Below are 144,179 nucleotides of genomic sequence, written 5' to 3' on the forward strand. Positions count from 1 at the left end.
ACTAGAGTCTGAGGCTGAATTTGAACTCGGGTCGTCTTGCCTCCAGCACTCTATCCATGTGTCATCTAGCTGCCTCTTACAACTCAGCTCTAGCACTAGCTCCTCCTTTTAAGCCTTTCCTGATGTTTGTTTAAATCTGGACTAAGCTGTTAGTGCCCTTCTTCTCACAATGATTCCATTTTGTGTCTATGTTGTACATGCTTATAATTCTAGGGCTTTTCCTCCGTTGATCATCTCCACTTGTTCCTATGTCTTGTTTTTAGTAGTTTCTATGTTGCCTCCTCCAACAAACTCTCAGTCCATTGAGAGCAGGGACAGTCTTCTGCCTTTCAGCGCAGTACCTGGCACACAGTTGTTGCTCAATAAATGCTTGCGGACTGACCGAATGCATGAATGAATGAATGATAGTGTAAGGTGCTTGGAGACAGAAATTACTTCGCTCTGGTCTATTGAAATAAAGAGCCCAACAGTAGCCTAAGACGTAGACCTCCACGCCGGAAAGGAAATAGCAGAGTGCCTCGGCGCTAGAAGACGATTTGACGCATGCGCATCTAAATGCACACCCGGTCCATCAGAGAGCCCTTCCCCCTGCGCAGTCGCACTTCCGCCCTCCAAAAAAATGGCTACACTCAAGCATCCTCCTGAGACGAAGTCACGGCGTCGGTAGAAAGGAAAGAAACAGGCTACTGGCATTTTCCAATTCTGCCCTTTACCAAAATGGCGTCGCCCATTGGGCTCCATCAACTTCTGCCCTTCACTACTGAGCGCCGTTGACTCGCAGGGAACCGAGACGAAAGAGGCCGGCCAGACTGGTTTCCGCCCTTCATCAAGGTGGCGGCCCCCAGGAGTTAGTTACACGCCGAGTTTCGCCCCCCTCTCCGGCGCAGTTGCGGCCATGGTGGCCGCGGCTGAAGCTGCGGGTTTGGCGTGAACGAATCGCCGTGGGCTCCGTGCCTACCTGGCGGAGGTTAGGCAGCCACGTGGTTCTAGGCTTCGGGCATTTTCAGGATGTCTGAAGGCAGCTCGACCGGGGAAGCGGGCCCCGCCGGGGCGGGCCGTCCTTCGCTGCCCGGGGCCCGGGGTCTGATCGGCCGACGGCCCGCGGCCCCCCTTACCCCAGGACGCCTCCCTTCTATACGTTCCAGGGACCTCACCCTCGGGGGGGTCAAGAAGGTAAGAAGGATAGTGACAGAAGGCTGCCTGCCCAGGCTCTCTCCAGCCTTCCTGTACTGACTTATTGTACACTTTGCAACCCCCCTCGCCCTGTAGTCCGTTCTCACTGCCCACATCATGGTTTTTGGTGCCCTAGACTTCATCTCCCGCCTCCGCGCCTTTGTATTGTCGACTTCTCCTCCGTACTCTTCCTGTCTGTGTCGCTTTGGTGATTTAGTTTGGCTGAACCCCGAGGCTTCGTGCTGTGGGAAGCCTCTGATCCTCCCAGAATTAGTGTTCTTGGCCGGCTCACATCACATTTGTCTTTTTATATTTTACGTCTCAGGATTATATCCTCAATCTCCTGTACTGAAATTATAAGAGTTTGGAATTGTTTGGCTTTTCCCCACATAGCTTTACTCTGCCCTGCACGTAGGAAGTGCTTATTATATGAGGTGAATTCTCTGCTCCAGGAACCTCTGATATCTCCAGTGTCTCCCATCGAAAACTGAGCCCTGCTCCTAAATCACATTACACTTTGGTTAAAAAAAAAAAAGACAAACACATATAGCACCTACTATGTGCCAGGCACTGTGCTAACTAAACACTTTACAAATATCTCATTTGATCCTCAACAATACTGGGAGATAAATGTTATGATCCCCCTTTGTTTTTAAAAAATCCATTTATCAGTACTTGTGTATTGGTTTCAAAACTGAAGTGTCCAGGGATGGGCAGTGGGGGTTGGGTTTTAGTGACTTGCCCAGGGTCACACAGCTAAGAAGTGTCTGAAATCACATTTGAACCCAGGACCTCCCATCTACAGGCCTGGTGCTCCAGCCAGGTAGTTGCCCCACCAGCTAATTTTTGAGTGGGAGAAATAACATAGTCAGACCTCAGCTTTAGGAATAATGATTTGGTAGCTGTGTGTTTGTTAGCTGTGTGTTTGTTAGCTTGGAGAGAGGAGAAACTCATTAAAAGGCAATTGCTGCAGTCCAGGTAAGAACTAGGATAGTAGTTCTCTGAGTGGAGAGAAGGGGATGGATGAAAGTGATGTAGTGATTAAACTGTAAAGATTTGGCAACTGCTTGGCTGTGAAGGAAAGGGAAAAGACCAGGACACATAATAAGCAGTAATAATAACAGCAATACTTTAATACTTAAAGGACCTGAGATTTCACTGATTCAGATCAAAGCTCTTTCTCTACCTAGTTGGGCCATCTTCATGTGTTGCTTAGGCTTTTAAAAAATTCATCTGGTTGCCAACCTTTTGGTGATGAGAATAATGTCCATGGTCTACTAGTATGCCCTGAGTGACTTACAAAAATGCTGTCATCAGCATCATTTTTTAGGTTAGTAATGCAGGTATTATGCTCTCTTTTTTTGAAGGGACTTGGCCTAAGTCACCAGACAAGATGGTCCAAATTGGTCTTTTTTTTTAAAACTCTTATCTTCCATTAATATGGTGTATTGATTCCAAGGCAGAAGAGCAGTAAGGGCTAGGCAATGGGGGTTAGGTGACTTGCTCGGGATCACACAGGTAGGAAGTGTCAGACCAGATTTAAACCCAGGAGCTCCCATCTCAAAGCCTGGCTGTCTACTACTGAGTACCTAGCTGCCCCCTAGAAAGTGAGGTAAATGAGATCAAGTGACTTGCCCAGCATCCCACAACTTATATATGTCTGAGGCCAGATTTGAACTTAGGAAAATGAGTCTTGCTGACTTAGGCCCAGCACTCCACCACCTAGCTGTCCTGCTCCAAGGTTTTGTTTTTTTTCCCCCTCCCACAGCTTCTCTGCTTTAGAAACTCTGACCCAAGTTTCTTGGGTTGTTTTCCATAGCCACCAAAGGTTATACCAGGAGAAAACAAGCCCTTGCAGGCCCTTTGGGACTAGAAGAACTTCCAGTACAGACTTGTGCAAAATAGTCCCTTTTGCCCATGGACCCATGATAGGGTCATGGGGAAGAAGTCAGTGAGTCTAAAAAGAGTGCAGCCAGGTGGGAAATGGGGTGTCAATGTTTTGTAAACCTTAAAAGGGCTATATTACTATGTAAATGCTGTTATTAAACTAAGACACAGATTCAGTCCTGAAGAATAAGACATACATAAATAGGATAGAATGGTATAATATGATAAAGGCAAAGGAAAGGACTAGACAGACTTATGAGGAATTTGAGAGTTCATATTGGGGATTAAGAAGGACTTCATGAAGGAAAGAACATCTAAATTAGAACTTAAAGGAAAGGAAGGGATTTAAACACATGAAGATAGTGGAGGGAAGAGGTAAGAAAGGAGAAGGTAGGGCAGTAAATAATGATTGCATTTATTTAAAGCTTTAAGATTGGTAAGCTTAAATCATTTTATATGCATTGTCTCATTAAATCTTCATAACCATTTGCAAATATAATTGTTCTCATTGCTCCTTGTAGCTGCCTTATAACTGAGGCTAGAGAAGGATGACTTCCTCTTCCCTCAGTAACACTGTATTGGAGTGTTAGATTTCAACCCCAGCTCTCTCCAAACTTCAGGTCTAGTGTACTTCTTCCCACTACACTGTGCTGTCAGAAGTATTATTGTTTGTCTGGAGAGTAGAATAAATGTAGGCAATATTTCAAGGGAAGATAGGCTAGAACCAGATTATGGAGGGCTACTAATAGATGTTTAGACTTTATTTGGGAGGCAAAGGTTTTTAAGTGGAAGAGCAATGAGATCAGAACAGTTTATTAGGAAGGTGACAGGCAGAATATGAATGATGGGTTGGAGATGGGATTGGAGTGAAAATATCTTAATTAGGCTTCAGCTTATTTTTAACACCAGAGCTAAAAAGGAGCCACCTCTGCCAACCATTTTCCTCAAGTCACTCTACCAGACCACTGTAGAAGCACCTGGCTTGGGAGAGAACCATGTGGGTTGTTGTATCTGTGCCACTTTAAAAGATGTTGCTTTTCTGAGAGCTGATTGGAGAAAACCTCCTGACATTGATATTCCCCTATTGTACTCTTTTGCTTGTGAAGGGTAAGCCCACTGGTAACCCATAAAGAACAAAGCTGACCTGATTAGGTTGGCAGATTCCACACTTCAGAGGGTGTAATGCTGTAACTTTTATAAAAGATATAACTTGCTTCAGTAGCCCTAAAGCAGAGAAGTAGTTTTCCTTCATCAGGAGACTAGAGAGGCTTAGAGAAAAGCAGGTAATGTATAATATAGACTCCTACTTAAAAGAGATCATTAATATTCAAGTTTGCAGTCCAGAATCTTGAGTTGCTCTGTGCATGAGTTTCCTTGCTCATTTGCTTCATTGCTAGGTTTATCTAAGTGTGCCTATTCTTCCCTCCAGGCCCCCTCCCCCCCCAACAATATATGAATGGAAGAATAGGTCTCGAGTTTAATAGTGGATTCTTATATTTTTCTATTCCTTCTTTTGACTTCTATGGAGTAAATGTTATTATTATTATTATTATTATTATTATTATTATTATTATTATTATTATTATTATTGCATTGCCTCCTATTAGTAAATGTTTCAAGATTAAGAACTGACGGTATCATTAGTGACTGACTTATTTAAATGGAAAGTACATCATTGGGGGCTCAGCAGCTAACCTGGTGAACAAGAGTGAATACCTCCCATAATCCAGGTTATAATTAGTAGAAAATGAATAGAGTAGCAGTATGGTCACATCCTTGGCCAGCCCCGACTCTGGGAAAACACACACCTGCCCCCAAACCTGTTAATGTGTGTGTAAACTGTGGTAAGTAATCTAGTCCAGAGAGAGGGATGCAGGTGCCTTGCTGGACCCCACACCAGTGGGGAACACTGTCAGGATGAATCTGTCAGTGTCACATTTGTGCTGTATCAAAAATAAATTTTTTTTTCTAAAGATATAAAGTTGCAGATTTGGAGGGAAAAGGAAAACTGCGGGTAAAACTACAAATACAGGCAAAATGAGACTGAGCTGGAAACCTCATTCATATTGGGGTTCAACCTTACTACATGAGTAGGGGCAAGACACTTGTTCTTCCTAGGCCTATTACCATCTCTATAAAATTTGAATCTCTCTTTAGTTCATAATATTGCATAGGTGAAAAAAAAGTTAATAAATGGTTGGTATGATGTTCTATACTTTATGACTTGTATTATTTTACTTCCAGAAAACCTTCACTCCTAACATCATTAGCCGGAAGATCAAGGAAGAGTAAGTGGTTAGGCCTCTTGTGAGGCTTTCCCTCATTTAACTATTCTAAGATCTTGGGACTCAAAGAAGCTATTTAGGTGATCTGAAGCTCAAACTCTGGTCTGTTTAGGCAAAGAAAAACCAAAGACTTTCCTTTGAAATCCTTTTCATTTTGTCATCCCTGTAGTTACAAAAGTACATTTCTGAAAAATCTTGTGCTAGGTAACCATCTTAAATTCTGTATTTTAATGGTTACTAGTTAATAAGTTGAAAGTGATGGGAATCATCTGTGTGGGTCTGTATGTAAAAAAGAACAGAAGGAGATGTACTCCACTTTTGGGTTCTGACTCACTTTACCCTTAGAATTGAAATACAAGGCTCCACACATAACTACTGAACCAAAAACCTAAGGAGATGGGCCCCAGATTAGAAAAGGGCTATTTATTTGAGCTGAGCTTTGGAGGTGGGAAAATAAGGTAGAGCTGCTCTTGGGCAAAGTGAAACTTTCTTTTTTACAGGCCAAAGGAAGAAATATTGGTCAAGAAAGAGAAACGAGAGAGGGATCGAGATCGACAACGAGATGGGCATGGTCGGGGAAGGGGTCGGCCAGAAGTGATCCAGTCTCACTCCATCTTTGAGCAAGGACCAGCTGAAATGATGAAGAAAAAAGGTATACGGACATCAAAGGATTGAAGTGTAAGAAATAGCTAGTGGATTTGAATTAAATCTTTGAGTGGAGATCTAGGGATGCTGGAATTGGCACACCTGTCAAAGAAAAATAAGGGGTTGATATTAATGTTCCCTAATTGTGTTCTCATCATGGACTCTTCCATATCTCAAATGAGCTGAATGATTTCCTGCAGGCAACTGGGATAAGACAGTGGACGTGTCAGACTTTGGCCCATCTCATATTATCAACATCAAAAAGGAGAAAAGGGAAACAGATGAGGAAACCAAACAAATTCTTCGCATGCTGGAGAAGGATGATGTAGGTATCAGGGATCCCAGGGAGAAGAGGACATCTTTGTAGTACTTGGGGAGGACCTCTGGGCAAGCATGATTGAGGTAGAATTCTTGTGTCTTCAACAGGCTAGACAGCCAGTTTTGGGAATTTTTGTCCTCTGCCCCTTTGGTTGTAAAAAAAACAAGGTTGGGTACCACTGAATGTCACACGTCTCATTCTTGACAAGTTACAAGAGCCTTCTGATTCTTCCTTCTGTCAGTTCATAGATGATCCAGGGCTCAAGAATGATACTCGAAACAAGCCTGTGCAGCTTCCTCTGGCGCACTCGGGGTGGCTTTTTAAAGAAGAGAGTGAAGAACCTGATGTCAAGCCCTGGATAGGAAGAACCAAAGAAGAAAGCATGGAGGTGGATATACCAGCCCTGAAAGGTATCCTCGTTCCCTTCTTTCTCGTCTCACCTCTGCCTCTATGGGGAATCTCTCCAAATAATCCCTTCAAAGGATATTAGCAGAGAAGTAGGACTTTGCCATTACAGGAGGTGACTTGGCTGCTGCCCTACACTGGACCATATTCAGCACAGCAGCTCAGCTTTCTATAGCCATCTGGTTCCTGACCCACTCACATGCCTACCTGCAGAATGGGAGGATGCTCAGGAACAAAATGCATACTCTGAATGCTGCCCTCAATTCAAGGGGCACCTTGCTTTAAAAGCCCACAAAGAACTAATGTATGCATACTCCCCATGTCTCTAGGCTGGCGCATTGTATAATACATGTTGTGATACATTCATTTCATAACCTTACCTTGGAATTAGGGAATGTTTCCTAACTTTAAAAATTATGTCAGAGGGGGCAGCTGGGTGGCTCAGTGGATTGAGAGCCAGGCCTAGAGATGGGAAGTCCTAGGTTCAAATCTGGCCTCAGACACGTCCCAGCTGTGTGACCCTGGGCAAGTCACTTGACCCCCATTGCCTATCCCTTACCACTCTTCTGCCTTGGAGCCAATACAGAGTATTGACTCTAAGATGGAAGGTAAGGGTTTTAAAAAAATAAAAATTTATGTCAGAGAGGCCTCTTGAGACTGTCTGCAATGTCTTTTCTAAATGTTCTTTTGGTCAGATCCCTTTATGGATCTCCCATTTTCCATGTTTACAAGACTTTATTGCTGTAAGAAATTTTTCATAAATGAATAAGTGCTAAGTGAGTTTTGACTTTTTTTGATAAGTGCATATTTCCAAACTTCTACACACATGTACCCTCACACTCTCTTTACACAAAAACACAGCCCTCTAGAAAAGCTTCCCAATGGAGATCCATTCCTTTTTTTTCTCTACAACAGTGAAAGAAGAACCACAAGATGAGGATGAGACCAGGGCAGCTGCTCCCCCCAAGCCTGGCCGAGTGGCGCCTGGACTTCCTCAAGATGTGTCTGTGGCAGACTTACTCAGGGAACTAAGCTTTGCCAAGGAAGAAGAGCTGTTGTTTTTACAGTTGCCTGACACACTCCCTGGTCAGCCTCCCACCCAGGACATCAAACCCATCAAGACAGAGGTTCAAGGAGAGGATGGGCAGATGGTGCTTGTGAAGCCAGAGAAAGACCGGGTATGATCATGGAGAGTGTAAGTGGGGAATAGAAAGAACAATGATCTGGGGACCTGCTCAGGGAAGAGGGGTCTGAGGGTCACAGGTCAAGGAAGCCTGAGTGTATAGCATTTTTGTTATCAGCTTGACTTGCCAGGAATGCTCACTTTCTACTCCTTATTCATTTGGGAGATTTTACCACAGGTGATCCTACAAGAGGGCTTTTTGAAAAGCCAAGAGGCCAGTCCCTTTGATTCTTTGCCTAATGCTACTGTTTTTGGGGGGTAGTTCATATGGAAGAGGGTTGCTCATTTCTGTGGCACAATTAAGAATGATTTCTTTTCCATCTAATCTATAGGAAGCTAAACTGGCAGAGAACCTATGTACCTTGAGTGACCTGACAGAGGGTCAGGTGGGAAAACTGCTTATCCGAAAATCAGGAAAGGTGCAACTACTTCTGGGCAAAGTGACGCTTGATGTAACAGTGGGTACTTCCTGCTCCTTTTTGCAGGTAATATTTGAAGTCCCTAAGGGTCTATGGGGTGACATTTTTTGGGAGGATCTTAGAGCCAGGTGCTGAGGAAGAGAACTAGAGGTCACTGGGGTTCAGGAAAAGTTGACTGAGTGGCAATGGGATTATTCTTCCTTCACTTCTAGGAGCTGGTGTCTGTGAGTATTGGAGACAGCAGAACAGGCGATTTGACAGTTTTGGGCCATGTAAAACACAAGCTCGTGTGTTCCCCTGATTTTGAATCCCTATTGGATCACAAACAGCGGTAGAGTCAGCCAACTAAGGGTGAACAGGGCACCATTTGCTCTTTGCCCTAGGATTTTCATTCCTGAACTCCTTTGAGACCCAGAAGACCACCCAGGCCTGCAATTCCTGCCTCCAATAAACATCATGGCTGGCTGTTCCAGAGATCATAAAGGCTCAAAGGCTTCTTCTTCCCAAGTGGTGATGAATGGCTTGATAGCCTTTGGAGAGAATGGAAATATGCACATGCCTGCTGCTGTATTTAAGGGCTTGTGCCCACCCTATTTATACTGTATATTTATGTCGCATCCTTTTTTGTATTGACTGTACCCATATGTGCTAAAAGGCAGTGAAGACCTAAACGGAGCCATGGAAAATAAGACTTTTTTTTTTCCTCTTTCTTGAATATCCTGGTGGGAGGTACAGTTGTTTTTTGTGCCTCAACTTCCAACTCCTTCCTCTTAGTCCTTTGTCAGCTGAGTCTCAAAGGAAAGGACTCCAGCTTTACTCCACTCAAGCAGAAAGCACAGGAAAATCTACCATTTTTAAAGATCCTGAAACACAAATTGCAGGATACCCTGAGCCCTCTTATTCTTTTCTCCACAGACTCTTTAAGCCAGCATTTTGCTAGAGCATAGGCTCTGTTAGAAGGCATGAATGGAGAAGCTTCTGTCAACACACTATTGGTTCATCTCCATGTACCTTTAAGTGATTGGGGGATCCATTCCAAGCCTAACTACTGTAGTACTTTTCCTCTGCAAGAGTAGCCAGGTTCCCTTCAGAGAGGGATAATAGTAGTGGCTGTGGGGTGGTGTTACCACCCTCAGTCAAAGGCTGAGCTATATGGTGGGCTTTATGGATGGAGACACTACATGATGTAATATGCTATCTCAAAAGCTTTGAGATGAAGAGGTCCTCCTATGTTCCTCTCTCCCACCACCATAAAACATGCCTACTTTGCTTGGATTGCAGTCACAGCCTGGCTTTCCTTGTCTGGCCCTTATGTTCAGAGACCCCTGTCTATTATTGCCTTCAGAGTACAAGCTGTCCTAAATCACTAGGCATCTGGTCCCTTCAAGGGTAACCCCTTGAGGAAAAGCTCAACTCTTCCTTCTTAGTAGAATCCATATTCCTTTTTCAGCTGTACTGAGTTTCCTCCAACATTAGCTACAAGCAGTGATGGCAGGCAGCAATGTTATCACATGCCTCAATGTGTAGGACGTAGAAGATACAAGATTCTAGAATAGTCTTCTTGAGTTTCTTCCCAACCCTCTACCTACTTCAAGAAGGGTGCTGTGTTACAGTCTGAATTGATAGAGAGAAAAATGTAGTCTAAAAATCTATTCTCTAGTCATAAGGTGTCCAGAGGCATGCGTAATATTATATCCAAGATGCAAAGCAGGGTCTGGCATTGTACCTGTAGGTTGTTACTAATGATCCTCTCCCCAGAAGTAGTGATGTTAGAGCTTAGTGAATAACTTCTTGAGAGAAGACAGTTTTATTGGTCCTGAGAAACTTAAGCCCCCAGAAGCTCTTTCTGTATTAAATGGGAATGAGATCCCAGTAGGCTGTGATTTCATAAAGATCACTCTACCTGCTTCTAAGCAACCCTAGTAAGGAAACTGATTTCAGCTCCCTTTCCTTCATTCTGTTTCACTACTATATCAATCATGGATGAGTTTTTCCTGGACCTGTCATCTACAAATCTAATCACTGAGTAGCTACAAAGGTTAAAGAGTCCATTTGGCTACTGCTCTGTCCATCTGCCCACATCACCAGTAAATTCATGAAGCTCAGCTTTGTTTTGGAAAAGCTGTTCTGTCGCTTCCTTTATCTTAGGAAAGACAGTTTGGGATAGTGGCTAGAGAGTTGGCCTTTGGAAGCAGGAGGTCCTGGGATTAGGTCCTGCTTCTGATACTTTTGGCTTTATGACCTTAGGTAAATCACAACCTCTCAGGGCCTGAGGCAACTCTCAGGCTTAAATTGTAGAACAGTTACTTACCTAATATCGGTAGAGGAAATTTCATCCCTGGATATTCCCTATGCAATGAAGTAAAAAAGATCTGGAATAATTGAATAACTAGAGAGAAAAGGCTTCCCTGGAAGTTCATTGTCAGAATAGGCAGGATTTCCACAAGTTCCACAGATTCTAAGTAGACAAGAATTGCTGATGAGCCAGGCTTTCCTGGGTCACAATTATTGCTCCTACTTTTTTGAAGCAACTGGCAGTATAGTGGCTGAAGTACTGGATCTGGAGTCACAAAGACCTGAGTTTAAATCCAGCTTCAGAGGCTTATTGTTCAGGCAATATTAATATTGGGCAAGTCACTAGACCTCTTTCAAATGCCAGTTTCCTCCATAAAATAGGGAAAATAATAGCACCTACCTCTTAGAGTTGTTACAAGGACAAAACGGGATCATATTCATTAAGTGCTATCTCCATAAATTATTAGCTACACTGAGAATTGCTAATAACTTTTGTGCCAGCAGATTCCTATTATAAGCCTGTTGGTTTCTTTTTGATAAAAAATAAGGACATTCTTGGCCTGTGGGCTAATTTCAAATCCTTACGCACCCTCCAGGACTTGCCATCTTTGGCCTGACCTTTTGAAACTCCTGAGTGGAAAGATGGGGTACCCTGTGTCAAATGGCTTAGCATATCTCCCCTCAGTGTGTCTTAGGGTTTGAGCCACCATCAATCAGTCTTGCTGTATCCGTGCCCTTTTCACTTCTCCCCTTCTTTTTGATCCACAAATTAGATGTCATCAAGGCATGTACAAAGAGCATGGAAAACATTGTCTTCCAGTCCGAGTATATGGAACAAATTTTCTACTCCCTGGTTTCTTTGCAATGAATGGAACAAAAGTCTGTATAAACTTACCTGCAGCTGTGTGTATATACATAGTTTGTGAAAACATAACTCGAATACAAAGGGAAGGACATTTGTGAAATGAATGGACACTATCAAGATTTTTATTTGAAAACTAAAAAGATTGCTACATGCTTTCTACAATCTTGCCTTTGAAACTATGAGGAGCCACCATCATACCAGATGAATGATATGAGAGGATTGTTATTTAATTTAATTAAGCAAATACAGATTAAAAAGAAACATAGACTCTAAGGAAAGGAGTTACTTGGCTCTTTTGTGAGGAGCATCACCAGGAAAAGAGCTCTTTGGGGCAAGAATGAATGGGGCTATAAATGAATTGTTTCACTCATTCCCTATCATGTTGAATTGAAAAGAAAAGAAATGAAGTACATAAAGCAAATGGGGAAAGGTACTAAAAGGGAGGGCTGGGTCCCAGACTGTAGGCCAGAAGTGCACTAGAACCATAATAAAATTGAGAGGTCCTGGGTTCAAATGTTGCCTCAGACCCTTCCATTGCCTAACCCTTACAGCTCTTCTGCCTTAGAACCTCTATACAGTGTTGATTCCAAGAGAGAAGGTAGGAAATTTATTTTTTAAGGGTTTCATTTTTTTAAATTCTTATCTAAAAAGTAATTGAGAAATAAGCAAAATGAAACTACAATGAAACAATATCTTTTAAAACTAAGTTAATGTGTCCCACAGAGATCCTTATATGGATTAGAGGTCCCCTTTGTAATTAAATTTGACACCACTGCTGTAGGAAATGGCATAATGTAATGGAAAAAAAAAAAGCAACATTCTTTCATTCTTGACTTCCAGAGGGCCAAATTTGAGCCCTAGTTCTGCCACTTTAGTATGAGCAAGTCAGAACTTGAGTCTTGTTTTTCTCATCCATAAAATAGAAATCACTGATCATGACCCATTTGCAAATTGAAAGGATCCTCAGAGGCTATCTAGTCCAGACCATTTATGAACTATAATCTTTCAACTGAATATCCAGCCTCCTATTGACCAGTGAGAAGGCATCTACCATATCCTCAGACAACCCACTGGATTGCACTAATTTTTCCTAATTTCAAGCCTATTAATTTCCACCAGTTGACCCTACTTGCTTCATTTCTTGGGGCCAACTGAACAAATCAAATCTTTGTAAGGTTCTGGTTCTGTCTCCTCTAAGGATGGTGAGGGCTGCAGTTTCGTGTGATTTGAAATTTAAATTTAGTAAAGCATGTGCTAGGCACTGGATATACCAAGAAAATATCTCTCCTTGAGGAGAGCCTATTCTAATGGCAGGGATGTGAATAACTAGGAACACACAAAATGTATAAAAGTAAATGGAAGGTAATTGCAGAGGGGAAGACATTTAGCAGCTAAGAGAACCAGGGAAGGCTGCTTGTGGAAAATGGACTTTTTCCAGAGTCTTGAAGGAAGCCAGGAAACCCAAAAGGCACCGGACAGGGGCTAGAGTGTTCTAAGTACTAAGCAGTGCCAGGCAAAGACCAAAATGGGAGGTGAGGAACTGCAAAGGGGTCTCTGTAGAAGGGTCACAAAATGCCTGGAGGCAAGTAAAGTATACTAAGGCTGAAAATAGAAGTCATTATATAAGGAGCTTTAAATGCCAAACAAGTTGACTTTTTTGTTTAGTCCTGGAAGTAATTAGGTATCCATTAGAGTTAATTGAGCAGAGAAAGGGCTATTATAGTGGAGACTAGATTGGAGTGAGAAGAATGGAGGCAGGAGATCAGATAGGTGTTTTTTTGAAAAAGGCTATTGCAAATCCAGATTGAGGTGATTAGGGCCTGTCCTGGTGGAAATGACAGGGTTTGGCAACAGATTGGATCTTTGGGGCTAGGGAGAGTGAGGATTCAAGAATGATACCAAAACTGTGATCCTGGGTGACCTGGAGGAGGGTAGTACTCTCAACAGTAATTCAGAAGTTCTGAAAGGAGGAGGCCTTCCCCTGCCCGTTTTTTTGGACTGGGGAGTTGATAAAGTTTTGTCTTAGATATTTTCAGTTTTGAGGTGCTTATAGGACAATTTCATTTCAAAGCATCAGCCGACTAGCTCAGCAAAGACAAGGACTGAAGATATATAGTTTTTTCTGTGTAATCTGGGAATCATCTACATAGATGATCATTGAACCCACTGGAATCTGATGAGATCAAGTGAAATAGGATAGCCTTCAGACGTTCTTTATTAGGTATCTGTGAACTTGAATGAGGAGAAAAAAATTACATCTTTAGTTTCAATAATTTCTAACTGAAAGTTGGCATTTCTTTCAGTTATTTAAAACCATACTTTGAAGGAGTCATTAGCTTCACCAGATGCATAAAGTAAAAGAGAAGAGAACTTATGACAGACCCATGATGGATGAAGAGTCATTAGTTTTAAACTTTCTCTTCCTTGTTACTTGAGAGTTCCTAGCTTTTCTTGCTTCAAAGCAAGAGCAATGATGTTGACTTAAAGTGTGCACCAGATCTATAATGTGCCAACAACTTTTGATGCCACTCCCCAATGCCTAAAGATACTTTAAAATTTTATTTATTTTTTGATATATTTCACTTTTAAAATTTCCAGTTCCAAATTCTCTCCCTCTCATGCCTTCCTGCACCCACTGAGAAGGCAAACAATATTATATCAGTTATACATATGAAATCCTACAAACATTTTCATATTAGCCATGTTACAAATATAAAAGAATTATACTTCAATTTGCACTGAGTTTAATCAGTTCTCTTTCTAGAGATTTTTTTTATCATGAGTCTGATTTGATTCTTGCTTCATTCACATTAGTTCATAGAGATCAAGATCTGTTTTTCTGAAACCACCCCCTTCATTATTTCTTTTTAATTTTTTAGTCCCTTACCTTCTGTCTTAGAATGGATGCTTAGTATTGGATCCAAGGCATAAGAGTAGTAAGAGCTGAACAATTGGGGTTAGTGACTTGCCCAGGGTCATATAGCTTAGTAGTTTCTGAGGTCACATTTGAAACCAGAACCTTCCATTTCTAGTCCTGGCACTCTATCCATTGAGCCACCTAGCTTCTTACAGCACAATACTAATCCATTACAGTCTTGTGTCACAATTTCTTTAGCCATTTCCCAGTTGATGATTGTCCCCCCAATTTCCAATTCTTTACCACTGCCAAAAGAACTGATATAAATATTTTTGTATATATATATATGTCCTTTTCCTTTTTCTTTGATTTTTTTGGAATATAGAGCTAGTAGTGGTATTACTGGGTCAAAGAGTATATAGTTTTATAATCTTTTTGACATAGTTCCAAATTGGTCTCCAGAATGGTTGAATCAGTTCACTGTTCCACTAACAGTTCATTAATGTATCTATTTTCCCTCATCTGCTTCAGCATTTGTCATTTCTGATAGGTATGAGGTGGTACCTTAGTTGTTTTAATTTGTATTCTCTAATCAATAGTGATTTAGAGCATTTTTTTTCATATAATTATAGATGGCTTTGATTTCTTCTGAACACTGCTGATTCATATCTTTTGGACATTTATCAATTAGAGAATGGCTTTTGTTTTTAAAATTTTGACACAATTCTGTATATAGTTGAGAAATGAGGTCTTTGTCAGAGAAAATTATTGTAAAAGTTTTTGATATTCATTGTCCAAGGTACATTTTTGGCAAAATGTAGTTTCCCTGATTATCCTTTTAATTTTAGATCTGTTTTTGTTTTAGCTTGGTCTGAGATCATGATTACTACTCCTGCCATTTTTAGTTCAGTTGAAGTATATTTTATTCTACTCTAACCTTTTATTTTATCTCTGTATGTTTCATGTGTATCTCTTGTAAATAGCATATTTTTAGATTCTTGTGTCTAATACATTTTTATATCCTCGTTGGTACTGTGGGTGAGCTCATCCAATCACATCTACATTTGTGACTACTGTATATTTCCCTTCTTCCCATTTCCTTCTGTTTATTCTTCTTTCTCTTTCTCTATCCTCTCCTTACTCAAAAACCTATTTTGCTTCTAACTACTGCCTCCCTTAACTAACCCTCCCTTTTTATCATTTCCCAACCCATTCTCTTATCCTCTTCCCTTCCATTACCCTATTGGGTAAGATAGATTTCTATACACAGCTCTGTGTGTGTGTGTGTCTAAGATGAAAATGGAGAGTCTGGCTGTAGATTTTAATCGTTTATTATGGTTTATTGATGGAAAAGAGAGGGGAGAAAGATGAAACAGAGAAATAGAGGTAGATTTCTCTTAAAGTAAGATCACCCTGATCTCAGTGTCTCTATTTAGCTTGCTGTTCCGCAGCAGCAATTTGGAACCTCCAACTGGTAGGTACCAAGATGGAAGTTGAGAGCCCCAAATCCGGTTGGGCCTCAGGTTATCTAACTTTCTCTCTGCCCACTGACTCACACATCATGCTTTGTGAGCCAACTGTCGCCCTTCCTCCTTTGATCTGCCCAGGAGATATTCAGCCTGCCTTCTGTCTTGTTGTCCCTCTACCTTAATTGCTGACTTTCCTGCTGACCCTAGGGGGCACCAAAGTTTAGATTCTATCCTCATCAAAGTCCCCTTAATAAGTTCCTTTACACAATCTCTATCTATCTATCTATCTATCTATCTGGCTGTCTGGCTGTCTGTCTATCTATCTAGTATTCCCTCTTTGAGCTCATTCCAATGAGAGTAAGGTTCAAGCATTATTTGCCATGACTGCCTTCCATTTTTCCCTCACTCTAAAAGCTCTTTCTTGTATGCCTTTTTTATATGAGAAAAATTTCCCCATCTACCTCTCCCTTTCCACTTCTTCCACTGTATCCCTCTTTTTCACCCCTTAAGTGTTTTGGAGATCATTCTAACATAATCAGTTTGCACCTATGTGTAAACTTCTTTTAATTGGAAATTCTTGAGTGATCCTGATTTTGGTTCCATAATATTTCAATTGTTTTTTTGTTGGTTGAAATATTTTCTCAACTTGGGAGCTCTGGAATTTGGCTATAATGTTTCTGGGAATTTTCATTTCCATATCTTTCAGGAAATGATCAGTGGATTCTTTTAGTTTCTATTTTGCACTCTGGTTCTGGGATATCATGTTTTCCTTGATAATTTCTTGAATTATGATGTCTCAGCTCTGTGATTGAGGCTTTCAGTAATTCTTGAATTATCTCTCTTTGATATATTTTCTAGGTCAATTGTTTTTCCAATGAAATATATCAAATTTTTGTCTTATCTTTTATTCATTTGACTTTGCTTTATTGTTCCTTGGTGCCTTATGGAGTCATAGCTTCCATTTGCCCAATTCTAATTTTTTAAGGAATTATTTTCTTCAGTGACATTTTGTATTTCTTCTCATTTGGCCAATTCTACTTGTAAGGAGTTCTCTTCTTCAGTGGATTTCTATACTTCCTTTCTATTTGGCCTATGTTTTTTAAGGTGTCTTTTTTTGTGCCTCCACCAAGCTATTGACTTTTCTGTATCTCTTTCTTCAACTCTTTTAAGAATTCTCCTTGAGTGTGGGTATAATGAACAGTTTTCTTTGAGGTTTTAGTTGTAGCAGTTTTCATGTTGTCTAGCTTTTTTTCATGGTAAAGTTGTTTGTTTGTTTTTTCTCATTTTTTTCCAGCCTATTTCTTAACTTTGAACTTTATGTTAAAGATGGGCTATAGAGGGCATGTAGGTGCCTCATGGCACCTGTGGATAGAGAGTCAGGCCTGGAGATAGAGAGGTCCTGGGTTCATGTATGGCCTCAGACACTTTCTAGTTATATGAGCTTGGGTAAATCACTTAATCCTAATTGCCTAGCCCTTATTTGTCTTCTGCCTTGAAACCAATATGTAGTATTGATTCTAAGATGGAAGATAAGGATTTTTTTCAAAAAATAAAAATAAAATAGAGCTATATTCATTTGAGGATGAGGGAACACTGTTTTCACTATTTTCATTTCATATTTTTATATCTATAGACTGAAGTAAAATGAAGCAATATATGTTTATTTCATATGTATATATTTTATTTCATTATTTTTATTTAGCTAACATTTTGTGGTACTTATTATGTGCCAAGCCTTGTACTAAGTGTTTGTAATTATTATCTCATTTGATTCTCAAAACAACCCTGGGAAGTAAATGCTGTTAAATTGTCCTCATTTTAACTGATAAGCAACTTGAGGCAAACAGAGGTTAAAACACTTGTTCAGGGTCATCCAGCAATATCTGAGTTCAAATTTGAACTCTGTTCTTCCTGACTCTAGGCCTGGCAATCTATCTACTGTGCCACTTAGCCTCCCCCATGAAATGTGAGGGATGAAAATAATTAGCAGATTTTTGCTAAGCTTCTATTATTTGAAAACTTTACTACAAAAGTTCTTTTCTTTTAAAATCCTTATCTTCTGTCTTACAATCAATACCAGCTATTTATTTTAAGGCAGAATAATATTCAATATTTTCATTATTTCATGTTTGTTATTTCCTTTCTGGCTTTTTCTGCACTGCTATTTTCAGAGCTAGTTCTTGGGGCTGCAGTTTTCAGTGCTTCCAAGGTGGTGTGATCCAGAAAGAGGTGTGGTCACTACTGTCCTGGTCTGCTCTCTGGTCTACCCAAAGGGCCGCTGGTCCCCTATAGCCACAGCTACTATTCTTTTAGAACCCTGACCAGGACTCCTGCTTTTCTGCATCTACAGACACAAGGCTCCTTTCTTGCTTGGAACTGAAACCAGTTCCAAGTGCTCTTTTGTGACTGACCACAAGTGTTCTTTTCTACCTTGAAACTTCAACCCAGAAGTGGTGTGGGCAATAGGGTTTCTAATCAGCATCAGCTGCACCCAGTGATGGCAAAGATTCACCTGTGATCTTCATGACCAGTGCTCTGACCCCCTTACAGTTTCTTGGCTGAGAGTTCCTGAAGCTGCTGCTGCTGCTGCCATGCTCCGCTCTGGGCTGGCATCCACCCCAATAACACACATTTCCCCTTTGGACCACCTAAGTTGTCTTAGGCCAGAAAAATGTCTCCTCCTCACCTTCTGTGGGCTCTACTGCTCCATAATTTGATTGGAAGAAGTTTCAAGGGGAATGTTGAGAGGCTTCAAGTGAGTTGCTGCTTCTAATCTGTCATCTTGATAGTTAAATTCTGCTAAGCACTATATGATTATTATTTCATTTCCCTCACAATAGCCTGGGAGATGGGTGCTATTATGATCCCTATTTTATAGTTGAAGAAACAGAGCCAGGCAGACAATAAGTGACTCGTCCAGGGTCATGGAGCAAATAAGTGACAGATTTTGACTCAGGTCTTCTTGTCTCAGGATTATTGCTTTAGCCTCTGCACCACCTAATTGCTCCCTCTAACACAGTGGAATTGGATTAGATAGCATCTGAGGTCCCCAGAGATACTTCTTATTAATGGTTTGCCTAAGAAATAGTAGGACCTTTGGACAGAAACACTCAACTTGGGTTTAGTAGTTTGGGGATTTGTTTATTCGCCCTAATTTGTGCTATGATTTGGAGTAGTCACTTCTTATCTACCTTCAATTTTCCCATTTTATCAATGAGGGAAATAAATCTGTTCTATGGCCAACTATGATGATCATAATAATAGTTTTTATAGCATTTGCTATATCTATATCTATATATCCCTGTGCTATTTGATCCTCACAACAATGCTAGAAATTAGGTGCTATTAATTATCCACTTAATTTCCCCTATGAAATGTCCTTAAAGGGACAAAAATAATCAGATATTTACTGAATTATTATTTGCAAACTTTGCCAACTAGGTTCCTTTATTTTTTTTAAACCCTCGCCTACTCATACCCAGTGCCCTTTTAAGCATTTTCTCTTTCAATTTTCATTTCCTCCCCTGACCATTCACTTTTCCCCTGCAACTTTCATTTTTTACCCCTTTTGCCCTGTATCCTACCTCCCTACTCTACTCTTCTGATTGCTTATTTTCCATCTTTTCAAAGCAGCAGTCAGCCAGTTCAAAATCGTCATTCTTGACTGTCCATTCTTTGCTGCAGTGGAGATTCAAAGGTGTAGATACTGGAATTAGAGCTATAGTTGGGGAAGGTAGACTACAATTCAATTGTTCCAATTAACCAAGGTGTTGAAATGTAGAGCTTCAATAGACTTTTGGGTGCATCATGGTCCTCTTTTAGTACCACATTCCAGCCCCCTGCATTTAAAGTTCAAGATTCCCCCTCTATCAGGCAGGCCCTGGCTCACCACCCCTAACCCAACCTCTCTCCAGAAGCCTCCTGCTGCATTTGCCACCAGTTCTTACCACATCTTAGGATAGAGGAGAAAGTACATGCCTAGTAAGGCTTTATTCCTCCACCTACTCTTCTGCCTCCTCCCATTAAGGCTTAACTACCTGACAAATAGACTTGCCTCTTTACTCCATGTCCTAATTGCAAGTGGCTCACCATTAAAGCCACTTGCACCATGGTGTGATGAAGGTGAAGCCTGGTTGATTGACAGTGGGCCTATAGGGCACCAGTGGCAGGGTTTTCCCATGCCTAGGCCCTATTTCTAGCTTTGCTTGCCCTGAGATTCCAAAATCTCTAGTTATAGTTGTGTGACAAAATACCCTGATACATAACCCACCCTTTTCTGAAAATGTGTCTTATGTGTTTCTTACAGCAGGAAATTTGTGCATTGCTACTGTTGCATTCTTAAAACTTGATCCCTTATGTAATATCTTCTGATTCCTCAAAAAACCCTTTGTGAAGCCAGAATCAAGAGGAACACTTAATTCTAGATTCAGTGGGAGGTAGCCCAGGAGTGTGAGTAGAAGAGCAAGGAAACTCATTAGGATTCTAGCCATATATGGTGTTGTAAATATTTGATTAGGAAAACATTATGACACTGGACATAATATTTTTCAGCTCTTTTTTTTTTTAAATAAACAAATGCTTCATATTATGTCTTGTATTTGCTTATGCTTATATTTATTAAAGAGTGTAGTTTGCAGAATTAACCTTTTTTCCTTCCCCCCAAAACCAATGGGTTCACAAAATGTTCTTAATCATATCTCTTCTAATTCAGCACTGGAATATTTTGAAAAGGGTCATTTGTTTATATTCTAAAAGGTTGGTTATGCAGTGGATGGTCAATGTTAAATTGAAGCATTCCTAACAAATTTTACAAATGAGCGACTATAACAGTGAAAAGAGGGATGGACTTGAGAGTCAGAAGACCTGGGTTTTAATGCTGTCATTGCATGCTCTGATTCTCAGGTTCACCATTCAAATAGCAGAGTGTCTCCATTATGGTTTGTCAGTATTTCTATCTCTATAATCTTTTTACTAATTAATCTCACTGCCACCATCCTAGTATAGGACTTGGGTAGTATCCCAACTGGCCTTCCTCTCCAAGCCTACCACATCCATCACAGCCAGTTCCAAACATCAGCCAAAATGGAATATATGTTCTATATGTGTATCCTATGTTTTTCTGCCTCCATGTCTTTACATGGCTCCTTCCTTATTCATGTGAATGATAATAATCATAATAGTAACTCATTTTATATGATGTTTTTATCCTGCATTTTCCTTAAACACAGTCCTATAAAGGAAAAAAATAAACGCCCCCATTTTGTAAATGAGGAAACTAAGGTTTGAAGGAGGAGGATTTAACTGGATGGCTTAGGAGGCTTGAGTAAGGAAATGATCATTTTTAGTCAGACAGGGAAGACTCATGGATGACATTGTCTTTAAGTAGTTGAAGAGCTATCATGTGAATGTCTAGAGAGTTTGTGACTTGCCCAGGGTCATATAAGTGGGAAGCAAAGAGCCAGGATTTGAATCTAGGTTCAACTTCAGTGGTCTTTCCAGGGCACCTCATTTCATTTTGTTTGATTCTTAAAGTAGGAACAAACAAGGGAGAAGTTGCAGAAAGGCAGAGTTAAGTTCTAATGGGAAATTTCCTAACAATGAGGAATACCTTAGAGTGAAATGGGCTATACCAAGGCTTTCCCCTGAGTAGAGATCTTTTTTTTTCAACTCTTATGTTCCCTCTTAGAATTGATACTAAGTATCGGTTTGGAGGCAGAAGAGCAGTAAAAGGATAGGCAATTGGGGTTAAATGACCTGCACAGGTCACACTGCTGAGAAGTTTCTGAGGTCACATTTGAACCCAGGACCTCCTGACCCTAGACTTCAGTCCCTATCCACTGAGCCACCTATTTGCCCATCCCTCCGTAGAGGTCTTTAGGCAAAGGCTGGATGACTAATTATGGCGAAAGTTGTAAGAAAAATGATATCTTTTCAGGTATGGGTTGAGCTATGTATGGTTTATGATTCTAACAAAATATGAGAAACATGAAAAAAAATGTTTTTCCAGTTGGGGTAGTACTGGGAGTTAGGGAGGGATGGGAAGAACTTGGATTTGGGAAAGGTTGGCTTTAGAGTTAGGCTTGTATGGAAGGAAAGAATAAATAGATCCACAGTGGAGGAGTGTTCTCAGAGGAGAGCAGTGTGAGAAAAGGCATGAAAGCTAGAGAGCAGAATCATAATGAAATTTTTCTGGAGCACATTTATAAAAGGGAATACCCATGGAGGAACTGGAAGAGGTAGGCTGAACTCTGAATGTAGAGAACTTTGAATGGCAGAATAAGTTTGCCCTGAGGCAATGGAGAACCATTTTGGATAACTTCATTTGATCCTTGTAGCAGTCTTTGTGGCAGGTACTTCCAACCCAGGTCTCCTAACTCCACAGGGCTCAACCAGGAATACAGCAGAGGTAGGCTTCTAAGGGAGAGGGAAAGGGAAGGGGGAAGGTGACAAACTCGGAACTAGATTAAGAGCCTTTAATCTTGCAGTAAAATTGGGTTTATGAGTTGCCTTGTGTCCTGGGCTCTATTTGCTGAGCAAGAAGAGCAGCACTACTTCTTACCATTCAGCGGCAGGGGTGCTCCCAACCTTCTTATCCCTAGGTTCTTAACACCCCAAAACGTTCCTCCCCCTTCTGGGCTATTTCCCTGCTATCGCCCCACCCCCAAAGGGGCCAACCAAGTTTTACAAACGTCACTCAGGCTTAAACTGCATTGGGTTGACTTTTGCTCACATCCCCAACAAATGACTTTATTAAATTCTCAAAAACTATCATGCATGTGTTGTTTCGGCGTGGTCTGTTTTGACTTTAGAATCAAACTTTGCCCGCCTTCACACCCTTTTGGTCTAACCCAGGTAGCTCTCTGGGATAGGTGGGAAAAAAAGGTAGCCTTCCCACTCCTCCTCCCCAAAAGAGGGGCCAATGAGAGGCCCAGGAGAAATGAGTGGCGTAAGTCAAAACCAATGAATGGGTTTAGCGTCCTGGTTGCAAACGTTAGCGCAGGAAGAGTAGAAGGAGGGACCGGAGGTGGGAGGAGACGCAGCTTCTTCGGTACCAGAAGTGAGAGCCGGTGGGGAGCTCGAAGCACGAAGCTCTCAACCGTAAAGGTCAGCCATTCCTCAGCCTAGCTGAGAGTCCTGGGAATGTGACTTGTGTTGTCGAGGCCCAAGGAGATGTAGGAGGTGATGGTGGCACCCGGGCCTGGGACAGGGGAGTGGGAGGTGGATGGGCATGGGGGGAGGGGCCTGAGCCCCTCCATCAGCACGTGGCTATTCATCCCCACCCCCCACCGCCTGTAGAGGACCCCCACCCGCCCCTGTTCCTCAGAGCCGTGTGACCTCATCTCCCTCTCCGTTCCGCGTGGCTCCTCTAATACCCCACCCTTCCCCCTTTACCTAAGGGAACCAAAGAGTTCCAGGAAGGGGCTTCTTGTGGGTGAAAGCCCCTTCTGAGGACAACCGAAGGATTGGAAGGCTGTGAGGGGAAGAAGGTGGGTGGGGGGGAGAAGGAAAAAAACAAACAAACAAAATGGGTTTGGGGGGAAGGGAGAGGCGCTGGCCCTTGGGAGGGGCGTGACCTGAGGCCCGGGGTCAGGAGCGGTTGACTAGTTGATGGAGGTGAGGACCAGAGTTTGAGAGTTGGAGGGGTAGCTTTCGAGATTTTCCCAACGAAACTCATTTTACAGATGAGGAAACTGAGGGTTTGAGGAGGGGAAAGAGATTTACTCAGGGACCCAGCAGAAATAGTGTCCTGTAGAATAAAGAAAGAAAAAAAATCCTGGGGTAGAGACCTGATTCAGGAGTGTTTGAACTACAAGAAATATCCAGTTCATCTTGCTCTTGATCAGGAAATTTAGGTCGAGACTTTAGAGTTTTGGTTGATTTGCTCAGATTTACAAGTAACCTAAGGGGAATAAGGGTTCAAACCCAGGTCTGCAGACTTAAATATATACCACCTCAAGGCCTTTCAACACAATTGGGGTTTTGAGGGATCCGAAGGAGTTTCTTGCAAGGTTGGGCCCAAGTCAAAACTGGGATGTAAGTAATGTTTGCTTGGGTAACTTCCCTCTTTATTAAAAAAAAAAAAATTTTTATTGCTATCTTTCGTTTTTGCTATCATCTCCTCTCTCCCCAGCCCATTGAGCCATCTCTTGTAACAAGGAATGAAAAAGAAAGGAAAAAAACATCGAAATTAAGCAATTCACAACCAAGCCTCACACTGTGCAGTATTCCACACCAATTGCCACACCCACACCCCCCAAAGAAAAGAGGGAGGTGCACTTTCAATTTAATATAGTCTCAATATTTTTGCTACCTGCCACGTTCTGGCTTGGTCATTATAATTAATGTTTAGATTTGTTTTCCTTGGCTTTCTATTTATATTATTGTTATTGGAGTATAAATTTCTTTCTGTCCGCTGCTACAGTATGCATTAGTTCCTATAAATCCTCCAGTTACTCTGAATTCTTCCTAGTCATAAATTCTTAAAGCACAGTAAAATTTTGTTGCAGCCACACACCAGAGTTTTTTCAGCCATTCCCAGACTGGAGGATGTTTACTTTGTTTCCATATCTTAGCCACTAAACAAAGTACTGTTATGAAATGTTGGTGTCTGGGACATTTCTGCCTTTAACATCCTTGGGCTATATGTCTGTAAGTAGGATTCTTAGGAATTGGCATTTTAGTCATATTTTTAGTGTAATTGCAAATTGCTTTCCTGAGTGACTGGGCCAATTCACAGCTTCACCAAATTGTATTAATATGCTTTTTCCTATAGTGCCTCTAACATTGACTGTTTCTGTCTTTTATCAATTCGCCTTTTTGCTGGATATAACATTTGGAACCAAAATTATTTCAGTTTGAATTTTGCTTATTAGTTGATTATTATAATTTTTCATATTATTTGATAAGGCAGTGTGATGTATTGAATAGAGAGCTGGTCCTGGAAAACTTCAGGAAAACATGAGTCACAAATATACCTCTGATTCATGCTGGTTCTCAAATCCTGATCAAGCCGCTTAACTTCTCAGTGTTCTTGGCAACTCTAAAGAGTCTTAAGTTGCTGAGAAAAGGGGCAGAGCTAAGGTAGCTCAGAAGATTGAGAGCCAAGCTGGGAGATGGCAAGTCCTAGGTTCAAATGTGGTCTCACACTTCCTAGCTGTGTGATTCTGGGCCAGTCACTTAACCTTGTTTGCTTCAGTGTCCTTATTTGTAAAATGAACTGGAGAAGAAAATGGCATTCTTTGCTAAGAAAACCCTCCTAAAAAATTGGGTAATAAAAAGTCGGCCTGAACAACAAATAGCATTTCCTGTAGGTGTTTATGACTCCAGCTATTACAAAGTGTCAGGGAGAATAATTTAGTGTGGGTTTCTGTTACAGGATTTTAAAATTCTCTGTAGCTCACCAGTATTTTCACCAACCATTTGATTTGTATGGAAGGAAAGGTAGGAATGTCAGGAGTCAAATCAACATAGTGCCCTGTCTTTTTAAATTAAGATTATTTCCTATTTATGACCTCCTTACTCCTACCCCGATTGTTTTTTCCTTTTTTTAAATATACTGTGATGACCTAAGTTTTTTAGGCTTATCAGACTTTTCTCCAGGCTGGAGCCTTTAAAAAAATGACTCTTTCTTAGAATTAATACTAAGTATTGATGCCAAGGCAGAAGAGCAGTTAGGACTAGGAAATTAGGGTTAAATGACTTGCCTAGGAACATAGTTAGGAAGTGTCAAGTCACATTTGAACCTAGCACCTTCTGTCTCCCGGCCTAGTTCTCTATCCACTGAACCACCTAGCTGCCCTGAACCTTACTGTAGTTTGTCTGATTTTTTCATAAATAATTTGTGTTGAAACATTCTCTTAACAGAGGACCTTTTAGACAATGTGTTTAGTTCCTTGAAGCTTTTTAGTGGTTTTGTGAAAAGAAAAAAGGGTACTCTGTCATTATATAGTGATATTGCAGAAGCCTGATGGACCTTGGGCTGGAGAAAAAAGAATTAATTAATTAACTAGTATTTCACTGTCTTCTTTGTACTCTTTAGTGCCTTCAGTGCCAGGTGCTATTCTGTGTGTTGGTGATACAAAATATAAAACAATCCTTAATCTTAAATGTGCTTGCATTCTAATAGGAGAGTCAACAAGTACATATTAAAAACATATGCAGTAAAATAGAAAGTTTTAATATATGTACATCTAAGTAACTAAATTCAAGGCAGAAGTATTCATTGTAGACTCAAGGGAACAGGAGCCCTTCCTCAATAAGGATCTCTTCTCAAATTATACCACTGAGGAAACACCAAAAATTCCAACCCTCCAGATCATACTCTGAAAGCAGCATTTTGGAAAAAAGCCTGAAACTTGAGACAGAGCCCTTCCCCAGCCCATACCAATTAATAGTGCCCAACATTAACATGGAATTTCAAAGCAAGAAATTGCATAGAAAAATGAGCAAAGAACAACAATAAAAAGAATCTGACCATAAAAAGCTACTTCAGTGGTAGGGAGGATTAAGATAACTCAGAAGATAGCAATTAAGTCAAAACATCTACAAGCAAAGCTGCTAAGGGAGGGAAATATGAATTGGACAGAATGAGAATCCAATGAGAAATCCTAGAAAAGCAAAACATTTTTCCCCAAATCAGATAAGAGTAAAGGAGGGAAACTTAGGTAAAGAAATAAAAACAAACAAAAGAATAAAAAATATTAACAGCTTGTTAAAAATGCTCTGAAAATGCTGAAGAAAATAGCTTCTTAAAAAAGCAAAATTGGCCAAATGGAAAAAGAGGTACAAAAGCTTGCTGAAGAAAATAATTTATTAAAAATTAGAGTGGGCAAGTTTCAGAAGCTCATGATAATACAAGATATCAAGAAACAATAAAATAGTCAAAAGAATGAAAAAATAGAAGAAAATGTGAAATATTTTATTGGAAAAACAACTGATCCTAGAAAATAGATTGAGAAGTAATTTTTTAATTATTGGATTGCCTGAAAGCCATGATCACAAAAAAAAGAGCCTAAAGATCATATTTCAAGAAATTATCAAAGAAAATTTTCCCTGATATCCTAGAACTAGAGGGATAAAATAGAAATTGAAAGAATCCACCAGTTGCCACCTGAAAGAGATCTTGGGTCAAAATAAAAACTCCCAAGAAAATTGTAAATTCCAGAGTTCCCAAGTCAAAGAGAAAATATTTTAACTGGCAGGAAAGAAACAATTAAAATATGGGGCTTAGTGGATTGAGAGCTAGGCCCAGAGACAGAAGGTTATCAGTTCAAATTTGGCCTCAGACACTTCCCAGCTGTGCGACCTTGGGCAAATCACTTGACTCACATTGCCTAGCCCTTACTGATCTTCTGCCTTAGAACTAATATACAGTATTGATTCTAAGATGGAAGATAAGAGTTTAAAAAATATGTACATATATGTATTATATGTGTGTGTGTATGTATAATAGAAACAGTCAATCTCAAAATTGGGGGGCTACCACATTAAAGGAGTGGAGGCTTAGAATATTATATTCTGGAAGGCAAAATTGCTAGGATTAAAATCAAGAATAGCCTTCCTAGTAAAACTCAAAATAATCCTTCATTAGGAAAAATTAATATTTAACTAGAGGATTTCCAAGCATTCCTGATAAAAAGATGAGAGCTGACTAGAAAATGTGACTTTCAAATACAATACTCAAGAGAAACATAAAAAGTTTCAGAAAAAGCCAGGAAATCTTATATAAACTTATGGAAAGTGAAGTGAGCAGAATTAGGAGAACATTGTACATAGTAATAGAAACATTGTAAGGATGAACAACTCTGAAAGACAACTACTCTGATAAAAAAAAAAGATTCAAGACAATTCTAAAGATTTGTGATGAAAAAATGTTATCTACCTTCTGAGAGAGATAATGAACTCTGCATATTAAAGCATCTTTTTTTTTACTTTATTTTCATTTTATTTTGTGTTTACTTTGGGAACATGGCTAATATGGAAATGTTTTACATGACCTCATGTATAATCGACATCAAATTTCTTTCCTAGTCAAGGAGGGGAAGGGGGCAGGAGAAGAGAAAATCTTGAGTTTAAAATGATTTTACAAAAATTTTACATGTAATTGGGAAATAATAAGTGAAATAAAAATGACATAAAAAGTCAAGGCATTTAAAGAGGGAGTACATGAATAGTTGAGGGATCAGGACAGACTTTAAGCATAAGATGGTGTTAAAAATTCATCGTTAGGAATAGGACTGTGAGGCATTATAAGGAAGGGCAGGGCATTAAAGACATGGGGTATATGGCTATTGAAAAGGTACTATGATAGAAGATGTTATATGTGTGTGTGGAACAGAAAGAAGTCCAATTTACAATTCAGTGAGACTGGAAAGATAGTGTGGGGATAAGTGTATTTAAAAGATTTTAAAAGCTAAACAGAAATTTACATTTTATCCTAGTGTCATTAAGAAACCAAAGGAACTGACTGTGTCTCAGTGACATGGTCCAAATCTGCACTTCAGGACAATCACCTTGGTAGCAGTATGTTGGATGGATTGGAATGGGAAAAGACTTGAAGCAGAGAAACCAATAGAAGACAATTGCAATTATTTAGTCAAGAAAGAATGAAGGTCTGCACTAAGGGGTCAGATGTAAGAGATGTTGTAGAAGTAGAAATGTCAAGATTTTGTGACAAATTTAGATATGTGGAGTGGAGAGAGAAGAATTGAAGTTATGTTCTACTTATGAACCAGGAAAACTGAAAGGATGGTGGTGGTTGCTTTTGACAGAAATAGGGAAATTTGGAAGAAGGACAGATTTTGTGGGGAAATGAAAGAGTTTGTTCAGTATTTTTCATATTGAATTTAAGATGTCTTGAGGGAATCCAGTTTGAAATGTACAACAGAGTTAGTGATGCAGGACTAAAGTTTAGGAGAGAGACAGGAGTTAGCTAGATATAGATGTGTGAGCTATCTGCATAAAGATGATAGTTAAACCCAGAGAGAATGTTAGAGGGAGATGAGAAAAGGGTCCAGGACAGAACCTTGGGAAAGACCCTTTTTGTTAGGGGGCATGATAATGGATGATGAATCAACAATCAACAGAAGAGGTAGAGGAGAAGTCATTACGGGTAGAACCAGGAGAGAGTAATGTCATAAAACCCTAGAGATAATAAAATATTTCTGAGGATAGGGAGAGAGCTCAATAGCATGAAATGCAACAGAGAAATCTAGGAGGATAAGAACTGGATAAAGATAATCAGATTTAACAGTTAAGAGATCATTGGTAACTTGGGAGTAAGCAGTTTCAGTTGAGTAATGAGTTTGGAAACCAGAATACAAAGGTTGAGGAGTGAGGAGTTGAGGATGGTGAGAGGTGAAGGTACGCAACTTTTCCAAGAATTTGTCTAAAAAGGGGAAGAAAGATGCTAGCTTAAGGAAATGGTAGGGTCTAGTGAAGATTTTTTTTTTTTTTGAGGTTGGGGAGATCTGAATATATTTGAAGGCAGTAGGAAGGAACCAATAGATAGGGGAAGTTGAAGATTTGGAGTCAGTGAAACCACTGAGATTTGCTGTTTGCTAGAAAAGACAGGAATGGACAGGATAAAGGTTATATGTAGAGAGGATTCTGCATTCAGGTGTTCAGTAAACTCTAGTGACTTCCTGTTGCCTCTAAGAGAAATATAAACTTCTCTGTTCAACTTTTTAAATCCTTGACAACCTAGCACCAAAGTATCTTCTAGCTTCATTGGACATAATCTCCCTTCCTGTCATCTCCCATCTCTGTCTTTGCTATGTTATGTTATGCTATAATGCATTCCATCCCACCCTCCACCTCATTTGAATCCCTCTCTTCTAGACAGATCTTCAGTACCTTCTGCATGAAGCCTTTTTTGATCTGCCCAATTGCTAGTACTCTCCTTTCCAAATTATCTTTTATTTAGCTATTTTGTATTTGTTTATATTTATTCTGTAAGTACTTATATGCACTTGTCTTCCCTATTAGAATATAAGATCCTTTTAAGTAGGGAGCATTTCATTCTTTGTACCTGTATCCCCAAAACCAAGCAAAATGTTTCACATGGTATATATTTAATATATGCTTGTCAATTTATATTTTGCTTCAAAATGCATCTTAGAGCTACTCTTAGAATCAGAATGATGGGCAGGATAGAATTGAGGAAGAGATTGGGGGAATTATAGCATTTCTTATATTCTTATGGGTTTTTTTTTTAAGGAGTAGTACGAATTAGGAACTTTTGTTCCTCTTTAATTTGTTGACAGGTGTTTAGCCAAAACAGGATCAACACCCATGTCCTCAACAGCCATCCAATGGATCCTATTCGACCTCCATTCAGAGGAACTCCTCCTTTCCATTCACTTCCATATCTACGGCTACCAGGATCTCGGCCACATGTTCCTAAACTTATGGACACGACTATGGGCAGAGCAGGACAGACAGTCCAAGGCAATTCATTTGGGAGGCCAAAGGAACCAAATCTACATTGTGAGCTATTACAACAGGTAAGAACATAGGAAATCTGCTAACTGTCTAATTGTGAATATACTTTTTGACTTATTGTTTTTGAATTTCTAACTTTAGAATTTAATCATAAACAGGAACATGCCTCATGAATAGAACTCTGACATTTGTACATAACCACTTCCCTTTGGTGCCTTTCCAGATTTCATAAGAAGTAGTGTTATCATGACAGAACTGCTTGCTGCTTTCTAAGTATTCTTTTTTTCCCCTGTGATGTTAGCTATATTACAGTATATCAGTGCTGTAGAACTCAGAATTGCCAGCCCAGGTTTTTCTTTTGTTATTTTGATGAGGCTCTTTGCCCTTAAGCCCCACAGGAAAGGATTATAATTTCTAAAGCTATTGCTACTATTCATTTGTTTACATTTTTTAGCCAAAGTTTATTTGATTTATAAATACTTAGTGTCTTTAAGCCTGTGTGTATATAATAAGAACAATATTTGCCTACAATCAAAGTACAAAAGGATTTTAAAAATCAAGGGGGAAACCTGAGGGAACCATTATTAATTAACAGTATGAATTATTGTTTTGTTGGCAGATAAACAATGTCCAGTAAGATAAACATTTTCTAGTAATTTAGAATTATATTACTTGAGACTGAGAATGTGGCTGCCGACTTCTGAAACTGGCATTATTGTAGTATAGTAAGTGTAACATGAGACAAGGAATCTATAGGAAAAACCTTGTAGCAATTGCGAAACTATAAAAGAAATGAAATCTTTGTTGTTCTTAAAGAGTCAGCTTACTAAAAAGTTGACACAAATGTCAGTTTTCCCCCCATTAATTTCCTGTGTCTCAGTAATTCAGGACTTTCATAAAACTTAAATGGATAAAAAAAAGCTATGATTGTTTATATTCTCTACTTAATAGATATGGCTCATCTTAATATTCCAGCAAGGAGTTATATAATGCTTTTCTCTTTATGAAATTATTTTGCACAGGTGTTTTTATCTGCCCACTTTGAAATGGATAAAATTTTTTTTTCTAGATGAGACAAACTAAGATTCAGGAGTATGAAATATAGTGACTTATAGGAATTAGGATATCTGTTTTCTAGTTGTGGCTCTGCTACTTCTCATGTCACACCCTTTGTGGGCCTAATTTTTGAAATTCTAAAATGGGGAGGTAGCTGGATTTAGATGACTTGAGGTACTTCCTCACTTCAAAAGTCCTAATAGTTCTGCTAAATGACATGCTGGAGTTATTTGTAAAGTAAAAAATGAAGTACAGGTCTTTTCAATATCACATTTGTTCTACTTGTGCTTAAATATTTTTGTTTCATATAATAACTTTTGGATTTTTTTCTTTCAGAGTTAGTTACTGTTAATTAAATTCTCTCCTTATGAAATATAAACTATTAGACAGTTGTCTGATAAGGTAGATTGGTTGTTTCCCAATAGTACTGTTACAAAGAAGTTCATTTATGCTTTTATCCTTCAACCTATAACACTTCCAGGATTGAATAAAGACAATAAAGGAAACTTATGCCAGAAACTTGAGAAAATTATTAGTGCCTTTGGCTCTTAAAAACCCTCATACTTAATTATTTACATTTGCCCTTCTACAGGAGTCTGTTGGTTTACCATCTATGTTCCGTGGACTGGGTTTTGAAACAGCTCCCCACTCCCCTTTGAGAAGAGAGATACCAACCTTGGGTAAGTGGAAGGCTAATCAATGAATTCATAGTGGTTTAGTTTCTCTTTTTTCATCTTTGTGCTTTATATCCCCAAAGAAATTGTTTAGAAAGTTTTTTCCGCATATAACACTAATCAATATTCGAATCTTTTTATTAAGGTAGAGGCATTTTAGGCCGAGGTTTGAGTTTTAATAAGGCCTCTAAAGGCCAAGAAGAGCTTCTAAAACAGCCAACTTTTCCTGGCCCTTCAGTGTTGGCAGCTGGGGACAGCAAGATGGCTTCAGTCTCCCTTGGTTGGAATAGGTGGGTGTTGTTTAGTTTTCAGATAAACTTAAAATCCAGAAAGATAATTTAACTGACCTTGAGAAAAAAAATTTTTTTTAAAGGATTGAATTACTTGTCTTCATGAAATGACTTTTGTGATAACAGATCATAGGCATTTTCTAGGAATAGTAATAAGCAAATACATTTCTTTTTGCCTGCTTAAAAAGAGGGGGAAATATAGTTTCTGATTTAAAATTTAAAAAACATACACACACAATATATATATATATATGTGTGTATACATATATATATATATCCATTGACCTCTTAGGATTCTGATTCTAAAATAGTTTTTAAACAACTGAAACATATTTATGTGTCATTTCTGCTATAGGAAGTGATCTAGAAGTTCAGCATTAAGAGCAATTGGTTTTTATGACCATTTTGCTCTGCTTTCATAGTGTGTTCTATTTTAAACCATTGTCTTCTTAGATTAATTCACAAAACTGCACTCAGTCCTCTTAGTAGACTATTCTAGGAATAGAGTAGATTTGGAGGTGACTAAAATGGAAAGATAAAAGTACCAATTTTTTAAAAATCTGCAATGTTTATGAATTCAGGATGCTTGGAAGAGGGAATATGGAAGTCCCTTTGGGAAGACCAGCTATTGGCGTAGGCAGAGCAATATATAAAGCACCAAGTGATTTATTACCTCCAGATAATCCACCATTATCATCATCATCATCACTACCATCATCCAAATCCTCCTTCCCACTCTATCAAGATCATGCTCCAGATATTCCTTTTGAACAAATGGAGAAAAAGTAAGTGAGGAGTACTGCCTTTGTATCTTATAATGATTATGGCGGCTTTCTAGTTATTAACTCCTATGTTTAGGCATAGGGTACTAATAGAGAAGTTTTCATGAGATCAGAATCTCAGTAGGGTAGGTAATAACATTTTTTATTATTGAAGAAGTTATGTGATTTGTAAAGAAGAGTTAGCAAATCATGAAAGTTATTATATAATAAATCTAGAGAGTAATGACACTGTTTGATCTTCAGCTCAGATTTAGCAGGTCATTTCCTTCTAGTGAATATTTATAGAGTTCCATATTTTAATTGGCATGAGTGTTCTCTCCACTAATAAATATTTGGCATCTCCACTTTTTTTTTTCATCTCCACATTTTTAATAGGTAGCTTCATGAATTTTTGTGGCCAAAAAAGTCATCACCTTTGTTGATGCTCCTCTCCAAACTAATTAGTCAGGTCCTAGGATGGAAGACATACTCTCCAGGCCCATTCTTAAAGTCTTTCTAGATAACATTGGGTTAACATTATACTTCAAGCAGGCAGTATTAGTAGGAATTGTAGAAGAGGAATTCCATATCATAATACATAGTTGGAGAATTAGCCAAAGGAGGGAGGAGAATGTTGCTGAAATTCTTTGTGAGTTTATGTTTGGACCCAGCTAAACCCAACCAAAGTACTAAGAGGGCTGGGGATTAAGAGTGGACCTGTGAATTCATTGATGTGTAGAACTCTTACATGAAAAGAGTTCCTTGGTCAGTGCAGGTGAGTACCATCTCTGCCCTTTATAATCTTATTTGCCTAGAGCATTGACAAATTAAGTGCCCAGGGTCACACAGCCAGTTCATGTCAGAAGCTGGACTTCATCTCATGTCTTCCTGACTCTGAGTCCAACTGTCTATTCATTATGCCATGCTGCCTCCCTGTGATACTCAAACAAATAGAAAAGGCAATCTTGCTTCTCAGGATTGGCCCTCTCCTGTTTGTAATAGCCTTTCCCTCTCAGACTTTGTTTGCAGCTCTCTAATGTATTTAGTGTGTAATATTGTGTGTTATAGCTATCTGTAAATGTATTATCCCTTTGCTAGGCTGTAAGCTCCATGAGGGCAGGGACTTTTTAAAAAATTTTGTATCTCCTCTAGAGCCTAGCATGGTGGTCCACCCATAGTAGGCCCTTAATAAATGCTTGTTGAATTGAATTTTCAAAACAGATTCTGCTATTCTAGTGTTGTTTTTTTTTTTTTTTGGTGTGTGTATTTTTTCCCAGAGAGCCCCTTGTGAAACAAGGATCCAAAGGAACCCCCCAACCCTTGGGATTGAACCTAGTCAAAATACACTGTCAGAATGAAGCTGTGTATCAGTATCATGTGACTTTCAGGTAATGGTAAAATTTTTCTCTTGCTCCTTCTAGAACTGATTTGTTGTGTGCAATTCCTCTGATCTCTCCTATACTTCAAATTGATTTGGGACAGTCAAAGAGGCAATCCGAGATTATAACTTTTACTTTATTTTTAAAATCTTTATCATGTTCCTTCTTGGGAGCTGACTAGTTATCTTCCCATTCTCACATCTTGAAAATTAATTAAATTATTACTAGTTTGCTCAATATTTCTGATAGGAAGGTAATTCTTTTGACATCCAGTTTCATGTATGAAACAATATAAGGAAAATGACTGACACTTGTGTGTGGTGTTTTTTTTTTTGTCTGTATTACTCCCTTGCCTGGAAAAGCAAGAGACTGGCTCCAAAGTTATGGAGAAGTAGGGTAATAAAAATGTGACTAATCGTATGGAACAAAGGGGGATTAAAAGGAGTGGATCTGTTAGTTTCCCAAGTTACCCTTCAAAGATAAATATGGGAAACTTTGGGGACCAGATTTTTGAAATGAAAGGAAGAATAAAAAACTGGAGACAAGTGGAAGAAAAGAGTCCCAAGATCTTTGATAACGTTGGCAACTTTGTGCTTAAGTTCTGAACATCCTGCTTTATATTGTGCACATTTGGATATATGGGATTGATGTCTCAGTAGTACAAGTTTCTTTTACTTTCTTAGAACCTAAGTGATTGCTTTCAGGTCAACAGACTGAGGTCTTACTTCCACATACCACAGAAGATCAGATCAAATCTGGTCACAGCCTGTGTTTTGGGGGAATTCTGACCATTCCTTCAGGGTGGAGTTTGGTCAAACTTGAAAAAAATTACCTACTAAATGGGCAGGTTTAGGAACCTGGAGCTGGGTATAGGTTCCTTGCTGCATTCTGGTATTCTGGTTCTATTACATATACATTGCCACAGTTTAAGCACCCTTTCCCATATTGCTTAATTAAACAAGTGGTTGTTACTAGTCTAACAGTCAGTATAGGTTAATAACCAATGCAAAGGAAATGTGAGGTGGTCTCTTCCTTTAAATATTTTCTAATTTTATAGGGAGAAATAAGACAGGTATAGACACACAATTCAGTTAAAGAACAAGTCATTCATAATCCTTATCTCTTGATACAACATAAGCACAAATCCACCATCTATCAGAACAATCCTGGGCCCTTTTCATATCTATCCCAATAATCAGACTATAGACCTCCTAGTCAGCTGATTCATACTATCTAATGTCTGCTGTGGAATGTTCAAACTTCTTTTGCTATGTTAACTACAAGCAATAAAGAGCTTCTAGTGTATCTGCCATGTGCCACCTTCTGCAGAGCCCTTCATTTGTCACATAACCATACATCACTGTGCAGTAGTGAGGAAAACTATCATTTAAAAGGGAGGGCTTGATGTGAAAGATAACTAAGATGTGATTACACAGAGAGTATGGGGGGGGGGGCAGGACAAGAAGTCCTTGGAACTGAATAACAAGTAAAGATTCAGAAATCTGAGCAGGCAAGTTTAGGGGCAATGAAAACGCCAACCATGGCCGGGGCACAAGATTTCATGGGGGTGGAGAGGTTTGCAGGAACATAGTCTGACCCCTCTCATCAAATATTATGGAGGATAAGAATGCAAACAGTTTGACCAGCTTGAATCCCTGATCTGCCCAGCAAGAGACAATTTTTGATGCAGTCATGATGCTGGAATGAGGTTTTTGAAGAGAACCAGGTTATCAACATCATATATCCTCCCTGACCCCCCCCCCCCCCAAGCACCAAAGAGAAGAAAAATTATTTAAAACTATAAGAAATTAAAAGTCATCAAAAATGAATGAGCCAATCAAAATCCTGATAGTTTAAAAAAATACAGTAGGGGGTACAGCTAGATGGCTCAGTCAGTAGAGCACCAGGCCCAGAGATGGGAGGTCTTCGGTTCAAATCTGGCATTCAATTCTTACCAGCTGTGCTACTTAACTCCCATTGCCCAACCCTTACTCTCTTCTGCCTTAGAACCAATACATAGTATTTGATCCTAAGAGGAGGTAAGGGTTTTAAAAAAGCATAACAGTATTGTTATTAAACCAGCTTAAGGTAACTGAAGCAATTTTGATGAAAAAAAAAACACAATATGAAATATTCTTAAAACATCCTAAGATGGCTACAGGACACAATGGAGAAAATTTAAACAAGAATTAATATAATTAAGAAAAGCACAAGACCAAAAGAATAAAAAAAACTTTAAATCATGGGAAGAAATAGAGCTAGGATTAAAAGATGTTTTTTCAGAATGGGAGACTGTAACAAAGAAAATTACCAATATAAAGAATACAATAGAAAACTTGAATCGATAGATTCAACCAACCCATTTATCATAATGGAAGACATTTATTGAAGACCAGTAGTTTATAGGATTCAAGCAAGAAGTACCCATTCAAGATTAAAAACTTTTACAAATGTATAAATGCTAACATTGTTAACAATAGGAAAAATACTTAAAGCCACTAGAAGACCCACAGAAATTATCTATCATAGACCCTTAATCAGGTTCATGGTAGCACTTTTCAAATAGGGAAAGGGGACAATGGGAAAAATTGGAATAAAATATCCATAAAATTATCTACCCAGCAAAAAACTATGGGTTTTTTTTAAGATGATCACATACAGACTCACACACAAGATAAGTACTTAAAACAATTTATGCTTCTCAAATCAAGAAAAACCTGTTGGCATGGGTGTGAAAACTCTTAGAATATTGGGTATATCACTTAAGAGCACCTGCTAAGTATCAAACTGTTGGGAAAACATTTCAGAAAAAAAAAGGAAAGAGAAACTTCCTTGGGGCAAGGCAAGACATCATTATCTTAGACATCAGGAACCACCTCTGGCCAGTATTCAAGGATCTCCCTCAAAATGATGCCAGCAGTTTTTCCTCAACTTTTTTGAGATCCAGGAAAAGACCTTGCAAAGTCCAATTTTTGACTGATACTCAAATTTTACTAACCTCAAGGTTGAGCAAAAGTAATTAAAGACATTATAAGCCTCAATAAAATATTTTTAAAAGGAAAACTAAAGTGACAGTAAAATATTCAGAGTTTAGGTCCCACATAAGATTGTGGTGATATTTCTATTTTCTGGACCAAATTTTTAAAAATGGCTTATCTGTGTCTTGATTTTTTTTAAAAATTAAAGCATTTAAGCCATGTCATCACAACATTTTACATAAAAAAGCATTGGTTCTTAGCTGTGTGATCCTGGGCAAGTCCCAGTGACTAGCCCTTACTGCTCTTCTGCCTTGGAGTCAATTTTAGTAATGATTCTAAATCAGAAGATAAGAGTTAAAAAAAAAAATTGGCCGGGGAGCTAGGTGGCTCAGTGGATTGAGAGTCAGGCCCAGAGATGGGAGGTCCTGGGTTAAAATTTGACTTCAGACATTTCTAACTGTGTGACCCTGGGCAAGTCACTTAACCCTCATTGCCTAGCCCTTACCACTCTTCTGCCTTGGAACCAATACACAGTATTGATACCAAGATGGAAGGTAAGGGTTTAAAGAAAAAATGGATCACTTCTATTCATACAACCATCACTTTCTCCATTCTATGCTCAACTGCTAAATAATTTTCCCAAGACATAGGTTGGACTATGCCATTACCCCATCCAAAAACCTTGCCTATAGGATAAAATATACATTTTTTTAGTCTGATATTTAAGGCCATTCACAATCTGACCTTTCATGGCTTACTCCCTTTCATGAGTGGGCAAAATGAACTCCCTACTCTTACCTCTCTTAATCTATTCTATATTACTTGAGTACATTCTCTTCTGATCTTTGCCTTCCCAGGGCTTAATTAAAATTCCTCCTCTTCTATGAAGTATTTTCTGACTCTGTCAGTGGTTAATGCTTTCTTCTTAATTTTCTTCATATTAAGCTTATTTCTATATATGTATCCCTCCAGTAGAATTTAAGCACTTGAAAGTCCTTTTTGTTTTCCCAACAGCGAGCTTAATTGTTGATTTGGATAGTTCTGTGATTTCCTCAGTGTGGGTGGTACCCATTTGTACCTTCTTAAACTTCATGAGTGGTCATTTCTCAAGGACTTTCTTGACATTGCAAGTGATGATCCCATCTCTTCCCTTCCTCAGCCAAACTTCTGGAGAAAGTATGAGTCATATCTCTTATTGTTGTCTCCATTCTTTCTTCTCACTCCTTAACCGTTTTATCTCTGGCTTCTTTAATTTCATCCCTCAACTTGTTGGAAAGTGCTCTCTCCAAAGTCACCTGTGATTTATTAATTACTAAATCAAATGACTTCCTCAATCTTCATCCTTCTTAACGAGGCAACATTTAGTCTATATTTGATGTTGATGACAGTTCTTTCCTTCCTGGATTTTTGTGACACAGTTCTCTTGATTCTCTTCCTTGGTTTCCTGGTCATTCTCCCCTGCTAGATAGTCCTCTCCTATGCTGGCCCCTCTTCTCTTTGACCTCTGTGCCCCCTCACTTGACTCCTTCTGAGTTCTAGCTCTGTACCATGAAGGGTGGGGCCTTTTGGGCATCCTGAGATAGAGTGTCCCTCCAGATACTGACTCTCAGGGTCCCCCCTTCCCACTCTGGCCATGTGTCTGACCCACCCCCAGGACCTTAGCCCCAGCCAACCACTCCTGGGGCCTTGCTGGCTTATGACCTTGCCAGCCCTCATGGTCTCCAGGAGCAGATGCCCACGCCATCAAGGCTGGGTCTCCTACCTTTCCAGGCCTCCAGATGTTCCTTCTCCTTGCACACTGTCCTCCTCCTCCTTGCCTGTCATGGGAGCCTAAAGGGCTCTTTTTTCACCTCTACCTCTGGATCAGCTCAGGTGCCACCTGCTCTGAGAGCTTCTCTTCTAGTGTGATCTGGGATGGGATGTCTACCCATCTGATTTCTACCTGGATGCTGGGCATATTGACTGGGACCCAGTTAAATTATTGTCATAAAACTCCCAATGCCTTACATCTTTAAAACACTTTGAATATGCAATATTCTTTTGCTATAGTCACTTGGTTTACTGAGTTTGGCATTAAAGCCACAGTTTTATCACATTAGATATTAAAAATACCTTTGAAAAACCATCTCTTTTTTTTTTCCCAACTCTAGCTTTTATTATGGTCCATAGGTTTTCAGTGGGACTTAAATCAGACTACTCCCATGGCTGTTGAAGCTTAACATCATTTCTTGAATACATTTCTTAGCTTTCGTGATGTTATAAGGTTGAGTTGCAATATTCTATCTCTATTTTGGAATTAATTATGTTTTTTTTTGTTATAACAGTATTTGTCAGAGGTTGTCATTCCCTCAGTGAAGACAAGCTTTTTAGGTCCATAGGGAATAAATATACTTGAGGAATCCCTAAAACATTCTTTCGGGTAGTGCTCTATATAGTCCAGTAAAGAAACCCAGGGCCTGCAGGATCACCTGGACTTCTCACAATAGTTTTGATATACTCTTGAATGTAAAAGTGGTTTTCATTAGTAGACCTTTTTCTAGTCTTCAGTACTCCACTCTGATTTTTCCATGACATTTTTTCTGTATTGTAGCCTTACTAGCTATTTTATTTATTGATATTCTTGTTCTGATTTCAAGAAGCTTGTGCCACACTAGCAAACAGAGGCTCTTTACTTGGAGTTAGAGCAATAAAAACTATTTTTTCTTTTTCCCACATCCTCCCCTCCTTCTTCTCTACCCCCATTGGGGGAAAAAGAACCTTTGTAACAAAATACAAAGCAGATTCCCACATTGACCATGTCTCATAAAATGACTCATTCTGCACCCCAGCTCTCCTCACCTCTCTGTCAGGAGTTTAGTAACAGGCTTCATTATCAATTGTCTGGCACCGTGGATGGGCATCACATTGATCAGAGACTTTCAGAGCTGTTTGTTGTTGCTGTTGTGTTTATTGTCCCGCTTTTTCTTCTATTAATTATTCTTTTAGTTCTACTCATTTCAATCTATAGCAGTGCATTCAGTTTTCTCTGAAACCATCCCCTTTTGCCATTTCTTGTGGCACAAGAGTATTGATTACATTCATAAACCACCAATTGTTCAACCATTTCAGTAATAGCCATTTAAAAAAATTTTATTTGGTCAATTTCAAACATTATTCCTTGGTTACAAAAATCATATTCTATTCCTCCCTCCCCTCCCCCGCCCTTCCAACACTGAGTATTACATGTGTCCTTGATCAGAACCTACTTCCATGCTGTTGATATTTGCACTAGGATGTTTAGGGTGATCGTTTAGAGTCTACATCCCCAATCATATCCCCCTTGACCCATGTGATCAAGCACATGTTTTTCTTCGGTGTTTTTTTTCTCCCACAGTTTTTCCTTTGAATGTGGATAGTGTTTTTTCTCATAGATCCCTTCGGGTTGTTCATGATCACTGCATTGCCACTAATGGAGAAGTCCATTACATTCAATTGTACCACAGTGTATCAGTCTCTGTGTACAATGTCCTCCTGGTTCTGCTCCTCTCACTCTGCATCAATTCTTGGAGATTGTTCCAGTTCCCATGGAATTCCTCCACTTTATTATTCCTTTGAGCACAATAGTACTCCATTTCCAACATATACCACAATTTGTTCAGCCATTCTCCAATTGAAGGGCATCCCTTCATTTTCCAATTTTTGGCCACCACAAACGGTGCAGGTATGAATATTCTTGTACTTGTATTTTTCCTTATTATCTGTTTGGGGTACAAAACCAGCAGTGCTATGGCTGGATCAAAGGGCAGACAGTCTTATAGCACCCTTTGGGCATAGTTCCAAACTGCCCTCCAGAATGGTTGGATCAATTCACAACTCTACCAATGAATTAATGTCCCAACTTTGCCACATCCCCTCCAGCATGCATTACTGCTAGGTGTGAAGTGATACCTCAGAGTTGTTTTGATTTGCATCTCTCTGATTATAAGAGATTTAGAACACTTTTTCATGTGCTTATTAATAGTTTTGATTTCTTTAACTGAAAATTGCCCATTCATGTCCCTTGCCCATTTATCAATTGGAGAATGGCTTGATTTTTTGTACAATTGATTTAGCTCTTTGTAAATTTGAGTAATTAGACCTTTGTCAGAGGTTTTTGTTAAGAAGATTTACATTTTGTGACTCTTTCTAAGTCTTGCTTGGTTTTAAAATCTTTCCTTTCCCAAAGGTCCAACATGTATACTATTATGTGTTCACCTAATTTACTTATAGTTTCCTTCTTTATGTTCAAGTCATTCACCCATTCTGAGTTTATCTTGGTGTAGGGTGTGAGGTGTTGATCCAAACCTAATCTCTCCCATACTGTCTTCCAATTTTCCCAGCAGTTTTTATCAAATAGTGGATTTTTGTCCCAAAAGCTGGGATCTTTGGGCTTGTCATAGACTGTCTTGCTGAGGTCACTTACCCAATGTCTATTGCACTGATCCTCCTTTTTGTCTCTTATGCTAGTACCATATTGTTTTGATGACCACTGCTTTATAGTAGAGTTTGAGATCTGGTACTGTAAGGCCACCTTCCTTCTTTTTCTTTTTCATTGTTTCCTTGGATATCCTTGATCTTTTGTTCTTCCAAATGAACTTTGTTATGTTTTTTTCTAATTCAGTAAAAAAGTTTTTTGGTAGTTTGATTGGTATGGCAGTAAATAAGTTTGGGTAGGATGTTCATTTTTATTATGTTTGCTCGTCCTACCCATGAGCAATTAATGTTTTTCCAATTGTTTAGATCTGGTTTTAATTGTGTGGAAAGTGTTTTGTAGTTGTGTTTATATGGTTCCTGTGTTTGTCACGGCAGATAGATTCCTAAGTATTTTATATTGTCTAGGGTGATTTTGAATGGAATTTCTCCTTCTAATTCTTGCTGCTGAGATGTGTTGGAGATATATAGAAATGCTGATAACTTATGTGGGTTTATTTTGTATCCTGCAACTTTGCTAAAGTTGTTGATTATTTCCACTAGCTTTTTAGATGATTCTCTAGGATTCTTTAAGTAGACCATCATATCATCCGCAAAGTGACAGCTTGGTCTCCTCATTGCCAATTTTAATACCTTCAATTTCTTTCTCTTCTCTAATTGCTACTGCTAGTGTTTCTAGTACAATGTTAAATAATAGCAGTGATAATGGGCATCCTTGTTTCACTCCTGATCTTATTAGGGATGCATCTAGTTTATCCCCATTGCAGATGATGTTGGCTGATGGTTTTAGATAAATACTGTTTATTATTTTTAGGAAACACCCTTCTATTCCTATGCTTTCTAGTGTTTTCAATAGGAATGAGTGTTGTATTTTGTCAAAGGCTTTTTCTGTGTCTATTGAGATAATCATGTGATTTTTGTTGGTTTGCTCGTTGATATTGTCAATTATGTGGATGGTTTTCCTAATATTGAACCATCCTTGCATTCCTGGTATAAATCCCACCTGATCATAGTGAATAACCCTTTTTATGACTTGCTGGAGTCTTTTTGCTAGTATCCTATTTAAGATTTTTCCATCTATGTTCATTAAGGAGATTGGTCTATAGTTTTCTTTCTCCATTTTTGACCTGCCTGGCTTTGGAATCAGTACCATATTTGTGTCATAAAAGGAATTTGGTAGAACTCCCTCTTTGCTTATGACAAAGTAATATTAAAAGAAAAACTGGTGTTAGAAATATAGGCTTAGGATTTGGGTTTTTGGTTTTATTTTTGTTTTTTGAGATGAAAGGATGGAAAAGTTAAGATGCTAAAGAAAAATACTAAGTTTGAAACATCAGAAACTGAATGGATTCAGGAACATAAATAAAAGGATTAGGTTTAAGGAATATAAGGAGCATCTTGTCCTCCAAGCCTAGAAGGAAAAATTAAAGAATTGATGTAGCAGCAGGTTGAATGGAAAAAGAATATGATGAGGGTACTTAAATCAAAATAACTTGGATCTTTGTAAAATAAGAGGTAAAGCCATCTGAGAGTAGGGATCAGAAAAAATCCAAATATGTTTGGAAATTTAAGGAGAAACACTTGTAATAGCAGCTACTAGGGACTCAAGAAGAGGAGAATGATAGGATTGCTGAGCATCTATTTATAATGGATTTATGAACTTGATTGGGATATTTTGTGCCTACAGTTTTAGAAGGAGGAATGACCTTTAGCCCCTTGAAATAATACTTGTGGTATATGAGATTTTAGTCTTAGGAAAATTCTTTTGAAGTTATTGCTTCTGAATTTCCTTGAGGAAATGTATATCTTTGAACATGTTTTGCTCGTTAACTTGAGATGCTGGCAGGTTCATAGAACATCCACCTTCTGGGTTCATAAATCTAGAACGGGCTTCAGAAGCAATCCAAGGCCATACACAAAGGTAGAACGTATCAGAGGTGAGATACGCTTTTCTCTCTGTAATGTTGCCTTCTGTGTAAGTATTTAAGATAGACTCAAGTTATTAAATGTGATACCTTTGGTCCCTGAGTTAAAAGAACTTCACAGCCATCTCCAGGACTATTATTACAATAGCCTGTAATTCATTCTTTATGCAACTGCCAGGTCATTTATTCTTTGACACAGATCCAGTTATGTTACTGCTGCCAGAAATCTTCAATGTCTCCTATTTTTTAAAGGACAATTTTCAGTTTCTTTATTCTGACCATCAAGGTCTTCAAATCCTGACTCTTCCATGCTTTCTAGGCTTCTCTTTCTCTCCTCCCTTCCATGTACTCTGTGTTCCAACCCCAGTGACCCACTTATCATTCTTTGTACCCATTTATCCCCTTGCCTTTGTTCATACTGTTCCCTGTGTCCAAGATGCTCTTCCTCTCAACTGTTTTTGAAATTCTACTCAAATCTGAAAACTCAGCTTAAATTCTGCATCTACTAAAATCATCACCAAATCTCCCTCATCAAAAATAAACTGCCTTCCCTAGACATAAACATAGAAACCTATGCCATCTTCTGTTCTGCATCACAGTCTACTTTATTATATTGCACATAAGTAATGAATTTGATCTGTCATCTTTCATCCCATTTTGTTTCCCCAAAGGCCACTTTTAAACTGTAAGATACATTAGGGCAAGGGTGGTTCTAAGTGTGAGGCTGAAATCGTCATCTAGGCAGAAGTGCTCCCCTCCACCCTACTCTGTAACCATCTCTTTGACTCCTTTCTTGTAACCAGATTTCTTTTCTGAATATATTCTATTTCCTCCAGCTCCTTTCTTTCTGTCTTTCAAGGTACTTGATAGCCTTCCAATTAGCCTTCCTCTTTCCAGTCTCTCCCCTTCCAGTCTATGCTCCACACAGCTACCAAGCTAATCTTCCTAAAGCATAGCTTTAGCCTTGTCACTCTTGCTCAAGAATCTTCAGTGGGTCTTGATTGGCTCTCACCTAAAATGCATACTCTTCAGCCTGCAATTTGGAGGCCTACATAATTTGACTCCAGAATACTCTTCCAGATAGATTTCACATTACACTTCTTCACATGTTCCCTTTCAATCCAAACTGCCCTACCCGTGGTTCCCTGAACCTGATATTCCATCTTTAATTTCCTTACTTTTGAAGAATTTGTACCCCATTATTCAAATATATATTCTTTCCTTAGTAATATCTCTTAGAATCCTTTAAGCCTCACGTTTGGGTATCATCTCATATGGGATGCATTACTTAACCCCCACAGTTTGTAGTACTATCCTTGAAGTTTCTCAAAGGCAATCCAAGTCTTTTCTCCTCTTGTTCAACTCTAGTCTCAACTCATTGGAAAATAGTTCTCTCAGTGCCCTGGCTCATCACATAAGTGTCATCTTAACTCCTCACTATCCTTCACCTCCCTCCCCATATCCAACCTACTGCCAATGCTGGTCAGTCTAACCTTGCAACATTTTTCTAATATGTTCCCTCTCTGACACTACCATCTGATACTGGAACAGGTCCTCATTTCCTCACACGTAAGACTATTGCAATAGCCTTCTGGTTGTACTCCCTTTCACAAATTCCTCCTTATTCTAGCCCATTCTCCATTCAGCTCTCAAAGTGATTTTTCCTAAAGTGCAGGTCCAATCCATGCCACTCCCCTACTCAATAAATTCTAGTGGCTCCCTATTACCTCCAGTATCAAATACAAAATTATCTGTTTGGCATTCAAAGCCCTTCATTACTTGGCCCCCTCCTATTTTTCCAGTCTTCTTACTCCTTCCCTCCCCACTGAATACTCTTTCATTCAGTGACAATTGGTCCCGTTGTTGTTCTCCAAACAAGAAGTTCTAACTCTCAGCTTTGGGCATTTTCTCTGCTTGTGTTACCATGCCTGAATGCTTTCCTCATCCTCATCCTCATTCCTGGCTTCCTTAGCTTCTTTCCAATGCTAGATAAAATCCTGTCCTCTATAAGAAGCTTTTCCCAATGCCCTATAATCAAGTGCCTTCCTATTTATCTAGTACATGACTTGTTTGTACATAATTGTCTCCAAGTTATCTTTCCTATTAAAGTTGTAAGCTCAAGGAGAAAGATTGTTTTTACCTTTCTTAGAATCTCTAGTGCCCAGCACAGGGCCTGGCATATAGTAAATGCTTAATAAATGCTTATTGACTGACTATCCTCCCATATTGCTTTGTTACATACTTTATTTTTGCTTTTATAAGAATATGTTCTATTTCCTCCAGTTCCTTTCTTTCTGTCTTTCAAGGTACTTGATATGGTCCCTTGCACATAATAGATACTTAGGTAAATGTTTGTTGCACTGATAGTTTTAATTATCTTGTTTCTAACCCAATATTGTGCTTTTCATCTAGCCAAATAAATGAATGTAGTTTGCTTTGTTTCTGATTTTTCTGTTTAATTATGAATCTCATACTAAAGTTTGTCAAAGCTTTGTCATGAAGATGGTACAGACTTTTATATAACCACTAGATGGGGCAGCAGTTACAAACATAACTGCTTCTTAACTAGAGATAGTGCAAGAAATGTTTTTTTTTTTTTAAATTCAAATTGAATTTGAACCCTTTTCTTGATTCCTAGCCCCAATGTAGAATGTAAGAGTATGAGGTTTGGCATGTTGAAGGACCATCGATCTGTCACTGGAGATGTCACTGCTTTTGATGGATCCATCCTCTATCTGCCCATTAGACTTCAGCAGGTGAGATATAGAGTCATTCTCCTTTGAATGGAAATCTAGGCATATTCTTGTTATTTGAAGGGTGGGAAAATCTGTAAATTCCTATTCTTACAGGAATAGTAAATCCAGAGTACCTTCTTGTTCTGGAAGAGTGGTTATAAAATTTTCACATCTTAGGAATTCAGATTTATTTTGATCAATCCCTCTTCCTTGTGTTCTCCTATTCAGCTCTTGATTGTGAGTTTTTGTTACTCTGGGAATGTGGATAATGTTTAAGTGAGCTCTCTTGGAACTTAAGAATTTTAAAATCCAATTGAGATTTTGCCTAATAATTTTTGCTACAATTCATGTATAAGACACAGCTAGAATATGTTATGGCTTGGAAATTTGCCATTTAAAATTTTCATTTGAGTTTTATTTCTTGTTAGGCTGTTGAGTTGAAGAGTCAGAGGAAGACTGATGGTACTGAGATCAGCATCAAAATTCAGATGACCAAGATCTTGGAACCTAGCTCTGACTTGTGTATTCCTTTCTACAATGTTGTTTTCCGGCGGTGAGAACTAATTGGGAATGAAGAAGCATTTGTTCTCCATAGAAGTATTAGACTACACTTTTGCTCTTTGAGTTCATTTGTCTTCAGTCTCCATTTTAAAGTTAATACTTATGTTCTTGAGAAGGATGCTTAGCATTACTTGCAGATAGGGCTTAATTTAAAGTCTTGAATAGTTAGAAAGAATGACACTGATTCTATCTTAGTTGTATTCTCAAAAAGTAATAGGCCCGATAAGGAGAGTTAGGTCTATGAAAACAAGTTTTGGATGTTAGGTAAGGAAATATGGATCTTTCAGGTTCCAGTTTTGAAATTAATACACATTAAACACACACACACACACACACACACACACACACACACACACACACACACAAATCCCATCCTTGGAAATGGTACGTAGAAATATCTACCAGTAGAGCTATCCTTAATTTTCTTAATTTTTCCTAGAGTTTAAAAAAATCTTATTTTTGTTGATATCCTTTATGAATATATCCTTCTCCTCCCCCTATCTAGCATCCTTTGTAAAGATCTTTTAAAGAGTTGGGGGTGGGGAGCAGTTTTGTATATCATTCATTTTCTCTACTATATTTGGGGTGAGGAGTTGATGACTGCTTATAATTGTTTTCTCTTCATTTTGAGAATGTTTATAACTTTAGTAAGACTATCCTACTAATGTTGCTACCCTTTTCAGTTTGGTAGAATACCCTTTCCATTTTCTTTTTGGTAATTGGGGGTAGCTGTCCATATTTTTGAGTAGAGGAAATCTCATTTGCCAAAGAAAAAAGACTGATAAATACTGCAGAAGTGAGTGCTTTTCAATTCTTTTCAAGTAATGAGAAATAGCAGTATTACACCAAGTAGGGAAACAGATTGGATTTTATTATGGCAAATTATTAACTATGAAATTACACTAGATGGATTTGTTGACTAGTTTGAACTGCCTTTTCCCCTCTTTTGAAAATCTGCATTGTAAGGAATAGCTTTCTAGATAAGGGAGTGGGGAAGGTTCTCAATAAAAATAAGATTTTGTACATACAAACGCACATACACCCATACACCTGCCCCAAGATGAGTATATCAGAAACTTTCATTTATCTTTTGGAAGTCTATTTCGACACAAAAAGTTGTTATTTATGGAAAAGAAGAAGGCCTGTTAGACTTGAGACAACTTTTCTCTGACAGAACATTCATTTTGGAGTTTTCTTTTGGCAGGGTGATGAAACTTTTAGATATGAAGCTTGTGGGAAGAAATTTCTATGATCCTACAAGTGCTATGATACTACAACAACATAGGTTGGTAACATATTTCTCATTTTTTTAATGTTCTTCACAGATTTTTCCTTTCTAGACTTTAGAAAAGAATGCTTTAAGTTTCACCATAGATGTAAAAGCAAATAATAGTGGAATGATTTGAACAAAAAATTTATAAAATAAAACCAGATGCTTTTCTTTCAAATTTTAAAAGTAAAATCAAACTGATATTAGATTTGACTCTGCAAGTCACCAAATTCCATCATATTGTCATAAGGGAGCACCAACCTGTCAGGTATTATTGTTTTATCTTTGAGAATTGACTTAAAGAGCTCTTGGATTTTTGTGTTTGTTTTTTCATTGAAGGTTGCAAATCTGGCCAGGATATGCAGCTAGCATCAGGCGGACAGATGGAGGACTGTTCCTGCTGGCTGATGTCTCCCACAAAGTCATTCGAAATGACTCAGTGTTGGATGTTATGTGAGTGAATGAAGTGATGGGACTGAGAAAAGGCTATTCAACTTGGAAGTTAAAAGTTATTAGTGACCTTTAAAAAAATAACGTTATGTGTAATTGTGGTAGAGATAGAAGCCAAATGACAAGGGGTGGAAGAGTGGGCTAATAGGATGATATGGAGAAACAGGCAGTGATGGACTAGAATGCTCTTTTTGGCTTGGCAGTGCTTGAATAATCCCTTGATAATCCTAGAATTACAAAGAATTCACACATATATATCTACTTTAGTCTAAGACTAAGATCCATTCCCTGATAAGTCATTAAAGGATATGAACAGTTTTCAAAAGAAGAACTGCAAAACTAGCAACAATCATATGAAAAAATGTCCCAAATTAATGAGCTAAAAAATGCATTAAATGAACTGAGCTTTCATTTCATACCCATCAAGGGGACAAAGATGATAAAATAAAGAAATAGTATTAGAACTGTTTGGGGAAAATAGGCACATTAATGCACTTTTGAAGTTGAAAACTGGTTCCAATCATTATGGAAAATTATTTGGAATTATAATAAACAAGTTATTAAATTGTTTAGATACTTTGATCTCTTGATCCCACTGTTGGGTTCCTGAGGAGGTCAAAGACAGAAAAAAAAATGCTTCTCTTTATAACAAAGTATGTGCAGCAATACATGTTTTGGAAACAAAAGACTGGAGAGAAAGCAGGGGTCCATTGATGAGGGAATGGTTGAAAAATCAGCATATGGATAGAAAATTAATGAGCTGTAAAATAATTATGAATAGGGAGGAGGATTTGGAGAAACATGAGAAGACATAGAAACAAATGCAGAGTGAAGACTAGGAAAACTATATGGGATGACTACAACAATATAAATGAAAACAACCCTAAAGGGCAACTGAAGTCAAATGGTTCCAGTGGGATGAAACATATTTGTACAATTAGAGAGGTAGAGGACTGATGATGTTAAATGTTGCATAAACACCATCAGTCAGTTTTGCTTAACTATCTTTGTGACAAGGGAGTGATTTCTGTTGGGGGAGGGATGATATTGGGAAATAATTGGTGTAAACAAGCATCAATAAAGCTTAAAAAAAGTTTTCCAATTAAAGAGAGTTAGTACTCAAACAATTAACAGGATTAAGGAAAAATTATTGTTACTGCCTTTTTTTTTTTCTTTTAGATAAGGGATGGACAATTAGGGCAGTTCAGTAGATAGAGCACCCCAGGCCTGGAGTTAGGAAGACTTGGATTCAAATTTGTCCTCTAATACTTGCTAGATATGTGACCCTGGGCAAGTCACTTAAATCTGTTTCCTCCCCATCTCTTCCCCCTTCCCTTCTCTTCCCCCCCCCCAAAAAAAAGGGTAGAGGAGCAGTAGCTAGATGGCTCAGTGGATAGAGAGTCAGGCCTGGAGTTGGGAGTGCCTGGGTTCAAATCTGGCCTCAGACATTTCCTAGCTATGTGATCCTGTGCAATTTCACTTAACCCACATTGCTTAGACCTTACCACTCTTGCCTTAGAACCAATGTGGTTCTAAGGCAGAAAATAAAGGTTTTTAAAAACCTGGGGAGATCTGAACATTTTTATTTTTTAGGCAGAGTAAATAGAGCCATTAGAATTAGTGATTGATAGATGGGATACTAGAAGAGGCTTAAGAAGATAATGAGAATTTGTACCTTCAAAGTTTACCAGAGTGCCTAGCATTTAATAAATGCTTGTTTCCTTAATCAGGGATTAGTTTTGTGATGAAGGAACTCATCTTCTTCTGAGGTAGGAGAGGTAAAAAGAAGTTTCAAGGTGTGGAAAAAAGAGTTTATTCTGTTGGTTAGCTTTTGTTTTTCCAGTAAAATAGAAGCTGTCATTTGAATAAGATGGGTCTTTGAGATATGGGCTTGGAATAGTCTCCATGGGGAATCTGATAAATGAATAAAAGAGATATAAGGTTATTGAGCAGCAGTGAGAGTTTAGCTGAGATTATAGAGCATGAATTTGTAATGGCCTTAGTGGAACATAGTTTTGTGACTGTAGCAATCTCCCACAGCCGATTAGTATTGGAACAGAGAAATCAGAGAGAGGTTCTCAGAATGAAGAGTTATAAAGAATTCTAAGGTGCTAATGAAACCATTGTTAAATTGCTGATTATAAAGTGATGCCACACTTTCTGATCTAGGTTCCAGGTATCAATGGACAAGCATTTATTTGGCACCTGCAATGTGTTAGGCACTGTGCTAAGTCCTAGGGGTACAAAGACGAAAGTGAAAGTCTTTTAAGGAGCTCACATTCTGATGGAAAAAAATGTATATGTGTATGAGTGAATTGTCATTCAATGCAAAATCAAATCAAATGCAAAATAGCTTTAGAGCTGAAAGTCTTCCAAGGGAGGTGGTTCTTCTGCTGAAAGGAAACTAGGGATTTCAGAATGTTTAGGTGTGGAGGAAGAGCATTCCAGGAATGGTAGAGGTCCAGTACAAAAGCTTGGAGATGGGAGATGCAATTTATTTGCAGCATCTTGTGTAAGGAACAATATGGCTAGATTGTAGATAGTACCTGTTCATCCCTCAAAAGCTTGCTTTGTCCCACTTAAAATGAAAAGGGATATGAGGAGGGGTTGTTATCAGTTAAAGAAATGCCATAAAATGATTTGGGGGGCAGAAAATGAGGAAAGATGACATTTTCCCAAGGAACGTGCATAGTTGCTAGCATGGGGTAACCTGAGCAAAGTTCTAATTTCTCTGAGGGTGCTCACTCTAGAGGTGGAGGGAAGAAGAAGGAGGAATCTAATCAGCTAAGGAAGTGGTAAAGTTTTAGATGATAAGAACTGATGACATGGTTGCCTTGGAGATAAGCTCCATGATTGGCTTTTGAAAGAAGGGGTAGGATGTGCCTTCTCTTCCTACCTTCTGACTGGTTGATCCTGTACTTCTTAGTCATGCTGTCACAGTTTCCCACGCTGTCCCAGCACCCTCAACCTTGAAAGCTACTCCATTAATCCATAGTCATTTATTAAGCACCTGCTTTGGTAACACAAGCTGGAAGAGAAGTCCTTGATCTCAAGAACTTAACAGTCTAAAAGGAGACAATGAACAGCAACTTTGTACAGACTGCATAAATAAATTGCAAGGTAAAACTGGAGACCAGTAGCAGAGAAGGGTTACTAGCCTTAAGGGGGATGCAGAAAGCTTTCTTGTAGGAGGTAAAATTTTAGCTGAGAATACCAGGAAGCAGAAAAGAATAATGAGTGGGAGAGCATTCCAGGAATAGGGGCAAACAATGAACAAGCATGTAGTGAGGAGGCCAGGGTCACTGAATGGAAGAGTCTATAGAGAGATGAGTAAGGTGTAAAGACTGGGAAAGATAAGTAGGGACCATAGCCCTGAATGCCATCAGGAGCACTCGTAATGAGAAGCAGAGGCTGAAACTGTAAGAACTCTGTCCCCAAGAACTATGGAAAATGAAATGAACTTGGGAAAAGATGGAAGTTTTTTAGTCCTGGCTATCTCATTTCTATTTAAGACCTCTTACATCTGATCTCAGCTGCTGCTATGACATCCTACTCCAACACTGAGTCTTAGTGCCTACATCCTTATCACTCCCCATCAGCACCCCAGACCTATTCCTCATCTCACCAAGTATCAGGAGTGTAGGAGCAGCAGACTTTGAGAGGAGTATTACTCTAACAATGGGGATGTGGAGATTTGGGAAGGCTTTATGAAGGAAGTGTTAGCTGTAGTGAACCATGAAGGGCAGAAAGGATTCTATAAAGTAAGGCTGACAGTAAGGCTGAACAAGGAGTTCACATTTTGCTTGGGATATCAGATTCACAAAGGAAGTTAGGTTGGAAAGGTAGGTGTAAGCCATATAGTGGTAGATGGCTGTCTATCATGTACAATTTTGATGTATATTCTTAAACTTAGTATCTTTGGAAGCATAAAACTTTGCCAGCATACCTCCACTATGTAGTTCACGTACAACATATTATAGATTTCTTTATTTTAAATAATGTATTTTTTAAAAGCTTTTATCTGTCTCTTTTCCATATCTCTTTGAATACTTCATCATTTAGATTATCATTACCTATTGTGTACCTCCAAAGAAGTAGGGTTTTGTTTTCTATTTTTATTTAAGACCTCAGGATTCCTGTAGATTATTTAATTCTAGTACATTAAAAAAACAAATCTCAACAAATAAAAACAAAATAAGGAATAAAATCTCAGTAAAATCTGAACTATGAAATGAACCACGCAGGTCATTTAAGAACAAGGATCTCCTTTACAAAGTTAGCCAACAAGTCATCTTTTAGTTTTTCCTTATAGACCTGTGGAGAGAGATTATACTATCATATCTTCACCTGATTCTTCTCCAGATTCCTTTAACTGATCTTCATATTAATATGGCCTCTGCTTCTTTCACCTTCTGATCACCCTCCAAGATATGCTCTAGCCTTTCAAGGTTTCTACTAAAGTAGGATACCTAAAATTGATGTGATCTAGTCACAATAGAGTAGAAATGCTTCTCATTGCAGTAAAGATATCATTATGCGAGCTGTCATTTCACACTTTTTTTTTAAACACTTACCTTCTGTCTTGGAATCAATACCATGTCTTGGTTCCAAGGCAGAAGAGTGGTAAGAGCTAGACAGTGGGGGCCAACTGAATTGCAAAGGGTTGCACAGTTTCACACCATGGATTCATTGAGCTTACAAGCCACGAAAACTCCCTCAATCCTTTTTATATAAAAAGTTATCTAGTCACATTTCCCCTATTTTATACTTTTTGCAGTTGATTTTTTAACCTAAGTATAAAACTGTTCATTTATTCCTACTAAGTTTAATCTTAATAATAGTTTGGTCCTTCATTTTAGCTCATTGAGATCTTTGAACCTATCATCCTTTGCTATTTATCCTTCTCAGCTTTCTGCTTTCTCCAAATTCCATATGAATGCCTTCTAAGCCTTTGAAGACATTGATGGGAAGCTCCCTAATTACATTACACATTATACTGGACAACTCTTTTCAGGTTTTATATGAATCTAATAATGACTACTCTTTGGATTTGACCATTCAGCCAATTCTGAATTGGTCTAGCTGAACTCTCCTCAGTCTATATTTCTCTAGCTATATTTCCTTTCTCCTCCTCTCCTTTCTTTTCCCCCTCTTCCCTGGCCTTCCTTACCTTCCTCTCTCTTTCTCTTAGGGGATGAGACACTTGGCTAAAGTCGAAGTATACTCTTTCCAGGGTATTCCCCTGATTTATTTAAATGCACTCTTAAGTCTCATACATACATAGTGGAGTTCCCTCCACTACAGATCAAGCCCGTCCTGTGCAAATTAACTGTGTCCTCTAATCAGGTTGCTAAAAGGTTGTCATCCTAAATCAGGTTGTCCATCCAGAATGTGGAGGAGAGAAGAGGAAGATACTTTTTTTTTCTTTTGATATTTGAAGAATATCAGTAAACACATTAGCTATCTAAACAGTTACTCCTTACTCTTCCCATTTGACTAGTCCATCTTAAGATGATAGATGTCTACTATTCTTTACTCACTCCTACCATGTTCATCTCTGCTGTCTTTTGTGTAGTATTGAATTTTAATTCTTTGAAGTATGTAGTACTTCTTGACTTTCAGCTATATAATAATACTGGAAGAATTTTTTACAGTTATTTTTAAGTTCTTTTTTTTTTACAGCACTGTCACTTCCCAATGGCTACCCCTCCCCCCAAAAGAGAACACTCTCTTGTAATAAATAAAGTTAAGCAAAACAAAGGAATTCATTGGTTATATCTGAAATTGCATATCAAATCCCACACATATATTCTACCAACTATATTATTGGTGTTAAGAAAAAGATAAGCCTTCTTTTTTATGGACTAGTTTAGGATTAGTAAAGAAGTCATGAACCCACTCCCTCCTATTTAATTTTAGGCCCAATTTGTCCATTTGCAGTATGGTGCCTGAGGTTGAGCTGTCATGGACAAGTTGTCCAGGTTGTTTATCTAACTGCTTGTCATAGTCTGGACAATAGCATTCTTCATCCATTTGATTTTTCCTGTGTGGATAGTTAGGCCTAACTCTTTGGAATGGTTATGCATCTCATCCAGGAGGCTCTGTAGTGTTCCAGGGCTTGATGCAACGAGCACAATGCCAATTGCAAACAGGAACAACTAGAGGACCTCACCATCTATAGGGATTCCCTCTTCAACTTGGACTCTGCACTGGATCTTCTCCCTGACAGTGGTGAACATACTTGGTGAGCATAGGTCTCCTTGTTTTATGCCTCAAGTGGTATCAATGATCAGATGGCCACTGAATCAGTTGATTTCTGTTGTTCTAGCTTTTGAGGAATCCTAAGTAATTTTGATGTGTATATGAGAGAATCTTTGTTGTAAGAAAACCTTTTAAGGCATTGTTTTATTTTGTCAAATAAAAATCCATGTTACAACCAACAAAGAGGCAATGGAACATAATAGATAAGAGAGCTACCTGGTCTTGAAGAAAGGAAGATCTGTTCAAATTTGGCCTTTGGTATATGTTGGCTAGAGGTTATAGGCAAGGTGTTTAAAATTCTTAGTGCCCCAGCTATCTCTTGAGGAGATAAATTGTAGAATAATTTCTAGTCAGTATTAAGAAGGGGCATTTCATTACCAGGATTTCCTTGTGAATTAAAAATTATAAAGCATTTATTAATGTATATTGTGTGTCAGGTCCTGTGCTAAACAATGGTTACTAACAGAAAACAGCAACATGGTCTCTGCTCTCAAGGAACTTACATTCTTTTTTTTTTTAACCCTTCCTTCTTCTGACTTAGAATTGATACTAAGATTGGTTCCAAGGCAGAAGAACAATAAGGGCTAGGCATGTGGGTTAAGTGACTTGCCACAGTTATATAGCTAGGAAATGTCTGTGGTCAAATTTGAACCCAGGACCTCCAGCTCCAGGACTGGCACTCTATCCATTGTACCAACTTGGCAGCCCTGGAACTTGAATTCTAATGGAGGAGACAGTTCATGTGCTATGGTTTGGAAATGGCCAGAAAGTGATAAGAAGACAGGTTAGATAAGGCAAAAGTTTACTATTAGAGTCTAGAGTCTAGGATCTGGTTGGGAGGTAAAGATGACCCCATGCAGGTGTCAAGCAAAAAAATAAATAAATAAATAAACGTTGTGACTTGTTGCCAAAGTTCTGTGCTCAAGAAAAGACTCTTGAATATTTGTCATAATTAATTCTATTGTTAGCACCACTCTATTACCTTACCAAAATTTTTTTTTCATTAGGAATAAATAAATTTGACTTAGCTCTGATTCCCTCCAAAGAGAATAATATTTTGTTCTCAGTGTTACTGAGTGAAGTCCAGTTGTGAGAATAAAATTGAGGGTCCTGGCAAAAAGCTATGTGGATACCTCTGGTTATTTAACCACCTTCTTATTCTTTATGAGTGCATCTAGCAACTCTGTTCTCATTTTATCCCCAATTGTAGGAAAATAATGCTCTAATTCTTGGGCTCATTTTTGTGTCATTCCTAAGGTAAGAACTTTTACTGCTAAGCCTGAAGCATTTTATCCTTGTTGGAATAATGGGGAGCAGTGGTCCAACATGCCTTAACAAAATAAGCACCATTATGTTTTATGTCTCATGCATACAGTTATTGGCCTTAGGCTTCTTTGAAGAATTTGTTGAGGTTGGGTTCAGCTTCCATTTTTTTTCTCACTGGCTTATAACTAAGTAGCTTACCAGAAGCCACATGAACAAATGTTTGTTTCCTCCAAGTGCTACATGTCTGTGTGAGCTATCTCTGAGGGAATGTTTCCACTTAGGCCCTCAGAAGTGCAACGCCATCATGTGTAATCACTTCATCAACAAGCATTTATTAAGAACCTGTTAATGGGACAAGCACTATGCTAGGCTCATGGATACCAGTTTAAAAGTAAGACAACTTCTGGCCTCAAGGCATTTGTTTACATTCTGCTAAAGCCCCCATATCCCTTGGGTTAATCTAATGTGGTTCATGTGCTCCACAGCCACTGCACCTTTGGATATTGCTCCCCAGGAGCCTCTCCAACCTTCTTAGCACAAAGCTAAAGACCTTGACTTCATATAGATGACCTTTGGGCTGCTGGTGTCATCCAACTGTCTAGTTCTTAGAAATGTTCAAGAATGACAGCATTGGGGTGTTGCATTTTTCAAGTGTCAAAGGCAGGTCCCCTGAGGCTATCTGGTGATCACCTAGGTTTCTCTATTCCATCCACAGCAGCAGCCCAAACAGGGTATATACCCCTCTAGTCTGGCTTAGGGGTGTATCTTGTTCACTAATTTCTTTACACTATAATTTGGTATAATCAAATCCTGTGAGTTTAATTATCTCTATTCAGGTAACGCCAAGATCTACCTATCCAGCCCTAGGCTCTCTCCTGTGCTGTAGGCCTATGTCACCAAGTGCTGATTAGACATTTTGAACTGGATATACCATAAGCATCTCAAACAGGAAATAGCCATAACAGAACTTGTCATCTTTTCCCAAAGACTTATCTCTTCTGAATTTCTTTCTTCACTTCTGTTGAGGAGAAGACTGCTCCTTCCCGTCTCCCAGACTCGCCACCTCAGTGGTGTCCTTGACTCTTTGTTCTTCATCTCACATTGCCATTCTTTTGCCATTTCTATCACCATAAGATTCCTTAAATCTGCCCTCTTCTCACTGCTCACATAGCTACCACCCTAGTTCAGGTGGTCAAACCCTTCACCTTACCTGTGGACTATTGTGAGGGCCTCTTAATTAGTCTAACTGCCTCTAATCTTTCCTCTCTAATTGAGTTAGCTGCTTGCATGCAATGAAGGTGGTTTTCAATAAGTATGGATCTAGTTATGTCACTTTTCTACTCAATATTAACTCCAGAACCTCTCTCACTTTTAGGTTAGAATATAAACCCCTCTGTTTGACATTTAGAACTCTTAAATTTGCCCCAGACTCACCTTTTCAGCTATTCCATAACTCCCTTTCATGAACTGAGGTCCCTCCAAATAGACCTCATTACATATTCCATCTCCCATCTTCACATATTGTCTGCTCTCTGTGCTAAGAATGTATTCTTTCCTCACCTCTGACTCTTAGATTTCCTAGTTTCTTTTCGACCTCAGCTCAAGTGCCACTTTCTACTTCTTTATTTTGGATTATTTTATATATAAGTATATACTTAGTGTGTGTATATACACACATACCCCCCACCCTATATGGGTATATTATATATAATACATATATATAATAATATAAGGGAGTTTGTCTCTCTCTCTCTCTCTCTCTCTCTCTCTCTCTCTCTCTCTCTCTCTCTCTATATATATATATATATATATATATATATATATATATATATATATATAAAGTTTGAGTTTGTCTATATATTCCCAGCTCCTAACCCAGCACCAACCAGTCCCTTTGGTAGTTAATGGATTTGATCTAAGCAAGAGAAAACTCTCCTTTCCCTTGAGTTCCTAAAAAAAGAGCACCTCCCTCCACTAATTCACCAAGGGAATCCCTAATCAACTCCCATTTTGAATAGATTGCTGTGTTCATTCCTATTTCGGTGCTGTAAAGAGTACAAGATTTGGAGCAGGAAACTCTGGTTTTTTTTGCTTTGGTTCTTCCATTGATCAGCTGGAGGCAGGTTATTTGATCTTTCTGATCTTCCATCACTTCACTATATAGGGATAATATTTCTTTCTTTAGAGGAAGCAAAGTGTGAGTAGATAAAGAGCCAGGAATCCCTGGATTGAAGTCCTACTGCAGATACCTCTTGTTTTTGTGATTCCACATGAGCCAGATAACTTCAATAGACCAGGCAACCCTCTATGGCTCTAGATGTTGGTTGGCCTTCATTGCAGAAGGAGCTTCCTCTCCAGGGAATTCTTTATACCAGTGAGTCCACAAGTCTAGATCCCATACCTATCTTATCCTTATAGAATTATTGTGAGGAAATTATCTTAAGAATAGTAAATTAAGCAGCAATGAGAGACAAGAAGCAAGAAACTCAGAAAAACTTTGTAATTCATAATGTGGAAATAATTAAAAAATTTTAAAGACAAATTGGGGAGAATTAAATGCTAACCTAGATAGTAATAAACTCAGTTGTTTCTGCTGGAGGGGAGTATATCTTAAATTTTTATTCTCTGGAGGCAAATCCCAATTTACCCAGTCCTAGTTAAAATTTTTATCATAAAGTACTATGTAAATGTGTTACTATTTATGCAGCTCTTCCAGCTCACCTTCTCATTGCTCATATCTCAACCCAACTCAAATCTATAAAAAGAAGAGGTCCATACTGATCAATGTAATGCTAATGCAGGGCCTATGCCCAAAACAACAACAAAATAAAAATTCCTATGCCTATTATTGAAGCTTTGGGCTCACATGAACCAGACTTTATCTTTCATTGTTTTTAAACATTATGTGTTTTTTTGATATAATAGATATTTGAAAAAAAATTTTTTTATAAACCCTTACCTTCTGTCTTACAATCAATACTCTATATTGGTTCCAAGGCAGAAGAGTGGTAAGGGCTAGGTAATGGAGGTCAAGTGACTTGCCCAGGGTCACACAGCCGAGAAGTGTCTGAGGTCACATTTGAACCCAGGACCTCCCATCTCTGGATCTGGCTCTCAATCCACTGAGCCACCCAACTGCCCCCAATATAATAGATTCTTGTCAAGAAACCCCTTTACAGAATGCGTTTCCTAAAAAAATTAAATTATCATGTTCAAAAATGAGAGATGTGTTCTTTGACTTTGTCAATATGCTAGCAACAGTGAGTTATTATATTTGATAAGTCAATTACCTTTCCATGTTGACTTTATTTACATTATTGTAGTCACATGTGTTTATCTTTTACCTCTGCCTTTTTCACTCTACATTACTTTTTGGTTCAGTCCTAGACTTCTCAATAAACTTCCCTAAGACTTGTGTCCCTCCATAGAAGTCTCTCCAAGAACATCTTAATTTAACTTAATATCTGGCTCGTTTCAAAGGTATTCCATCTCCCTGAAAGCAACCAATATCAATGTCTTAACATAGAATGGATTTATTAAATTTATGTAAAGATGCAGGTAGCAATACATTAGTTATATCCTACTTTCAGGTGAGTGCCAGGCCTTCCTCTTTCCTTCCAGGAGGTTAGTTACAATTCCTGAAAGTAAACTCACATCCTTAAATAGGTAAAGTTTCAGTAACATGAGTGGAGTGGTTGAGGACCACCAAACTGTCAGGGTCCTGTGAATGGGAGGAGCAAAGGCAGAATCGATGGTGATGATAATGATGAAAAAGAAGAAGAAAAGCAAGTTTGGATTCTCTGGGTAAGAATTTCTCTAGTCTCTTCAATTTTTTACTCCTCTCTACATTTTTTTTTCTACTGCAGTAGATACAAGGTCAAGTCAAAACAGCAAACATTTTTTAAGTGCTTACCAGATACTGAGCACTAGGAGTATACATAAGCAGAAAGACGGTCCCTGCCCTCAAGGAACATTATAATGGCAGAAGATAACACATAAAAGGCAGTTGAGGGGGAAGCTGGATGGCTCAGTGGATTGAGAGCCAGGTCTAGACAAGATAGATCCTGGATTCAAATCTGGATGCAGATATTTCTTCGGTTACGTGTAACCCTGGGCAAGTCACCCCATTACCTAGTTCTTACCTCTCTTCTGACTTAGAACCAATATACATTATTGATTCCAAGATGGATGGCAAGGGTTCTTATTAAAAATAGAAAATAAGGCAAGTGAAAATGTTTGGGATGGGAGATGAAGGCAACATGGCAGAAGTGCAGGAGAGGAATATAAATATGGTTGGCCTGGGCCTCCTCTTCAAATGGAATCGATAGGAGGAACCAGCCAGTGAGAGGGAAAGGAAGTGGAAATGGGGCTTACAGCGTGAGAAGAATTGGGTAGAGTGAGGTTTCAGGGTGAGGAGGTTTCTGAGTAGATCAGGAGTGCAACTTGGAGAGGAATGAATCCAAACAGAGAAAAGAATATGGCACTAGAAGGTTTTTTAAATGTCTGCTGTTTCTCTTATTTCTCCTTCCTCCTTTCCCCTCCCCCTTGCCCCAAGGGTAGGAGCCACATCTTGTGTTCCATAATGGCAGTGGGCTGTGGCAAATGGAGATGGGCAGATTTGATGGTATAGAGGCAGCCAGGGGATGTAATGAATTCAGCACTAGACCAGTTCCTCATCTACTTCCTAGCTTTGTGATCCCAGGCAGATTACTTAATCTTTCTCAGCCCCCATTTCTTCATCTGTAAAATGGGGATAATAAAATGGATATAATAATAATATATAATAATAATAATAAAATGGGGATTAAAAAAATAAAAGCACTGTATAAATGTTCAATTATCATAGAAACTTTTCCTCATTTGGGAGAGGTGGGAAATCCTATAAAGGTAAGAGCTAGAATTTTCATGTGACAAAACTAAAGTTTGTCACTGGGATAGAGTCTGGAACCTGGTATCCACAGAGAGAACTGCAGCCCAGACTAAGGCTGCAGAAATTCTTTATCAGAGGAAGCAACAAACATCAGAGTTTAGCAGTTACCACTCTCAGTGTTAGTCTGGCTTGTGACTATATACAGGCATCACTGCTCTCCAGCTGTTTAAAATACCTCTGCAGGATCGCTGGCTGAGCTCTATAGGCAGCTAACCTTCCTTGGTGGTTTGCCTTGGCAATGCCACTACCTTCCTAATTCTGTATTCTACTTCATTTCTCTGACCATTTTCCCCATAACTTGAGTTCCATTTTGGTTACATAGTATATAGGGATAGCTAGGTGGTATAGTGGATAGAGTACTAGGACTGGAATCATGAAAACTCAAATCAAACACAACCTTTGACAGTAAATGTATGACCCTAGGCAAGTCATTGAACCTTTCTGCCTCAATTGTAAAATGGGGGTGATAATAGTATTGCCTACCTCCCAAAGTAGTTGTGAGGATCAAATGGGAAAATAAATTTGTAAAGCACTTGGCACAGTGTATGGCATGCTGTAGCCACTATATAAGTGCTTACTTCTTTCCACTAAATGAGAGATTTGCCATACTCTCTGGAAATCCCAAATTCTTTCCCCACTTGGTGGGAATGGAAGGAGAGGAAGAATGAGGTTATGGGGAGTGCCACTGGCTGCAATCCTGGAATAACATAATTCTGAAACAATAGTCTAGATCTCTGGGAAAGGTGAAGTGGTCACAAGGAATGGAGATGTTTTCTTGTTTGCCTTTAAGATCAGATATTGTTTTGTATGTTAATAGTCTTATTATGTGCCCTATGACTTGTTTGGTATCAGCAAAGCACATATTCTCAAGGGGACCCTGTGGGGGGGGGCATGATCTGTAGAATATAATCCGTAATTATCGGTATCTCTGAATTTGGACTCCATCTGTCCCCTTTAATGACTCTGGAGCTATAGCAGATGAATCTGGTGATACCCTGATTCAGAAGAAACTTAGTGACTTTAAAGATTCTTTTATCTTTTGAAGTTATTTTAAAGTATGGTGAGGATGGATCTGTTGACTCAAGATTTTATCTGATTTTTTATAGAGTTCTATGGTTTTCTTCTATTGGCATAGTATCATTTCTTTTTCTTTTTTTAATTCCTGCAGTAAATTATTAAAGATTTACACTCATGGATCAGTTGTTTAAAAAATTAAAAACCCAATTGATCAATGATACATGTAAAACCCAGTGGAATTGCAAATGGGGATGGGAAAGAACATTAATCATATAACATAATCATATAACAATGGAATAATTAATTTAAAATTTTCAATTAAAAACCAAGTGATAAATTTTATTTTATTTTGTAATTAGGGTTGATTTAATGTAAACATTTTTTAAAAATTAGTACAGAAAGCATTTTTAGTAGAAATTCTTAAATTTCAAAAAACTAATGAATGTAATGGGATTCTAAAACTTGCTTGACTGATGTCTTTCTATGTAGAGGACTTTGGGTACATGGCTTCTGGGAGAATTGTGGTGACATGTAAAGGAAGTGCCTTGGAGAGACTATAGAACATGTCTAGATATGTTTGGAATTGGTTCCACTCCAGATGGTATAGGGGAAGCTCTTCGGTTGTCTGTTAAGGCATTCAGAAAGCACATCAGCTTCGTGTACTGGCATTTTGCCTCTTCCCCTCATGAAGGATCTCAGAGACTCTTTCTCTCAGGATACTGGTAAAGGGAATGGCATCACTGAGAGTTTTAAAAGATCAGGAGAGCAGTCCACTGGAGTCTTGGAGTCAGACCAGATATTGTAGCCAGCTCAGCACTTGTGTGACAAAGAACAAAGAATGACTTTCTGGTCCTCCTGCCAGCCAAAACTTATATATGAGGACCTATCCACCATCAGTAAAGCCTTTGGATTTGAATTTGGTGGGATGAGTGCTCTGTAGGAACTGAACTAAGATTTGAACCTACTATCCCAGAGACTTAAGGTCTTATAGAAGTATTGTGGGGAGAGGGGAACATCTGTACTTGTTCTAGGGATATCATTGAAGTAAATATCTTTTTTGTTAAAGTAATTATTAAGTGGAATTGGGATGCTAGCCATTAGCCCTAACAGTGGGAAGAAAGCATAGATAGATAGTATAGACTGTCTGGAGAAGAGTAATAAATACCCCAACCTTTTTGGAACCCTTAGGGGCAAATGTAGAAGCCTGGCTCTAAGAGAGAGGACCAGAGCATGTGTTCCATTAATAGACAAAGGCTTCTTTATAATAGTGCTTTTAAGGCAATTTTCCTACAGAAATATTAAGAATGGGATCTTGTTCTCTAAATTGGAAGGTGAGATCAAAGCCATTTTCTGATACCCCTTTCTGAGTCTTATTGCCTTTTTTCTGACAATCTTTCTCTTCTCTGGCCATAGTTAAATTCACTTCATCAGGCATTTATTAAGTGCCTGCTTTGTGCTAGATACTAGGGATACAGTCATAAAAATGAAAAAGTTCCTTTCCTGAAAGAGTTTACATTCCAGTGGGATATTTAACACACACTTAGATAATAAGTAAATGCAAAGTAATTTGAAGGAGATAGCTCTAAATACGGAAAGGCTTCCCAGGGATGGGGTGCACCTGAGCTAAATCTTGAAAGAAAATAAAGAATTCTGAAGGTCAGGTATGAGAAGAAGCATTCTGGGCATGGGAAACAGCTATTATGGGCACAGATAACTAGGAGATATCAAGTACCGGAAATTACCGCTGATCCAGTTTAATAGAATGAATAAATGGGAATCATGGGAAATAAGTCTGAAAATGGAAGATAAAGACGAGGTGATGAAAGCCTTAAATTTCAAGTCAAGAAAGTTTTGTTTTATCCCCAAGACAGTAGGAAGTCACTGAAATGGAAAGGTTTTTCTTCATCATTATATGAAAGCTGGATTGGAAAGGGAAGACGTTATCAAAGGTCTTACTGAAATCTAGAAATACTATACCTATAGCATTTTCCTGATCTGCTTAGCTATCTATTAAAGTAAATAAAGTTTAGAATAATTTCTTAGGGAGTTTGAGCTGGTTTCTAGTGATCATTGCTTCTTGTCATAGATCATTTATTTAATAATTATCTATAATTTTGTTGAGAATCAACAGTAACTCTAAATAGCCTGAAAATTTTACTTCTTTGCTTTTTTTGAAAATCATAGGAAAGTCAAGGCAAAAATTTATCAGTTTTCATTTTAGTGGAATAAGATGTATTAGGAGTTCAGAAAATCATGGAATTTTGGACCTGGAAAGGGTTTCAATGACCATGTAGTCCATTCTACATCTGAAAAAAAAATCCATATTGTCCCATACCCCAAAAGGACTTCTTCAGCCTCTGCTTGAAGACCTCCATTGAAGGGAATCCAGTACTGTTGGAGTCAACCCATTCATTCCACTTTTGGCTACCTCTAATTACTAGGAAAGTTTTGCAGACACAGTACTTGAATTTGCCTCTTTGTGACTTCTACCCATTACTTTTGGTTTTGCCATCAGGAGTCAAACACAAGGCTAATTGGTCTTTCATAAAATGTTTTTATAGCATTTTGTGTATTGTGATGGTAATTTTCAGTTTGGTTAATTTAGTAATGCCCACTTGGGAGAAGTGAATATTGTTCCCATTTTGTAGATGAGAAACTTGAAGCCACAAATAGTTAGTTGGCCTTGCTGAGAGAGACAAAAGCAGAGAGAGAGAGAGACTGAGGGAGGGAGTGTGTGTGTGTGTGGGGGGGGGGGCGGGAATTGAGATTGACCACTTGCCCTAACTCCTGTTGCCCTGACTCCTGTTTCATTGTTCTGTCCCTTCCATGTTTTTTATGTACAGTAACATAATCAAAGCTCTTTGATTCATATCCTCCAAAGGCATGCCATATATCAGCAGAGCAGTGAGAATTTCCAGGATGAATGTACCAAGCTGCTGGTTGGCAATATTGTCATAACTCGATACAACAATCGTACCTATCGGATCGATGATATTGACTGGAATAAAACTCCAAAAGATAGCTTCATAATGTCTGATGGGAAGGAGATTACATTCTTGGAATACTACAGGTAAGAAAGACTGCGTGTGGCCCTGGAGAAGGAAGAGTATGAGAAGGACCTCAAATCTCATTATAGGGCATGATTTTTCTTAAATATAATAAGCTAAGGAGTAGCTATCATGATACTTGGCATAATGTACAATCTTTTCAATTTAAATCTCCCCACACATTGGACGCTTCACCTGTTACTAGATGACAATAGGGTAAGGAACACTGGACCTGCAGTTAGGAAAATCTAAATTCCAATCCAGCCTCACTCCCTTACTAACTGTGTGACCCTGGACAGGTTAATTATTGGCTGTCTACCTCAGTTTCCTAATCTGTAAAATGTTCATGATAATAGCACCTACCTCCCAGGATTGTTGCAAGGGTATGAGATAATATTTGTAAAGTGTTATGCTTTATATTTAATAATGATAGCTATCATTATTTGGGGAGGGATAGTTGGTTTCATAAAGAGACTAGATAGACATCAATAAAGTGATTGAGCTAATGATTTGTTCATATTTAGTCATATATATAATTACCAGAGCCTTTAACCTGGTGACATTAGATAACAAACCCTTTCTAGATATTAACCTTGCTTTGCCACTACTTAATTTACATAGCAAATTTATCTTTTTGATGCCTTAACAAATGATGATCTCTTCCAGTGGATTCCTGATGCAAATATCATATCACAGAACTGGTTAGGAAGCTCAGTTAAAAGGAACAGCCATCAGTTGGGGAATGGCTGAACAAGTGGTGGTATATGATTGTAATAGAATACTACTGTGCTATAAGAAATAATGAGGATGCTTTAAGAAAAACCTGGAAAGACCTACATGAATTGATAGAAAGTGAAGCGAGCAGAACCAAGAGAACATTGTGCACAGTAACAGCAATATTATATGATAAACATTTGTCAATGATTTAGTTATTCTTAGCAGTACAATCATCTAAGACAGTCCTCTAGGACTAATGATGAAAAACACCATCCTCCTCCAGAGAAAGAATTCATGGAGTCCAAATTCAGACTGAGACATACTTTATTTCATTTAATTTTTTCACTTCTCGTGTTTGTTCAAGTTCTCTTTCACAAAGTGACTAATATGGAAAGATGTTTTACACTATTACACATATAAAATCTATATCAGATTGTTTGTCATTTCAGGGAGAATAGAAAGCAAGGAGGGTAAGAATTTGGCTTAAAGTTAAGCAAAGGTTAAAATTGCTTTTTTCATATTGAGGAAAAATATTAAGAAGCTCAGTTAGTGGAACTTGTCACTTTAGAAACATGGCTAGTCTTCTAAATAATTTTTCTGCCTCTACCTTTCTTATAGCAAAAACTATGGAATCACAGTCAAGGAGGAGGATCAGCCACTTCTAATCCACAGGCCCAGCGAGAGGCAGAATAATCAAGGGAGGGTGAGTGGAGATGTGATGTCTATACTTCTGTTAAGTTCATAGCTACTCTCAACCATCTCTGGGACAGTTTGGTTACTTTCAAGAACCATGGATTTATTATTATGTTGTAGTTGCAAAATTCTGTCCAATGTTTTTTGTATGTCATCATTCCCTTAAGCCTTGTAAGGATGGACTACCTACCTCACAAGATTGTGAGGAGCATATTTTGGGAATTATAGTTTTGTACACTGGATCTGATTTTTCTCTCTTACAATGGGAAGAGTTATGTAGTCATAGCTGCTCATGTATAGTTCATAAGTGTAGCTGACCAGCAGCCACAAAATATTATGTTTGTGGGTGGACATCTGAGAAGGGAAGCTGGAGACTGAGGGAAAAATGGGTGAAGGGGATTTAGAGATATGAGAGAGGAAACATGAGGAAGAAAGAAAGACTCGAAGACATAAGATTCAACAGCAAGGGGTTCCATGTATGTGCTCCTCTGATAGTGGAAAATAGAGTTCCCAATCTTTTATTGGAGAATTAAGGAATGGGTGATGGGATGTAGTTAACGAACTTGTGACATGGCAGAGAATTTAACATTGGCTTAGATCATAGAGGAGGGGGCTAAGATAATTTAGGACTCAGTGCCCCACCCAGAGGTCCTATTAACCTTTGGACTGTAGGCTTAGGGAGTGGTCAGCATACCATAAACTCAGAGTTATACTTTGTTACAAGACTTAAGTAATCAATCATGAAGTTTGGTACATGAGCATATTGTTCACAAGTGTCAGTTTTTTAATACATCATTAGTACTTTCAAGATTAGTTCACAACTGGATCCCCATAGTAAGGAGGCATTAAAAAGCATCAGTGGGATGCCTAAATAAAAGGAAATTTTTCCTGAGTTATAGTTAAAATATCAGACCAGTTTAATTAAAGAAATTATAGAATCTCATTCTTTTGGAAGAAAATGGCCTTAACTTCTGAACCCCCCAGGTTCATCACCTACATCATCAAATGAAAATACTTATGGGCAGAAATAAGTAGGAAAGGAAGAAATTAATTTTGGACACCTCTACACATACCACACATATCAGCTGACCAGTTGATCACTATGGCATTTCTCTAATTATGTCTTGGTACTTGGAAGAGACATAGATCTCTTTTCCTAGTTTTCCTTTTTCTCCTAACATCAATATTGTACCATACAATGATAGCTATATGCGTTTAAAAATAGTAGTTCAAACGGAGAAATTTTCTGATGTATTGAGGGAAAAGGGAAAATTCTTGAGATTTAACTGCCTTCTTAGTCAGAACTTTATATTGCTGAGTATGGCAAACCATAGAATGCTCCTGAAAGCTATAATATGCAGTTAGGCAAGTAGTCAATAGCCACCAAAGAGTGATAGAAACTATTTTGTATCCTATTGTCTCTTCTTCTTCAGCATTTCTTCTCTTGACTTTTTTCTTCCTTCAGCTGTTAAAAGGAGAGATCTTGCTGCTTCCAGAGCTATCCTTCATGACTGGGATCCCAGAAAAAATGAAGAAAGACTTTAGAGCCATGAAGGTTAGAATCCTATCATCAGTAGCACTTTTTTTTTTATCATAAGGTAACAAAAAGTCTACTCTTGCTTTAAAGGAAAATCTTGAATCATTGAACTGAAAAAGTTTCTGTTCTTACCCAGGGGTGTGTATATAATGAGCTCCATTGTGATCTTAATCAAGCCCCTTCCTTATTTTATACCTCAATTTTTCCCCTTAGTAAATTAGTGAGAAACTTTTCTTCTCATGGATAAAGTGAATGTTTGAATGCATAGAAAAATATTGCAAGGGATTTGGAGATCATATATTCAAACCTCCTTATTTTACCCAAAGAAATAATGTAATTTACGTGAAGTCAAACAGGAAAGCAAGAGGATGGAATTTGAACCTAGATCCTCTGACTCAGGGTCTTATGCTTTTATTATTTTACCACACTGCTACTCAGCCCTTTGAAGAAAGATACTAGAGAAATACAAGAAGTCATTATTTGATATGGGATGAGGAGCCAAATGTTCCATTTTCACCCTCTCTTACTTTTTAAGTGGTTATACTATGTTGGTTGTGTAACTATAATGTTCTTTTTAAGCAGTGAAATTTTTCTAACCTTTTTGTTACACTTCAGTTCCAAAAGAAGGTATAATCTTAAATAGTAGCAAGAAGCCAGCAAGGAGGATGGGGGCAAAAGAAGAGAAGTGAATTAATCTGTCAGGGACCTTAGGGCCTTAGTAAAAAGGATAGAGAAAAGCTCTTGTGGGAACCGTTCTTACTGAAGAGCAGAAGTGATATCAGGTGCTTTCTCCAGGTAGAAACTAGGGAAGGCAGGAAGTGGCTGTGAGCAGCTTCAGAAACTCTTTTTAAATAAAACATTTATGGCTCTCAGATCAATAGCTTTAATGTGAAGGTTTCAAAAAGAATTATTTCAATGGGAAAAAATTTTCATGGCTGTATCTCAACCTAATCCCCTTTTCCTTAACATTAAATCATGGTGATAATCATCATAAGAAGAGCTAATGTTTATATAGTAGTTACTATGTACCAGACACTGTGCTAAGGGCTTTACAAATACTATCTTATATGATCCCCACAACATCCTTGGGAGGTGCTATTATTATCTCCATTTTATAGATGAAGTAACTGAAGCAGACTAAGGTTACATGACTTGCCCAGGATCACACAGCTAGTAAGTATCTAAGACTAGATTTCAACTCAAGTCTGACTCCTGGCCCAGCATTCCACCACTGAGCCACCAGCTGTATTACAATATGAGAAATATTCTCCCTTTATTCCCTTAATTCCTTTTGGTGTATTCTAGCCTAGAAGTCCTGCTAAAGAGCTTTGATTTCTTTGAAACTTTTAAGGGCTCAAATGGTATGAAAATAATTTTTTCCTCTAAATTCTATGCAATCTGTATAAACTGAGTTAACTTCACCTGTATTTTTCTCAGATGACAGTGGTTTTCTTTTAGTCACATAAGACATGGAGTGATGGCCACCTAGTAAAAGGTTTTTTCCTATCATTCATACCAGAGTTCAAACCTATCCACTACTTTAGTTACTGAATAAATAAATCCGCACCACAAAGCATTTTGCATAGCGCTGCTACACTTATTGGCACAATCACTGCCTCTTAGGGTGTGGTAAGTGTACAATTGATCAGTCCCAAAGAGCAAATATAATTTACAAAGAAATTCATTCATGCTTTTTATACTTCATATACAACTGCTGGCAGGAATCTGTCTCGGCTTACAAGCTGTCATTTGGTAAAGCTAAGTAGCTTGTTAGAGCTCTGAGGGGGAAGCTCTTTAGACACATTGTTTCCGGGTAGAGGCTCTTCACCCTTTTTAGTGTCTTGAATCCCTTTGGCAGTCTGTTTAAGTTTATGGCTTCTCTTCTCAGAATGTTCTTAAGTACATAAATTAAAATACATGGGATCATGAGAGAAATCAATCATCCTGATGAGGTCACAACCACCCCTCTGTAGAGCTAGAAGTGGTAGGTGTACTGGCTGAGGAGAGAATTACATGAGCATAATCAAATCCTGTAGCTAATGGCTTCTAGCATATGGAATTTGATAGAGAGGTGGCCAGGATGAATGGTGTTTATAGTTCTGGGCTTAGATCCAAGAAAGCATAAATTCAAATTCTGCCTCTGATACTTACTAGCTGTGCCACCCCGGGAAGGTCACAGTTTCTGTACATGAGAGAAATAACAGCTCCTGCCTTATAGGCTTGTTGGGAAGATCAAAGAAAATCATCTTTAGGGGAAGCTACCTATGTAGCACAGTAGATAGAGCACTGGGCCTGTAGTCAGGAGGACCTGGGTTCAAATGTGACCTCAAAACACTCCTATCTGAGTGACCCTGGGCAACCCTCCATTTGCCTAGCCCTTGCCACTCTTCTGTCTTAAAATTGTCACTAAGATAAAAGGTAAGGGTTAAAAAAAAAAAGAGAAAGAGAGAGAGAATCTCTACAAAGCACTTCATAGACGTTAAAGTGCTACCAAAATATTGACTCTTATTATTTTTACCTGACAGATTTTAGATATAGGAGCTGGAAAATGTACCTTCATCTGGAAAATTACCTCACACTATTAAAGTAAAATATTACCTAAATCACTAAAACTCTGCATTTCATTTACCTTTGTAGTTTTAGGAAAGGTTTCTCACACACAAACACACACACCCACACCTTTCAGATATTTTAATAAATATTTTTAGGGCAAACTCTTCTAAAAAAAAGTTTTAGCACATTCTTTTTCTTTTGTTTAGATGTTTTTTCTTTGGAAAAATTTTATTGACATTCCTTTTTTAAAAAAATATTATTGTTCCTCCCCAATGACTAAGCCTCCCGAGGTTTTTAACAAATTATAGTTAAACAAGATAAACCAATACATTGACCATGCCTCTACATGAATGTCTTATGTTGGATCATCTCTGTGCTAAACAGTGGGAAGCTTCTCTATCTGTGACATCTGAGGTTTGCTATGGGTCACTGCATTTATCTGAAACTGGAAATCTTTTGGTATTGTTTTCCTTTACATAGTTAATGTAGTCACTGTGTAAATTTTGGGGGGTATTTTATAAATCCGTGAAAATACTTGCTGATTTCATTGGGAAGAACTTTTCAGAGATCCACACTTGGAAAGTTAAGCTATTTGTAGCCTTGATGTGGGAGAAGCAATTCTCATGATCCTTTGTTTCTCTTTAATTTTATGTAGGATTTGACCCAACAGATCAACCTAAGCCCTAAGCAACACCACACTGCCCTGGGAAACCTCCTTCAGAAAATTTCAAAGAATGAGATGGCCAACAATGAAATGATACGCTGGGGACTCTGTCTAGATACAGATGTGCATAAGGCAAGCTGAAGGAATGTGGAATAGGAGTCAGAATCAATACTAGAGGTTTGGAGAGCATTTGGAAAGTGAAAAACATGATTTAGGCTAACATTAAATGCCTGATTTATTATTGAGCTCATTTTCTAGTCATAATTTTTTTTTTTGTGGGAGAGGGATGCCATCAAACTTGAATTTCCTTAATGTTTTCAAAATTTTTTTTTTGTAATTTATAATCCATTTCTGAGGGATATTGGTTATATTTGATGAAAATAGAGGCCAGCATGCCATTTGGATTTACATGATGTTTTTGTTTTCATTATTTCTATGGCCCTTTTTCTTCTCCCTCCTCCAGAGATCATTCTGTCTTTTCCTGAATACAGACCATAGAATTTTCAGACTATATTGTTTTTTAGTTCTCTTCTAATCTTTCCTGCCAGTTTGTTGTCTGGATCCTTTACTTTGTTATTTCTTCCTTTTTGGCAATATTTGCATTTGTTTTTTGTGGTCTTCTATTCTTCATCTTCTCTTTTCTTTCCATTCTTTATGTGCTCTTTTCCCCCAGAATCTCTGAGTTGGAAGAACCCTTAAAGACTTTGCAGTCCCACTTCACCCTGGCTAGGGCAGCGTATACTACTTTGAGATAGCTCTGTTCATTAGAAAGCTTTTCTTTACATCAAGCCTAAGCCTACTCTCTCTAATTTCTCTCTGGTGATACAAATTCTGCCTTTTGGAACTAAGTAGAATAAATTTTTGCTATGAAAACTTTTTATGTACTTGAAGATAACTATAAGGCCTTCCTTGGATTCCCATCCCCTAAAAAAAACTAATTTCTCAAAATTAAAAATCACTAGTTTCTTTAGCTGATCCTTAGGTCACAATCCTTTAGTGCCTTTACCATCTTCTAAACATTTCAGTTTATCAGTGTCCTTCCTAAGGTGTGACCCCCACCAAGCTTCCTGGGCGTCGTGGAAGAAGTGACCTATTTTAGATGAGGTCTGACCAGGGCACAATGCAGTGGGACCCACCCCCTCCCTCATGAGGAACCCTTTCTCAGGATGACACTTCCTTTGGCTGGTAGAGCACACTGTTGGCCAGTAGTAAGCTTCCAGTCCACTAAAATCCCAAGATTTTCACCTGTGGATTATTATCTAGTCATACTCTGGACAAATAGCACCAGCAGTTGTGCACATTGTCAAAGGCTCCTTATCATTACAATATCATGCCAAGTTTGTGATCTTTTCCCTGAACTTCTTGTCTAATTCCTATTTATGTCCAGGTTGCATATTGTCTGTTTACATGACAAGATCACTTCTGCTTCTCCCTATATGGAGCAGGACAGCAGAAAGAGCACTTGCTTCCGAATCAGAAGGCCCGAGTTCAAATGATACTCCAGTCATTTACTATATATCTCTCAAACTCAACACAACTGAAACATAATTTATTATCTTCTCCCCCAAAACCGTCCTCTCTTCTAAGTTCCCTTATAACTGTGGAGGGTACCACCAGCCTCAGGTACTCAGGCTTACAACCTCCATGTCATCCTCAAATCCTCATTCACTCTCTCCATGTAGCCCCTTTCCTATAGGTCCCTTCTTTCTAGTCACATAACTGCCATCTTGGTTCAGTTCCTGGTCGACTCAGGCCTAGACTATTGCAATACTGTCTCAAACTTTGCCACATTCCAGTCCATCTCCACTGAGCCATCAAGGGATTTTTGCTAAAGCATAGGCCCCTCTCCCCTACTCACTAAACTCCAATGACTCCCTAGTACCTTTAGGATCAAATATAAAATACTCCTATTTTAAAAACCTTTCATTGGCTGACTCCTCCCTTCTCCAATCTTGTACTTTATTCCCCTCATAGTACATTGTTGTTCAACTGTATCACATTTTTTTAATCCCTTATGGTGTATTTCATTCTTATCCGGAAGCTCTTCATTCTTCTATTCCTATTTAACTTTTGTTTTTAAGATTTTTTAATCCTTTAGTTTTTATCTCATAACTTATTTCTTCTAGTACTTAGAGGGACCTTTGTTTAGCACGTTAAAATGAAAAAAAAAAACACAGAACTATTAAATAGTCAGAAAAACCACTTTTTAATTAGAGAAAAAGGGGTGCGTGCTTTATTAGGCCTCCTCACAGAACTGTGCACCACAAACCCTCCCAGACCCCTGGGAGTCTCAGTACTTGGAAGTAAACTCCAAAGAGCCATTAAAGTTGTGAAGCTTAAATACCTTTTTAGGAGAACTGGGGAGTGAGGATGAGAGAGGATAGTTGATTGGCTTTACTATGGTAACAAAGAAAAATGAGGAGTCCCAGACCTTAAGAGTGAGAGGCTAATGCTTTACAATGGACACAAAAGGGAAATATCCAGCCAAGACCTGTGCTACCTGGGTAAAGGACTTTGGCCAAAGGGGAGAAACCATTGGGACAAAAGAGATACTTCACACCTGGAGGGATTAGCCCTCCTCACCTAAACTTCTTTAAAGTCTATTGTTAGTCTGAGACTCCTGAAGTTGGACTTTCCCTCAGGGAGAGACTCTCAAGTGACTGGGTCAAACTTGAGGCTATCACCTTTGAGTTGACTAAATTGGGGGTCATCAGATCTCCCTAGGCTACAAGTTTGGGGGTCTCTAGATTCCATGTCTACCCGCATTAGATTTTAACTTCATAAAATACTGCCCTGTGAGACATTCTCTTTTTTGCTGTTTCTTTCCTTTCAGTATTTATTCTTTGAAAGACTTAATCATCTCTTTACCTTGAAGAAACCCTTTTGAATCCAGTTACTGTCACAATATAATGCTAGCCTGTGGGTTTTAATAAAAAAATTTCTCCTCTCAGGTAGCTATAATACATATTATGTGATACTTCTTATATTATCATGTAATTTGAAAAATAATGTTTCAGGTCTAGAAGAGAAAAGTATGAGTAGGGATCAGATAAAATTTCATGGAAGAACTATCATTTTAGATAGGTTACAGATAATGAGTAGGAATTCAACAGGTAGAGAGGAAAAGATGGGGACATTCAAAGCAATGAAGACTATGATCAAAGGCATGGAGTTTGGAGAGCAATGTTTGGTTGGCAGAGGATAGTCCATTTTGACTGGAGTATAGAATACATGATGAGTGCAATGTGGGATAAGACTGAAAAATGAGGGTGGCATAAGTTGAAGAACCTTAAATACAAAGGAGTTTTAACTTCCCTCTGGAGGCTCTAGGGAGTCTCAGAAGCTTTTGAACAGAGGAGGGTCATGAAGAAATCTATGCTTAGTTTATTCTGACAGAAGTAAGGATGTATTTTGGTGGTGGGGAGGGGAGAGAGTGGTGGGATTCCCTAGAAATTTCACCTCCATTTGGAAAGTCAGCATTAACACATTCCTTAAAAGCTTTTCTTATTTCTTGTGACTCAGCAACTGTCTTTATACTGAAATTTCCAGTCTCAAAACTCATAATGGGATCAGTACCCTGCATTTGGCCTGTCTTTGTCTCCCTTAAAGTGATGTTAGACTTACATATAATGTAATTTACCTTAGACTTACTATTTTTAACTTAGATTGCAGGGCGTGTCCTACCAATGGAAAGAATAAACTTGAGAAATAGTTCATTCATCACATCTCAAGAATTAAACTGGACTAAGGAAGTAACTCGAGAAGCTTCCATTTTAACAGTAAGTATTTGCATTTCAGAGGCTCTGACAAGTGAAGCAGGAAGATTTTGTTGCCATTTTACCAAGAGACCATCAGCCAAATGGTAAATTGTGAATTCTGAACTCCTATCCCAAAGGATTTGTCATACTCTGTGCTAAATCACAGGCTGGTCAAACAACAGAAGTAGTGTTCTTGCTGACTGCTGGTTCCTCAAAGTGAACAAGAGCCATCATGTTGGTTTATTATTGGTCTAGCTGAAGGACAGTGAGTAGGTTGTATTTATGGCTAACAAGGAAGTTCATTGTCCTTTTTTATATATTTTTTTCTTCCAAGGATATAAAAAAATCCATTAGAATCCAGACTTAACCTCCATATTAAAGTGGGACAAGGTAGTGGGGGAAAATGTGCTCAATGCTTTGTTGGCTACCTGGTTTTGATGGACTTCAGCCATTCTGAGGTAGGAATTAGCAGGACCTAAGCACAGGGAGCAAGAAATGTCCACTCAGTGGATAAATCATAGACTGAAAAGGGCCTCTATGCAGTCAGTTTGGAGCATTTAAGAGTGTTTTCTGGTGTCTGGTTAACACCCATTTTGCAGACTTATGCTATACTCAAAATTTGTGGCTATCCCCAGGTTCCTATGCATTTCTGGGCACTGTTTTACCCAAAGCGAGCTGTTGACCAAGCCAGAGAGTTGGTTGGTATGTTGGAGAAGATATCTGGCCCCATTGGTATGCAAATGAGCCCACCTGCCTGGATTGAACTAAAGGATGACCGAATAGAGACCTACATTAGAACCATTAAATCCATGCTGGGAGTTGAGGTAAATAAGTTGGACTTATCTGAATAAACCTCTTAAAATTGTATTCATAACAGACCTTTAGTCTAAAATTTACTTGCCCCTGTTAATCTTCAATTAGTAATAATGCATGAGAATCCCTCTTGCTTGTGTGTATCTGAAATATCATGTAGATGCAAATACAGTTGACCTTTTGCCTTTAAGCTTTTGTCATGTTTCTTATTCCCTAACCCTACAACAGGCTTTCTTCCTCATGGACCTTAGCTTCAGGTGTTTTGAAGTGTCCAAGAGAACCTGATTTAGTTTCTTCTATTCATTATTTGTGTGACAGGATATGCTAAGATGGGATATGATAAGCAACAGAACCATTGGTACCAGGAACTATCTTGTAATGTTCATTGCTTGACTGTTACAGCCTACCCTGGTTCAATATTCAAACTGTCCCAGTTTAGACTTGATAAAATGCCCATCAAACAAGTGCCCTGATTAACTAGCAGTAAAGAACTTTTGTAGCAGAGTGGGTCATGGCACACAGTTTTTTGATTCTAGAAAGTTGGTGGAACAGCTCAAGGAATTGAAATAACTAAATTAAACTCTAGTCCTTAATTTCCATAGAGTTTATCAATATTTACTTATACAGGAGAAGGCAAATAGATAGAGAAAAACCTATGTGGCTGGTCTCCCAAAGGATCCCTTAGCCACCTTCCTTTGACCACACACCTGTGAGAATAGAGAGACCCCACTTCCTTAATCCTGCTACTTTTATTTTCTCCCTTTACACCCGGATCAATTTCCCCATCACTTCTGTGTCAAGTGCCTAGGTCACTGTCCGGTGACCTAAGCCCATTGATGTGATATAGCACTAGCAGTACCAGGACATAGGTGGGACCTCAGTGTGTGATCATGGGGGTTCCCTTCACAAGATCCCCCCTTTGATTCTTTGGGAGGCAAGCATGTTAAATCTCATTCAGGTTTTTTAGGAGATTAACATGTCAAATTTCCCCAATGAGTCATTCTGCATATGTAGCTGGAATTATAACAATTTGGGGATAAGAGGGAAAGAAAAGAAAAGGAGAAAGAAAACAAAAAATGATTGATAGACACGTTAACAAAAAGCCAATTAGGGGCACTTCCCTTTGGCATAAGAGTTTACATTCAGAATAAATGATAGATTCAGTCCCCTTCCGTTCAGTTCATTATATGCAAAAGTTCATTCTGGATCTTTGATGTAGTGTGTGGTTTCTGTAAGCATCCTTATGGCACCTTCTTCAAAAGATCCACTTTCCTAATTCAGGGTGTTGGCGATTTTCTTTTCTTAAAATTGCTTTAAAAGATCTTAAACCTTGGATTTTAAGATAATTAGGATAATCATACAGAAAAAGAGAAGAAGGAGCAGCTTTCGAGAAGTAGATTTCACATTTGAAATCATCAGGTCTGATGAGAGCAGTACTAAAAGGATAAAAGATGCAAATGCTGTTGCCTATTAGGAAATCTAATCACAGCTACAGTCAGCTCAACATTTTTAAAAGGCCTATTATGTATAGAAGCCTGTCCTAGGAGGTGATACAAAGATTAAGAGTGGAGAGTTGCTGTCTTTCTAGAGGTTACAAAACAGTAGAAGAGATAATACACAAATTCAGGTGGCTATATTACAGAATAGGTGACATTCCTTATGGTATCATATAGCTCAAAAAATAAAATGTTCCTGAGGTCTAGGGGGGAGAGATCAGAGAAAACTTTCATGGAAGAAATATCATTTGAGAAATTCAGCGGGTAAGGAAAACATAGAGGATGGTGCCCAAAAAAGAAGCATGGAGGTATTTTTCATGCGATATAAAACAGATTGAGACAACTCTCTTCTTTTTTAAACATGGTCAATTCAGGAATTTGTTTTGATTGACTATGTATGTTTCTAATAGGGGTTTGGTTTTTCTTGGGTTGGGGTTTTTTTCCCTCCCGGGGGAGAGGAGTGGAAGATGGAAGGGAAAGGGGCAAATTTTCATAGAAATAAAATTTAATTTGAAAAAAGAATAATATTTTTTTGGATGGCAGAGAATAGTCCATTTTAGCTAGGAATTTAGGGTAGCACCAAGTTAAAGGGCTTTGAATGGCAGGTGGAGGAGTTTGAACTTTATTCAGGAAGCTCTCAGGATTTGTAGAAGGTTTTGAACACTTAGGTGGCCTGAAGAGATCTCTGCTTCAGAAAGATTGTTCTGGAAACTGGAAGGATTGCAAGTTTTGCAAAGGGAAGACCATGGAACCAGGAAAACTTGGTAAGAAGCTGTTGCTGTAATGGAGATGAATATAATAAGGAGACTCTCTCCTGTGGTATTGACACCTGAAAGAAGTTGAATAGTGAAGCAGTTCACAGAGGTAGACAGATAGCAGTACACCATCAGTGTCCAGAACTCAAAATAAAGGTTATATACTTAACCCCCAGACGAGAGAGACAGCAGAGAAAGAGGAGGAAAAAGGCCAAGGACAGAACTTAGCGAAAACATTGGTCAGTGGCTTAAATGGTTTTGACTTGTGAGGCATCTTATAGGAGAAAGAACACTGGAGTCAGGAGATCCACGTTCAAGTTCTCTTAACTTTAGAACTATCTATACATCTGAGTTGTAGAGATGGAAACATGATTACAGACAGTAGAGGTAAGAGGAAGGATGCATAAATATCAATTTTTTTCAAGAAATTTAGCAAAGAGGAAGAGGGAAATGCCATGGGATAGGGAGGGTGAAGGGAAAGCTTTTTTAGGATTAGGAAAACCTAAGAATTGTGATAGGCAGATGAGCTAGTGAAGAGGGGAAGACTGAAAATGTGTGAGAGGAGAATGTTGCTAGAATTGGGCTCTGGAGGGAATGAAATCAGGGACCAGAATGATGAGCTTTAGTACAAGATAGGACTATTATCTCTTCTGTCATGGTAAAGGGAGAGTGGACTGGAGATGCTAAAATGGTTTGAGGAATGGAAAGCTGAGGGAGCTCACATCAGGTCACCTCAGTCTTCTTAATGAAATAGAATATTATAAAGGCAATAGGTTTATTCCAGTACAACACATATTCAAGTGCCTCCTATATGAAGAGCTTTGTGCAAAGCCCAAAGAATATTGTTGGGATATTCTTGGCAATATCAGAATGGGTAGTATTAATAGATCTAGTATTCCTGGTCTCTCAACTATGGTTATCATTTTGATTTTCAGTTTTTCGGTAATACCCAAGCTGGGAGTAAAACAATTTTACCCAGCATAAGCTAATTTATTTAACTTAATTTCACACTGGCCCTGTTGGTCTTTTTGCTGTCCCTTAGGATAAGCAGATTCTCCATCTTTATTTTCTCTTTGCATAATTAGGAAAGTATTTTGACATAGCATGAGGACATTTATTCCCTGAGAAATAACTTCCTTCCACTCACCTTTGTTAGTAGTAACTATTTGTTAAGGAATCTTTATTTTTTATGGGTTCAAATAACTTATTCAATAGTGTTAAGCCTTAAGGTATATGGATTTGCTAGAAAAACTATTCCTTTTCTTAACAAAATTAAGAATGAGGGTACTTGTGGAATTTCTCTTGAAATCTAGAATTTGGAAGGAGATACTTAATGGATTTTAGAAGTGGCTATTGAAGCCACTCTGAGAAATGGGCATTCATTCCATTGGTGAGTAGAGCTGAGACACATGTATCTATTTGAGATAAGTGTTCCTGAGAATCTAATAACAATTTTCCTAGCTCTCCTCTTTCTGCAATGAGGCCCTTACAATCATGATTGTTCATAATAGGCCATACCAAATTTCTTTTACTAGCACCATTATAACTTGCATGTTCTAGAATGGTTTTTACATTTTAAAAAATTTGAAGATATTTTATTTTGCCAATTACATGTGATAACAAACTTTCACATAAATTTTCCAAAGTTATATGTTCCAAATTGTTTTCATCCTTGCCCCACCCCCCTGCTCCCCACTTCTGGAACTGGCAAGCAATTCAATCTGGGTTATACATTTATCATCATGCAAAACATTTCCATTTTATTTATTTTTGTCAGATAATAATTATCATATAAAACCAAAACCCCCAAACAGAAATCCAAATAAACTTAAGTTAAAAATCATATACTTTGATCCTCATTCCAACTCCCAATAGTTCTTTCTCTGGAGATGAATAGTATTCTTTGTCATAAGTTCCTCAGAGTTGTCCTGGATCATTGTATTACTGAGAGTAGCTAAGCCTATCACAATTAATCATCATTCCACCATATTGCTGTTACTGCATGTACTCCTGGTTCTGCTTATTTCAATCTGTATCAGTTCACATAGGTCTTTCCAGTTTTATCTGAAATTATCCTGCTTATCATTTCTTGTAGCACAATAGAATTCTATCACCATCATATACCACAATTTGTCCAGCCATTCTCCAATTGGTGGACATCCCTTCAATTTCCTGTTCTTGGTCACCACTGTAAGGATAATTTTAGCTTTGTGACTTGAAATCTAAATAATTGGTTGCCAGGGAAAATTCCCAAATAATAAAATACCCAAGTCAGCTGGGAATTATGGTGATTTTAATTAATATAGAGAGAAGGAATAAGGGAAAGAGAGAGAAAGAATTAATTTAAATTGCTCTGGCTCAGGCTGAGCCAGGCAGTAGTTAAAGGCCTTGGCCAAAGTGGCCTCCCTGAGCCTAAGGGAAAGGGAGTCAGTCTTATCACTTACCATGAGACCGTCTCCAGGAAGCTGTCTGAGAGGGATCCTTCAGGCTGAGTTACAGTCCTCATTGAACTGAACTCCAAATATAATTGCACTCCGAACTGAATTTTCTCAACTGACTTTTTTAGCCTCCTTTTAGAGAAATTTTCTCTTATGTCACCTCCCCTAAATTATCACGTCTACCAATCACGGTAGCTGCTTTCTCCAGGATTGCCCATTCTTTAGTTCTCACCTTCTTTGATTAGATTTTCTCCAGGACAGTCCACTCTTTAGTTCTAACCTTCTCTAGTTGGATTATATCTTTTGAGTACTTCACACTTCTTTGTTAAGCTTACCTTTTGTGAGTTACTTGACCTTTTTGGGATTAATTTAACCTTTATAGGTACTTAACACCTTTTTGTATTAGATCTAAAAATAGACTTAGCTTTAAGTTTTAGCTTCACTGTAAGGTATGAGTTAAGTACCTTCATTGTTCAATCAGGAGTTTACAACTTTATTTTCCCCTAAAGTATGTCTAATTAGGGTAGAGTAATTTTAAAATTCACACCACAAAAAGAGTAGCTATAAATATTTTTGTATACCCCCCTTTTTTTTTCATCTCTTTGGAATACAGACCTAGAAGTAGTATTATTGGATCAAAGGGTATGCATTCTTTTATAGCTCTTTGGACATAGTTCTGGATTACCCTCCAGAATGATCAGATCAGTTCACAACTTCACCAGCAATGCATTAGTGTCTCAGTTTTGTCACATCGCCAACATTTGTCACGTTACTGTCATATTGGCCAAATCTGATAGATGTAATTACCTCAGAGTAATTTTAATTTGCATTTTTCTAATCAGGAGAGATTTAGAACATTTTTTTCATGTTATTGATAGCTTTGATTTCTTCATCTGAAAACTGCTTATTCATATTCTTTGACCATTTGTCAATTAGTAAATGTCTTGTGTTCTTCTAATTTTGACATAGTTCTCTATATGTCCGAGAAATGAGATCTTTATTAGAGAAATTTATTATAAAGTTTAATATTTCTCTTCTAATCTTGGTTACATTGGTTTTGTTTGTATAAAAACTTTAAACTTTAAAATAGCCAAAATTATTCATTTTATCTGTGGTAATATGCTCTATCTCTTCTTTGGTCATATCTTCCTTCTCTATAGATCTGACAGGTAAGCTATTCTGTGTTCCCCTAATTTACTTATATCACCCTTTATATCGAAATCATATGTCATTTTTACCAGACCTTGGCATAGGGTGTGAGATATTGATCCTTAATGTAATTTTTGCCGCACTGTTTTCTAATTTTCTCATTAGTTTTTGTCATATAATGAGTTCTTATCCCAAAAGTTAGGATCTTTGGGTTTATTAGATACTAGATTGCCAAGGACATTTACCTTAATCTAGTCCATTAATCCACCATTCTATTTCTTAGCCATTTCTTGATTGTTTTAATGATTACTACTTTATAGTACAGTTTAAAATCTGGTACTGCTAGGTCCACCACCCTTCACATATTTTTTCATGAATTCCTTTGATATTCTTGATCTTTTTTTCTTCCACGTGAATTTTGTTATTATTTTTCCTACTTATATAAAATAATTATTTGGTAGTTTGATTAGTATGATACTGAACGAGTAAGTTAATTTAGGTAGGATTGCCAATTATATTTTATTAGCTCAACTTACCCTTAAGCAATTAATTTTTTTCCAATTATTTAGATCTAACTTGATTTATGTGAAGTGTTTTGTAATTGTGTTCATATAATTCCTGTATTTGTCTTAGCAATTAGATTCCTGAATATTTCATACTGTCCAGAGTGATTTAATTTTTTTTTCTTAGCCTTTTAAAAAAATTTAGAATATTTTTCCATGGTTACATGATTCATGAAACCCCTCCCCCTTCCTTGTCCCCTCCCTGAGCTGACAAGCAATTCCACTGGGTTATACATGTATCATTGTTCAAAACCCATATTATTCCATGTTATTCATATTTGCAGTAGAGTTATCTTTTAACATTAAAACCCTAATGCACGATGTGATCTATCATATGTTTTTCTTCTGTGTTTCTGTTCCCACAGTTCTTTCTCTGGATGTGGAGAGTGTTCTTTCACATCAGTTCCTTTGACTTGTCCTGAGTCATTGCATTGTTGCTAGTAGAAAAGTCCGTTATGTTTGATTGTGCCACAGTGTATTAGTCTCTGTGTACAAGTTCTCCTGGTTCTGCTCCTTTCGCTCTGCATCGATTCCTGGAAATTGTTCCAGTTCACATGGAATTCCTCCAGTTCATTATTCCTTTGAGCACAATAGTATTCCATCACCAATGTATACCACAATTCCCCAATCAATGGACACCCTTTAATTTTCCAATTTTTTTGCCACCCCAAAGAGTGCAGCTATAAATATTCTTGTACAAGTCTTTTTTCCCTATTATCTCTTTGGGGGTACAAACCTAGCAGTGGTATGGCTGGATCAAAGGGCAGGCAGTCTTTTAGTGCCATTTATTTATCTATTTATTCATTCATTCATTCATTTATTTGTTTGTTTGTTCATTCATTTATTTATTTATTTATTTATTTATTTATTCATTTATTTCTTTATTTAGTGCATAGTTCCAAATTGCCTTCCAGAATTGGATCAATTCATAATTCCAACAGCAATACATTAGTGTCCCCATTTTGCCACATCCTTTTCAACATTTATTATTTTCCTTTGCTGTCATATTAGCCAGTCTGCTAGGTGTGAGGTAGTACCTCAGAATTATTTTGATTCACATTTCTCTAATTATAAGAAATTTAGAACAGATTTACCCTTCTGTTTCTTAACCAGTACCATATGTTTTGATGACCACTGCTTTATAGTACAGTTTAAGATCTGGTATTGCTAGGTCCCTGTCCTTCACTTTTTTTTTATTTGTTCCTTTGATATTCTTGATCTTTTGTTCTTCCAGATGAACTTTGTTATAATTTTTTCTAATTCTATAAAAACGTTTTTTGGTAGTTTGATAGGTATGGCACTGAATAAGTAAATTAATTGGGATAGGATTGTCATTTTTATTATGTTAACTTGTCCTACCCTTGAGCAATTAATGTTTTTCCAATTATTTAGATCTAGTTTTAACTGTGTGGAAAGTGTTTTAGAGTTGTGTTCAAATAATTCCTGTGTTTGTCTTGGTAGATAAATTCCTAAATACTTTATATTGTCTAGAGTGATTTGATTTTTTTTAAACCCTTACCTTCCGTCTTGGAATCAATCCTGTGTATTGCTTCCAACGCAAAAGAGTGGTAAGGGCTAGGCAATGGGGGGTTAAATGGTTTGTCCAGGGTCACACAGCTAGGAAGTATCTGAGGCCACATTTGAACCCAGAATCTTTGGTCTCTAGGCCTGGCTATCAATCTATTGAGCTACCTAGCTTACCCCTAGAGTGATTTTTTCTTATCTTTTTAAAATTTTAATTAATTAATTTAGAGTATTTTTCCAAGGTTATAAAAATCATGTTCTTTCCCTCCCCTTCCTCAAATCCCCTTCCATAACCAATGCACAATTCCACTGGGTTTTACATGTGTCATTGGTCAAGACCTATTTCCATATTATTGATATTTGCTCAAGAGTGATAATTTAGGGTCTATAATCCCAATCATATCCCCCATTGACCCATGTGATCAAGCAATTGTTTTTCTTCTGTTTCTACTCCCACAGTCCCTAGAGTGATTTTAAATAGAGTTGCTCTTTCTAATTCCTGCTGCTGAACTTTGTTGGAAATATATGGAAATGCTGATGATTTATGTGTTGCATGTATATGTATGATTATTGTATCCTGCAATTTTGCTAAAGTTACCAATTATTTCAAATAGTTTTTTAGTTGATTCTCTAGGATTCTCTTAAGTATACCATCATATCATCCACAGAGTAATAGTTTAGTTTCCTCATTGGTTACCCTTCAGTTTCTTTCTCTTCTCTCATTGCTAATGGTAGCATTTCTAGTACAATATTAATAATAGTGGTGATAATTGGCATTTTTGCTTCACTCCTGATTGTACTGGGAAGGCTTCTAACTTATCCCCATTGCAAATGATATTTGCTTATAGTTTTAGGTAGATCCAACTTATTATTATAAGGAAAGGCCCTTTCATTCCTATCCTTTCTAGTATTTTTCATAGGAATGGGTGTTTTATTTTGTTGAAGGCTTTTTTTTTTGCCTCTGTTGAGATAATTGTATAATTTCTGATGATTTGATTATTGATATAGTGAATTATGTTAATAGTTTTCCTATTGTTATACTAATCATAAAGAATAATCTTTGTGATATATTGCTGTAGTCGCTTTACTAGCATTTTATTTAAGTTTTTGCATCAATATTCATTAGGGAAATTTATCTATAATTTTCTTGTTCCATTTTTGGTTTTCTTGGCTTAGGTATCATTTGTATCATGAAAATAATTTGGTAGGGATCCTTCTTTCCTTCTTTTGCCAAATAGTTTATTGAGAGAATTCACTTGTGAATCCATCTGGCCCTGGGGATTTTTTCTTAGGGAGTTTATTGATGGTTTGTTCAATTTCTTTTTCTGAGATGGGATTACTTAAGTATTCCATTTCCCCTCTTTTTAATCTAGACAATTTATATTTTTATAAATATTCATTCATTTCACCTAAGTTGTCAGATTTATTGTCATATAATTAGGCAAAATTGCTCCTAATGATTGCTTTAATTTCCTCTTCATTGGAGGTAAATTTTACCTTTTCATTTTGGATGCTAGTATTTGATTCTCTTCTTTCCTTTTTTAAATTAAATTAACCTGTGCTCTATTTTTTTTTTCATAAAACAACTCCTAGTCTTATTTTTTAGTTCAATAGTTCTCTTACTTTGAAACCTAAATATCAAAGGAGAAATTAATAAAATTCAAAATAAGAGAACTATTGAAGTTTTTTTTCATTGCATGTCCATTTCTTCAATCTGCTTTTAATCTATTTTATTGATATAAGCATTCAGTGATTGAAATTTTCCCAAAAGTTCGCTTTGGTTGTATCCCATAAATTTTGAAATCTTGTCTCTTCATTGTCATTCTCTCTAACAAAATCAGTGATTATTTCTATGATTAGTTCATTGACTCACCCATTTTTTCCCCTTTGCATCAAGAGTTTTTTTTCCCCCTTTTAAACATTATTTTATTTGGTCATTTTCAAACATTATTCATTGGAAACAAAGACTATTTTCTTTTTCTCACCCCTCCCCTCCTGCAACCCCTCCCATAGCCAACACATGATTCCTCTGGGTATCACATGTGTCCTTGATCTGAACCCATTTCCATGGTGTTGTTATTTGCATTGGGATGTTCATTTAAAGTCTCTCCTCAGTCATATCCCCTCAACCCTTGCAGTCAAGCAGTTGCCTTTCCTCATTGTTTTTACTCCAACCATTTGTCCTCTGCTTGAGGGTATTGTGTTTTCTCTTAGATCCCTGCAGATTGTTCAGGGACATTGCATTGACACTAATGGAGAAATCAATTACTTTCGATTGTACCACAGTGTATCAGTCTCTGTGTACAATGTTCTCCTGGCTCTGCTCCTTTCACTCAGCATCACTTCCTGGAGGTTGTTCCAGTCTCCATGGAATTCCTCCACTTTATTATCCCTTTGAGCACAATAGTATTCCATCACCAACATATACCACATTTTGTTCAGCCATTCCCCAATTGAAAGGCATCCTCTCCATTTTCCAATTTTTTGCCACCACAAAGAGTGCAGCTATGAATATTCTTGTACAAGTCTTTTTCCTTATTATCTCTTTGGGGTACAAACCCAGCAGTGCTATGGCTGGATCAAAGGGCAGACAGTCTTTTATTGCCCTTTGGGCATAGTTCCAAATTGCCCTCCAGAATGGTTGGATCAATTCACAACTCCACCAGCAATGAATTAATGTCCCAACTTTGCCACATCCCCTCCAGCATTCATTACTTTCCTTTGCTATCATGTTAGCCAATCTGCTGGGTGTGAGGTGGTACCTCAGAGTTGTTTTGATTTGCATCTCTCTAATTATATGAGATGTAGAGCACTTTTTCATGTGTTTAATAATAGTTTTGATTTCTTTAACAGAAAACTGCCTATTCATGTCCCTAGCCCATTTATCAATTGGAGAATGGCTTGATTTTTTGTACAATTAATTTAGCTCTTTGTAAATTTGAGTAGTTAAACCTTTATCAGAGGTTTTTGTTATGAAGATTGTTTCCCAATTTGTTGTTTCCCTTCTGATCTTAGTTACATTGGTTTTGTTTGTACAAAAACTTTTTAATTTGATGTAATCAAAATTATTTACTTTACATTTTGTGACTCTTTCTAAGTCTTGCTTGGTTTTAAAATCTTTCCCTTCCCAAAAGTCTGACATATATAGTATTCTGTGTTCACCTAATTTACTTATAGTTTCCTTCTTTATGTTCAAGTCATTCACCCATTCTGAGTTTATCTTGGTGTAGGGTGTGAGGTGTTGATCCAATCTTAATCTCTCCCACACTGTCTTCCAATTTTCCCAGCAGTTTTTGTCAAATAGTGGATTTTTGTCCCAAAAGCTGGGGTCTTTGGGTTTGTCATAGACTGTCTTGCTCAGGTCACTTACCCCAAGTCTCTTCCACTGATCCTCCTTTCTGTCTCTTAGTCAGTACCAATTTGTTTTGATGACCACTGCTTTAGAATATAGTTTGAGATCTGGGACTGCAAGGCCACCTTCCTTCACATTTTTTTTTTCATTATTTCCCTGTATATCCTTGATCCTTTGTTCTTCCAAATGAACTTTGTTATGTTTTTTTCTGATTCAGTAAAAAAGTTTTTTGAAAGTTCAATTGGTATGGCACTAAATAGATAAGTTTGGGTAGGATGGTCATTTTTATTATATTAGTTTGTTCTACCCATGAACAGTTAATGTTTTTCTAATTGTTCATGTCTAGTTTTAGTTGTGTGGAGAGTGTTTTATAGTTGTGTTCATATAGTTCCTGTGTTTGTCTCGGGAGATAGATTCCCAAGTATTTTATATTGTCTAAGGTGATTTTGAATGGGATTTCTCTTTCTAGTTCTTGCTGCTGAGCTGTGTTGGAGATATATAGAAATTCTGATGACTTATGTGGGTTTATTTTGTATCCTGTAACTTTGCTAAAGTTGTTGATTCTTTCCACTAGCTTTTTGGTTGATTCTCTAGGATTTTTTAAGTAGACCATCATATCATCCGCAAAGAGTGACAGCTTGGTCTCCTCATTGCCAATTTTAATACCTTCAATTTCTTTTTCTTCTCTAATTGCTACTGCTAGTGTTTCTAGTACAATGTTGAAAAATAGAGGTGATAGTGGGCATCCATGTTTCACTCCTGATCTTATTAGGGATGCATCTAGTTTATCCCCATTGCAGATGATGTTGGCTGATGGTTTTAGATAAATACTGTTTATTATTTTTAGGAAACACCCTTCTATTCCTATGCTTTCTAGTGTTTTTAATAGGAATAGGTGTTGTAGTTTATCAAAGGCTTTTTCTGTGTCTATTGAGATAATCATGTGGTTTTTGTTGGATTGCTTGTTGATTTGGTCAATTATGTGGATGGTTTTCCTAATATTGAACCATCCTTGCATTTCTGGTATAAATCCTACTTGATCATAATGAATGACCTCCCTGATAACTTGCTGGAGTCTTTTTGCTAGTATCCTGTTTAAGATTTTTGCATCTATGTTCATTAGGGAGAGTGGTCTGTAGTTTTCTTCCCCATTTTTGGAAACCTGCCTGGCTTTGGAATCAGTATCATATTTGTCTTAAAGAAGGAATTTGGTAGCACTTCCTCTTTGCTTATTATGTCAAATAGTTTGTATAGTATTGGGATTTGCTGTTCTTTGAATGTTTGATAGAATTCACTTGTGAATCCATCAGGCCTTGGGGATTTTTTCTTAGGGAGTACTTTGATGGCCTGTTGGATTTCTTTTTCTGATATGGGATTATTTAAGAATTCTATTTCTTCTTCTGTTAGTCTAGGCAATTTATATTTTTGTAAATATTTGTCCATATTTCCTAGATTGGCATATTTAATGCCATATAATTGGGCAAAATAGTTTTTGATGATTGCCTTAATTTCCTCTTCATTGGAGGTAAGGTCTCCCTTTTCATCTATGATACTGTTAATTTGCTTTTCTTCTTTCCTTTTTTAAATTAGATTGACCAGTGCTTTGTCTATTTTGTTTGTTTTTTCAAAGTACCAGCTTCTAGTCTTATTTATTAGTTCAATAGTTCTATCACTTTTGATTTTATTAATTTCTCCCTTAATTTTTATGTACTCTAATTTGGTTTTCTTCTACGGGGTTTTAATTTGTTCAGTTTCAAGTTTTTTGATTTGCGTGTCCAATTCATTGATCTCTGCCCTCCTTAATTTGTTAATATATGCACTCAGGGATATGAATTTTCCTTTGAGTACCGCTTTGGCTGCATCCCATAAGGTTTGAAAGGATGTCTCACCATTGTTATTTTCTTCAATTAAGATTATTTAGTTTCCAATTAAGTTTTCATTTGTCTTCCATGAACCCTTATTGATTACAATATTTTTGCATTGTGCCCTGAAAAGATTGCATTTATTATTTCTGCTTTTCTGCATTTGGTTATGAAGTTTTAATGCCCTAATAAATAGTCAGTTTTTGTCTCTATACCATGTGCTGCTGAGAAGGTATATTCTTTTTTTTTATCTCCATTCATTTTTTTCTCCAGAGACCTATTAAATCTAACTTTTCTAAAATTTCATTCAGTTCCTTTACTTCTTTCTTGTTTATTTTTTGGCTAGATTTATCTAGTTTTGATAGGGGAAGGTTGAGGTCCCCTACTAGTATAGTTTTATTATCTATTTCCTCCTTAAGCTCCTTTAGTTTCTCCTTTAAAAATTTGGAGGTTTTACTATTTAGTGCATATAAGAGAAGTACTGATATTACTTTATTATCTATACTACCTTTTGTCAAGATACAATTAGCTTACTTATCTCTTTTAATCAGGTCTGTTTTTGCTTTAGCTTTGTCTATGATCATGATTGCTATTTTTTTAATCTTAGTTGAATCCCAACAGATCTGTGTGTGTTTACCTGCCTCAAATGTGTTTCTTATACACAACATTTTGTTGGATTCTGGTTTTTAATCCATACTGCTGCCTGCTTCCATTTTATGGGTGAGTTCTTCCCCTTTGACAGTTATGATTACTATCTGTATATTTCCCTCCATCTTTTTTCCCTTTTAATCCTGCACTTTCTCCTTTCACTCTGTCCCTCTACACAAGTGTTATGCTTTTAATCACCCCATCTTTATATTACTCCCCTTCCCACCACCATCCTTCTTATTCCTCTCCTACTTCTCTATAGGGTCTTTTCTTCACTCCCTCCCACTCCCACTCCCTTATATTATTCCTCTCTCCACCATCAACCTTTCTTATTCCCTTTCTTCTTCTTTGTAGTGTAAGATAGGATTCTATACCCCCAATGAGTCTGGCTCTTGTTCCCTTATGAGCCAGTTCTGATGAAAGTGAGGTTTGAGTATTGCCCATCATCACCCTCATCCTCCCCTCCACTGTAATAGTCTCCCCCCCCCATGCCTCTTTAGATGATATAATTTACCCTATTTTATCCCTCTCTTCCCTTTTCTCTCAATCCCCTTTTTCAGCCCTTGAATTTCTTTTATATGTCACCATAAACAGCTTACTTAAAACTGCCTATCTATGTATACTTCTAACTACTGTGATAATGATAAAAATTTAAAGTTACAAATATCATCATTCCATACCATTATTCTATAAGGAATAATGAACAGGATGATTTTAGAAAAAGCTGGAAAGACCCATGTGAACTGATGCAGAATGAAATAAGGAGAACCAGGAAATACACAGTTAACTGCAACACTGTGGAACAATCAAATGTGAGAGATGCTACTAACAGAATTATAATGATCCAGGACAATTCTCAGGCCTTTTGAAAAAGAATGCTATCTACCTTCAGAGAAAGAACCATTGGAGTAGAAATGCAGATAAAAATTTTTGATTTGTTTATTTGAGTATATGTTATAATATAGAAGTATGTTTTGCATGATAATACATGTATGATCCGGATTGAATTGCTTGTCTGGTCTGGATGGGGGAAGGGAAGAAGGGAGGGAGACAATATGGATCATATGACTTTGGAAAACTTATGTGGAAATTTATTATTAAAAGAGAACTTATAAAAATAAATTAAAATGTAAAAAAAACTTCAAATATCATCATTCCATGTAGGACTATAAACAATTCATCCTTATTGAGTCCCTTAAATTTTCTGTTTTTTACACTTTTAAATAATGTTATGTTGTATTTTAAAGTATAAACACCATTCTTGGCTTGCAGGCATGTAAAAACAGTACAAACTCTACTTGTCATTTTTTTACATTGTTTTAGATTCCTGACCCTTACCTTAATTGATAAAAGTAGAAGATATTTCATATTACTCTTTAGTTTGAGCTTTAAAAATCCAAAGTAACTTGCTTCCATTCAGACATTTCAAGTTTTGGTTGGTAAATTCTCAGGCCAGTATGCCCTTATCAATCTGCATCCAGCATCACCAGCTCCAGAAAATGTGTCTTTGGAAATTCTGAGAAACAAAGCTACTTCTGCTAGGGTTCTCATTTTAATTTTTGGCAAGGGTTGCTGAGATCTCAGTGCCTCTGGAATTGTCATTCACCCACACTACCACAATGATCTTCCAAGTAGGAACTTCAAAATATTTGTTGGCCTATCTGGATTTCAGAGACACCTGCCAGTGGAGGAAACTGCCCCCCAAAAAAACAAACAAACAAAAAGCAAAAAAGCCTTTATCTTCCCATCTGAGAGAATCTCTGAGATGGCCCAATATTAATCCAGATTTAAGGAAATTAGAACCTGAGCTATTTCAATTTATTTCTCACTGTTAAGTGGACTTTTGTTTTGCAGAGCAGTGAATGCCCCAAATAAAGGTTACAAGAAAGTCCTGGTCTTTCAGTTCAGAATTCTGACATGTATGCTTTGTCTTCCAAAGGGGAAAGTTCAGATGGTGGTTTGTATCATCACAGGCACAAGAGACGATCTTTATGGAGCCATCAAGAAACTGTGCTGTGTGCAGTCTCCAGTTCCCTCACAAGTGAGCTGGGGCTAGGGTGGGAAAATCAAGAAGCTCAGCCCCAAGTTCTCTTTAGGATTTTGAGAGATGGAGAAAAGCCTTTTGTAGAATATCATCAGGCCTTAGATTATGTGATAACTCCAATTACTATTCCCCTAATTAGAAGAGCCCAGATGACCAGCCTTCTTCCCTTTGTGAATACTCAACTTACTGCCAAAATTTAGTTAGTTTTGCCTCTTGAGAAGATAAGCCTCCAATTGGTAGTACAGGGCTGATTCTGAGAATATGGACTTTACTTTGAAAAAGAAGAGAATTTTTTTTTCTATGAGCTTTGCTGGAAAGTATTTTCTCACCTTGCATAAATTGAAAGTTTGGTTCCCTTGAAAACCCACAATTAAAGTTGTTGATGAAATAGTGGCATTACTAACTAATTTCTCAAATAAAAGTAATAACATTATTTTGTATTGATTTCTGATCAGTTTAGTATAAAATTATGGTTTTTTTTTCTTTTGTTCTTAGGTCATCAATGCCCGTACTGTTGCCCAGCCTACCAAACTATGGAGTGTGGCCCAGAAAATTTTATTACAGATTAACTGTAAATTAGGTGGAGAACTTTGGGGAGTAGACATTCCATTGGTGAGTGGAACTTAGATACCCAGGTCCTCATTAGATTGAGATACTTGTATCCTTTCATTTTAGTCTTGCCAAGGGTCCAAAATAACTGTTTTTTATAATCTTCAGGTATCTTATTACCTTTCTTACTTCCAGTGCCTGTCATTAGCATTGGTTATTGTCCTAAATGATCTGTTTCTTTGTACTAGGTAGGTACAAAGGTAATAGTCTACCCCATTCTTACTTTTAAAAAAGCTCTTTTGTATATATATATACATACATACATATGTATGTATATATATACATACTATACAAATACATATATATGTTATTTTAACAAGAAATTTATCTGGAGGCTTATTACTAGATTTAGAAGCATTTATTAGTAAAAAGAGAATAGGTAGAAGTAGAGCGAGAGATAGAGGTAGAGCCTTTCCAACTTTTGGGATAGATCTGATTCTTCAATTAGCTGGCTCACACTCAGTTTGCCAGAGATGGCCAGATCAAATAAGGAAGCCAAGAGAAAGCAAAACCCCAGAGATCATTCGTTCAAAGGTGGAAGCAAAAGACCCCTTTTCCACACTTGTTTTAAACCTCTGGGGCTATATTGCACTGGCTTTGCCATGCTAATGTTTGGGATACCCACACAATCTATGATTCCTGTGTGCCACTACTAGGGTACACAGGATCCAAGTCCCTTCATTAATTTACTTCATACAGATGCAAGGTGGGATGTATTGAGGATCAGATAATAAATGAAGAGAAGAGTGATAGGTTGTGCTTTTTCTCTCCCAGAAACAACTGATGGTGATTGGGATGGATGTTTACCATGACCCCAGCAGGGGGATGCGCTCTGTGGTTGGCTTTGTTGCAAGTATCAGTCTGTAAGTGCTCCTTATAGTTAGTTCTTCTTTTCACCTTATTTGACTCCTATATTGGTCAGCAACTATAATGTTATATGGGCACAATGATGTGCTTGGTACTCTTCCTACTTGAGCAGGTAAAACTAACCATATGAAAAAATACTTAGAGCATGTAAGACATTATATAATTAATGGATGAGTAACTGGTGAACTCAGAAAAGGATGAGTTCTCTCTGGATTATAATAAGTATATAATAAGTAAGGATTTCATAGATGAAATAGTATGTGAAATGGGCCCTGAAGAGTAAATGCATGTTTTCATATGGAAGTGGAAGGGATAGGGTAGGGGTATAGTCTGAGGCAAAGGTAAAGATATGGAAACCAGCAAGATACATTCTAGAAACAGTGGAGTTGTAGCATGATTTGGTAAAAAGAATTTGGGAGTGGAGTCTGAGAACTTGGATTTGAATTTGACTCTATTAGCTCTGTGGCCTTGGGCAAATCATTCACTTTCTCTGGACTTCAGGTTTCCTATATATAAAATCAGGGAATGGGACTAGATGACCCCAAAAGTTCCTTTTAGCTCTAAAGCTATGGCTCCATTAGATGTTAATGATTGCAGTGGATAATTTGTTTTGTGGGCAAAGAGATGAAAATTATGTAGGTAGGGTAGAGGCAGATTTTGCAAGTTCTTGAAAGCCAGTCAGTGAAGTTTAAAGTTGAAGTGGTAAGCAGTAGGAAGCAATGTTAGGCTTTTAAGTGGAGGAGTTATATTCTGGAAGCAATATTTAGGGAAGCCCAACTGTGGCAGAGATTAGATTAGACTAGGGAAGAATTGATCTGGACTAGGAGTATTGCCATCAGAAATAGAGAAGAAACAGATTCAAAAGAAATCTCAAAGGAAGAATCCATGGAACTTAATAATGGTCTCAATATAAGGAATTAAGGAAAGAAATCGTACAACAAATATTTACTATAAGCCTGAAGAATATAAAGTTGACTCAAGTTCTGATCTAAAATGATTCAAAGAATCACAGTATCCTTGAGTTAGGGACCTCAGTGACCATTTAGTATACAGCCCATACCTAGCTGATAAAATTCTCTACAAATACCTCCAATAAGTGGTCATCCAATTGAGCGTCTCTGTTGTTATTAGCAATGGCCATTGTCCTAAATGATCTTTTTGATAAGTATCATTCCCCACCTCCCTAAATCTTCTCTAACTTAAATATTCTTAGCTTCTTACACCCTAGATCCAGTTACAATCCAGAAATGTTCTAACTAGGGCAGAGAAAGTAAGGAAATTAACTTTTTTAAAAAAAACCTTACCTTCTGTCTTAGAATCAAAACTGTGTATTTGTTCTAAGGCAACAGAGCAATAAGAGCTAGACAGTGGGGGTTAAGTGACTTGCTCAGGGTCACATAGCTAGGAAGTGTCTGAGGCTAGAATTGAACCCAGAACTTCCCATCCCTGGGACTTGCTTTCAATTCATCAAGACACCCAGCTGCCCCTGCAATTAGCTCTTTCTTAAAATTTAATTAAATTCATCTATTCATTTAATTTAGAATATTTTTCCATGATTACATGATTCATACTCCTTCCCCCCTCTTTCCCCCACCCTGTAGCCAATGAGCATTTCAATTGAGTTTCACATGCATCATCAATCAACACCTATTTCTATTTTATTAATATTTGCAATTGAGTGATCATTTAGAGTCTACATCCCCAACCATGTCCCCATCGACCCATGTGATCAAGGAAATGTTTTTCTTCTGTTTTTCTAATCCACAGTTCTTTCTCTGAAAGTGGATGGCATTCTTTCTCATAAGTCCCTCAGAATTGTCCTGTATCACTGCATTGCTGCCAGTAGAGAAGTCTATTACTATGTTCAATTGTGCCACAGTGTATCAGTCTCTGTGTACAATGTTCTGGTTCTCCTCCTTTCACTCCACATAAATTCCTGAAGGTCTTTCCATTTCACATGGAATTCCTCCAGTTCATTATTCCTTTCAGCACAATAATATTCCATTATTAACAGATACCACAATTTGTTCAGCCATTCCCCAATCGATGGACAACCTCTCGTTTTCCAATTTTTTTTTTGCCAACCCAAAGAGCACAGCTTTAAATATTTTTGTACAAGTTTTTTTCTTATTATCTCTTTTGGGGTACAAACCCAGCAGTGGTAAGGCTGGATCAAATGGCAAGCAGTCATTTAAAGCCCTTTGGGCATAATTCCAAATTGAATTCCAGAATGGTTGGATCAATTCACAACTCCACAGCAATACATTAGTGTCCCCATTTTGCCTCTCCAACATTTATTACTTCCCTTTGTTGTCATATTAGCCAATCTGCTAGGTGTGAGGTGGTATCTGTAGTAAGGGGATTTTGCAAAACTGGATTCATGAGCTGATGCAGGGCCAAAATCCCCTTATTACATATCTCAGAGTTGTTTTGATTTGCTTTTTTTCTAATTATGAGACATTTAGAATACTTTTTCATGTGCTTATTGATAGTTTTGATTACTTTATCTGAAATTTGCCTATTCATGTCTCTTGCCCATTTATCAATTGGGGAATGGCTTGATTTTTTGTACAATTGATTTAGTTCCTTATGTGTTTGAGAAATTAGACTTTTGTCAAGAGGTTTTGGTTATGAAGATTGTTTCCAAATTTGTTGCATCCCTTTTAATTTTAGTTGCTTTGGTTTTGATTGTACACAAACTTTTTAATTTAATGTAATCAAAATTATTTATATTATTTTATATTCTCTATTTCTTGCTTGGTCTTAAATTATTTTCTTTCTCATAGACCTGACAGGTATAGTATTCTGTGTTCACCCAATTTACTTATAGTTTCCTCCTTTATATTTAGGTCATTTACCCATCCTGAATTTATCTTGGTTGATCTAGACCTAATCTCTCCCATAATGTTTTCCAATTTTCCCAGCAGTTTTTGTCAAAAGTGGGTTCTTGTCCCAAAATCTGGGATCTTTGGGTTTATAATATACTATCTTGCTGAGAACATTTACCTCAAGGCTATTCCATTGATCCTCCCTTTTGTCTCTTAGTCAGTACCATATTGATGGTACTATTGATGACCACTATAGTACAGTTTAAGATCTGGTACTGCTAGACTCCCATTCTTCACTTTTTTTCATTATTTTCCTTGATATTCTTGCTCATTTGTTCTTCCAAATGAACTTTGTTATTATTTTTTCTAATTCAACAAAAAAGTTTCTTGGTAGTTTGATAGGTATGGAACTGAATAAGTAAATTAATTTGGGTTGAATTGTCATTTTTATGTTTGTCCTACCCATGAGCAATTAATGTTTTTCCAGTTATTTAGATCTAGTTTTAACTGGGTGGAAAGTGTTTTGTATTTGTGTTCATATAATTCCTGTGTTTCTCTTGGCAAACAAATTCCTAAATATTTTATATTGTCCAGGGTGATTTTAAATGAAGTTTCCCTTTCTAACTCTTGCTGCTGAGTTATGTTGGAAATATATAGAAATGCTGATGATTTATGTGGTGCCTGCAATTAATTCTTAATCCTAGAAGCCAAGCTTTATTAATGCAACCTAGGAAAGCAGTTGCTTTCACATTATTGAAGTATACTGTTCTTTCAGTCTACTTAAGCCCCAAAACCGGTTTCATTTGTCATTTAGCCAAGCCTTCCTTCTGTTGTACTAGAGAAAGGGATATATTTTAACCCAAATGTAGACATTTCCATTTTATTAGATTCAATCTATAAGTGAATACTAAGCAGTACAGTGGACAAAGTGCTGAATTTGGAGTCTTGCCTGAGACACTGAGCCACAGCTCTGTACCTGGCAAATCATTTAACTTCTCTCTACCTTTTTCTAAATTGTAAAATAGGGATGATGATAGTTCGCCTATGTCACCAAAATTGTTGTGAGGATCAAATGAGCTAACATGTGAAGTATTTTGCAAACCTTCACATGATCTATACATATTGACTATTATTCTATAGACCATCCTGTCCTGTAGAGGTCTTTTCATCCAATGTGAATTTAAATCACTGATGAAAATATGAACAGACATATGTATCCCTGGGGTCCACTGAACCAGAGACTTCCCTCCAAGTTGATAGTGATCTATTAATGACTGCTATTTGAATCTGTTTATTTAGTTAGTTACAAATCCAACTTAACTGTACTATAACCCCTCTCAAACATCTTGAGAGACAAGAATAGAAAAAGAGTAGGGGATTTTGAGATGGGGACGAAGGGCGAACTTATGCTATTTTCTAAGTAAATATGGTACGTTAGCTGAGAGTTGTAAGGGGGAAAAGGGGTTAATTTTTAAAGGGTTGGACTTGATTATTTAAGAGTTTGGTTGCCAGAAATTTAATTCATTCCAAAGAGATTTTATTTACAAAATGTAGAAAGAGTGAAGTAAGAAATCAGATAGAGAAGAAGGTAAGATATCTAGCCTGAGCACTAAGTAATTTACTCCCAGCCCCTCTAGGCAGGGAGAATGTTTCAACTGGCCTGCAGCTGAGGACCCCTAGGAAGTCTCTTCAGAAAATCCAGCAGTTAGAGTCAGCTTTTTACTCACCAAGTGCCAGTCCAGTCAGCAGATTCTTTTGTCCTTCTTCACCAACCTCAACTCAAAAGCATGAAGTGGAAGTCCAAGTTGAACTCTGCTCCAAGAATTCCCAACTTTGTGTAACATTCTGTCTTTTAAAGGCATTTTCTCTTGCGTCACTTCCCCTATCCAATCCCCTTACCAATCACAGTTGACGCTCTAGGACTGCCCAGAAGACAGTTAATTGATTCTGATTTGTTACCCACTATCACATACATGGGTCACAGACCTCCCACTTCATGATTAAGTGGGATATTTTCACTTTTGGTGATTAGATCTAAATGGGCAGATCTTCATACTTAACTTTTAAGTACTATGTTTGCATTTTTTGTGATTGAATATAAAATAGGCAGGTCTCCATACTTAATTTTTAAGTAGGGTGTTTACACTTATGGGAATTAAAAATCTAAAAATAAACATGAGTTACAATTTAAATCTTCACAGTCAGGGAAGAGCTAAGTACCTTCATTGTTACAATCAGGGGAGAGTTAAATTTAATCTTCACAGAGTATGGGGAAAGGGATAATGTAAGAGGTTTGAATGGAGAAATTTTAGAAAATATTCTATAGGGAATAGGAGAGAGAATCAGTTAAGGAAATTAAGAGGATTTCTTTGCTGGGATAAAGAAAGACTCAGTGAAATTAGATGACATAATTTTATATTAGACCCAGTCAGCTCATTTGTATAACTTCCTCCAGGTCAATTCAGCACATGAGTAGGATTGGAAGAAACAGAATGGGAGTAATCTAGGTTCTCCTTGCCAAGATCAACCCCTGTCTAGGTACCTTTGAATCCCATCCTCTTTTTGCCTTATCATTCCTCTTTCTAATCTTCAGTCTCTGTCTATTGATTCCTTCTCTGCTAATTTCAGATATGTTCAACTTTATCCTTTTAAAACCTTCATTAGTTCCTATCATTTCTTCAAATTCCATCTTCAAACTTCCAGAAAAAGTTTTCTTCATCTTTTCTTCTTTCATCATCTCTTCTCAGTCAGCCTCATTCTTTTTGATATCTCCGTAGCATTTGACATTGTTGATTACTCTTTCCTCCTGGATATTCTCTTTGGTTTTTCATGACATTACTTTCTCCTGGTTCTCCTATCTATCTTATTGTTTTTTTCTTAGTCTTCTTTCTTGCTTCATTATTCATCTCCTGCCTCTTAATTATATTTGTACCCCAAGGATCTGTCTAGGCTCTCTTTTCTCTATATATTCTAAAACTTGGTGACTGCAGCAAATCATTAATATAATTATGATAACACATCTATAGATTCAGCCTCAATCTCACACCTACCTGTACTATAATTTTGCATTACCAACCGCCTATTTGACATTTAAGATTTAGTTATCTGTAGACATTTCATCAACATGTACAAAACACAACTCATTATCTTTCTCTCCAAATCCATTTCTCTACCAGTTCCTTTGATTTTAGTTGTAGCATTACCTCATAATAGTCTTCTAGGTGCTCAGCCTTGTATTATCCCTACCCATCTCCCTGTCCCTTTACCTAAATAGCCAATCATTTTCTAAATCTTAATGTTTTTTCCTCCATGACATCTCTCAACTGCATACCCCTTTCACTTCTCAGATAGCCACCATCCTAATTCTGGCCCTCATGACCTTTCACCTGGCTCCACTTTACCTCATTCTGCTTTCATGCTCTGTGATCTAATCAGATGGACTTCCTTGCTATTGCTTACACATGCCTTTCCATCTTCTATCTCTGTACCTTTTCCATGATTGTTCCCTGGCCCTAGAATTCACTCTCTTCTCACCTCTGCCTTTTGGAATATCTTACTTCCTTCAAGACTCAGTTCAAGTACCATCTTTTAAATGAAGTCTTTCCTGATCTTCCTAACTGCTAGTGTTCTCCCTTCCTAAATTACCTTGTTTTTATTCTGAATTTACATTTAGGTATATATGTTATGTTCCTTACCTTTCAATAGAATGTAAGCTAACTCCTTGATAAGAGACTTTTAAATTTTCATCTTAAAAAACCCTTATCTTCCATCTTAGAATTAATATTAAATATTGGTTCCAAAGCAGAAGAAAGGTAAGGGCTAGGCAATTGGGGTTAAGTGACTTGCCCAGGCTGACACAACTAGGAAGTATCTGAAGCCAGATTTGAAACCAAAATCTCCTGTCTCCAGACCTGGCTCTCTATCCATTGAGCCACCTACCCAGCCTCCAATTTTCATCTTTTTTTTTTCTTTAAACTCTTATCATTCATCTTAGAATCAATACCATGTATTGGTTCCAAGGCAGAAGAGTGGTAAGGGCTGGGCATTGAGTTAAGTGATTTGGCCAGGGTCACACATCTAGGAAGTATTTGAGACCAGATTTGAACTTAGGACCTCCCGTCTCTAGGCCTGACTCTCAATCCACTGAACCATCCAGTTGCCCCCAATTTTCATCTTGTGAATTTTAAAATTTCCATCTTGCTTGGTCTAGCACCCAGGATTGTGCACACACCCACACTACATGGGCATGTGCTAATCAGTGACAAATCAGAAATAACTAACTGCCCACCTGGGCTGTCCTAAGCCAAGCTTGAGCCACCATTGGCACTTGTGAGGCACAGGAAGTGAGGTAGGGAACAGCCTCTGGAATTCGCTCACTTCCTGGGTACAGATCTAGGTGCCAGTTCATGTTAGGAGCTTGAACAGGGAGGAGGCCCACAGACAGCTTTCCTTCAGATCTGTCACGTGAGTCAGGGACTGATTCTCTTCTCTACATTGGCCTTTGGGCCTAAACTCCCTCTGGCTCTGCCAGAAGGTTGAGTTAACCTTTTTCCCTTTTCTCCTCTCTCCTTCTCTCCCTCTCCACTTTCTTATTCCCATTGTGATTAAACCACCATAAACTTCATTCTGACTTGAGTGTTTCATTTTACGAATTTCATAAGTAAATTCCTTGGCGACCATAAATTAATATTATAACAATCTTTAAAGGTGGTTTTCACCATAACAATCTTTATGTCCCTAGTGGCTAGCATAGTCACTAGCATGTAATAGGCATTTAATCTCACTGCTTCTTTTTTTTTAGACACCCACAAATTGTCTCTCTAAGTGTCCTATATTGTACACATTACTAGATTCAGTGATTTTTTTAGTTACTTGTATTGAACTTTTTTCCTTTTATTCTTTATTACAAGGAATCTCTCTTGGGGGATGAATAAATTTGGGAATGAAGGTGATAGAAAAACAAAAGTGATCAATAAAATAAAAGAAATGTGAGTAGTTATGCAAGCAAAATAACAATTATTCTAGAATTTTACAAGTAATTTAATTTCATTAACCTTTGGTATATAGAATATCTATCTATGTATATATACCCTTTTCGCTTTTTTTAAAAGTAGATATGAAACTTGTCATTCTTTTATCCCAGGGCACTTCTTTTTTCTTCTAAGTCTTTCAGAGACTAGTTCTTTCAAAATTCTAGACTATAGTTCATCTGGTCTATGGGACTTGAACACATTGTGGGTTGCTAAGGGCTTGAGATTGTAAAGCACTTTGTAAACCTTAAGACACTTTATAGATTTAGCTGTTCTTTTGGTTTTCCCTGTTAACTGTTTTTGTTCTGTTCAGAGAGTACTGTTGCCAAGGGACTGATAAGGGATCTGGACAGGGAAGTCAGTTTTCTAAAGATGAATTAAGTTGAGTTTGAGATAAAAGTAGTATACTCAAATGGAAATATTCTTTAAGTAGTCAAAGACAAAGGCCTTAAAACACGAATTAGAAGGTCATGGAGGTATAGCTCTAATAAAATCTTGAAATTAGAGACCTTAAAGGTTTTCTAATTAAATCTATTTCATTCAAAATCCTACTCACCCCCATCCCACTTAACATTCCTGAATAGTTATCAAGCTTTTGGTCATAAATTTTCAACAAAGAGGGAAATTTACTACCTAATGAGGTAGCCTATCCATTTTTGTTCCATTCTAAATAAAATTCTTGAATTAAGCTGGAATTGTTCTCCATATATATATATATATATATATATATATATATATATATATATATATATATATATATATATATATATATAAAATATATAAAATAATAAAAAAAAGCCAAGTGCTTGATGGATCCATATGGGTTGTGTTTAGTCTTTTTTTCCAGCATCACTTTGAATATTAGAAGCCTATTATGCCTAGATGCTAACATGGTAAAATCCTCGAAGATGTCTTTTTTTTTTTTAACCCTTACCTTCCATCTTGGAGTCAATACTGTGCTCCAAGGCAGAAGAGTGGTAAGGGCTAGGCAATGGGGGTCAAGTGACTTGCCCAGGGTCACACAGCTGGGAAGTGTCTGAGGTCAGATTTGAACCTAGGACCTCCCATCTATAGGCCTGGCTCTCAATCCACTGAGCTACCCAGCTGCCCCCTCGAAGATGTCTTATTCCTGTTTTCCTTATAGCATAGGTGCAGCCCTTGATCTGGGAACTCTGAAATTTGGCTAAGATATTTCTTGGTATTCTCATTTTGTGATCTCCTTTAGGCGATGTTTAGTGGAATCTTTCAATTTCTATTTTACCTCTAACTCTAAGATATTGAGGCAGTTTTCCATTATAATTTCTTGAAAAATTATGTCCTTTTAAAAAAAATTTTGGCTTTCAAGTAGTTTAGTAAATCTTATATGAGCTCTCCTTTATCTCCTTTCTAGCTCAGTTGTTTTTCCAGTGAAAATTTTCACATTTTCTTCCCCTTTTTCATTTTTTTTACTTTTTACTTTTTTCTTTTTTGCTATTTGATATCCATTTGGTCAGTTCTGCTTTTTTATGAAATCCTTTTCTTCAGTGAATTTTTATGCCTCTCTTACCATTTTTTATGGTGCTACTTTCTTAGTATCTTCTGTACCTCTTTTACCAAACTATTAATTCTCTTTTCATGATTTTCTTGCATTGTTCTCATTTCTTTTCCTAACTTTTCCTTTACCACTCTCATTTCTTCTAAGAATTCTTGTTGGACTTCTATCCAATTTACAGTTTTCTTTTGAGACTTTACTTGTAGTTGTTTTCTTACAGGTTTGCAACTCTTGATCTTCCCTGCCATATAGTAGACTTTTATGGTCAGGTTCTTTTTTTATTTGTTAATTTTTCTAGCCTGTTTCTTGAACTTGAACTTGAACTTGATATTAAAGTTGGGCTTTGCCTTCCTAGGGAGACACTATTCCAAGTGTTAAGCTTTTTTTTGCAATGTTGTTTCTCCAGAGCTAGTTCTTGGGGTACAATGTTTTGGTGCTTTCAAGATAGTATGATCAAGGAGAGTTATGGGCTTCTCTGCCTTTAAACTATAACCAGGTCCTTTACTCCCCTGTCACCACAAGTGTTAATGCTTCTTCTCCCTGTTCTGGAACTGCAACAAGAGCCCCTTTTTCCTTATAACTGACCACAAGTACTCCTTTCTGCTATGGATTTATGATCAAGAACTGAGAATAGGCAATGCAGTTGCCAGCACCTGGTTTTGCACCAAGTGTCAGCTCCTGGATCCTGCTGTTGCTACTGTCAGCCACCTCCAAGGCCCACTGCTGGTGTTGCCACTGCTGGATGTACTCTCAGCTGGCCCTCACTCTGATGTTACAGACCTCTTCTGCTAACCTTCTAAGTTGTCTTGGGCAGGAAAATGTCTCACCCTTATCTTTTGGTTCTGTAGCTCCAGGCTTAAATTTGAGGTGTTATACTTGTTTAGAAAGGAATATTGGGTGAGTTCAGCTGGGTTGCTGCCTCTATTCCACTCTGTTACCATAGGTATGGTCAGAAACCAGGTCTTGCTCCCTCTCTATAGCATCTCTCTTCCCTCTTTACCATTTTCGCTACTAGAAACCATTCAGTAAGCATTTATTAAGCACCTACTGTATAATAAACACTGTATTCAATGTGTGGTATATAGTAACATTTATTCAAGACCTCATTACCTTTCATTTGGACTATTATAATAGCTTCCTAAATAGTTTCCCTGCTTTTAGTCTCTCTCTCTTCTCCTCCTCTCCCATTCTGTACATGATCTGATCTGTTACCACATTGCTACTGTATATACACACATATATGTACATGTATATGTGTACATATAAACAATCACACACTACACCAAACACAAATTAGATGTAATTGCCTGGTATTCAGGACCCTCCATAAGTCAGAGGTAAGATAGCTGAATTGAGGTAAGAAGTATAGTAAGCTCTCCCCAACAAAACTCTTCCAAGCAGAGAAAGAAACTACCCCAGGCCAAATTCCAATGGGAAAACTAAAGAAAAATTTACAGTGAATCATTTTTTTTAGCCTACATCAGCATAGGAAGATAGATAGAAGGGGTCTCTGTGGATCCTGGAGATGGAGTCTGGCTAGGAGTATACTACACCAGACCATTCCAGTGCCCAGAGACTCAAAATGGATGGAGGCTATTGCTTATTCCTCAGTTCTTGGTCACAAATCCAAGGCAGACTGGAGAGTCCTTCTGCACACGAGTGGCATTCCTAGATAGTCAGTAATTGTGGATCGTGGAGTGAGGAACTAGTTCACAGGCAAATGGGAATAGCATAGCACTGACCCTTTAAACAGAACAGGGCATTAGCTACAACTTCTAAACATGTCTGAAGCTTATAGTGGAATATTGAAGGCAGGAATCCAAACCAAGAGGAAACCTAATGTTCTTTCATTCTGAATCAGCAGTACTCACCTCTTGACTGATGAGGCAGTCAACAGTATCCACTTAAAACTACAAAGGAGGCAAGCCTATACAGGCTATTGCTCAGACCCAAATCCAAATCAGGAACTTGCAGAGATCAGACTTTCCCTAGATCTCATTTTGGGAACTTGCAGGTCCCCAGCCTGAGCTGTCCCTAAGATCTTGGAATAACACAATACTCAATTCCTGAGAAAATAGAAGTAAGACCAGCCCAGACCTTCCCTCCAGAAGTGCCCTGACCTTGGCCCTCAGTGGCTTTAGCAAAACTTCCTAGTCTCATTACACACTACTTCCCTTTCTACCCAGTCTAAATAAATATCCCTTATATGTAGATATATCTTACTTTTCATATTATAAAATAAAATCCTTGAAGGCAAGGACTGTGTCTGATTCATTTGGGTCAACGGGTATTTAAGCATCTACTATGTGCCAGGCATTGTAGTAAGTAAGCACTGGGGTTCAAATGAAATGGTTTTCAAATAACTTAGCTTTTATGGGAAAAGATCTCACACACACACACACACACACACACACACACACACACACACACATATGCATGCACACACAAGATAGATACAGTTTTCAAGAAGGTGCTAGCAGGCAGCAGAGGGAATTGGGAAAGGCTTTGTGTAGAAGGAGCTTAAATTGAATTTTGGAGGAAACTTAATTCTAAAAGGAAAAAAATAAGGTCACAGCTTATTCTAGGCAGGGAACCCCAGTGAAATGAACCCAGAAGGATGAACTGCATCTAAGTAGTATGTATGGAATAGTATAAAGGCCAATTTGGGTGTACTATGAAGTACAGTGGACTGAAAAGGTGAGGAAGGCTCAGACTCTGAAGGGCTTTAAATGCTAGAGAAGTTTATATTTGATCTTAACAGTATTTAGGGAACAGTATAATGTAAATGCCTAGAACTGCACATAATAGGAAATTAGTAAATACTGGATGAATTAAAGCCAATATTTCAAATTAGATGTTAAAATCTTTGGAAATAAGAACCAGTTTTGTTTTGTTTTGTTTTTGGTCTCCCCTATAGTGCTTTGTACATGATAAATGCTCAACAAATTGTTGATTGGTTAACAAACCTTGCTCTTTAGTATCTGAAGTTCGAAATTCTTGTTTTGATGTATTTTCTTTTCTTACTCTTTCCTTTACCAGCTCCCTCACTAAATGGTATTCCCGAGTAGTATTCCAGATGCCTCATCAAGAGATTGTGGACAGCCTAAAGTTGTGCCTAGTGGGTTCCTTAAAGAAGTACTATGAGGTGAGGAAAGCCAGACTTGATAGTTTCAGTAATTTTTCCAACTTGACCTCCATAAATTAAGAGGAAATATGATTTAGTAGAAAGAACCCCAAATCATATTAATTGGACTTCTTAAGCAAGTTCAAAGCCCAACAGTCCTAAGTTCAACAGTTGAACAAAAAGGCATCAACTTGTGCTGGTGGATATCAAAACCAAGAGATCTAAGGTTTCAGTTCAGCAGTGCTGCTTTCCATGTGTTTGACCTTATGCCCCCATACCACTGCTGTTATCAGAGGCTTGATTTCAATAATTAGTGTGGCACATGACTATCTGATTTCTTTATGACTAGGCCATTGCCAGCTGGATTCTCTCATCTTTTCATAAGACAAATTAAATTAACCAGCACCTCCCTTCTCCCCCTGCCCTGAATATACAAACTCAACTAAGCCATGGGAATCATCACGTAACTGCCATTAAGCTGATAGCAGGCTAGGGCAATAGCCAGGGAATGTACCCAGTCTGTCATAGAGGTGTCCAAAGTAAACTCTGAGCTACGTGAGTTGGGTTTCTTAAGGAAGGATTTAGCCCTTGTGAAAAGTAAGCTATCGGAATTTTTGTTTAAGTCTAAATAGAGCAGCTAGCTGGTTCCATAGATAGAGAGCCAGGTCTGGAGATTGGAGATTTGGCCTTCAAATCTGGCTTTAGACACTTGCTAGCATTGTGACCCTGGGCAAGTCACTTAACCCCAGTTACCTACCCCTTATTTCTCTTCTGCTTTTGGAACTGATACTTATTAATTCTAAGACAGAAAGTAAAAGTTTAAAAACAAAAGACTAAATCTGGTCTCTGGAAATGTTTCTTTCATGTTACAAAGTTTTCTATGGTAATTCCTTACAAACAAATGTTAATATCATTCTAATAGCAGGTTAATGATCTGTAAATAATGTACTTTCTTCCTATGAAAAGAAACCTATGAAGAATCACCATTTTAGAACTAAAAAGGATCTCATTTTACAGACAAATTGAGATCCAAGTTGGTATATGATTTCTTCATGTATGCCTATGTATGTTCTGCCTATGTATGCATAGGCAGAGAGAAAACTAGAACCCATGCTCTCTTCTGATGCATCATGTCACCTCAGTGTAACTCCAGTTCCGATCTACCTCTTTGTTTCTTGGGTTTACTTTTCTCGTCATTCCCAGAGCCACAGGCCTATTCCAGGTCTTAGTCCCCTCTTTAATTGCTGCCTTGGACTGCAGCAGAGTACAGACATCAGCATGAACCTGCTATTTAGCTAAGCCCCAAAGGAAAGCAAACAGTAGTTTAGAAGCAGTGGTTTTTCAATATGGAATTAAGGAACAAACCAAAACTTGGACGAGAAAAAATTTATTTTTTTACCACCATATCATATAGAAATTTTAAATGTATTTCTAAAATTGTTGAACTAGAATAAACCTAGAGTACAAAAATATTTTCCAAACTAAATGATTCATTCCGTTTGTATTCCTTTGCCAAATCTACCTGCTTCCAACCTTTTTGCCTTCATTCTGTAGGGTACATAGCAGAAAGGATCATTTTCTTTAAATACATATTGATGCCTCCACTAAAGTGTGACTCTATTACCTCAGAATACAGTTTCTTTCAGATCTGACCAAACTGGAAAAAGCCTTTGAGTTTGAGCCTGGGATAGCTTATAGACCTGTTATCTGAGAGGGAGCAGAGGAAAGAGGCATCTTCTGAAGTTTGGCCACAGAGTGATGAATTTTTTTGTGCTATTTCACTCATGAAGATCATCTGCTAAGGCAAAGAGGGGTTATGATCTGTGTGAGAGGGAGAACCAATGCTGATCCTTGAAATATTAAAGTATCTCTTTTTATCATAGGATTTAAAACTAGAGGGGGCTTTTAAAATCATCCAGGTCATCAGCCTCATTTTACAGTTGAAGGAAACAGGCCCAGAAAGGCTGTGACTTCTACATCCTCACCCAGGTAGTAAGAGCAGGGTTAGGATTTGACCCCTGAGCCTCCTGTTTCAAATCTAGGGTTCTTCCTACTTGCTAAACTGTGCCTCACAGTCACTAAATGACTTCAAAATAAGATGAAAACTTCTAATGATACATAGGTTTTAAGACTCAAATTTTTATAGTTGGTCAGACTTTTGTAATCTTAAATGCTGAATATCTATTGAAGTAGAAAGGATGAGTTATTGGTCTGACTGGAGCAGTGAATAAAACATAGCTCTTCATTCCAGCATAATCCATGTTTTAAGAAAAGAAGGGAACATTCTTTATCACATAGACTATGTGACCTAGTTTTTTAGTTTACAAAATGTGATCATCATAGGCAGTGAAGACTTTTTCAATGTGACTTGTAGAATCAGTATCTCATTACCGTAGTTTATATTTAAATAGAGCAGCATTCAGGAATATATTAGGTTTTTTTTTCAAAGTTAGGCACCATGTCCTCTACTTCCTTTGTAACTAAAGTTCCTCCAAGATAGAAATTGCATATAGTATCCAATAAAGGTTGCTAACAAAAGTGGGGTATCTTAACAAAAGGCACACGCAGATAATTCAATATTCTGTTTCTTACTTTTACAAAAGAAAAGTTTGGTGTCTTTGTGTCTCTATTTCCCTATTTCTTGTGTAAAGAGAATAAAACAAGAAGATATAGGCTCAAAGCCAGAAGGGACCTCCAGGTCATGTAGACTAAATCTCTTATTTTACATATATACAAACACTGAGACCCAAACAAGTTTGATGATTTGCTCAAGATTACATAAGTAGTAAGTGACAGAATTGGGATGAACTCTTAAGTCTTCTGATTGCAAAACCAATGTCCTTACTATTGTACCTTGTCTCAACATATGCAAGTGAATAATTGTAAATGAAACATGTTGAGTTTCTCAGGAAAAAGATAATTATAAACATATGTAAAAGTATGGAATATGGTCTTTAGGGTTCCTTTGATTTCACACTTACAATTATTTTATCCAATTCAGGTAAACTATGTGCAATGCATTATGCAGCCCAAAGAAGTTGTCAAATTTGAAGTATTTGGGCCAAATGCTGTACCTTCAAGTGATATAGAAATAGTAAATTTTAAATTCAGTCACACAGAACAAGAACCATAAACATCTTTTCCAATGAATTATGAACTAAACCACTAAAACACACACACATACCCAAAACCTAGCAAACTAGCTCATATAGGAAAAGAACTTCACATATTTTATGAAACTATTAAAATAAGAACTTCAAAATACTCAACAAACTGTCAGTTACTTCATGTGATTTTCCCCCCTAAGTTATGCTAAGATAAGCTGTGTAGTTATAATTTTAAGAAATTAAACATCCAGTAATATTTCAGGGAGACTGTTTAGTACAAAAATCTTTTATTTTAGCTTTATTTCATCATCTTTTGAGTATCTTTGGGTATATACTTGCCACATAATATTCTGAGAGAGACAGATGTTAATGAAGCCAACCCATCATAAACCATTCTTTACTAGTTATAGTTTTCTTGGTTTACCTAAGGCAAAATAGAGTGTTGTTTTGTTCTGTACATAGGTTAGGAATTTACTAGCTGTGTGACCCTGGGCAAGTCCCTTAATCTTTGCTTCAGTTTCTTCATTTGTAAAATGGGAATAATAACCATACCTACCTCTCAGGGTTGTTGTGAGGATCAAATGAGATAGTATTTCTAAAGTGCTTAGCAAAGTTCCTGGCACATAGTAGACACTACATAAATGTTAGCTAGTATTATTGTTATTATTATTATTAAGGTGTAGTAAATTTCAAGTTGAAAGACAGGTGAGTTGGGACCATCATTTTCCTGACCAGCCTTCCATCTTTTCCTACACAGTTGAATCAGGAACTTCCCAACTCTAGACCCATGATCCCATGATCTGTTTGAGACTGCCTGCTTATTTTTGTGCCCTGTTTGATGGCTCCTTTGATATTCCAGACCTCTCGTTTTCATGTGGAAGGCTAGAAATGAACAAGAGCTTTTTTCAGTAAAACTGTCCATGTGTGAACCTGCCTGTCAAATATATCTGATGTCATGTGCCCTAAAAATGCAAGTTTAAGTCTTTCTTCCCAATGAGTGTTGTATCTTGTGAGTTCCCTAGTCTTAGAACTAATAAGGACCGTGTATTATTTGGGATTTCACTTCAGGTAAACCACTGCCTGCCAGAGAAAATTGTGGTGTACAGAGATGGGGTATCAGATGGCCAGCTAAAGACAGTCACCAGCTACGAGATCCCCCAGTTACAGAAGTGCTTTGAAGCTTTTGAAAATTACCAGCCCAAGATGGTAGTATTTGTAGTCCAGAAAAAAATTAGCACTAACCTATACTCAGCTGCTACAGAGAATTTTGTAACTCCCTCCCCAGGTACTGTAGTGGACCACACCATCACAAGCAGAGAGTGGTAAGTAGGCTGCTTTTCAGATCATCTCTGGGGAAATATGGGAGATCAGATTTTGAAGAACAAATAATTTTGGTAATTTTTTCTTTCTTGATTCAAGATGAAAGGATTGTTTGTGGAGACCATGTATATATAGAATATTTCTTTTTTTCTTCCTCTTGCCTTTGGTGTTTGAGGATAAACTGGTGGAGATAAAGTTCTAAAAATTAAGCATAGACCTCCTTCTGTATTGAAAATGGAGATGATGCAAATGTCTCAGCCTTCCATGAAACAGCACTAGATTAGGTTCTTCTTTTTTTCTCATCTGTAAAATGGGGTGGTTGAACTAGAACTCTAAAATACCTTCCAGCTCCAAAAATGATTTAATAAGATATGGTTAAAAAAACTGAACTACCCAAAAAGAAATGGGATTACAATTTAGTGAATTCTTCATTTTTAGAAGTCTAAAGTCTTCTTAGGAGATGTTGTGATGAGATTAGTTCTGAGATTTTGTGATTCTGACATATAGTCTTTTTTTTTTCCCCATAGCTAATTGCTTTTATTTATTTATTTATTTTTTAGATTGTAAACATTATTTCATTTGGTCAGTTTCAAACATTATTCCTTAAATACAAAAATCATTTTCTTTTCCTCCCTCCCCTCCCATAGTCGACCCGCAATTCCACTGGGTATTGGATGTGTCCTTGATCCGAACCCATTTCCATGTTGTTGGTATTTATACTAGGATTCATTTAGAGTCTACATCCCCAATCATATCCCCCCTCAGCCCTTGTAGTCAAGCAGTTGCTTTTCTTCGGTGTTTTGACTCCCACAGGTTTTCCTCTGCATGCGTATATTGTTTTTTCTCCTAGATCCCTGCAGATTGTTCAGGGACATTACACCGCCACTAATGGAGAAGTCCATTATGTTTGATTGTACCACAGTGTATCAGTCTCTGTGTACAATGTTCTCCTGGCTCTGCTCCTTTCACTCTGCATGACTTCCTGGAGGTCGTTCCAGTCTCCATGGAATTCCTCCAGTTCATTATTCCTTTGAGCACAATAGTATTCCATCACCAACATATACCACAATTTGTTCAGCCATTCTCCAATTGGAGGGCATCCCCTCGTTTTCCAATTTTTGGCCACCACAAAGAGTGCAGCTATGAGAATTCTTGTACAAGTCTTTTTCCTTATTATCTCTTTGGGGTACAGACCCAGCAGTGCTATGGCTGGGTCAAAGGGTAGATATTCTTTTGTTGCCCTTTGGGCAAAGTTCCAAATTGCCCTCCAGAATGGTTGGATCAATTCACAACTCCACTAGCAATGAATTAATGTCCCTACTTTGCCACATCCCCTCCAGCATTCATTACTTTCCCTTGCTGTCATGTTGGCCAATTTGCTAGGTGTGAGGTGATACCTCAGAGTTTTTTTGATTTGCTCTCTGATTATCAGATGAAATACAATCTTTAATATGACTTTGATCATTTTTCTTCCCAGGGTGGATTTCTACCTACTTGCCCATCATGTTCGGCAGGGCTGTGGCATTCCTACACATTATGTGTGTGTTCTGAACACTGCAAACCTGAGCCCTGACCATATGCAGAGGTGAGCCTCTTCTTACTGTAGGGCAATGGTTCTCAAAATGTGGACTTAAGGATATGAGACCCTTTCATGAGGTCCATGAGATCAAAACTAATATCATGATAATATTAAAACATTTTAATTTCTAAAACTATAAATATTGACAAATATAACCCATATAAACAGTAGTTGATTGGGAGTTATCAATCATATTTAAGAATGTAAAAGGATCCTGAAACCCCAAAGTCTGAGAACTGTAATTTTAGAGGTAAGTCTGAATTCAACTAATTAAGATAAATCTAACCACATTAACAATTGCTCCCTGAGTCCTTGAAATCTTTAACTAATAAAAAGATCATTTAAATTTAGACACTACAGAAATAGTTAATTTTCTCGGCACAATTGTGGTCTTTTTGTTTTTAAATCATTAGTTTTTGTTGACTGGAAGAATTTACTTGTTTTGGTAGTTAACTTGTTTTGGTGAACAGGAGGGCCAAGCTACAGGTAAATTTATTTCTCCAAAGCATTTAATTAAGTTAATGGTAATACCAGAAATATTTTTCCTGTAGAGGTATGAGTAGGAAGGTTTCTAAGAGCTTTGCAGCACTTTTCAGGTCTTCAGTTAGCTAGGAATTACTTAGGGAATGTGATGGTATGAGATAAATGGTATACCCAAGTGGACAAATATAAGTTTTTAAGCACAAAGTTATTTTGAGCACATTTTTCTGTTCTTGGCCTCTAGGTTAACTTTCAAGCTTTGCCATATGTACTGGAATTGGCCTGGCACCATCAGAGTCCCAGCACCCTGCAAGTATGCCCACAAGCTAGCTTTCCTGTCTGGACAAGTCTTACATCATGAACCAGCCATCCAGTTGTGTGAGAAGCTCTTCTTCCTATAACCCAATGAGTTGGCAAGCACATTGGGGAAAGAGAAAAATCAGTTTTCTGGATTTGTGTAGAAACCTCAGCTATGACATTTCCAGGATGATCAGAGGCAAAAGGTGGAATTTTTGAGTTGCTTTTTTCCCCTTCTTCAACCCAGTATATATATATAGATATATTTTTAAACATTTTTTTCAAACTGTTACCACCAAGAAAACTGGAATCTTTCAGCCTCTTTTGACTTGAAAATTATCATTCCCTATGTGGGAAAGAGATAGAGCATTGCCACTTTGGGAGGTTTGGAAGAAGTCAAAACAAAACAAAACTTTTTAAGAGCCTCCAAGTCAGATAGAACTGCAAGAATCTATAGCAGCTCTGTTCTCCAAACCCCCATTTTCCTTTCTGGTGCAATAAGAGATGTGGTCATTGCAAGTTCTTTAAGGAGACATTTGGACAATTGAGGAAGGATTAAGAGCTGTTTCTTTATAACAGGTATTGCCCTTGCTGGCCTGGTGCTTAGCCTTTCTGTGGCATTGGGCTCAATTCAGCAAACATTTCTCATAATAATTCTGATATAAAAGCCTATTTTATTTTTTTAAATAAATTTTTATGGATATCTTTTGTTTTTACATCACCTAAATTTCCTAGTGCTGATTTTGTCCCTCCTCCACACAGAGAGCCATTCCTGTAATATAATTTAAAAAGAGAGGGAAAAAACAGTTCAGCAAAGCTAACCAGATAATCTTCAAAAAAATCTGATATGCACCCTTAGATCTTCACCTCTAAAAATAATTGAGGAAGATGTTCAAGGTTTGTTTTCAACCCTCACTTTTGATCTCTCTGGTACTCCACAGATTTTGAATGGACCTAGTTCTGTTGTTTGGGTTAACATTCAAGCTGCCAAACTAGTGGTTTAAACTTTCTATTTTGAATTTTGCCTCCCAACTCCAAATAATTCCACCTTGTTTAGTTACCAATGGGTTGCATCAATTTCTTAACGAAAAAGTTCTTAAACCTAGAAGGGAAACATTGGTGCATGGGTAATCTTTGGGGGGATTTCCAAGTATAATACTTCTTTCCCACCAGTCTAGTTAAGTCTGTTATTTACATATGGAAGAAAACTGAAATACTTAATTGCCTTGAAAAGTAGCCTCTTCTTGGCCACTCAGTTTTCTAGAAAGTTTTCTAAAGCTAGGACAAATTTTTTAGCAACTCAGCTTTTAAAAATGTAGTGAAAGGCCGAATAACAAAATCTCCATACATAATGGAAGGCTGCCAGTATGTTTATATGTACTCCCCTTTGTTTTGAAGGAAAACCTTTCAGTCTTTCTTATCAGTATTGATTCTTTTTTTTTACTGTTTTAAAAGAGTTGATCTAATTTAATTCCTTCCTCTCATCACCACATATTTACTTGTGAATTGTGAGAAAAAGAAACTTTAGCCAAAAACTCTTTAGGAAAGCAGTTAGAAAGTTGTTTTGGTTTAGAGTAGAGTTCACAGGAAGTTGGGAAGATATAAGCCATGTCACTTCTTTGGCATATTTCTGTTTTTATTTAGGTATTGGGGGTAGAATAAAAAAAAGCCAAGCACTTGGAATTTTAAGAACACTAAACTAAATATGTTGAATCACTGGTCTTTAACTTTCTGATCTGATTCTCTCTGCAAGCATTTTTAATTTTTCTTTTGAAGTTTTACTTTTTAAAATCCTGTCAATCTGATATAGTCAGAAAAGTTAAAAACATTACTTAAGTATAATGAAAATCTACCTTCACTTTTTCTTTCAAGTTTCCTAACCTTATTTTTCAGTCTTAATGTTGAGTAATTAGTAGTAAAAGAAAAAAATTGTATAATTTATTGCTTAAGATTGGTGAGACACTGAAATACTTTCCTAGTAGGTGATATAATCATTAACATGATTCAGAATGTCTAGAGGTCTTGGCTGCTGAGCCTGTGCTAATCCGTCATAGTGATTAGAAACCACTAGGGTTTGGTTTTGATTTTTTTTTAACCATTGATACTTCATCTTATTGAGTTGCAAGTGTGTTTTTTCACAATGCCAGATGAAACTGAGGCACAAGTTGTTTACTTATCAGGAACAATGTCACCTGCAAAACTAACCGCACAAATTGACCAAATAAGCCTCTCTTTTGTTGTGGGCAATTTGTCCTGATGACCAGCCTCATCTTCAAGAGTCTTAACTAGATATAGAGGGAGACATTTTCTCTCCCTTTAGTTGTATCACTACAGAGCATAGCCTTAGAGTCTTGCCCAGTGTTTCTAACCACATCATTATTTATAAGTCTGCAAGAGCAATATGAAATATCGATGCCATGAGCTCTCTGTCACTACAGATCCTAGGTTACATTGTGCCTCCACTGGACATTTTGATGTTATTAAGATCTTCCTGCTCCATCTCTTCAGTCTGATCACCTCATTAAGTTACAGAAATCCCTCGTTGTCTTGCTCTTGCTTTATGTGGGGGGGCCATGGCCAACAGAGAAACTGCCCCACAAAGCCATGATGAGTCCTGTCCCTGGGAAGGTTACTTCTCTTCCTCTGGTGTATTTTCCATACTTCAGGCCTTCTCCTCATTTCTCCAGATTTAACTGAACTGGACAAGACTCTATGGCTATACTAACAAGTAGAAGAGAAAGTTTGAGGGGGGGGAGTCACTCCAGACTTTTCTCCTGATAGCCTCTGAATAAAGGACCAGCCAGTTTCATTGTCTAGAATGTTTTATGAGAAGCTTCATTTAAATAAGAGAAATTCTGCAGTTTGAATGCAAAAACTGGAGTAAAATTTTTTCATGTATCTATGAAAATACAGTATTTAACAGTTTAAAAATTATGTTGATACAATTATGTGAACATAATCCATGGGAAGTTGCTCCAACCGACATCATTTTTAATAGCATAATTAAAATAACACTGAAACCCATTCTAAAGTTATGAAGCGCTTAAGTGATATGATTCATCTAATCATCTATTTACAATTCAATTCAATAAAGATTATTATGGCAGGCAGAGGTGTGTGCTAAGACTGCTAGTCCAGCCTCTCTGGGCTATCACAGTAATTGGGGGGAAGAGTTAAGATACATACAAATCACTAGAATAGAAGAGACACATGAAAAAGGTGTAGAGTGCTATGTGAGGTCTTGGAGAAAAGGCAGGAATCCAGGAAGGATATGGTGGTGTAGTAAGAATACTTCACGTGGAGCTGGAGGGATAGCAGGTTTTAAATTCTTCCTCTGATACCATGCGTCACCATGAGTAGCTCACAGGGCGGCTGCGAAGATCAAACATAGTATGTAAGACACTTTGTAAGGCCTGTAACTGGGCTGCTGTCATTCCTGGAGGAGTTGGCATTTCAAACAATATTTAAAAGATGGTTGAGTGATGAGAGCATTTTAAATATGGAGAATAGTGTAAGCAGAGGCAGAAAAATATCACGTGTACCAAGAACAATGGGTAGTGTAGATAGGCTGGAACTTTATGTGGAGGGAAGTATGAGAGGAGGCTGGAAAAATAGGGTGAATGTTAGTTGTGGAAGGTCTTAAATCTCAGGCAAAAGTTATCATGATTTAATAAGCATTAGGGAGACACTGAAAGGTTTTGAGAAGGAGGGCATGATCAGCAAGTCTCCTATACAGCTGCCCCTATGCTCATTCACTTATGATTCAGCTAGTTAATGTAGGGTACACCTGTTCAGTTCATTTCACTGTATTAAAAAGGTACTAAGGGGATAGCTAGGTACACAATGGATAGAGTGCCAGGCCTGCAGTTGGGAGACCCTGGGTTGAAATCTGGCCTCAGACACTTCCTTGCTGTGGGACCCTGGGCAAATGACTTAACTCCAACTGCCTAGCCCTTACTGCTCTTCTGTCTTAAAACTGATACCAAGGTAAAAGGGAAGGGTTTTAAAAAGGGTGCTAAGAAGTTAATGACAACCACTTTCAAAAAGTGCTTGGTAAATGCTAAGCACTATGTTAATGTAAGTTATAATAAAGTAAGTAAGTAACTTATTCCCACCTCTAAAAGCACAAGCCAAGGCACTGATCACCAGATTGATCTTTGCCTGCCCCCCACCCCAAATCTTTTTGTAATCACATGGGAAGGTAAGCCTTGACCAAGAACAACATGAATCATACAACACTTTCTCTCTGAGATCAGATAAATCAAAGATTGCCTCTGCTAAGCTTATAAACATTCATATTTTGGCCATTTCCTTAGAAAAACTTGTTTAGAAGTAGTTTTTTGATGTTCAAAAACCAGTAAGTAAATATGGGTTGATCTAATATTGTTATAAAGAGAATTAAGCATAGTCAGTCCAACATCCTAATGACCATGTTATTTCTAGCAAGTCCCTATATACTCTCCATTGCTCTTTTTTAATGTTTTATTGATACTTTTTTTTACATCAGTGTTGCTTGTCTGCCCCTTTTCCCTTGTAACAGATAAGTATCTTTATGAAAAATAAATCACCACATTGACTTTGTCTGGAAATGTATGTCTTCTATACTTGTGTCCATTACCTTTATGTTTCATAGTTCTTAGAAGTCACCACTGACTACTGCAGTGATCAAAAAGCTCTTATTTTTCAATGTTGTTTCCCTTTAAATTATTCATAGTTGGCATTGTGGAAAGTGTTCTGGTTCTTGCTTTCCTTTGGATCAACTCATACAACATATCCTAAATTACTTTTATTCTTTTCATATTCCTTCTATTAGCACCATAGTATTCCACTACAATGATATGCCTCAATTTGTTTAACCATTGCCCCCAGGCAATGGGTACCCACTTTAATTCCATCTCTTCACCATTAAAAAGGTGTGTGTGTATACAAAAGTGTATGTATCATTATACATATATACAGTGAGAGTATACATAGGGATATTGATATACAACTATATTTGTGTGTATTTGTATATTATAATTATTTTTCAATATGTGCTACCTTTCCTCTGCCTTTGACCTCCTTGGGACGTGTACCTAGTAGTATTTCCAGTATCTTCTGTTAATATCTAGAGTGAGGAAAAAGGTAATCCCACTTTGGTGAGTAAGGGGAAGAGTATAAGAGATGATGTGGAAGAAGAATCAATAAGCCTGAAGCTGATTGTTTATGTGAGGAGGAGGAAGAGGGAATGGCTGATGTTGTTAATTTGGTTGATCATATAGAAAGGTAGTAGAACCCATAGTAGAAATAGGAAAGTTTGAAATGAAAGTGAGATTTGGGAGGGAAAACAATGTGTTCTGTTTTGTGGATATTAAATTTGATGCCAAATAATATCAACTCAAATTTTCTATTGCACATACAAGGGAAAACTAATTTTAAAAATTATTTAAAAAAATAGTTCCCAATCAGTGATACACTGTCAGTCAAGGAGAAGCAGAATGCAAAGGTTTCTCACCCCAAAATGAGATCCATTTCCTTTTTTTTTTTTACGTTGGCCATGATCCACAGTATGACTGCAAATGATTTTCACCAACTAACAGCTTCATAAAACAGTAGTACAGCAGGTAATGCACATTTAAAGAAATACCAAAGTTCACAAAAATCACATTTAATAACAGTAGCAAACAAACCCACTATCATTATGATTCACATGAGTCTATAGCTACTTCCTGTGTGACATTTAAAAAAAAAACTGAAGCTCATGGATACTTGTCACAAGTTCTAGAGATCTAGTCAATCTTTCAACCTTGGTGAAGATATTTCTAACAACGTCTATTACTGCCATCATTCCAAAATGTGGCAGAGGAGCCTAGAAAAAAACAAACTTTTGTACTACTGATGAAAACCTTTTGGGTCTAAATGTCACCAAGAATCTAGATCATTCTAGAGAAAAGTTAAGAGTAAGCTGAAGAGATACAAGTATTAAAAAACTATCCAGGAGCCAGTAGACTCCATTGGAAAATCCTTCCACCTCCTGGATGAGATTATAACCCATCACAGAGTAACCAAGCTCCTTGAGAAACCTCCCTCCTCTGGGATGAGACTGTAACAGCTTAAAAAGCATGTCTTTATATGTCCCATTGCAATGTGGAGATGAGGACTACAATAGTTAAAATCACTTTAGATGTGTCCTCCATTATATGTTTAATAAATGCGGAGGTGGGGAATACAATAGTTCCATTGTACTTCACTTCAACTACTAAATGGACCTCACCTCTTGTTACAAACAACTCAAAGGCAGGTAAATGATCAATCAGAGGTAGTGGTGCTCCTAGATATCTAAAAAAATCACTTATGCAGACCCCTTAAAATAAATGTAAATTTTTAGGTCATTAAATTCTCCAAAGGTTGTAACCAGTTTGATGGAGTCCATCTTGTCTTTGGGCTTTTACAATGGTATTTGCTCAAGTTCAGTCACAGGGGAAGGTACATATAAAGACAATGTAACAGAACATATAGCTAATGGCCAAAACATAGTAGCTGAAAATTAAATAATATAACAAGATATTAGATTAATATGTGAACTTAACAAAATTAAATCTTAAAACAATCAGCAAATACAATATACGTGACAGGATGTGAGCAATCAATCCAAGAGTCCTTTTCTCCAGTTCTGATAGCTGCATTACAGAGACTTCTTCACTGTTTGGAGGGGAACAAACTCAAAAAGTTAAAATCAATAAGGTAATGGGGTCTGAAAAGGCTTAAAATTCACCTCCAGACTCATTAAGGTTCCTTCCCCTCCCAAGTGTAATCATCCATCTAGACTCCTTTGGTCACACTTCTGGGGTTCCCTATACCCGCACTGAGCATAGTGTGGATGAACCCCACATTGGATGTGTTGTAGAGACTGGGCAGGCCAAAATGGCAAGGGGGAATAGATGAAGGAAGGATGATGTAGGAAGATGATTCTCCCCTCAATTTCAAGATTACTCAAGCTATCAACTGCAAGGTATCCCATCAATACAAGAATCCCCAAGAACAGAATTAAACAGAGCCAATCTGAACTTATAAGCTTTTCCAACTCAGTAAAAGTCCCTTAGAGTTTCAACCATGCTTGGTAACAGCATTACTCCTCAGATAAGCTCTATGGCTTTTAATTACAGGGAAAACAAAAGACACTTACTTGAAGATTAAAAAAAAAAACCCTTCAGAAATTAGCTAAGAGGTTTGGATAGTATTCTTCCTTCCTCTTTTCCCTTGAGGCAAAAGCACCAGAGAAAACAAAAGGGTATTTGAATAGAAAATATAGGTTCCACCTGATGTGTGGGTTAAGAGTCCCAGAAGCTAATTTCCAAAAATTTTGACTTCAAATCCACTTCCCTGCCCCCTGCTCCCTCTGTTATGCTTTATTTTAGGGTGTAGAGGGTGGCACAGGAGACCTTTCCCCTATGTGAGCTAACCCCTCAGTTTCCACCCTCTCAACAGAAGCATGAAAACCCCCCTGGGTTAGTCAGGCTGGGGTTGGTGTGGATAGCATGGATTGGCTGTTCCATGCTGTGTTCTGTTAATTTTATGGTTGGACTGGATATTAATTGGTCACCAGCAATTTAATTTCTTAATCCCAAAATTGAATTACTAAAGTAAAATGGAACTTATGGTAGTTTATTTTACAATAGGGAAGATATTAAGTAAGAAAGGAAAGGGTGGGGGAGAGAGAGAGCGCGCTCTGGCCTCCTCTGACCTAGGTTGCAATTCTAAGGCCCTAGCCAGGAAAAGAGTTTCAAGACAATGGGCCTTTCCCAGAGGCTCACACCTCCAGGATGTCAGCCTTTACACTCACCAAGGTGACCTTCTAAGGAAAGAAGTCTGAGGTCTCCCACACAAGCTCCTTCAGGGTCAAGTTCCATAGTCAAGTATCCCTCTTCACTCCAAGTCTGAATGTCTGTCCTCTGTGTGTCTATTTCCACTTTTAAAGACCTTTTTCTATTAGGTCACTTCCCCTAAATTTTACTTCTAACCAATCACAGCTGACACTCCACTCCAGGACTGCCCACTTTCACACGTGGGTCACAGACCTCCCACTCAATTTATGAAATGGGTGTTCATACCTTTTTGTGGTTAAAATCCAAAATGGGTAGATCTCCATACTCAACTTTAATTACTGTGATTTACACTTTGGAGATTAAAATATAAAAATAGACAGGGGATTACAATGTAATCTTCACAATCAAGGAAGAGCCAAGTACCTTCATTGTTACAGTTAGGAGAGAGCCAAATCCAGTCTTCACAGTTCCCCTGCTGAAAAGTGGCTAGCACAATCTTGAGACCCACATGGGTGTAGGGGGGTGGGTAACCCAATGGGAGTTATATATCACCCTTCCTGCAGGAAGAAGGTGCTTCCACACAGCTTTCAGATCTTTAGGCAAACAGCAACAGTAGGGAGGCTACAGTGGGAGCAAGGGAAGCTGTGGCACAAACTGCAGTGGCTTGTGGACATTTCATGGAAAAATGGGGAGGGGGGGAAAGCATGGAAAAAGGCAACTTATCAGTAGGAGCAAAATTTATCTGCTCCCTATCTTTTACTCAAAGGCTTTCTTAGAAAAAGAATTAAAGGATTCTATCTCCTTGGCTCACCAGAAATGTAAGATTAAAATTAATATTCAGTAACTCCAACTATTTACAAGATTTATTAATAATCATTTGAAGTAGAGGAAATAGACAAAAATAAAGCCTGAGTAAAGAGAAATTTTCCCAACCACAGTAGCAGGAGAATAGCAAGAGAGGGTGGAGTTACAGAAACTTTATCTCCAAAACGTAAGGATGAAACATAAGGGCAAACATGGGATTCTGGGAAACAGAGTCCTTGAGTACAAAATTCTAATTAGAAATTAAGAAATCCCTGGACTTCCAGGTTAACATGGCTGCAATCTAGACGCAAATTGCTTCCTCTCCCCGGCACCAAACGAAATAGACTACCTCAAAAGAGCATAAATATCACCTTTGGAAGAATGGAGAGACTCTCCAGTACCCCACGGAAATGAAGGTACATGGAGTTTGAACATTTCCACACTATAAGAAGGAGGAAAAGCTTGCACAAAAACGTGAACTGAGCTGTCCTTCCCCCCCTGCCCCACCAAACCAGAGTAAGGTATCAGAGCACTCACTGGGACAGCGAGTGAGTAAGGAACATCTCTGTTGGGGGGGGGGGGCACACCAGGGTCCTTGGGATCTAAAGACGGCTGGGAAACGACCTCTCAGGGTGGTTTCACGGGAGAATCTTGCGCTGAGCACAGGGGCAGCTGTGCTGAACACAGGGGCAGCCGAGTTGAGCACAGGGGTGTCCACGCTGAGCACAGGGGCCTTCACTCTAAGAAACTTCGTAGGCTGGGAAGAACTAGTCTGAAGCAACCTAAATTCACAGAAAACCCGCCCATATCACCCACACCCCAGACCAAAAAGGAAAGGGGAATAAAACCACCAAAGGGATGGCTCACACGGCCCAAAATCAAGGCTCCAGGAAGAAAGGGGAAAAGGTGACTATTGAAAACTTTTATGGCGGGAGTACCCAAGGAAAAGAAGAGAAAGAGGATGAAATCCAAACAAAATCAAAACATGCCTCCCAAAATGGAAATTATCCACAAGCTCTGGAAGAACTCAAATTGGAGTTTACCCAAAAGATAGAAACCTTCTGGAAAGAAAAATAGGAGAAAGAGATCAGCAGTCTGATAGACAAGACTTCACAATTGAAGAAAGAGCTGGAAGCATCTAATAGAAGGGCAGACAAAGCTGAAAAGCAAAACCAGTCCCTAACGACCAGAATTAAGCAACTGGAAGACAGTGAGCTTGCAAAACAGCAAGAATTAATAAAGCAAAGCCAAAAAATTGATGAATTAGAAGAAAACATAAAATACCTCACTGAAAAGGTCACAGACCAGGAAAACAGAGGAAGAAGAGACTACATGAGAATTATTGGTCTGCCCGAAAAACCAGAGATAAACAAAAATGCTATACTACAGGAGTTTACAGAAGAAAATTGCCCACATGTTCTGGAGCAAGGGGGCAAAATAGAAATAGAAAGAGTTCATAGAACACCCTCTATACTAAATCCCCAAAAGACAACCCCCAGGAATGTAATCGCCAAATTCAAGAGCTTCCAAGAAAAGGAGAAAATCCTATAGGAAGCCAAGAAGAGGAGCTTCAGATATAAGGGGGCTCCCATAAGGATCACACATAACTTAGCGGCTAACACACTAAGAGACTGCAAAGCATGGAACACGATATTTAGAAAGGCAAGAGAGCCAGGTCTCCAACCAAGAATCAACTACCCAGCAAAACTGACTATATACTTCCAGCAGAAAGTAAGGGCATTCAACAAAATAGAAGATTTCCAAGAATTTGCTAAGAAAAGACCAGAACTTAGTGGAAAATTTGATATCCAATCAGAAATCAAGAGAAACATGAAAAGGTAAATATGAAAGAAAGGGAAAAGGAGATAAATCTTCTCTTTTTCTTTAAGTCAAACTCTCTTCTATAAGGACTACATTTACATCAAATTATATATATTAATATGTGGGGAAAATGTATTGTGTAACTCTCAAAAATCATATGCATCATAAGAGTAGTTAGAAGAATCATGCATAGGGAAAGATTGGGGCATCAAGAAGACTTGGTGAAAGGGGGGGAGAAATAAAAAGGAAGAGGGGGAAGCATCGACAATACTAAGATTTACTTCAAGAAATGGGGGAGGGACTAAATAGAATAATCTTTCCCATACAAAGATACACATGGGAAGGGGAAGGGAAGAACTCTCATATGAGAAGGAGAGGAAGAGAGTGTGAAGTGGTATTACTTAAACCTAACTCTCAGAGAAATCAACTCTTAGAGGGAAGAACATCTAGATCCAGTGGGATCCTGAATTCTATCTTATCCAACAGGGTAAGAAAGAAAGGGAAATTAAGGAGGGGGAGGAGGGAGTATAAAAAGGGAGAGAAGGAGGGGGGAGGGGAAGGGAGCATAAAAAGGGAAGAGCTAGAAAGGGAAGCATATCAAGGGAGGGGACTAGGGGAACTGACCTAAAGTAAATAACTGGTTCAAAAGGATATAGCTAAAGAAGAAAGGTCAGAACTAGGCGAAAATATCAAAATGCCAAGGAATCCACAAGTGACAATCATAACTGAACGTGAATGGGATGAACTCACCCATAAAACGTAGACAAATAGCAGATTTGATTAGAACCCAAAACCCTACCATATGTGGTCTTCAAGAAACACATATGAAGTGGGTTGATACAAGGTTAGAATTAAAGGATGGAGTAAGACCTTCTGGGCCTCAACTAATAGAAAGAAGACAGGAGTTGCAATCATGATATCTGACAAAGCCAAAGCAAAAATAGACTGATCAAAAGGGATAGGGAAGTTAAATATATTCTGTTAAAAGGGAGTATAGACAATGAGGAAATATCACTAATCAACATGTATGCACCAAATGGTATAGCATCCAAATTTCTTTTTTTTTTTTTATAAACCCTTACCTTCTGTCTTGGAGTCAATACTGTGTATTGGCTCCAAGGCAGAAGAGTGGTAAGGGCTAGGCAATGGGGGTCAAGTGACTTGCCCAGGCTCACACAGCTAGGTAGTGGCTGAGGCCGGATTTGAACCTAGGACCTCCCGTCTCTAGGCCTGGTTCTCAATCCACTGAGCTACCCAGCTGCCCCCGAGCATCCAAATTTCTAATGGAGAAACGAGGAGAAATGAAGGAGGAAATAGACAGTAAAACCATATTAGTCAGAGATTTGAACCAACCACTATCAAATTTAGATAAATCAAACCAAAAAATAAATAAGAAAGAGGTAAAAGATGTGAATGAAGTCTTAGAAAAATTAGAGTTAATAAACATAAGGAGAAAAATAAATAGGGACAAAAAGGAATACACCTTCTTAGCATCACATGGCACATTCACAAAAATAGATCATACACTAGGTCACAGAAACATGGCACTCAAATGCAGAAAATCAGAAATAATAAATGCAACCTTTTCAGATCATAAAGCAATAAAAATATTGATCAGTAAGGGTACATGGAGAGCCTAATCAAAAATTAATTGGAAATTAAATATGAACTCCAAAATCGTTTAGTTAGAGAAGAAATCATAGAAACAATAATTTCATTGAGGAAAATTACAATGGTGAGACATCCTTTCAAACCTTATGGGATGCAGCCAAAGCAGTACGTAGAGGGAAATTCATATTCATGAGTGCATATATTAATAAATTAGGGAGGGCAGAGATCAATGAATTGGAAATGCAAATCAAAAAACTTGAGAACGAACAAATTAAAAACGCCCAGAAGAAAACCAAACTAGAGATCCTAAAAATTAAGGGAGAAATTAATAAAATCTAAAGTGATAGAACTATTGAACTAATAAACAAGACTAGAAGCTGGTACTTTGAAAAAACAGACAAAATAGACAAAGTACTGGTCAATCTAATTAAAAAAAGGAAAGAAGAAAGGCAATTTAACAGCATCAAGGATGAAAAAGGGGACCTCACCTCCAATGAAGAGGAAATTAAGGCAATCATTAAAAACTACTTTGCACAACTATATGGCAATAAATATACCAACCTAGGTGATATGGATGAATATTTACAAAAATATAAGTTGCCTAGACTAGCAGAAGAAGAAATAGAATTCTTAACTAATCCCATATCAGAAAAAGAAATCCAACAGGCCATCAAAGAACTTCCTAAGAAATAATCCCCAGGCCTGATGGATTCACCAGTGAATTCTATCAACCATTCACAGAACAGCTAACCCCAATACTATACAAACTATTTGACATAAGAAACAAAGAGGGAGTTCTACCAAATTCCTTTTATGACACAAATTCGTGGTACTGATCCCAAAGCCAGGCAGGCCAAAAACAGAAAAAGAAAATTATAGACCAATCTCCCTAATGAATATAGATGGAAAAATCTTAAATAGGATACTAGCAAAAAGACTCCAGCAAGTGATCAGGAGGGTTATCCACTTTGATCAGGTGGGATTTATACCAGGAATGCAAGAATGGTTCAATATAAGGAAAACCATCCACATAATTGACCACATCAACAAGCAAACCAACAAAAATCACATGATTATTTCAATAGACACAGAAAAAACCTTTGATAAAACACAACACCCATTCCCATTAAAAACACTAGAAAGCATAGGAATAGAAGGGTCGTTCCTAAAAATAATAAACAGTATATATCTAAAACCATCAACTAATATCATCTGCAATGGGGACAAACTAGATGCATTCCCAATAAGATCAGGAGTGAAATAAGGATGCCCATTATCACCTCTATTATTTGACATTGTACTAGAAACACTAGCAGTAGCAATTAGAGAAGAAAAAGAAATTGAAGACATTAAAATAGGCAAGGAGGAGACCAAGTTATCACTCTTTGTGGATGACATGATGGTCTACTTTAAGAATCCTAGAGACTCACCCAAAAAGCTAATTGAAATAATCAACAACTTTAGCAAAGTTGCAGGATACAAAATAAGTCATCAGCATTTCTATATATTTCCAACACAGCTCAGCAGCAAGAACTAGAAAGAGAAATCCCATTCAAAATAACCTTAGACAAAATAAAATACTTAGGAATCTATCGCCTGAGACAAACACAGGAACTATATGAACACAACTACAAAACACTCTCCACACAACTAAAACTAGACTTGAACAATTGGAAAAACATTAACTGCTCATGGATAGGACGAGCCAATATAATAAAAATGACCATCCTACCCAAACTCATTTATCTATTTAGTGCCATACCCATTGAATTTCCAAAAATTTTTTTTACTGATTTAGAAAAAACCATAACAAAATATCAAGGATATCCAGGGAAACAATGAAAAAAAATACAAAGGAAGGGGGCCTTGCAGTCCCAGATCTCAGTCTATATTATAAAGCAGCGGTCTTCAAAACAATTTAGTATTGGCTAAGAGACAGAAAGGAGGATCAGTGGAATAGACTCGGGGTAAGTGTAAGTATACAGCAGGACAGTATATGACAAACCCAGAGAACCCAGCTTTTGGGACAAAAATACACCATTTCATAAAAATTGCTGTGAAAATTGGAGGACAGTGTGAGAAAGATTAGGTTTAGATCAACACCTCACACCCTACACCAAGATAAATTCAAAATGGGTGAATGACTTGAACATAAAGAAGGAAACTATAAGAAAATTAGGCAAACACAGAGTAGTATACATGTCAGACCTTTGGGAAGGGAAAGATTTTAAAACCAAGCAAGACTTAGAAAGAGTCACAAAATGCAAAATAAATCATTTGGAATACATCAAATTAAAAAGGTTTTGTACAAACAAAACCAAGAAGCAACCTTCAGAAAAACCTCTGACAAAGGTTTAATTACTCAAATTTATAAAGAGCTAAATCAATTGTACAAAAAATCAAGCCATTCTCCAATTGATAAATGGGCAAGGGACATGAACAGTCAGTTCTCATCCAAAGAAATCAAAATTGTTAATAAGCACATGAAAAAGTGCTCTACATCTCTTATAATCAGAGAGGTGCAGATCAAAACAACTCTGAGGTATCACCTCACACCTAGCAGATTGGCTAACATGACAGCTATGGAAAGTAATGAATGCTGGAGGGGATGTGGCAAAGTAGGGACACTAATTCATTGTTGGTGGAGTTGTGAATTGATCCAACCATTCTGGAGGGCAATTTGGAACTATGCCCAAAGGGCGATAAAAGACCATCTGCCCTTTGATCCAGCCATAGCATTGCTGGGTTTGTACCCCAAAGAATTAATAAGGAAAAAGACTTGTACAAGAATATTCATAGCCATGCAGTTTGTGGTGGCAAAAATTGGAAAATGAGGGGATGCCCTTCTATTGGGGAATGGCTAAACAAATTGTGGTACATGTTGGTGATGGAATACTATTGTGCTAAAAGGAATAATAAAGTGTAGGAATTCCATGGAATCTGGAACAACCTCCAGGAAGTGATGCAGAGCAAAAGGAGCAGAACCAGGAAATCATTATACACAGAGACTGATACACTGTGGTACAATCAAAGGTAATGGACTTCCCCATTAGGGTCAATGCAATGTCCCTGAACAATCTGCAGGAATCTAAAAAACACTATCCACAAGCAGAGGATAAACCGTGGGAGTAAAAATACCAAAGAAAAGCAACTGCTTGACAACAGGGGTGGAGGGGATATGACTGAGGAGAGACTCTAAATGAACACTCTAGTGCAAATACCAACAACAGGGAAATGGGTTCAAATCAAGAACACATGTGATACCCAATGGAATCATGCATTGGCTATGGGAGAGGTGGGGGGGGGGGTGGAGGAAAAGAAAATGATCTTTGTTTCCAATGAATAATGTTTGGAAATGACCAAATAAAATAATGTTTAAAAAAGAAATCCCTGGTAACTGGAGAAAACAGTTTTAGTTGAAGATTAAAGTTGGGAACCTGATTACAAGGGATTGGGAGGCTATAAGAATAAGAATAGTGGAGATTGAAAGACAGGAATATAGGCCAGGAAGAAGCAGATACAGCAAGCTGCTACTTTACAAACTTTTTGTAAAGGTAAAACTATCTTTCAAAATAACTATAGACAGTTTTTCCTAGGACATTGACTATAAAATGAAAACGGGAAAGAGCCAAGATTGTGGATTAGAGGCAGAATAAGTTCAAAACACTCTGAGAATCCTCTCCAACCAATCTTAAAATAACATTTCAAAATAAATACTGGAGTGACAGGACAAACAAGGGGCTAGGGTGAAGTAATTTCCTATAGAACACAACTTGAAAAGTGCACAGAGAGGGCCTGGTTCAATGAGGAGAAAAGAGTGCAGCCCATAGCAAGGCCATGCAGCCTGCAGCAAGGAGTACTGGTGCAAGTCAACAGTAAGCCCCACCACTGCACCCCACATCTTCTATTCCAGATTCTGAACCAGGGCCCAAGCCAACTTAGAGATACCAAGACCCTGCCTAAACCAAAATAAGAATACCCCACACTGACCCCCTTGAAGTTCAATGCCCAAACATGAGCCTGCAGAGAGGCCCCAAGCCTCAGTGCAAGGCAATCTATTGTGTGCCTGGCTGATATAGTCCCAGAGGGAGATTCTAAGCCCCAAGTCCCAGTACAAGGCAGTGGGGAGCACACCTAGCTAGTGAAAGCCCAAGGGGAGTCTCAGAGCCCTTCCTCAAGCTTCCAGTGAGAACCTGAACCCCAGCACAAAGTGGTCTGTGTAAGTCTACAATGAAGCCTGAACCCTCCTGCCCAAGCTGAAGGTGAAGCCCCAAACCCCAGCACCAGGCAGGCTGTAGTGTGCCTAGCTGGTGTAGGCCCAGAGTGAGGCCTGGAACCAAGCCCAAGTCCAAAGTGAAACCCCAAGCCTTAGGGCAAAGCAATCCACAGCATAATGGGTCAGCGCAAGCCTAGAATGAGGCCCAAATCCCTTGCTTCCAGCCTAGAAGCTAATTTATCACCTTGGAAGAACTGAAACTTGCAGAAACCCAAAAATAGAGCTACGGGTAGCAGCAAGGAGAAACTGTAGTTTTAAAAAGTGCCACCTATACCCTGAGTACAGAGCCCACCTTTAAGATCAAAGTAAGTCAAGAAAAACACTAGGAAAATGAGAAAACAACCCCCCTCCCAAAAACCCACATAACCACAGAAAACTTATGAAGAAAAAGAAGGGCAAGGCATAGACTCAGATGGTGACAGTGAGATCAAAGCAGCTACAAACAAAATCTCAAACAAAAATATGAATTGATCCCAAAGTCTGGGAGAACTCAAAAAGGAATTTTGGAAGTCAATTAAGAGAGACAGAGAAATAATAGTGAAGTGAAATAAAAGCAATACAAAGCAGAAATGACCAAAAGGGAAAAGGCAGAAAAATCTCAACAAAAAAGTTCTTTAAAAAGTAGAATTGTCCAAATGGAAAAGGAGGTTCAAAAGCTCACAGAAGAAAAAATTCTTTAAAATTAGTCATTTCAAGGAGAAGCTAATGACTTCATGAGACATCAAGAAACAATAAAACAAACTAAAACAAAACCAAAAAAAAAAAACCCAAAACAGAAGAAAGCATGAAATATCTTACTGAAAAAATTAACTCACCTGGAAAACTGATCCAAGACAGACAAGAATTATTAGACTAGCTAAAAGCCATGATGAAAAAAAAAAGTATATACATTTTACAAGAAATTATCAAAGAAAATTGCTCTGATATTCTGAACAAGAGGGTAGAATAGAAATTGAAAGAATCCACCAATCATCTCCTGAAGTAAGTCCCCAAATGACAACTCTGTGGAATATTATAGCCAAATTCAAGAGCTTTCCAGGCCAAGGATAAAATACTATAAGCATCCAGAAAGAAACAATTCAAATACCATGAAGCCAGTCATGATTACACAGGACTTAGTAGCCTCCACATTAAAGGATCAAAAAGCTTAGAATATGATAATCTGGAAAGCAAAGGAGCTAGATTTACAACCCAGAATCACCTACCCAACAATCTGAGTCTATTCTTTCGGGGGGGAAAATGGTCACTTAATTAATTAGAAAATGCCCAAGCACTCCTGATGAAAAAATCAGCCCTAAACAGAGAATTTGATGTTCAACTACAAGACACAAAAGAAACTTAAAAAGATAGAGAAAATTTAAGAGTTGTGATAAGGTCAAAGTTTTTATATTCCTGTGTGGAAACATGATATTTGTAGTTCAAGATTTTTATCTTGCATATGCATAGAGAAAGGATGTGAAAGAAAGATGATTAGAATAATATGATGTGCAAAAAAAAATCAAGGATGATATTAGTTGATGGTTTTAGATATATACTGTTTATTATTTTTAGGAATGACCCTTCTATTCCTATGCTTTCTAGTGTTTTTAATAGGAATGAGTATTGTATTTTGTCAAAGGCTTTTTCTGCATATATTGAGATAATCACGTGATTTTTATCTGTGTGTTTGTTGATATGGTCAATTATGTGGATGGTTTTCCTAATATTGAACCAGCCCTGCATTCCTGGTATAAATCCTACTTGATCATAGTAAATGATCCTCCTGATCATTTGCTGGAGTCTTTTTGCTAGTATCCTATTTAAGATTTTTGCATCTATATTCATTAGGGAGATTGGTCTATAGTTTTCTTTCTCCGTTTTTGACCTGCCTGGCTTTGGAATCAGTACCATGAATTTGGGTCACAAAAGGAATTTGGTAGAACTCCCTCTTTGCTTCTTATGTCAAATAGTTTGTATAGTATTGGGGTTAGCTGTTCTGTGAATGGTTGATAGAATTCACTTGTGAATCCATCAGGCCCTGGGGATTATTTCTTAGGAAGTTCTTTGATGGCCTGTTGGATTTCTTTTTCTGATATGGGATTAGTTAAGAATTCTATTTCTTCTTCTGTTAGTCTAGGCAATTTATATTTTTGTAAGTATTCATCCATATCACCTTGGTTGGTATATTTATTGCCATATAGTTGTGCAAAGTAATTTTTAATGATTGCCTTAATTTCCTCTTCATTGGAGGTGAGGTCCCCTTTTTCATCATTGATGCTGTTAATTTGCCTTTCTTCTTTCCTTTTTTAAATTAGATTGACCAGTACTTTGTCTATTTTGTCTGTTTTTTCAAAGTATCAGCTTCTAATCTTGTTTATTAGTTCAATAGTTCTATCACTTTAGATTTTATTAATTTCTCCCTTAATTTTTAGGATCTCTAGTTTGGTTTTCTTCTGTGCATTTTTAATTTGTTTGCGATCATTTCCTCTAGAGACAGGGTCAGTGCCACCTGTATGGGCAGAGCAATGAACTACAGTTAGGGCTTCAGGAAGCTGTAGAGCAGAAAGAACTTCATTAATAATTTCTGCATTAGCTATAGATTTTCCAGCTGAGGTTAAAAATCCTCTCTGGAGCCATAGCATTCTGACTGAATGACAAATGCCAAAAGCATATCTAGAATCTGTATAAATTATTGCCTTTTTGTCCTTGGCAATTATACAAGTGTGCTTCAGAGCTATTAGTTCTGCTCCTTGAGAGCTAATGTTAGAAGGTAGTGAAGCTGACCATTCAGTGGCAAATTCTGAGACTACTGCAGCTCCAGTGTAATGTATATCATCCCTCATAAAAGAGGAACCATCGGTAAATAAAATCAGATCTGCATTGTCTAAGGGAGTGTCCAATAGATTATCTCGAGGCATTTCTGCCATGGACACTAATGTTTCACTATTGTGTAATGGTTCTCCTGAAGTTGGTAAATCTGGAACAAGGTGGCAGGGTTAAGAGTAGTACAACGTTTTAAGGTAATGTTTTCGCTATTTAATAAGGTTATTTCATACCTTGTAATTCTCTGACCGAGAAATCCTGTGTTCTATGTTTTATCAACAATGCTTCTACCTCATGTGGGCACATAATTAATGGACATCCCAATACAAGATCAACAGTTTTTGTCACTAGTAAGGCTGTAGAAGCTACTCCTCTAAGACATGGTGGTGCTCCTGATACTACTGAGTCCAGTTGAGCAGAATAATAAGCAATTGGGTGCTGAGAAGGTCCCAAAGTCTGAGTTAAAACACCAGAAGCTACTCCTCTTCACTCATGCACATACAAAGTAAATGGCTTGTTGTAATCTGGGATGCCTAGAGCAGGGGCAGACATGATAGCCTTTTTATATCTGATAGAGCTTACAAGTGTTCAGGCTCTAATTTGAGTGGTTCAGGAACCAAATCCTTTGTTAATGCTATAAGGGGTTTAGTAATTTCCCCATAGCAAGGAATCCATTGTCTGCAAAACCTTGTTGCTCCTAAAATTGCTCTCAACTGTTTCTTAGCAGTAGGAGTGCTTAAATTTTGAATATTCTCAATTCTTTTTGGAGAAATATAATGAGCACCCGCAGACAGGATGAACCCCAAATATTCTACTTTAGGGAGACACCACTGAACTTCATCCTTCAAGATTTTATGTCCTCTTTTGTGCAATTCCAAAAGAAGGTGTTTGCTATCTTCTTGACATGTTTCTGCATCTGTTGAAGCCAAGAGTAGATCATCTACATATTTGAATAATTTGCTATTTTCCAATGTTATATAGTCTGTGTCTTGGCTCAAAATTTGCTCAAATAAACTCGGACTTTCCACATAACCCTGTGGCAGATGACTCCATGTATATTGTGATCCCTTCCAGGTAAAAGCAAAAATATGCCTGGAGTTCTCATGTATAAGTATGGAAAAGAAAGCTGAACACAAGTCTACTACTGTAAAGTATGTAGCTGTGCTAGGAATAGAGGAAATAATAGTATTTATGTTGGAAACTACGGAGTGTCTCTTTATAACATGATTATTCACTGCCCTCAGATCCTGTACAAATCTATAGAGGTGCTTGCCATCAGGCCCTCTTTTTGGTTTTTTAACTGGCAGGATGGGCGTGTTGTATTCAGATTTGCAAGGGATTATTATTCCCTGTTCAATTAATGAGTTAATTACTGGGATAATACCCTCAATTGCCTCCTTTGAGAGGGGATACTGAGGAATGGAAGGAGGTGGGCTAGATTTAGTTTTTATCTGCACAGGAACAGCACATTTAAATAAGGCTACATTGGAAGAAGATGTGGCCCAAAGAGACTCTGGTATATCCTTAGGTATTTCAAAAATGGGAGGCTCTTTTGCCTCCTGGTTCTCTGAGAGAAGTACAGGGAGTAAATTTAAAGATTCCTCTGGTACTTCCAATGTTAAGGAACCATCTGGTGAGCAAGTTATTGTGGCTCTGAGTTTGCATAGAAGGTCTCTCCCCAGCAAATTTAAAGGGGAGTCAGGCATCAAAAGAAAGGAATGTTGTACCTCTAGGGGTCCTACAGACACCATTCTAGGGGCAAGTTTTTTAACTCTTTGGGGGTATTCCTGATACTCCCACTACACTTTGTGAGTCAATGGAATAACAATTTAAATCTTGTACATTCTTCAATACAGACCTGGTAGCTCCAGTGTCTAAGAGACAATCATAATAAGTGTTACCCACCTTTAAGGTAACATGGGGTTCATTAGTATGGGGAGGGCAGTGACTAGGGACAACGGGTAGTAGGACATCAGGGTCTGGAAAATCAAAGGTTGTATCCTCTGATTCCTGTGCCCCAGCCCCCCCAGACACCATCATTTTGTTTGGGATGTTCCTTGGGCACCCCTCTGAAGGGCACCTCGACTATTTTTTGGACGAGCACCATTTCTCATATATTGTTGTTGAGTATTGTCATTTTCTTCATTTTGAGCATTGTCATTATTTTCCCAATTCCTATTTCTAAAATTTCTGGTTTCTAAACTTCTTATTTCTATATTCATTATAGTTATTTCCATAGTCATTATTATAATTTCTAAAATTCTAGTTTCTATGGCCATTATCATCATTTTTATAGTTGATATTTCTAAAGTTGTTATTAAACTGCATATTCCTTCTGATCATCTTAAGAAAGGTTCTACATTCCATCATTTTGTGGCCCTTCTTCTCACAGAAGTGGCAAGTTACTGATTTATTTGTGAATTCCCGCAAAGGGGCTATAGTCTCTCCCTTATTTTTCAATTGTCTCTTTAACATTTCAATTTCTTTCTTTAAGTCTTCCACTAAAGTATTGCCTTTCTCAGGTCTTTTTACATGACCTTTATAAACATAGGTTGCTACTCTCCTCAGTTCTTTGAGGTCCATAGAGTCTCAATTAGGACAGCTAGTTTTAAAGTATTCTTTTGCCACTGAACAACAATTCTCAACGAACTGCCTACAAAAATATTTGTTTAATGTCTCTTTCTCTGGATAAATCAAGGTCCATATATGTATTCCCTACGTCAATAAGTCTGTCCATAAACTGGGAGGGTGTTTCATCAATATCTTGTTGGGTTCTTTCAAATTTTGACCATTTTTCAGGTCTATCAGAGCAAGCTCTCATGGCTGTCAATAATGCTTCTCTGGCCTGGTTTAATTTTGTGTGATCTAGTTCAACATTGGGATTCCAATGTGGATCTTCAGTTGGCCAATAACTTCCTTTTTTACCTCGCTTTTGATTAGCCAGAGAGACGATATTATTTTTCTCTCTCTTTGTCCAAAATGCTTCTAATAAATTCTCAACATCCATCCAAGTGGGGTCAAAAGTTCTGAATATGTTCTCTAATTTTTTTTTTTATAATTAATAGTGGTTCATCCTCAAATGATGGCATATATTCCTTCAATTTATTTAAATCCTCAGGGCTAAAAGGTGTTTGATGTCTCACAGATACCAAGTTTCCATCTTTATTAAAAGTGGGTACTTGACTTCCGGTCAAAATAGCAGCTTAGATAAAGCTAAAGTTTGGAGCTCCAGAAACCCTTCCTTACCGATTTCAAACGGAATGCTCCTAGGGCATAGAAATTAAAAACAAACAGCAGAATAGACGCCGGAAACACTCCTCCTGGACCTGGATCAAAAGGTATGGCCCCCCAAGAGTCAGAGCCCAAGATCACTCGGATCTAATGGGAAGGCAAAGGGAAGGTCCCAGGACCCCCTCCCCAACCCAGAGTGCTGAGTCTGAGGCAGCAGCAGGAACCTCAGGGCAGGCAGGGGGGCCTTGGGATCCGGCTGTTCTGAGGGCCTCTCCCTGAAAACATCCTGAGCCAGTCGCGGGGGCACCCAGCCAGCAGGGAGGCAGAGAGCGACAGGGGGATCCTGTAGCCCCCTGACCAGAACCTTCCATCTGAGTCTCACTGAAGGTCGCTGCCTGAGGGCATACTCAGTCTGAGGTTAATCCTATCACCAGCCCTCAGAGCTCCAGGAAGCCACAGCACCTCCCCCCTCAGAGTGCAGGGTCGTCTGAAACAACAGTAACCCTCAGGGCTGGCAAAAGGGCCTTGGAGCTGAAGGCCAAATCCTGAAAACAACCTGACTCAGTCGAGGGGGCACCCAGACAGCAGGGAAACAGAGAGAGACAGGAGGGGCCTGTAGCACCCTGACCAGATCCTTCCATCTGAGTCACTGAAGGTCCTTGCCCAAGGGCAAACTCAGTCTGAGGTTAATCCTATCACCAGCCCTCAGAGCTCCCAGAAGCCGCAGCCCCTCCCCCCTCAGAGTGCTGGCTGAGGCACAGAAACAAGGGCCAAGCCATAGAAGGGACATTCTGCCAAGGGCTAAAACCTCTGAACGCCAGACAGAGATAAGAAAAGCTAATCCTCCCCACTCAGATAGAGATGGCAAACTCCACAGAAGCACAAAAAACCCCAAATTCCAAAAAAAAAAAAAAAACAAGAAGAAGGGGGCAACTTTGGACACATTTTATGGAGCAAAAATACAAAACACAGAGGAGATAGAAGAGGAAACACAAGCAAATGCTCCGAAACCTTCCAAAGGAAATGGAAACTCTCCACAAACCCATGAAGTATATGAATCAGAAATGATCAAAAAGATGGAAGCCTTCTGGGAGGAAAAATGGGAAATAATGCAAAAGAAATTCACGCATCTACAAAACCAGTTTGACCAAACTGAAAAGGAAAACCAGGCTTTAAAGCAAGAACTAATAAAGCAAAGCCAAAAGACCAAGAAATTAGAAGAGAACATAAAATATCTCACTGACAAGGTGACAGATTTGGAAAATAGAGGGAGAAGAGATAATTTAAGAATAATTGGACTTCCAGAAAAGCCAGAAATAAACAGCAAACTAGACATCGTAATACAAGATATAATCAAAGAAAATTGCCCAGAGATTCTAGAACAAGGGGGCAATACAGCCACTGACAGAGCTCACAGAACACCCTCTACACTAAACCCCCAAAAGACAACTCCCAGGAATGTAATTGCCAAATTCTAAAGCTCTCAAACAAAAGAAAAAATCCTGCAAGAAGCCAGAAAAAGACAATTTAGATATAAAGGAATGCCAATCAGGGTCACACAAGACCTTGCAATTTCTACTCTGAATGATCGTAAGGCATGGAACATGATCTTCAGAAAGGCAAGAGGCCAGCAAAACTGACTATATACTTCCAAGGGAAAGTATGGGCATTCAACAAAATAGAAGATTTCCAACTTTTTGCAAAGAAAAGACCAGAGCTCTGTGGAAAGTTCGACACCGGAAAACAAAGAGCATGGAATACCTGAAAAGGTAAATATGAAGGAAAGGGAAAAGGAGAAAAATGTTATCTTCTTCTTTTACTCAAACTCTCTTCTATAAGGACTACATTTATATCAATCTATGTATACTAACATGTGGGGAAAATGTAATGTGTAAATAGGGGGAAAAGAAAGACCAAATAGAATAATCTTTCTCACACAAAGATTCACATGGGAAGGGGAGGGGAAGGAAACTCCTATAAGAAGGAGAGGAAGAGAATTTTTACTTAAACTTTAATCTCAGGGAAATCAACTCTGAGAGGGAAAAACACCCAGATCCATTGGGATCTTGAATTCTATCTTACCCAACAAGGGTAGGGAGAAGGGAAAATCAAGGGGGAGAGGGTGGGAAGGGAAAAAAAAAGGGGAGGGAAAGAAGGGGGAGGGGGAGGGAACAAAAAGGGAGGGACTAAGAAAGGAAATATATCAAGGGAGGGGACAAGGGGGACTGATTTAAAGTAAATCACTGGACTAAAAGGTAGAGCTGAAGAAGAAAAGGTTAGAATTAGGGAAGGATATCATAATGCCAGGGAATCCACAAATGACAGTCATAACTTTGAACTAGAATGGGATGAACTCACCCATAAAACGTAGACGAATAGCAGAATGGATTAGAATCCAAAACCCTACCATATGTGGTCTTCAAGAAACACACATGAGGCGGGTTGATACCCACAAGGTCAGAATTAAAGGATGGAGTAAGACCTTCTGGGCCTCAACTGACAGAAATAAGGCAGGAGTGGTAATCATGATATCTGATAAAGCCAAAGCAAAAATAGACCTGATCAAAAGGGATAGGGAAGGTAATTATATTTTGTTAAAAGGGACTTTAGATGATGAGGAAATATCACTAATCAACATGTATGCACCAAATAATATAGCACCCAAATTTCTAATGGAGAAACTAGGAGAATTGAAGGAAGAAATAGACAGTAAAACCATATTAGTGGGAGACTTAAACCAACCATTATCAAATTTAGATAAATCAAATCAAAAAATAAATAAGAAAGAGGTAAAAGAAGTGAATGAAATCTTAGGAAAATTAGAATTAATAGACATATGGAGAAAAATAAATAGGGATAAAAAGGAATACACCTTCTCAGCACCACATGGCACATTCACAAAGATTGACCATACATTAGGTCACAGAAACATAGCACACAAATGCAGAAAAGCAGAAATAATAAATGCAGCCTTTTCAGATCACAAGGCAATAAAAATAATGTTCAGTAATGGTACATGGAAAACCAAATAAAAAACTAATTGGAAATTAAACAATATGATACTCCAAAATCGTTTAGTTAGAGAAGAAATCATAGAAACAATTAACAATTTCATCGAGGAAAATGACAATGGCGAGACATCCTTTCAAACCTTTTGGGATGCAGCCAAAGCGGTAATCAGAGGTAAATTCATATCCCTGAGTGCATATATCAACAAACTAGGGAGATCAGAGATCAATCAATTGGAAATGCAAATAAAAAAACTTGAAAACGATTAAATTAAAAACCCCCAGCAGAAAACCAAACTAGAAATCCTAAAAATTAAGGGAGAAATTAATAAAATTGAAAGTGATAGAACTGTTGATTTAATAAATAAGACAAGAAGCTGGTACTTTGAAAAAACAAACCAAATAGACAAAGTACTGGTCAATCTAATTTAAAAAAAGGAAGGAAGAAAAGCAAATTAACAGCATCAAAGATGAAAATGGGGACATCACCTCCGATGAAGAGGAAATTAAGGCAATCATTAAAAATTACTTTGCCCAATTATATGGCAATAAATACACTAATTTAGGTGATATGGATGAATATATACAAAAATACAAACTGCCTAGACTAACAGAAGAAGAAATAGAATTCTTAAATAATCCCATATCAGAAAATGAAATCCAACAGGCCATCAAAGAACTTCCTAAGAAAAAATCCCCAGGGCCTGATGGATTCACCAGTGAATTCTATCAAACATTCAGAGAACAGTTAATCCCAATACTATACAAACTATTTGACACAATAAGCAAAGAGGGAGTTCTACCAAACTCCTTTTGTGACACAAACATGGTACTGATTCCAAAACCAGGCAGGTCAAAAACAGAGAAAGAAAACTATAGACCAATCTCCCTAATGAATATAGATGCAAAAATCTTAAATAGGATACTAGCAAAAAGACTCCAGCAAGTGATCAGGAGGGTCATCCACCATGATCAAGTAGGATTTATACCAGGGATGCAGGGTTGGTTCAATATTAGGAAAACCATCCACATAACTGACCACATCAACAAGCAAACCAACAAGAACCACATGATTATCTCAATAGACACAGAAAAAGCCTTTGATAAAATGCAACACCCATTCCTCTTAAAAACACTAGAAAGCATAGGAATAGAAGGGTCGTTCCTAAAAATAATAAACAGTATATATCTAAAACCATCAGCTAATATCATCTGCAATGGGAATAAACTAGATGCATTCCCAATAAGATCAGGAGTGAAACAAGGATGCCCATTATCACCTCTACTATTTGGCATTGTACTAGAAACACTAGCAGTAGCAATTAGAGAAGAAAAAGAAATTGAAGGAGGAGACCAAGTTATCACTCTTTGCAGATGACATGATGGTCTACTTAAAGAATCCTAGAGATTCAACCAAAAAGCTAATTGAAATAATCAACAACTTTAGCAAAGTTGCAGGATACAAATTAAACCCACATGAGTCATCAGCATTTCTATATGTCTCCAACACAGCTCAGCAGCAAAAACTAGAAAGAGAAATCCCATTCAAAATCACCTTAGACAAAATAAAATACCTAGGAATCTACCTCCCGAGACAAACACAGGAACTATATGAACACAACTACAAAACACTTTCCAGACAACTAAAACTAGACTTGAGCAATTGGAAAAACATTAACTGCTCATGGATAGGATGAGCCAATATAATAAAAATGACCATCCTACCCAAACTTATTTATCTATTTAGTGCCATACCCATTGAACTCCCAAAATATTTCTTTACTGATTTAGAAAAAACCATAACAAAATTCATCTGGAATAACAAAAGATCAAGGATATCCAGGGAAATAATGAAAAAAAAAACACATATGATGGGGGCCTTGCAGTCCCAGACCTTAAACTATATTACAAAGTAGCAGTCATCAAAACAATTTGGTACTGGCTAAGAGACAGAAATGAAGATCAGTGGAATAGACTGGGGGAAAGCGACCTCAGCAAGACAGTATATGATAAACCCAAAGATCCCAGCTTTTGGGACAAAAATCCACTATTCGATAAAAACTGCTGGGAAAACTGGAAGACAGTGTGGGAGAGATTAGGAATTGATCAACACCTCATACCCTACACCAAGATAAATTCAAAATGGGTGAATGACTTAAACATAAAGAAGGAAACCATAAGTAAATTGGGTAAACACAGAATAGTATACATGTCAGACCTTTGGGAGGGGAAAGACTTTAAAACCAAGCAAGACATAGAAAGAATCACAAAATGTAAAATAAATAATTTTGACTACATCAAATTAAAAAGCTTTTGTACAAACAAAACCAATGTAACTAAAATCAGAAGGAAAACAAGAAATTGGGAAAAAATCTTCATAGAAACCTCTGACAAAGGTTTAATTACTCAAATTTATAAAGAGCTAAATCAATTGTACAAAAAATCAAGCCATTCTCCAATTGATAAATGGGCAAGGGACATGGATAGGCAGTTTTCAGATAAAGAAATCAAAACTATTAATAAGCACATGGAGAAGTGTTCTAAATCTCTTACAATCAGAGAGATGCAAATCAAAACAACTCTGAGGTATCACCTCACACCTAGCAGATTGGCTAACATGATAGCAAAGGAAAGTAATGAATGCTGGAGGGGATGTGGCAAAGTAGGGACATTAATTCATTGCTGGTGAAGTTGTGAACTGATCCAACCATTCTGGAGGGCAATTTGGAACTATGCCCAAAGGGTGACAAAAGAATATCTGCCCTTTGATCCAGCCATAGCACTGCTGGGTCTGTACCCCAAAGAGATAATGGACAAAAAGACTTGTACAAAAATATTCATAGCTGTGCTCTTTGTGGTGGCCAAAAACTGGGAAACGAGGGGATGCCCATCAATTGGGGAATGGCTGAGCAAATTGTGGTATATGTTGGTGATGGAATACTATTGTGCTAAAAGGAATAATAAAGTGGAGGAATTCCATGGAGACTGGAAGGACCTCCAGGAAGTGATGCAGAGTGAGAGCAGCAGAACCAGGAGAACATTGTACACAGAAACTAATACACTGTGGTATAATCGAATGTAATGGACTTCTCCATTAGTGGAGGTGTAATATCCCTGAACTATCTGCAGGGATCCAGCAGAAAAAACACCATTCATAAGCAGAGGATAAACTGTGGGAGTAGAAACACCGAGGAAAAGCAACTGCCTGACTACAGCGGTTGAGGGGACATGACAGAGGAGAGACTCTAAAGGAAACCCTAATGCAAATATTAACAACATAGCAATGGGTTCGAATCAAGAACTCATGTAATACCCAGTGGAATCACGCATCGGCTACGGGGTGTGTGGGGGAGGAAAAGAAAATTATCTTTGTCTTTAATGAATAATACTTAGAAATGATCAAATAAAATATTATAAAATTTAAAAAAAAGTGGGTAATTCCCTTAAAGGAAATAACCTATCTGGATTATTTGGTACTCCTGTTTCTAGGCTTCTTGCTCCATTCTCAGTGGGGTAAGTATGAGATATAGAAGAGTTGGGCACACTAAGGGAGAGGGTTTGTTGTTGCCCCATAGTGCTAGAAAGATCAGAGGTAGGAAGGATCTGAGAATTGAATTGAGCAGGGTGGGAAGGAGGAGCAAAGGAAGAAGTGTGAAAGGATATAGAGGTGTTAGGAGTGGAGGAATCAGTAAGGTGTGAAGTGGAGGCATTAGGATCAGAAGCATGGGTGGGGTGTGTACTTAGAGTGGATTGTGTAGGGTTGGAAGCATGGGTGGGGTGTGTACTTAGAGTTGAGGGTGTGGGATCGAAAGCATGAGTAGTGGGAGGAATGGGTTGGTTAGAACTAGGGTTTTCTGAGGCCGGTGGGGCAGGGGGAGGGGTGGTTTGGTTAGATGTAGGGTTTTCTGAGGCTGATGGGGCAGGGGGAGGGATGATTTGGTTAAGAGCAGGGGGTTCTAAGGTAGAGTTGGCAGGAGGAGCAGTCAGTTGGCTAGGAGGGTTAATCTCCAGAGTTTCTGATAATGTTCTTAATTCTCTTTTAATGTTCCTTATAAAAGCTATGAGTTCCCCCAAACTTTCCTTCATAAGCTCAAGCCGAGTATTTATTTCTGCATTTTGTTGAGTAGTAGAAGGAACACTCCGTTTGTTTGACTGAGAAGTGGTTTTTTTAAGGAAATACAATATCACAGCTATAACAATCAAAATCCCAAGGGGGAGTACTGTGTCGATTATACTTTGACATAAGCCCCATGGTATGAGAAATTTCAGAGAGACAACGAATGCAAATCTTACAAGGTTGGTCATGGAGCTGAATAGCCAGTTGTTAAGTATGTTGTGAACTGGCTGTAACCACATATTTCTAAAGTAAACAAGTGGGGAGCAGGACAAGGCCAAAAGCTTTTCCCAGGTTTTTCTTAATCTTAATTTAGGCAGTTGTTCCTTAAAGGAAAGGAGATTTTAAAATGTTTTTTACTCACCCACTCTTGCAGGTGTGTTCTTCAAGCCAAGTTAGCAATGTTTTAAAAAAAACTGACTGATAGAGCAAGTAATAAAGAGAGGAAGGAAATAGATTTCACAGAAACTTTTTGAGGGTTTTCTCACCAACTTCATGGTCTGCCATAAACTGTAATAATTAAAATAGTGGAAGACATAAATTGTAGCAGATAAAAGAGTGGTTGCCTTAAATTGTGACCGCAGAAAATATGGTTTCAAGACAGTGTCTTGTTTTAAATAAAATATAAGGTGGTCGCCAGGGGACAATTCCCAATTATTTAATATACCCAAGTCAGCTGGGTTTATAGAGATTTTAATTAATACAAATGAGTAATTAAAGAAAGAGAGAGAAAGAAAAGGGAATAATGAGAAAAAAAGAGCTAGGCCAGCCTTATGAGAGAGAGATCAGTCAGTCTTTTATCCACTCACCACAAGATTTGTCCTAAGCAAGATTCTAGTGTTCAGAGAGACACCAGTTCAGCTTTGGCCAGCTGCCATCTCCAGAGAGAGTTCCTCTGAGCCTTCCTTCAAGGCAGCTTTTCCTCTCCTTTTAAAGGGAATTTTCTCCTATGTCACCTCCCCTAAGTTCTCACATCTACTAATCACAGTAGATGTTTTTCAAAGGACACACCATTCTTAATTCACACCTAAGAAGGCTAAACTTTTGAGTAATTCACGCCTGAGAAAACCTCTGAGTAAGTTCTCACCTCTTTGCTCCTTGTAAATTCACAAATTGCCTGATCTTTATAGGTACTTAGCACCCTTTTGTATTAGATCTAAAAATAGGCACAGCTTAAGAACTTTTGCCTTACTATAAGTATGGGTTTAAGTATTTTTCATTGTTCAGCAAGGAGTTTCTTCCCCTAAAGCAGGCTTAAGTAGGGGTGGAATAAAGGTCTCACATTCCTGATCTAAGTTCCTTCATTGTTTAAAATGGGGAATGGTCTTAACCAAATCTTATGAAGTAGGGTCTAAGAATTTTTAAGATTCATAAGGCTCACATTGGGGCTTGAAGCTTTAAGGGATATACATTGGGTCATCTTGCTACTGGCTTAGGCAATGTCTCAGGGTCTTGAAGTTGGCTTGGGCCCAGGTTCAGAACCTGGAATATATGTGTGTGTTGGGGAGCACTGCTATTGGCTTGCACCAGTAATCTTTGCTGCAGCCTTGCTGCAGGCTGTTCTCCCCTCTAACTCCAGTGAACCAGATCCTCTCTGCCTACCTTTCAAGTTATTTTTTATAGGAAAGTTGCTTCATTCTGTTACCTCATTGCCTCTTTCACTTCAGGATTTATTTTGAAGTGTTATTATTTTTTTAATCCCTTATCTTCTGTCTTAGAATCACTACTTTGTATTGGTTCCAAAGCAAAAGAGCAGTAAGGGTTAGGCAATGAGTTGAATGATTTGCCCAGGGTCACACAGCTAGGAAGTGTCTGAGATCAGATTTGAACCCAGGATATCCCATCTCTATGTCTGGCTCTAAATCCACTGAGCCACCCAGCAGTGTTATTTTATGAATGGCTGAAAAAGATTCTCAGAGTGATTTGAGTTTTCCCCTGCTTCTACTCCACCACCTTGGCTCTACCCCCTGTTCATGTTCTGTTGTTGTTTGATTGTGCCAACTCTTCATGACTCTGTGGACCACAGCCAATACCATTCCATGGGTTTTTTGGGCAAAGAAACTGAAGTAGTTTTCC

At 37.9% G+C, this 144,179-nt stretch overlaps 2 protein-coding genes across 2 annotated transcripts; both read left to right on the forward strand.

Moving 5' to 3' along the window:
* Positions 1-597: 597 nt before the first annotated feature.
* Positions 598-11,749, forward strand: POLR3D (RNA polymerase III subunit D). Its single transcript, XM_001381946.5, has 8 exons — positions 598-1,173; positions 5,305-5,348; positions 5,846-5,997; positions 6,191-6,315; positions 6,551-6,719; positions 7,630-7,892; positions 8,230-8,382; positions 8,529-11,749. Exons 1-8 carry the CDS (start codon positions 1,009-1,011, stop codon positions 8,649-8,651), a joined length of 1,194 nt encoding a protein of 397 aa, XP_001381983.1. The 5' UTR covers positions 598-1,008; the 3' UTR covers positions 8,652-11,749.
* A 3,608-nt stretch (positions 11,750-15,357) lies between these two features.
* PIWIL2 (piwi like RNA-mediated gene silencing 2) lies at positions 15,358-117,959 on the forward strand. Its single transcript, XM_007476475.3, has 23 exons — positions 15,358-22,906; positions 30,067-30,306; positions 31,893-31,980; positions 32,120-32,264; positions 32,846-33,049; positions 34,303-34,413; positions 46,395-46,512; positions 46,920-47,044; positions 48,257-48,337; positions 48,662-48,775; positions 65,128-65,316; positions 66,629-66,713; positions 68,169-68,258; positions 71,449-71,589; positions 75,123-75,236; positions 75,851-76,039; positions 91,755-91,856; positions 92,355-92,471; positions 93,243-93,331; positions 105,764-105,869; positions 110,024-110,277; positions 111,753-111,860; positions 112,579-117,959. The coding sequence occupies exons 1-23, from the start codon at positions 22,301-22,303 to the stop codon at positions 112,733-112,735; spliced, it is 3,573 nt and encodes a 1,190-aa protein (XP_007476537.3). The 5' UTR covers positions 15,358-22,300; the 3' UTR covers positions 112,736-117,959.
* Positions 117,960-144,179: the final 26,220 nt, after the last annotated feature.

The sequence above is a fragment of the Monodelphis domestica genome, chromosome 1 (genome assembly GCF_027887165.1).
Source record: "Monodelphis domestica isolate mMonDom1 chromosome 1, mMonDom1.pri, whole genome shotgun sequence".
In the NCBI taxonomy this organism is placed as follows: domain Eukaryota; kingdom Metazoa; phylum Chordata; class Mammalia; order Didelphimorphia; family Didelphidae; genus Monodelphis; species Monodelphis domestica.

Excerpts from the sequence above, each read along its gene's own strand:
- POLR3D (XM_001381946.5), top strand. The coding sequence starts at position 1,009 with ATGTCTGAAGGCAGCTCGACCGGGGAAGCGGGCCCCGCCGGGGCGGGC. Across the intron at positions 6,316-6,550 it reads GCATGCTGGAGAAGGATGAT|TTCATAGATGATCCAGGGCT; the intron begins GTAGGTATCAGG and ends TCCTTCTGTCAG. Across the intron at positions 8,383-8,528 it reads CTTCCTGCTCCTTTTTGCAG|GAGCTGGTGTCTGTGAGTAT; the intron begins GTAATATTTGAA and ends CTTCACTTCTAG.
- PIWIL2 (XM_007476475.3), top strand. The coding sequence starts at position 22,301 with ATGAGTTGCCTTGTGTCCTGGGCTCTATTTGCTGAGCAAGAAGAGCAG. Across the intron at positions 32,265-32,845 it reads GTCTCCCTTGGTTGGAATAG|GATGCTTGGAAGAGGGAATA; the intron begins GTGGGTGTTGTT and ends TTATGAATTCAG. Across the intron at positions 65,317-66,628 it reads ACATTCTTGGAATACTACAG|CAAAAACTATGGAATCACAG; the intron begins GTAAGAAAGACT and ends CCTTTCTTATAG.